Raw genomic sequence first — 144,152 nt, forward strand, 5'->3', positions numbered from 1 at the left:
TTCACCAATAATTTGGTAATTCAAATCATGTGTCAGATTTTCTTCAAGTAAGGACACACGGGCACAAGAATGTCAATAAATTTGAGGGGAAGAAAAACTATTCTGTGATTTGTAGCACTGCTGCTTTTATTTATTTTTTAACTCTTAGCAAACACCAGTCTAACTTAATGCTGGCATAGCCCCAACTTTGAGAACACAGACTGCAAATGAACACAGAATTGTCTCAGAAGACGTGGCTAAGTCATCTTCATATCCATGACATTTTGTACTGAAGATCTGTCAGAACAGCTTCCAAACATTAACTGATAAAAAAAAAAAAAACAAAGCCCCACAACCTCCTTCAGGAACTATGGACTGTGTTCTGGTTTCAGAGGAGAAAACAACGCATTTTGAGTTATACCCACTAAATACCCTGAGAAAACAACCCATTGTTCTGCCTATACAAATGACTAATTTGACTAATTTCCCCCCACACACACTTGGCAGAACTGTTTATTGAACTGATTGAAATGACCAGATGTTTTGGCAGCTTATGTAGACATAATCTAAGAGACTCAATAATTGACTTAAGTAAACGTATCAGGATGTGGACTGGCAATAGAATTACGGATTCTCTTTTCTGTGATGACTTCAAATCCCATTTAAAACGGCAGGCTGCTCATGTAATTGAAATGCATAGAGCTTGGCACCGTCTCATTCATTTACTTTGGTAATTTACAGCCTATTTAGATCTGAGCATTCCTGTAACTTGTGAAAGTAAGCAAGGAAAAGCTTCAGCTTTAGAGATCTATAAAAATTGTCTTTGAGGCTGTCTACTCAGAGCGAAATAAAGTATTTCTGTGCATAAAAATCTCCAGATGAAAAAATCTAAGCAATTTTTTCCATTTCAGCTCTGGTGAGGTAGTTCCGTTAGTTAGAGCATCCTCCTGACATGCCAAGGTTCGATCCCCAGTCAGGACACATACAAGAATCAATCAATGAATGCATAAATAAGTGGAACAACAAGTTAATGTTTCTCTCTCTCTTCCTCTCCCTTTCCCCCTCTTCTTCTCTCTCTGAAATCAATAAATAAAATTTTAAAAAGTTTTATTTCACTCAGATTATCTAGAAAATGATACATCTGCATTTTCTTAAGTTTTTGAACATTTTATATGAGACTGTTTAATACCAGAATTTTCCATATTATTTTTCAATTCTCCATTTTGCTCTGAGAGCATTTGTTGTGTTATAATCTCTATTGATAAAAAAATATTCATTATAAATAGCTCATGAACATCAACTTCCTCTTAAAAGCCTATTATCATAAGAAACATTTCAAGTTGTGGTTCATTTCTTAGATCAAGAAATAATGTACATGTTCTTCCATGTATGAAAGCCTATTAACCTAGGCTGAGAATTTGGGATAGACAATTCACTTGGCTCTATTTTCTTTTTTCTTCAACTAAGATTAAAGGTTTTTCCTGAATTGTTTAGTAAAGATTTTCAAATTCCCTTTGAAATTTTCTCTTTGAAATTTTCTCTTTTTTCTATTTAATTCCTGAACAAACAAACAAAACTTTACAGACCATGGGCATAGATACCAGTAAATACACACACACACTCTACACTTAGACCTAAGTAGGTGATTAGTACCTATGTCTACGAGTTTACACAAACTTCCTCTTGACACCCGGGGAGCAGACTCCATTATGTTCTCTGATTGGCATATTACACCCAGTAAAACATTGTTCTGAATTAACATAACATTTACGCCAGCAAATTTCTTTAATCATTTAAAGCTTTCTGTGAGTGTTGCTTTTTCCTTTTTGTGTTCAGAAGGCAAACTGGCTCCACAGGCCTTTCTCTGTGCTGGTTGATGCACAACCCTTCTTGTCCTTGATATCAGGAGATGGGAATGACCAACCCACCAACAGCTTGTTCTCTTTGAAATCCTACCTCGTTTGGGTTGCAAACTGGCCCTATGTTAGGGAAGACTACAGAAAATTCACATGAAACCTGACCAAGGCCTGTTTGAGGCAAAGGAAAGAATAAAACATATTTTATGAAATAATTTGGCTGAGATATCACCCAGTAGGTACAAGATCGTGGCTTTTTTTTTTCAGACAGAACAAAAACAAAAACAAAAAACAAAAACATAACTATAATGAGCCAGTCTCTTGAGAAGTGCTAGTTAGAATGATTGACGCCTGCAGATGTGCTGAGTCTGTGGTTGTAGGTGCCAGATGTTAAGTAGCATTTAGGGACTTTTGGTGGCCAGGGCCATTTCCTTTAGTTAACGACAGTCCCCACTCTTATGCGTGCTCCTCCCACTCTATATTTCTTGGTTGATCCTGGGTTTTGAACATCGAACAAAATCTATCTCCAGACACATCTGAAAAAGCAGAGGCTGTGACACTTTTTCAAATGCAGTTTTACTTTGTGAAGGTTTCTGATAACAAATTGCTCTTTTTATTGAACTCAAAGTAAAGGTGGTGGGAGACTGGCATTTCACGAGTTAGTGCTCTGCACACAATCGCCTATGGAATCCTTTAACAAACCTCTGAGTTGGCCATCATTACCCGCATGTTATGGTTGAAGACTGGAGGTCAGGGAAATTAGTAAGTGGGAACAGGACCAGATTTGTCTAACTCAGAAGTTCTTTCCACTCACCCAGTGCATATCTGAGCACTTTTCTCTCGTTGCAGCTTTCTCATTAGTGAAGAGATATCTTATGGGGGGGGGGAGTCAAAAACCCATGTTATTCCAAAATTCTGTATCTATTTTCACAACGTTATGACCAAGACAGAATAAATTAAAATTTATTTTCCTGGCTATCTCTTTTGGATAATTGAGGCACAAAGACTCTTGGCAGAAATAGGGCTGTTTGATGTTAGGATAACACAATTAAAAAAGGACAATAACCAGCAGAACAAACAATTTAAATCTGTATACCGAACTTTAAAAAATTTGGAAACACTTGGACGATTTACTACATTTTCACTCTTCATGTAAATGTTTGGTGCTCTGTATATATGACCATTGTCTTTTTTAAAAAACAACAACAACTTAAACCCTTCCTCCAGAAAGATGTAAAAAAGGAGAGAAGGACTTATTCAGACTTTTCCAAGCCAATTTGTCAAGCGGACTGCATTTGTGCCCTCTCTTAAAAAGATGCTTTACAATGTATGAGAGCAGTATTTGTAAATTAATATCGTCGTTAAAAATAAGCTGGCCTCCTTGTACACCTCCTTTAACGTTTTGTTATGCTAGGCTGTCGTGCTGGGCTCGTAGACAGCAGTTCTGGCATGGCCCTGGGGCCCAGGGGAATATTAACTTACAAGGCTTCCCCTATTTTGCTTTTACATGTCTGAAACTATTTAAAAACTTAGCGACTGATGTACAAGTTATTAAGTACACTTTACTAGAATGTAAGGAGTGCTTTTGTTCCTCAATCCTCCGTTTTGGAGAAAAGGTGGTTGGGAATGAATTAGTGTGTGTGTGTGTGTGTGTGTGTTTAATAAAATAAAATTTATTTAGAAAGTCACAGAGGTAGAAGAAATGGGCTTTAGGAAACAAGCTACAAAAGCAAAAGAAGGATCCTTGGGGTATAGGAGAAGGGGAGAAATGTGCCTTGAGGGGAGGATGGGGAGGGGATGGCACAGGCCTGCTCCCAGGAGGGAGAGCCCTGAATCAGTGTATTTTTAAGACATGTCCTGACTGCTTCTGAATATCTACATGGACAAATAGCCCAAAATTATAAAAGGACAGTCGAACAAAAAATCAGGCTGAATTTTTCTAGGGTTAGATCCTAGATGCAATTAAAAGCCGCTCTATGATTTAAAAAAATTTTGTTTTCATAAATTTCATGTTGTAGTTGAGTGGAAATACTGGGTTTGAGCTGAAATGGGAAACAGGGTTTTTTTGTTTTTTGTTTTTTTGTGTTTTTTTTTTTTGGTTTTTAGTTGTCAGAACCTCCTAACTTTGCAAAGGTGTTCTTGTCTCCTTCTGTCTGGCTGGGCCTCTCTCCAGTAATCAGGTGCCAGATGATGGTGTGGTTGGGTGCTGGTCTCCTGAATCCTCTTGGAGGGTGTGAATTTTTATCCCCTCCATGCCTGCCTAAGCAGCTGGGTGCAAATGGAACTGTTCCTCTGTGTGTTCCTCCTGATACAGGGGCAGACACTGCCTGGGTACAGTCACAGGAGGCTGGGACATGTCTGTGGGTCTCCAGCAGCTGGAAAGGTTTGAGTCTCTTTGGCAGATGTTTGCTGTTCCAGCCACTTCATTAATGTTGGAAACTAAACCCCCGACTCTTCCTGACCAAAGCCCCAAGTCGTGATTGACAGCTGGGGTGTGCTTCCTCCCACAGAAGCCCTTTACACAGTCTGAGAGCAGGAGGGAGGGAGTGAAAAGAGGGAGATGAGAGCAAACTGGAAACTGTGCTAGGTGTAATTGCTAAAAGCCAAAAAACATAAAGGAAGAAGAGGAGAGGAGAGGTGACGGGAGGGGAGGAGAAGCTCATTTAAGGAGAACGACAAATTCAGTACAATTAGTTAAGATTTGAAGTTCCATCATGCGATTGGGTCTTTATAATTATTTAATTATCCCAGCTCTCCTCCATTCATTAATTCATGACACATTTCCTGACAGGTGATACAAGATGAATAATATAACACAAGAAAATGATCCGCCAAGACTTCATTGTCCAGTGGGTGAAATAAACACGCAAAAGGCAATAAGACAGTAAAGGAACTACTAAGATAGAGGTAGGACTCACAGTCTTCGGGAGTGGGAAAACATTTCACATAGGAGGTGACATTTGAGATGGGTCTTGAACTAGTTTTTCAGGCCGAGAAGGGGGGAGGGGCTGAGGTGCGGAGGTCATTCCTATAAAAGAAACTGCTTGTATAAAAGCATGGATTATGAAAGGCCAACCTTGTGAAGTAGGTATTATGATTACCATTTACAAATGGTGAAAAAATTAAGGCTCCGCTTTGATTATAGACGACAGAGAACTCGAGGCTCCAGACTCCCAAGATCTGGAATCTCCCCACTACACCTGGGGATTGATGCCCTCAGACCCCACTCTGAGATAGTTTGCCTCTGTAGTAGAAAATACAAAGATTTGTTGACTCAGAATGTTTTACTTCTTTCGCTATTTAAAACACCGCAGATTTCAAATTAAAGGGCCAGTCTGCAGCAGAATCTGGACGAAGTTTGTGCCTGTGGTCGAGTGGAAGTGGGAGGAGGGAGACCGCCGGAGGGCACCGCCGGCTCTCAGGAGCGAGACGGTTCCGCTCCGGCCGGGAGGCTGGAGTTTCGCGCTGTCCCCTCCTGGGAGCCGCCTGCAGACTTCCGTGTGAGAGTGCCGCGACGCAGGGGCGCGGGAGCGTAGCTCCAGATTTGGAGAGACAGAAGTAGGATAGAAAGAGAAGAAACAGCAAGGAAAGGAAGAGAAGGAAAGAAAGAAAGATGAAACGGGATGTAAGGTGGGGAGAAGAAGAGAAGCAAGGACAGAAGGGAGAAGAGACGGAGGTGGGAGGAGAGTTGGATAGAGGAGGGCGAAAGTGCTGCAAACAGTGGCAGAAAGGAAGAAATGGGAGGGAAAATTGGAAAGGAGCGGCTGTGGAAGGAATGAGAAGAGCCCGAGAGGGTAAAATAGTCTGGAGGATGAGGAAAGAAGTTGAGGAAAAGAAGGGCAGTGCAAGGAAAGGACCCGGGAGAGTAACTTGGAGTGCGCGCATTCCCTGAGCGCACGGCAGGTCCTGACAAAAGAGTCCAAATGGGTAGCTCTCAGTCCCTTGTCAGAGTCCCCAGGTGGAATGGAAAATCTGTCTTCCAGGTGCTGGGCCGTAAACGCTCGAGCTCCCCAGCAGTCCACGCTGCCTGAGGTGTTGCACCCCCCCCACGCACGCCACGCTCAAATTCCGCCGAACACTCCTTTTTCGGCGGCTGCCGACAGCCCCGCACTTCCTATCGGGCAAATGACTACCCACCCAAGACTGTCTTTGGCGAAAACGCCGCGCTCCTCGGACCCCTCCAGTCCCTGCTCCTCCTGCGCCCAGGAAAAACCCTTGGTTTTAGCGCCAGACGGCGAGGTCGGGCTGATCCCGGAGCAGTCCTCCGCCCCGCGCGGGACAGCTGACCTGCCGCGGGGACTGCAACCAGAGTCGGGGGTACGCCCGGGCCCAGCGCGGCGACCTCTGGGCCTCGCTGCGGGAAGCGCGCCGCGGTCGGGACACGTGGACACAATTCTGGCGGGCCCTGGAGCCGCCTCTGTCTGCCTTAAGAGAATAAAGGAAAACGATTGTAAATGGAGAGGAGGCGACGGAGGGGCACACAGAGGCACTTAGAAATGAAGTTCCTCAAAAGCGTCTTGTCTACTATTCGGCTCTGATTAGGATTTTTACTCTATATTTTTTCCAAGCGCTTAATGATTAGTTTCTCATGTGTGGCCCTTCCTGAGTCTAATCACCGGCGACTCGCTCCTGGGCAAGCATCTCCTGGTAGAGCCTGCTGCGACTAGGGCCGCTACCAGGTTTCGAGTGAGGAAATGTCACCAACCCCAAAGTCGGTCTTGGAGAAGGCTAGCCGCATTTTTAATTCTCGATTTCCCTATCGCGCGTGTTACTCTCAGCTCCGCGCATAGCAATTCAGAGACAAATCATGGGAACCCTACGCCCCGGGGCGGTTTTCGCAGACCGCCTGCGCAGTTTCCGCGCACCGTCGGCACGTTGGCAGGACCTGGGCAGTGGGAGCCGCCCGAGAGCAGAGGCTGGTCGGGGGTCCCCTAGCCCAACGATTACAACTGAAAACAAAAGTTCCTACAGGTATGGTTTGGAACGCACTCGGATGGTAGGAGGAAGAAGGCTGACCGCTTAATAAGTATATGTCTTCGCGGCTCCCCGAATCCTGCGCGTGGCGAAGGATGGGGGACAAAAGTCGCTTTGCAGTTACTGTCCCGAGCTCTGAGATGTCCCGAACGCGGTGCCTGTGAAGGACACGCTGGCACCGAGAAAGCTTTATAAACATTGTTTTAAAATAAAAAGAAACACATTTGTCGGTTACTCTTATATTTTACAGTTTATTATTCGGATAATGGACACGGCAAGGGTCACCTATGGTTTGGTATCTCCTTGGGGCAATCAAGTTTGCAATCCGCGCAAACGCCACGTGCTCGGCGCGCGCGGGAAGCGAACGGGGGACCGGAGGGGCGGCTACAGTCCTCGGGAGAGGGCCGGCAGGGGTCCATGCAGGCAAGGAGAAAGGCACACTAGTCTCCAGGAGCACCGGCTGTGTGGCCAAAGGCCTCGAGAGCCTCGGCTAGGATTGGACTTCTTTCTAGAAAGAGACGTGGACGCGCCGGAACGCTGGGTTGCCGGCGCCGGGAGCGGGGCCAGGCCGGTGGCTAGACGCACACGAAGGAGGTGCGCGGGACCTGCGGGAGGTAGCGGCCAGCGTAGGCCTGGCAGGCGGGAGGGCGCGGCGCGCGCTCCCCGCACCGCGCGCACACTCGAGCGCGCACACCGCGCACACCACACACACACACACACACACACACACACACACATCGCGCACACTAGAGCGCGCACATTACACACACACACACACACACACACACACACACACACACACACACCTGGAGCTCGTCCCAGGAGGGGTGTGGGGAGGAGAGCCAAAGCGAGTGTCTTAAAATAGAGAAGCAGGCGGAGGAGCGTGAGAAGCCGACAGGCGGGAGGAGGCGAGGAGAGCGGCGGGCACGCGGCGCGCAGGCTCCGGTCCGGGTGGTACTGGCGGGCTGGGCGCCGACGCCCCTCGGCGCGACTCCGCACCCGGCCCTGCAGGAAGCGCACGCTGATTGACAGTTGCGGTGTCCCAAAAAGGCGCGGCGAAGATGCAGATCTGCGGGTGGGTCTAGACGCGCGGCCGGCGCGCCGAGTGCCGGCTCCCCTCCGCGCCCCACGAGGGCTCCGCCGCCTCTTGGCTGTCGAGGTGCGGGGCAGAGACCCCGCTGGCGCGCCAACCCCGCGGCCCGGCTCACCATGCACTGCCACGCGGAGCTGAGGCTGAGCTCGCCCGGCCAACTCAAAGCAGCCAGGCGGCGCTACAAGACTTTCATGATCGACGAGATACTCTCCAAGGAGACTTGCGACTACTTTGAGAAACTTTCCCTCTACTCTGTGTGCCCATCGCTGGTCGTGCGACCCAAGCCTCTGCATTCTTGTACTGGTAAGACGCCCCGCTGGGGGACTGGTGGTGTGCGGTAACTCTCATTACCCTCTCTGTCCGCCCGCCCGAGGAAGAGAGGAAGGTCCCCGGGGTGTCCTCTCCCGTGCCCTAGCAGTGGACTAGATTTGTCAGCGGCGGGCATTGTATAGACGTCTGCAGCCCGGGAAGGGTTTGTCAAGGAATCGAGCACTAGGTTGGAAATGAAGGGAAGGCAGCGTACCCCAGGAGCTGGCCGCTGGGGCGGGAGGGCGCTTTCTCTTTCCCAGCGCCGCCTTGGTTCTCAGAAAGGTCAAACTCTTAACCGGGTTCAGCGCCTAAATCGTTGTTTCAAGGAAGTGGTGTTGCTTCTCACCTTGAGTTAACACCAACCTCCTGTCTTCACTGGGAATTTTCCAAGTAAATCGGTACCCCGAAGGCTCGCAACAAAATCGGCTTTGGGGGAAATAGTTCTGGAATATGTCGCACTGCGGATGCACACTGAGAAGTTAGTTATAAGTGCCAACTCAACTAAACTAAACTACAATAATTGTAATAATAAAAAATTTCTCAAGTCTGGGTTCCTTTCTTTACAAGAGGGGAGACCATTAACGATTATAAGGAGCACTTAATAAATATACTGAAAAAATTGTAGCTTTATGTAGAAAATACACCCAAAGGTATTTATTGAAGACTTTGAATGTGTTAAGGGAGGATTTAGACCATCCAAACGTTGGTGTAGCAAAACAAAACACACACACACACACACACACAAAGTTGAAGCAATTTTTATTTAAAAGTTATTGACTGTGCTTTCAACTCAAGGTAAAAATATGGTATTTCCAAACCAAAAGAACCTTTGAAGTTATGTTTGAATGGATGAAATAAATTAATTTAATTATACTTATATTGAAATAGTAAAAGCACTAGCAGTGTTTTTGAGAGACATTTTTGGAACGTTCAGGCCAAGAGCTGGTAGGGCACAAAGCTTGAAATTATTTTCTCTTCGTTTCATCCCAGGGGGACAATCAATAAATACACACAGTTCTTTTAAAACCAAGTTGTTTTTACATGTATGTAATTATAAAATGAATACTATGTCCAATTACACTTTTATAAAATAAATTTGTCTGTAAGGTGGAATTAAGCCTAAGAGTCCATAATAAGACTAGTGATACTGAACCAGGAAATACACAAAACAAGAAACAAATATGAAATTTTAGAACAAGGTGGGTATCCTTGATATTTTTACATTTGTGTGACTTTCATGTGTAAACCCTGGGTGAGTAGTCTACATAGATATTGGATAGGGGAGGTAGGCTGAATCTTGTTTTAAACATAAATAATCACTTACTACAATAACTGAAATCCTTTTAAGGCAAAAGAGAGGATCTGTTTTAGTCAGAAATCTCAATGCACCCTGCAAGATTGTATACCTGAGGTCTGTAGGACAAAACAGAACAATTTCTAAACACCCAGGTAGAACATAGTACCGGCAATATTTTTAGTGACTTCATGCCACACATTAATTTGAAGACAGCTTTTCCTGGCTTTTAGCAGTAACAGAATTGGATCATAGAAGAAAACATGCCAGAAAGCAAGTAATAAATAGTGTCTGAAAACAAGGATCCAGTCATCAGTTGAGGCTAAGTTCTGCGTTTTATTGAACCTTGTGTGGGAAATAAATTAGAGGAAAATAAAATGATTCATGTGATGCTTTGTGAGTGTTAAAAGTGAGCTGCACAAACATCATGAACGAAAAGTTTTGCTCAGTTTTGTGCTTTTGATGTTCATTGACGGTTTGTGGGAAAGTGTTGCTGTTGGCAGTGGTTTTCTTGCCCTGTCATTCCAGTGCTTGCTTTCTTTACATTGTTCTTTTGAAAATGTGTTATAATTTTGCTCTAGTTGAGATTTAACATATAGAACCTGGGATTTGCCAGTGGAATTAAACCCATAAAAACTGGCTACAATAGTCCACACTTTCAGCTCCAAATCTTGCAGTGGGTTTACGATTACAGCTAAAGCCTTACATGTATTAGATCATGGGAATCCCATTAGTGACTTCGCAAAGGTTTTGCAAATACCTACTTTCAAAGCATTCTTGTTGCTTTTAACCGTTATGTTCAGGATCAAAACCTCAGATTGGATGAACTTCATCTTTTCTTATTAATTAAAAGAAAAAAACAGTAAGTTCCTGGCACCCATCATCCATAATGAAACTATAATTTGTTTCTTTCTGCGTAGAGATAACTAGCCCTTTTGGTGGAACCAATGCATTAAATGTTCAAATCAAGTGAAAGGAATAAATTGGAATTAAAGTTACTTAACTTTCCATCCTTTGGTTTTCTAAGATTTAAATAACTAACAGAAGTGAACTTTGTCAGATAAAATAATGAAAACTAAGATAAAAAAGTTATTGCTCTGCACTATAAGTACACACAATTAAGGTGGAAAGAAAGCTATAGCATTTAAAAAGCCTTTACATAACTAAGCAGTCCATATTGTTTGGATTTAGTAATTACAATGTCAATTCATAATCCTGAATCTCCTAGGGCAGAAGAACCTGAATTCAGGTAAGCTAAAAAATGGAAACATTGACATCAGGCAGGTGGTCACCTGACAGTAATTTTTATTAGGCAGTCTAACCTTAGTGAAATATTTATCTTCAAAGAAATTATTCTTTATTCTTTCTGTAGGCCCTTATTATAAATGCGGCAATTTTAGCCTTAGAAAACTCTTTCTAAATCACAACAGATCTCTTAAATCACAGTATAATCATTGAGAAAAGGAATCCTTTCTTTCCAAGCCAATCTAAAGGACCATTTATTATTAGATTTAAAATAAAATTTAAAACACTCAAGTGTGATGAGAGTGAGCCACCATTTGAAAACAGGTTTGTTATTCAGACCATTGTTGAGATGTGGAATGTGTTTAGAATTAATTTAGTGTGTAACATAGTGGTCTTCTTTTTTAATTTGATATTAGTAACCTCATTCAGAGTGGAAATATATTGCCCCTTGAAAATCAGTAACGATCACGCATAAACATCAGCACATTGACAGTGATTGAAGGCCAAAAATGAGGTGCAGTTTATGGTATCATACATACTGTTTAACTCTCGAGTATATTGTTTGATTTTTCTATTGTGGTTTATGTATTTTGGTGGAAGAGGCCCTTGAAGAAACCCGACTTCCCCGGGTGGAATAGGTTACAGGGGTATGGGCATAGGAACTTTTGGAGGATCTCTCAGTTGGATCTTTAGAAACAGAATTTCTAAATTTGGGGAGTGTTTCGGAAAAAAATGAATAACTTGCTTCACAAAAACAAGGATGTAACAGTTTACCCTAAGAGTTTTCATATGAGGATACTGAGAAATTAACCTACTGCAAATTATTTATGATTTATTATAATTATTTATATTATAACCAAGAATTACCCTAGATTTGCCCACACACGTTTGGGGGAAGGTGAATGTCGCTGTTTGGACAGTTTTACAACCCATGACCAGTACATGACTTAATTACTCTGTTAAAGCCATGGTCTAATGCCTTTCCCCTTCTCGGGCAGAATGGGTCTGTTCAATCTCCTTGTGGCCTTCTTCGGCCAGTCTTATTATATAGCTGACTGGAGGTAGAGAACTGGAAGGGACCAGAGACCAATCTCTCAAAAGAGAAGATACTTTTCTTTTTTTCAGAGTCCTAGGGTCAAATCAGTGCTTAAACAATTTCAGTCCACGCTACACACTGCTGTCCTCCTTGTTAGGGTACTCAGAAATCAGGAAGACTTTTCCAACTTGGTTACACACCCGCGATAAATTTGTGCAGTCACACCCAAGGGACAGTCAACCAGCCAATTAAAAGGGGCATTTGGGGAAGGGTGTTTATCTTAGGAGGTGGCATTGAGAACATTTTATCCTTTGGTGGGTCCAAGAGAAACAAATTCTTTGGGGTGGTGTCCTTGGGTTCATTTTTATCAGAGATTGGGTGTCATTGCAGTGAAAAATGAAATGAAATGTGGACATGTATAATGATTTCTTTGGGAGATAGGGAGCCAACTACTGCTTCATGGAGTTGGCTCCAGCGGTTCCCCAAACTCAGCTCTGTGTTATCAGAAACCAAACCTGTAGGAGCTTGGGAACAGGGAGTTGAGCACTGGAATGTTAATGGAGAAATGTAAACTGGGGTTTGGGAAAATGATCATTATGAACAAGCATTTGCATTTCTGCCAGAGGCAAACAGGCTTTTATTAGCAATTACTCATAACTGCTTCTCCTGTTCCCATTGTAAGGGTAAATAAATCGAGGAATACACAAGATTCAGGACTCATCCAGGGTCAGACTATATTTGGGGCTGAGTTCTTTTGAGATCCTCAGCTGTTGTTTCATTACTCCTTAAATTTTGTAACTCCTTTGTTGAATAGAGAAGCTGAGGAGTTCTTTAACGACTCGGTTTTAACTCGTGAATAAGTTGATGAGCAGTTTCTTCTCTGGTTCTGATTTCTCTAATTAGCAGATGTAAAAATGATTAAAATTTAGTTCACAAGTTAAAATACCTCTCCAAATGCTGGTAATCTTCAGTTTCATTGAATTCGATAATTTAATTCAACAAATATTTATACTTGCTTGGTGATGGCCCTGCTATGAGTCATTATTTTCAAGTTTGTAAGTCTTGATTACATTTTTCTCAACTACTTGTGGAACTACTTCCAAGCCCTTCTGGGTTGTTCTGTCAACTATATGATGGGAAGTTTGGAATTGAAATAAGGGGAACGTTATGACAATTTAATACTTTTGCTTACTATATGGAATTTTTCTTTGAACTCCACCTAAAGGGCGTTATCACCAGCAAAATTGTCATATCAATCTCGTTAAATACAACTCAAATGACAATGTATACATAGTAAACCTCTTTTACGAAACCAGTTTCCTACAGATATGCTAGTCAGTGTGTGTTTTGGTTGTACCTTTAGATTGAAAACAGAATTTGTGATACCAGCATGGACAGTGTAAAGTTGCTAGCTTTAACACAGTATACTTCAGGAATCCAAATGAAAAGGTCGTTGGGTTTAATATCTCCCAGGACTCTATATGAAAAACAATTAAGTATTGTAAAAGGCTGTTTGTATTGTAAAGAGAAGTTAAAAGGAAGAAAGAAAGAGAGAGGGAGAAAGAAAAAAGAGAAAGAAAGAAAGCAAGAAAGAAAGGAATAAGGAAGGAGAAAGAGTGTGTTTTTAAAAAAATTTTTATTGATTGATTTTAGGGAGCGAGAAAGGGAGAGAGAGGGAGACAGACAGGAACATCGATCTGCTCCTGTATGTGTGGTGATCAGGGATCCAGCCAGTAACCTCTGTGCTTTGGGATGATACAAACTATCCAGCCGAGGTGAAAGAGTGGATTTTGTTTAAACTCTTGAAGCTACTGGATCCAGCCTTATATGTGGCACAGTGTCCTTCAGAGTGGCTGATGAGGCAAGACAAAGGTGGCTCCTGAAACTCTCCTGTCAGTGTGTAGACTATATGTGGCTGGAGTTGATTTCACTGACACACATGCTGGGGTCCCTTAAGGGAGGAGGCCCAGGGCCTGAGTCCAGCCCAGCATGTAGCATTCACTGTAGAAGACTGAACAAATGTTAGCCCAGGAGCATTGTTAGGTACTATTTGCACTTTGTTTTGCGGTCAGGGAGGAAGAGGAGCAGAGACAGAGCTAGTTAGGTCACCGAATCTGAGGCCCCTTCATTTGTGTTAGGTCTGTAAACATCTGTGGGTGTTGTGAGTCTGCCCCCCCCCCCGCCCCCGCTGGCCACTTGTCCTGCGGAGTGAAATAACCTACAGCTAAGTCTGTTGAGGAGCTCTTAGCTGGAATATGATTAGAGGGCTACAGTGATTTGGATGAGATATTTGGATCGAAGCTTCACATAGCATTCTCTTTTAGGGAATACTATGTTGCATACCAGCATAGTGTGGATTTGGGGTTTTTAGTGTGGGGAGACGGACCCCACACTCACAGTGGGGCCAGCCTTCTAACCAAGAACTTCCACAAAGCCATGATGACCCACTCTGCTGCAAATGGCACATTTCTCTTGGAGGCACTATGACAAAGAGGAAAGGAAGAGAAGGACTGAGAATACTCAGGTGAAGACTTTTATGTGTGGGGGCGACCTTCTTTCCTGCCTGGCCGGTGTCTGCCTCCATTTTAGCTGCTCAGGAGGTTGGTGTGGTTGTCTTCCTCCACAGCATGGGTGACAGGATTAGAAATGACATTAGAATTTATTAGTAATGGGGTTCAAACCAAGGGCCTTGTACAAACTTGGTGGTATTAACAAACTAAATACTCTGGTTTAAAAAAATTTTTTTAACCAGAAAAACCTTTGTAAACTCTCAGGATTTAATTTATTTTTATTGCAGCTTCATAACAGTTAGAAAAAGAAATGTCTTGTTAAAATTAATGCTCTAAATAAAAAAAACACAGTTAATTTTCCATTACAGTGTCTAATTACTCATCATCACCAGGGCGTTTTTATATGGCAATTTAACTTCTTGAAAGTGGAAACTTGGCACACGTTTAAGGAACAAAGCAGTGCACCTAGATAGATATCAGAAGATGGTCTAATTATATTTGGGCTCGGGTTGACTCTTACACATGACTGCTCTGAACAAGACAGGCGGGTAGAGGGCCTCTCTCTTTAGTCGCTAAGGAAAGTCTCTGCTTTCTTTAGTGCCAGTTGAAATTGAATACGGAGGGAGATAATTCTGAACGTTAGATGATGTACAAGTACATGTGAAAAGGGACCCTGCCAGTCACCGACTGAAGCTGATGTCAGGACTACTTGATAGGCCTGGAGGACAGCTATATACGCTTTCTGATTCCACTGGCAGAGTTCATAAGGATGAATGAACACAGCCTTTCTCCAAGGAAAGGTCAAGTTGCGACAGAATAGGAGCCAATGTGGGCCTATCTCAATGCCAGACTAAATATGTTAGGAGCACAAGCAGAGAAGCTGACGTGATTCCTTTTTATTGCGTCTCTCTGGCTTACCAACATATCCTTAGGAACGTGTTCTTCTAGATATTGGGGATAGATAAGTATTTTCACAGTATTCATTGAATAAGATTGGCTGCCACTTGGGTAATGTCAGTGTACTTTGGTCATTATTACAAAAAAACTTATATATGTGGTAAGTGATATACACGATGATTGTCCTTTAGCTTTTCTTATTCAAAGATCGTGTATGACATGTGGGAAAATGGACTGGCCTTGGGCCTGGTGGAATCTTATGAAGTCATGGCTGTACTTCCATTTTAAGAATACCTGACAGGTTCCTAAAACGAATTCACCTGCCAATCTCCCATCTTTCTCTTCCCAGGATTCTTTTCATTCTTCAACTTAACCAGTTCAGGCTCATGATCATTTCACAGAGTAGGTCACAGCCCCCTGTGGATGGAAGGAAGTATAACTCCAGGGTTTAGTTTAAGCAATATCTAGGGCAGGGGTTGGGAACCTTTGTGGCTGAGAGAGCCATGAATGCCACATATTTTAAAATGTAATTTCGTGAGAGCCATACAACAGCCCGTGTATGTTACGCATTATTCGATAAAAATTTGGTGTTGTCCCGGAGGACAGCTGTGATTGGCTCCAGCCACCCGCAACCATGAACATGAGCGGTAGGAAATGAATGGATTATAATACATTAGAATGTTTTATATTTTTAATGTTATTATTATTTTTATTAAAGATATGTCTGTGAGCCAGATGCAGCCATCAAAAGAGCCACATCTGGCTCGCGAGCCATAGGTTCCCGACCGCTGATCTAGGGGAATTTACTCCACATTTCCCTAATGGTAATTTGCAAACAACTAAGAACTGATATGGTGTCTTTGTGTCATGGGGACATAGTGTGGACAGGAAGAACTGCTGAGACGGCTCTTTCTGAGCCCAGCAATCCTTACTCCAAAGGGAACTAGTGCTAGAAATATGATACACCCTGAACCTTATTCATACTCATAACAATGACACAAATATTGACTGTTTTTTAGCATCTAACATGTAATAGGCACTGAACTAGGTGCTTTATGATCAGCTTCAGATCATCCCTAAGAGATAGGTATTATTATCTTCGCTTTACTAATGGGAAGCTGAGATGTTAAGCAACATTCTCAAAGTTACGGAACATAGAAAATCTCTTACAAGCAATAAGAAAGAAGGCAAGTAGGAAAATGGGCAGTTTATAGAAATGAAGATCTAAATGGCCAGTAAACATGAAAGGATGTTCTGCCCCACTGGTAACCAGGAAAACACAAACTAATGTGAGATACCATTTCATACTCATCAGCTGGGCAAAAATGAAAGACCCCGACAATATTGATTAATGACAAGGTTGTGGAGCAATAGATATTCTCATAAGCTGATAGTGGGAGTATTATTTGCTACAATTGCTTTGGACAGGGGTGTGGCATTACCAATAAACCTACAGATGCACACATATCCTGTAGCCCAGCACTTCACTTCTGTGTATACACCTTGAGCAATCATTGTGTGTGCAAAAGTACATGTGTGTTAGAACGCTCATTTCCATGTTGTTTATGATGTGAAAAACTAAAACAGTCTAACTTCTTTTCAGAAGGAAAAAAAGATAAATTGTATGTGCTATATTTTTCATGCAGCAATGAAAATGAGTGAATCAGATCTATTTGTGTTTGTATGGATCAATTTTAGAAATGTAATGCTGAGAAAAAAAACCGGTGTAGATTGACGCAGTCTGACACCATTTATATAATGCTTGGAAACAGGCAAACTAATACTGTATATACTGTATATTGTTTAGGGAGGCAAAGGCAGGGGATTGGAGAGGGCTACCCACTGGTTTTTATTTTCCTGGGTAATTATTAATTAAGGAAAAGACCTAATGTAAATATGGCCAAGCATTAAGATTTAACAAAGCTTGGTCATGGGTACACAGATGTTCATTACATTATTCTTTGTACTTTCCTATATGTTTGAAATTTTCTATAATATAAACATTGAAAAATGATAGTATGGGAGAACCCCATATCCATGAAACCCTTGATCTTGTGGAACTTTTGATGGCTTTCTTAATAGCTTTTCTATCCTGAAACAGAAGCTTTTCAGTCTCACAGAGGGGAAATAAGAACACTTTATAGTTAGACACGCGTACAGCTCACACTAGAACGGCCACTGTGGCTTCTGAAATTAGTGTTTGGAGCTTACTCGCCTTCTCTGGCTGGGTGGGGACATTATTTATCACCAAGATAACTGCTATTCCCCAGTAATGCTTCGGCATATAAGTAAACAGTTTCTGAATTGGGCACTAGGGCTAGAAAGAATTGCTGGGGAGTGTGTGTTTTTTTTCCCCAAATATCTCTCAATAATCATGCAGGCAAGAGTCATTTGGTCCCCCTCCCCAGTTCCTAATGATATTTAAAACCACAATAAATTGTCTTTGATTGCAGCTTGCTTTTAAAAACCTCACCTGGCTTTTGAGACTGGTCCATTGCTATTGACAGTTTAACTTTAAAAAGTTGTTAGGGACAGTTGTGAATACCAGAGATCTAAAAATGTTAAAACATAGCTTTCGAGCAGGGAAGAATGATGTTGAAATGGGTTTATAAACTGGTTGAGTTAATATTTTGTAACCACGATTGATGTTAAACTTGGATGGGTGGCACCAGGGATTGTTAGGAAAGGATGAGAACCATCACCATGGTAATCACACAGAGAGCTGTCTGTTCAGGGTAATAAATGGGTGTCCTGTGGTTTGGAAAAGTTCACCTAGGCCACATTACAGTGACAACTGAGGTGGCACATGGTTTGTTCAGCCTATCCTAACAGCTAAGACATTTTTTTTCTTCTCTGCAAAATACATAGTGCCGATTTAGAAATATTCCTTTAAGACATTTTGAAAAAAAAAAATACGGCTCTGTAGGAGCTCTGCCTTCCTGTGTCCCTTCGGAGGGAAAATATCCGTAGTGTGGTTGAAAGTTTGTACAGTCAAGCGTTTGCCACAGGGTTTCCCCCTCCCAGACCAGTCCTCTGCCTAAGTACACATGCAGGCCGGGAAGAAAGTGCTCAGTCAAAGCCCTTGAGGGCCCTCGGCAGACCTTTTATAGCAGTGTCGCTGTACTCTGGCGCTTGGCAGTGCACCACGCTCAGCAGGAATTGGTGACCACATCCAGGGGACTGTGGCCAAATTGGACATAGCTGAAAGGATGGTGGATCTATCAGATTTGTTGCCAGCGCACAAGCGTTCCTGGGTGGCAGGAGAGAGCCCTCTGAGCGCGACGTGCAGGACGGCTAGGCTCAGTCCGTGCACTGAACCTTTCCTTGTGTCGCTCAGCCTCCCGAGTCCGTTCAGTGGAATCTTATTCCTCATAAAGCCAGGACGCTAGCAATGCTTGGGGCTGTGAGAGGAGGAAATCTTACCAAGAAAGACATTTCAAAAGAGCCGTCGCGTGGCTGCCTAAGGAAGACAAAATGCAGAAGGACTGCTCCTGCCACTCAGGAACATCTTTCTGTTTGCGGGCAGCCTACCTTGCCGCTTCTCTAAGGGGCTACTTGGGAAAAGACAAGTGAGGATTTTGGATACTTATGGCAGCTTTTAGCAAGTTTCATTGAGGGAGGAAGAAAGACAGAGAATATATTTTTAAAAAATTCCTATCCAAGTCCTTTCTTTTTCATGACTGAAAATTTTATTGAAATAGTTGATAACTCACCCCAGAGGAGACTTTTTTTGGGATGCTGTTGTTAATTTGGTAACTCATTATTGCTATTAGCACGTTAGACAGCTGTGTATTTTGGAAGCTTGTTTTCAACCCTCAATTTACAGGACAGTGTAAGGACCATCCTAGTGGAGTGCTTAAAAATAATTTTTTTTTTTAACTGGGACACTGAGCTTTGGCAGTGAGAACAATTAGCTGCATAAAGAGGATGTTTCACTTTTTAGGGAACTGAAGGTGGAAATGACAATCATTGTAAATGGTAGCTGTGTACCAGGCACAAGGTGCTTGTCTACATTGAGGCATTTAAACTAAGTGGAGACCCTAAATGAAGTAGAGCTATCACTGCTTTTCAGGTGAGGAAAGTGGAACTCAGGGAAGTTAAGCAATATCAACGAGCTTTGGCTGATACTCGATTGGTTAGAACATCGTTTAAAAGCACAAATATTGCCAGTTCAATCCCCGGTCAGGGCACATATAGGAACAGATCAATATTTCTGTCTTTCTCTCTCTTCCTCTCTTTCTCTTTCCCTAAAATCAATCAGTAATAAAAATAAAAATAAAACAAAATAGCAATAAGGTCACATGAGTAAGTGGCAGAGTTGAAGTTGGAACTCAGGCCCGTCTCTTTCAACCTACAGTTCCACACTACCTAGAGTCCCCACGGAAGTATGTCAGCCAGCACTCACGCCCGTCCCTTTTCCTGGGGGCTCCCTGCTATACGTAAAGCAAGGTCCACTGAAAGTGCCCGCTTCATAGAATTAATTGGAACCTATTAACTCCTTTATACATATTTATAATCATTTAATGTGTGCAGATTGGTCTCCCACTTCCTGTGCTGATTTGGATTTCTGAGCGATTCTAGAATAATTCTAACAGTCAGCCCAGTCTTTGGAGGAGGTGAGGCAGTTGGGAGATTACAGACTTGAGGCTGTCTGGCTGTGTGACACTGAACTCATCTCATTGGCTAAGGATGTGTGCCCTTTACTGTGATGTTCCTGAGGCTCCTTAAGTCACGGTGCTCCCATGAACTGTGGTTCTCTGAATTAAAGCTTTTCCAGGGTAGTCAAAGGGAATTCCCATTTATTTATTCATTTATTGCTGTGAACCAGAGAGAAAAGGCTTAACAACCACTGGACAAATGCCTTGAGAATTAAGACTTGGAATATTTTTAATAAGATACTTGTTACTAAGTTTAGTGGGGTGGGGGCAGTCTAGCCAAGTGGTTTAGCATCACTTAAGTATAAGATTAATTTTTCACATGATATCTAGTTGGCCTAGGGTGCTAATGAGAATCTCTATTTTTAAAAACCTTTTTCTATAATTGTAATGAAAAGTCAGGTTTGGGAACTACTAGAGTGTAGATATCCACTTAAAGATGAGACTGGTATAATTTACACACCATGACTCAAGTGTATGAAGCCATTTCATGGAGTGATCCTAGTGTGTGGATTTTGAGTCAGATGGTCCCAGGTTTGTTTGCATTTTTTTTTTTACCTGTGTGACCTTAGGTAAATCATTTAATCTCTCTGACACTCAATTTCCTCATCTGTAAAAGGAAGATAATAACAACTACCTAATAGGGTTTTAGTCATGTAGGTTACATGAGATAATCTATGTAAAGCTTTTTAGCACAGTTCCTGGTGTATAAGTGCTCAGTAATTGATAGTCTCTATTGAAAATAATTATCTTATAATAATAACCTTATCTTGGTTGACTGAAGCACAGCCCTTCAGGGACAGATGACTATAATGGTGAAGTAATCTCAAGAAAAGTTAAATATTCTGGAAAAACCACTTTACTCTAGAGCATTCTTGTGGGTTATGTCATTGCATTAGCTGCCGGTTAAGGCTGCTTGCTTCCTGGGTGGTCTGTGAGCTGTTTAAGTTCAAGTGTCCATGAATATGTATGTTTTAGTCTCTCCACCTTTCTGCGTTAGAATGTGAATTCAGAATTTTTGTAAATTTGTAAATGAGTGGCATAAACAGGTCAGCACTGCAGCATCACAAAATATGCTTTGTTACTTTTTTTTTAATAAGAGTTGCTTAGAATTAATTACCCCTAAGAAACATTCCATTGTGCACCTGTGCATTTCAAGAACTTTTTAAGAAAAGTAACAGCATTTCTCGACAAGTTTCATTTCTTCTTTGAAGAGCAGAGTTAGGGATAGTCTTTCTTTTAGAAGAGAATATGGTGTGGAAAAGGGTAGCAGTTTGGGAGCTAATCATGTCTTAGCATATTACTGGGTCTGTGATTCAGAAGGAATTGTAGATGAAGCTCTTATTTTCCGGCTTTCAAGTTGCTGTTAGGGCTAGTTTAGGACTGCATTACTATTATTATTTTTAATTTAGAAATTATATTTAATGGGGTGACATTTATCAATAAGAGTACATAGGTTTCAGGTGAACATCTCTATAGCACTTTTTTTAAGTGAGAGGAGGGGAGGTAGTGAGACAGATTCCCACATGTGCCCTGATAGGGATCCACGATCCCCAGCAACCCCCCTCTGGCGCTGATGCTCAAATCAACTGAGCTGTGTTTGGCACCTGAGGCTGATGCACTTGGACCAACCGAGCTATCCTCCGCAACCCGAGCCATGCTCGAATCAATTGAGCCACTGGCTGTGGGAGGTGATGGGGGAGAGAAGGGAAAAAGAGGGGGAGAGAGAAGAAGATAGTTGCTTCTCTTGTGTACCCTGACTGGAATTGAACCCAGGATGTCCATATGCTGGGCCGACGCTCTATCCACTGAGCCAACCGGTCAGGGCCTCTATAATGTTTGAATTGTTGATTGTGTTGTGTGCCTATTACCCAAAGTCAGATCATATTCTATCATTGTATATTTGTCCCTCTTTATTCCCCTTCCTCTGTCCCCTCCCCCTGGTAACCACTTCTTTCAATGTCCATGAGTCTCAATTTCATATCCCACCTATGTGTGAAATCATATAGTTCTTAGCTTTTTCTGATTTACTTATTTCACTTAGTATAATGTTCTTAAGGTCCACCCATGTTGTTGTAAATGGCAATATATCATCATTTCTTATGGCTGAGTAGTATTCCATTATATATATGTAACACATTTTCTTTATCCAATCCTCTTATCTAGGAACACTTTGGTTGTTTCCATGTCTTGGCCACTGTGAATAATACTGCAATAAATACAGCAGTGCAAGTGTCTTTATGTACCAGTGTTTTCAAGTTCTTTGGGTAGATACCCAGTAGAGAGATTTCTGGGTCATATGGTAGTTCTATTCTTAATTTTTTTTTTTTTTCATTTTTCTGAAGCTGGAAACAGGGAGAGACAGTCAGACAGACTCCCGCATGCGCCCGACCGGGATCCACCCGGCACGCCCACCAGGGGCGACGCTCTGCCCACCAGGGGGCGATGCTCTGCCCCTCCGGGGCGTCGCTATGTTGCGACCAGAGCCACTCTAGCGCCTGGGGCAGAGGCCACAGAGCCATCCCCAGCGCCCGGGCCATCTTTGCTCCAATGGAGCCTTGGCTGCGGGAGGGGAAGAGAGAGACAGAGAGGAAAGCGCGGCGGAGGGGTGGAGAAGCAAATGGGCGCTTCTCCTGTGTGCCCTGGCCAGGAATCGAACCCGGGTCCTCCGCACGCTAGGCCGATGCTCTACCGCTGAGCCAACCGGCCAGGGCTTATTCTTAATTTTTTTGAGGAACCACCATACTGTCTTCCATCATGGCTGTACCAGTTTACATTCCCACCAGCAGTGAATGAGGGTTAGGATTGCATTCTAAGTGGTAATGATGACCATTCCGTGGAAGGGGTTGCACGGACAAGGGTTCTGCATGGACTTTTTCCCCAGGAATTCTGTTTCTCAACTAGTCATTGGTGTCTTAGAAAGTCAAGTATCTGCTGATGTGATACTTTAATTGGTGAATCCGCTCCATAGAGTGAGAAAAATTCTCTCAATGAGACGTTTTCCCTTCACATGGTGTGAAGGGAGCCCCAATGAGTAGGGTGTTCCCTCTGCCCATTTATAGTGAAGATTCCTGTAGGCAATCTCTAGTGATCTCAGCCAGTTTCCGTGGTAGGTGGGGGCTGGAGGAAGCAGGTGGGATTGGACATGTGGATGGGTCCTCATGGCTGCCCTGGAGCCAAACTGATTTGGGTAGGGAGGACTGACTTGGTCCCGAGTTCTTCAGAGCCATTGTTCAAATAGGACTCAGTTGGAGATATGGGCCTTTGGCAGCTTATTGAGATTATTCTGTTAAACCTATGAATTCAGAGAAGCAAAGATGTTTATGTTCCAGTGGGGAGGGGATAGGCAGCATTGGGGGGTGGGAGGTGGGAGATGAGGAGGAATGCTGGCAATGGGGAAAGAAGAGTCAGGTGAGGAAGCGACTCATTCTGCTGAAGCCCGGGCCTTTACATGCCGACTCAGCATTCCCTGTCCCCAGTAGGAAAACAGATTTTAAAATGAGAATGGAATATTTCATTCTGGAGGTGGTCCTGTGAGTACGTGCTAATTATCAGAGGCGTTCCTCACAAGTGACAGCAGTCAGTGACTTCTGATTGGGCAATGGCCTGCCCAGCCACACATGTAGCCCAATTATCATATATATTAATGGTGCAGTAAAGAATTTCATCATCCTGGGTAACAAAAGATCATTATTATTATATTGTAATACAGTAATCGTATTCATGGGTGCCATGTAGGCAGCTGCCTGTCCTTGATGTCAGGAAGCAGTATGGGAACAGAGGTCAAGTGTAAATCTTGTCCGAAAAGCTCTCTTCGCGGGACCTCCCCTGACTCATTCCGTGCCCTTTCTGTGCCTCTGTTTCTGCTATGGTGAAGCAGACCCACCTCCCTACTGTGTTGGGAAAGAGTGACTGATTAAGGAGTTTTAATTCAATGCTCTGAAAAGATAAAAGTGAGGTGAACCATATGCAAAGACTTACATAAGGGAGGCTGGCATTGCCAGGGGAATGACACGTTGTGGGTTTTTTCTAATAACTAGCCCAGAGGTAGGACAAAACAGGCTGCCACCTGTTTTTCTGCTGCCACAAGCTAAGAATGGTTTTTACATTTGTAAATGGTTGAAAAGAAGTCAGAAGAATATTTTGTGACATGAAAATTAAATGAAACCCAAACAGTTTTCATACAGCTCTGCAGGAGCCCAGCCACACCCGTGCATTCGTGCGCTGTCCCTGGTGGTTCTTGTGCCACAACAGCAGAGGTGAGTGGTTTCAGTAGGAGCAGTGTGGCTCACAAGCCTGACATATATATTTCCTCTCTGGCCATAGGCAGGAACAGTTTGATGGCCCTTGAACTAGACAGACCATTGGAAACAGGGTTCCTCAGCTGTGAAATAAGGCTGTTAGTGACCCACAACAGAGGATGTCATTCTAGGCTACAAAAATACCTCCTTTGATTCTTCACAGACCAGGGTTCTGTTGTCATCCTGTGGTGTGTCAAAGGCCTGAAAATGGGAGTATAGTGGGGAATTTTGCATTTTGCAAGGACTCTCTTAAAATGAGACCACTCTCTTAGTGCTGAGGATAAATTTTCAAGCCTTTCTAGAAATAACACAGGATTTCTCTGCAATGAGGGAGGGGTCAAAATATTTACAATAAAGTATTTGGGATTTAACTGAATTTGGAGGATTTTTTCTTTGCTGTTTTAGCCCTCGCTGGTGTGTTTTCCCAGAAAATGTGAGGATGACAACTTATGGGACCTTGGGAGTATCAAAGTGACCGACCTTTCATTTTAATATATTGATTTTACAGAGGGGGGAAGAACAAGAAGTAGTTACTTCACTATAGCTGTCCATTGGTTGCTTGTGTTGTGTGTGCCTTGACTGGGGTTTTGAACCGATGACCTCAGTGTTCCAGGCCGGCGCTCTATCCACTGCGCCACCACAGGCCAGGCCAAAGTGACTGACATTTTGCAGTTTGAGGTTTGAATGACATTTTATGTGCTTATTTCCCTTTAATGTGTTTCCTATCCCTTGAAATAATAGTAATAATAACTATGAGAGTTGTACAATCACATTCATAGCCCCACCCGGAGGGCTTGAATAGCTAGGTAGAGCACTTAATTGCTAGGGGATGTTCTGCTGGAGAAAGACATGTCTATTATGTGCCTGTTGGAATTTGTAGCTCTTCAGGGTCAGGGGCTACCAGACCTTTTGGGAAGGATGAAGCATGATTCTCTAGGTGCCTCAATTGCGCTCTTGTTTTCATTGAGGCACTTGTGTCAGGGTGAGGCTTCAAGGATCTGGGGCAGCTTTTGAGCCAGTGAAACCCATTGGGGCATGGGGATGTGAAATTAACTGGGTTCAGTATAACTTCCTATCACTGTCGGATTTATCCAGACAGTATGCTGGGGTGAGCATCTTTTCAGATTAAGCCCTTACCACTAAAACAGAATTGGAGAGGAGTGTGCATATGTGGAAAGCAGGTTAACTTCAGGGGAAGAAATTATTGGTGTGCTAGGTAAGGTTCTACTTCAAAGAGAAGTGTGTGTGGTACATACTATGACAGATTTTCTTACTCTACTTATACTTATTATGTAACAGGAACTTTTCTGAATGTTACATTAATTAACTTACTGATCATATGTGATGCTATTATTTCAATCAATGAGGAAAGAGGTAGAGAGAAGTAGAGACCTCTTCTTGGGTGGGATAATATGGAAGAGGAGAAGAAAAATAACATTCTAGGCTGTAGAAAGATTCACTACATTAAGGGATAATCTCCAATTTTTATAGTGCTAACAACAACAACAAAAACTAAAAAATCCAGGTGTAGGAGCAGGAGAGAAATCCAAACTTTGTCACGCGTAGGGAACTCAGCTGCCTAATTTGGAGCTGAAACTCCTGAATAATGTCTTATCCTTAAAAGCATGGTGCTGAGTAAAGATTAGATCTGCCGCAATATTTTGTTGTTGTTGTTGTTGTTAAGACTCATTAGATTTTCCTTACTTAGTTTTTTATTTCCAGGCTATTTGTCAAACCACCCACTCCTAGAATGATTAGGACAATAAAGTTCTCACATAGCTGAAGACCTAGGGAATGTATTAGTGTCCAGATTTGCCATGAGAGTTAAGGGTGGACATACTTCAGTACTTTATTATGCTTCCCTGTCTTAGGTACTGTTCTAGGACGGATGTCATTGAAATTTTTTTATCTTATTAATATTTAAAAAATTTGTCAAATGAATAAAAATATTTATAAAGTCTGTGTAAGCTGTAAAGAAGGATAATACAGTGGACATAGACACTGCTTCTGAAGTTGCTGTGTGCCTTCCCTGACACGGCCCTTTCCTCTCCCCATCGGAGAGCCAGGGTCGCGGTTCTGTGTTCAGACTTGCTTTTCTCTGCAGCTTTACCATGTTTGCATCCCTGCCTCACATACTGCTTAGCTTTGCTGGGTTTTGACTTTATGTAAATGATATCACATTGCATGTGTGTTTGTGACTTGTTTTTTTCACGTAACACTGCATTTTCAAGAATCATCTGTGTTATGTGTAGCTGCAGTTCACTCATTCTTCACTGCTGCGTAGTAAGTGTCCAGTGTGTAAATATATCACAATATATGTACCCATTTCATTGATGGACTTTTGGGTTGTTTCCAGTTCTTATAGATATTGCTGCTCTGAACATTCTTGATAAATTCCTTTTTAAAAAACCAACGATTGCCTGGCCTGTGGTGGCGCAGTGGATAGAGCGTCAACCTGGAACACTGAGGTTGATGGTTCGAAACTATGTGCTTGCTCAGTCAAGGCACATACGGCAAGCAATCAATGAACAACTAAAGTGAAGCAACTATGAATTGATACTTCTTTCTTCCCCCATCCTCTCTGTCCTCGCTGTAAAATCAATAAATAAAATCTTTAAAAAAAATCAATGATGAGGTTTCATTTAATTAATTTTTCTATGAAAAGGACAGTCTTACACTTTAATGAAAATTATAATATGTATTCCTTGCATAGGTAAATTGTGGTTTTTATTTTGGAATACATACCACATATTAAATGGGCTTTTTAAAAAATTGCTTTAGTGGTGAATTTTTCCCCCAGAATTGACAGTAATGTGTTTATTTTCTAAATGAATCGAGGCATTTATTGTAAAAATCAATGGAAAATAAGCCTGCCTAATTAACGTTAAAGGTTTCATAAATATTTTAATAAAATAAACAAGTTAGAAAATACTAAATAATTTTAATTAGAATGTGAAGTATTTTCTTCTCTAAACTAAACATTAAGTAAGCTTTTCTCATCCAAAGCAACAAAATGAAAAATATTGTATTGTATCTGTAAGATGGTCTAGAGAAATTTACTAGTGAATAGTCACTTAATACACATAACTTGCCCCACTCTTGTTTATTTGCAGACTAGAGGAGAAATTTTAATTTTTATCATTTTTCAACTTAAAAAGATAGACCTTAAAAACCTTCTGAAATAATTTATGGAGTTGTGCAAAGGCACAGAGGTTTAGAACAGATAACAATCTATTGGCCACTAGCTCTTTTGACTGGGAAGAACACCATAGCCCAGAGTTACTAAATTACTTAACCAAGATCACAGTGAAGCCTGCTGGGCCTTTTATATACCATTTCTCTAAAACTGCTAGATAAATCTATAGTTTCATTTCTAAATTAGAAGACACAAGCTTCTTTTCATGGTACTATTTTTGCTTCAGTGCAGCTGAAACTTAGCATCATTTGAAAAATAAAGTCATTAAAATAATCTACCCTGACAGTTGGAGGTTTGATTTTGAAAATTGCTTTTCTCCACCCAGTCAGTTGTGCTGACCCTGAAGAGATTTTATTTAGTTCCCAGATCCTGGTTCCTGGCATTGCCAATATTTCCACTTGTCTTATGGCTGGCTGTCACCAGCTATGTTGGAAGATAGCACTGAGCTCGAAGGGTCCTGCTGTAGTGTCCATAAGGAGGAGCACAGGCATCTTTTTCACACACCACCCTGGGCTTTCCCTCCGAGGAAGCAGCAGCTTGGCAAAGATGTTAATGAGGCCATTTGGATTGGACTAGGTTAGTGGGCAGTGGGTTCCCTGCATTTAGCGTTGCTTGTGAGGCTTTTAACATTCTTTGAATCTCCTCTGGTCCTCTCATCACATCCCTGCAGTGCCACATCCAGCCCCCTCCCTCGGCCCCCATCCTGAAATAGCCACGGCTCCACAGAAGAAATTTACTTCCCTAATCCTGAGGAGCTGGGAAGCTCTGCCTTTGCCCAGGGTTGGGTTTTGACTTTGTTTCCCGAAAGGAGAATCTCTAAAAGTTTACAGTCTGTTTTGAAAACTTAGTGGGAGCGCAGGCGGACTTGAGTTGCACCGTGTAGATTGAGTTTCCAGCTCTGCCACTCGCTGGGTGACTTTGGGCTAGCTGCTCCGCTTTTCTGGGTCTCTCTTCTTTAACTGTGGAATAGATAGACCAGCACTGATGCTCTGGGTTTGCTGTGGAGATGGAATGAACTGCTGCTCCTGAATTTCACTTGGACAAAAGGTTTCACCTCTGAAATCAGTTGAAGAAAAAAGTATATATTCAACATGTTTCCTTATGCTTCTACTTCAGAAAGCCAGGGGATGCATTTGCAGGAAGCCAGAGTGGTAATAGTTGCTAGATTTATAGCATGCGGAGCAATGCTGCACACCAGCTGCCCTCCCCTGTGCTCCGGCCCCACCAGGCCTAAGCAAGAGAGCATATTGTAACTTTCTGTTTGACTCTCTCTCCTGTGGAGCTCTGGGCTTATATCAGGCAAGATTTCTGCCTTATTCATTTATTTATTTATTTATTCATTCATTCATTCATTTATTTATTTATTTTTGTGCTTCTAGCATCTAGCCTGTTTTTGGCATATACTAGGTGCTAAAAACAGTGTGGTTTTCAAACTTACTGATCTGTTGAGAATTGTTTTTACCTGGTGTTTGTTTCCTAGGGATTATCCTGATCTTACACCTGCAGTTTTCAAATGTTGCTGCCCCTCTCCCCACCCACATACCCACCCACTTTTTTTTTTTGTCTAAGAATTTATAATATGTGGCTTGCTACACTGTGTTAATGGACTTTATTATTTGGAATGGTGCTCAAGTGTTATAATCTTTAAATTTAAGGCCTTACTTATTTGTAGCAAAATGTCTGCTATTTTTTTTTTTATTCCTTAAGTTTATATTGATTCTACTGCATCATACAAGATAATGGTTCATTTCAAGTTCATCTACAAGTTTAAAGAGTAACCTTATTTGGTTGGGGGATAGGAGTTAAACAGCAGCTGTTAAATAGTGCATAGCAACTCCTCACAATGGCTTAAACATGAAAAAAGAATCAGAGTAACAGAATATGCTGGAATTTGATGAGGACACTCAGTGCTATAGGCCATGGGATTTGAACTTGCAGTTGTAGACAATGACTACATCTCTTAAGGCCAGAGCACTTGAGTTTGTAGCCCCACGATGCCCAAGAGAAAGGGTGGTGGAGTTACTAGCAAGGTTCCAGTGCAGCTCGTGGACCTTTCTGTTCGCTTGTCACATAACATTTGTTCTTTCTTCCTTTTACTTCCCTGTGATAGAGACATATACTCCTACCACCTTCATGAAGTTGATGATCGGAATGATTGCAAGACCTTTTATAACTTTCAAAGATGAAAAATGCTGAGAAACTGAAGTCAGTTAGTCACCTAAGACATGTACCGGTGTTACCCATCTTTTCATGAAAGAATGTGGCCTAAGTTAGTAGGGATTGAAAAATGCCCTAAAAATGTTTATAGCATCAATTGAGAGTGCTGACCTGTTGGAAATAAAATTATTAATGAACTCACTAGTCATTTTTGTGTACAAGAAATTGAACAGATGGCTCTGATTATTTTGGATTTCATAAGAAACCAGATTCTAAACAAGTTTATCAGACACAATGTCTACATTAAACACCTCAGTGAATTAAATGTAACCCTTAAATGATGGAGCGATCCACACTAAACTTTCTGATTAAGGCAAACAAAAGCTAATAACCCTATTGTTTCAGTTAGAGCTCATTAATAAAAAAATTGTGCATTTAACCCCTCCCCCATGTTGTGCTAAGACTAGAGACATGGTGGTGACTGAGCTGCAAAGTTCCTGCCCTCATTCTTGTGGGAGATGCAGATGCGTAAATGCAAAGTCACCAGTACAGCGTCACATGACAAATTCTGTGACCCAGAAGGTTGATGTGCTGAGGGACACCTGACCCCTACTGGGACTTGGGGTTGCAGTTAGGGAGGGAGACCTCTAACCTGGACTGCAGGGTGAACCGGCAAGCTGAGCGATGCTTTAGTAGAGGCAGAATGTCGCTAAAACAAGTTCCTTATCCTGAAAGCTATAATGAACATAACGGAATATTTTTTTGATAGTTGAAGAACTCATGACCTTCAGGTAATTATTTTTATTACCAGTTTTATATAGTGTTATAGGTGTGGTTGAATGAAATTAGTCGAGTTGTGTTTCAAAAGCAAACCTGCATAAGGTCAACCCAATACTTGTGTATTAGAAGGGCAGAGCAGACCATTTGGCTGAATTGTGTTTTTGAATCATGACTTATTGTGGTTTTATAAATCCATTCTCTTTTTTTCCCCTCTTTCATCATTGTTGTTTGAGAGGGTCAGGATATTATCTATATCTCTGGATGAAAGTAGGGCTTTGAGTTCTACCAAGAATGAAGGCTCATTTGATACATGGAGTTTACTTTTAATTTTATAATAAGCCCCTTGAGTGACATGTGTAAGTTGTTTCATTTCTTTTGAACTTTTTTTTTTGAACACAGATACTATGTTCACTGGTGAAATATATGGAGGCTCTTAAGCAGGCGTCCCCAAACTATGGCCCGCAGGCTGCACGCGGCCCCCTGAGGCCATTAATCCGGCCCCGCCACACTTCCGGAAGGGGCACCTCTTTCACTGGTGGTCAGTGAGAGGAGCACTGTATGTGGCTGCCCTCCAACGGTCTGAGGGACAGTGAACTGGCCCCCTGTGTAAAACGTTTGGGGACCCCTGCTCTTAAGTATCAAAAAGGAAACTTAGGAAAATGCAGATATGATTTTGTACAAAAAGATGTTTGCCTGTTCCAAGTAGATGCTCAATAAATGTTTGCTGAAGTAAATTTAATTGAGAGGTTAACCATTCACAATTATTGTAAAGTGTTAGTATACTAGTTGCAACAGGTGATTATGTCATTGCTGCTCCCATTGGAATTAGCATCAGGTGTCAAGTGTTTTTGATTCTGGTTCATTTGTCATTTGTTAGGCAACTTCATCAGAATCCGCAGGGGAGGTCGGGTAGTGTGCTGGTTCACTTTGTGCAGGACACAGTGCAGCACCATTGGCAAAAGTTAAGTTCAATTTCAGTTCTGATATTAAGAAATCTCAAGAGAGCCAAGTGACATGATAGATTGTGAGAGAAGGGGCTTATGCAGCTATGAGTTTTCTTGACCTTAACAGGCTGGGGATAACTGTGTTTTGTTCCTTCCTAACACAATGGCTCAGAGAAAAATCACACTGGAAGACTTTACTTCCCTAACCTACCATTATGGGATTTCAGTTCAACTCTAAGGATATTTTCAGAAAGAGAGAAAACATAGCCAGTTTTGTCAATAGCTTTTCAAGGAACATCATGACAGACCTGTATGATGGTCTGTGAACCAGCTCATGTTCACCCAGTAGATGAGCTCATCAGTATTGCAATTGCAGCATCCAGGGCCTTGGCTCTGTAGGCCCTCCCGGAGTGTAGTTAGCTTAGTATTGTTAGTTTATTACTCTCCTGGAGAGACTGTCAGATTGACCTACAGGGGCAAAGGACATGTGGTTCTTTGAGCCAAGAGAACAAATTCAACTCTAAGCCAGCTGTTGCTTCTCTCAAATCTAGAGAGCTGGTGCTTTGATTAGAACCATAGACATGAAGAGCACTTTCATTTGGCAGAGGAGAAATAGATGTTTAGGTCAGCTTAGAAAACGTTCACTGAGCACCCACTCCTTGCCATGTTGAGGGAGCAGCTACAAAGATGAGTTGTTAAAGGGCTTCCTGAGTAGTAAAAGGATACTAACATAAGTCAGCTTGAGGGTCCATGGAAAGCACTGTGGAAGGTAGGTCAGGTGGCACTGTAGGAACACATAGGGAGGAATTTAGCCCAGTCTGCATAGGAGGTGGCAGGAAAAGGCTGGGGAAGCTTTTATGAGAAAACCCGAGCTGACTCTTAAAGTATGAATGAGGATTAGCTGTGGGAATGAGACTCGTGGGGATGAAGCTGCAGGCATTTGGGAAAGAGTGGAGAATATGACCCAAAGTAAAGGGGCTGGAGACAGCATGGTGTGTGTCTGGGGACATGGGCAGGTTGACAGTAGTAGAACGTGGAGCATGAATAGAAAGTGCTGCGAGGTAAGGCTGGAACGGGAGGGAGTTTTATTCTGTAAATTCTACAGAATCACGGCATGCATTTAAGCAAGGGAATAACAATCGGATTTGGGCTTGGAGAGAAGAATTTTGAGAGATGACTTCGACCAGGACAATACTGAAGGTGGGAGGCCATCACCATCTATAGTGCCCGGTGGCCGAGGCCAGGCAGGTCCACACAGGATTCTGGCAGATGGTAGAGAAACTGCGGAACCAGAAAGTGTTTAATATAGTCTCACAACAGAAGAGGAGCAAACAGGCAGGGAAAACTACCTCTCATGGCCACAGGTGAAGGAACAGCAAAATCTCCCCACACAGTGGTGGGCAGGCAATCCACCATCTGCCGCCCTGCTGGCAAGCACCTGTACCCTTATATAGACTATACACATGTGGCCCTGCCTCATGCTCATGCACTGATCAGGTAAAGTAGAAGCGAGCAAGCCTGACACAGCCATTTCCCCAACATTCCACCCCTTTAGGGTTCATCGTCTCACAGTCTACATGACAAATATCTTCCCTGTGCAAGGAGTGAGGTACATTACAAAAATGAACAGACTACAGCAACAGCAGAAGTTTTACAATAATTTCAGAGGTGACCTTCCACATTGTCTCCTTGAGCACTCTGCCCAGGGAGTTAACTGGAAGTCCACCTCTAGCCCCCTACCCCATGGAAGGTGGGAGGCCCTGTATAGTCCAGGGCTATGTCCATTGAAGAAAATGTCCTTGGTGCATTTCTGCAACTGGATGGGAGCAGCTTCTTGGTGCAGGTGGGCCTCCACAGACACCACAATCCCCCCATCAAGGTCTCTTATAATACTGTCCACAAGCAGCATATCCATCCAGCAAGGGAGCCAGTGCCCTCCTCTGGTCGCAGTCCAACAGTTCATTACACCAATGGTCAGTCCACTATAGACAGTGTCTGTGCAAATCACCCAAGGTGAAAGTCTATTACAAGCAACTAGCCATGCAGATCTTTGATAACAGGCCTCAGCGACTTTCCATAAGCTCTCTGTTCATTACCACAAGCCTCATACAAACCCCTTAACAAGCTTATGGGGCCTGGCAGGGTCAAACACATTCAAGGCCTGTGCTGCCTTGACAGTTTTCTTTGCTGCTGCCTCTGCTGCAAAAAAGCACCTACTATCTTCTGAGTCCATTATGGGTTGCAGCTTGTGAACCCATAATTCCTTCTCCAGTGATCACTCCAGTTCCAGATGCCATTGGTGTTCAGCCTGCATTTCATACCGCAGCTCTCAAACCCCATCAGCCTCCTTCTCCAGCACTTGTTCCAGTACCTCTGCACATTAGAAGGAGACCAGTGGATTGCTAATTTCACATGGGGCCTCTGGCCCCTGCCTGCCCCTGTTAGACGGGTCCCTTGGCCTTCCCCCATTCAAATTGGAACAATGGGTTTTGCGGATCCTCCTATCCCACAGTTGTCTCCATCATATAATCCTGCAATCATGCAACCCAAATGCCAGCCATTTTTTTTGGCAGTTGCTGGGCTGCCCATTTTTCCTGCTTTTTCAGCAGCTGGAACCTCTGTTTTGGCTTAAGCTACCGCCAAAAAGTTAACAGAATTTTATTAGACTTGGCCATCTAATTTCTCCTTATCTGCTTTGGCCGTAATCAAATTTACCCACATCTGTGTTCGGGAAACCTTTACAGACCTGTTTCTCTTGTAGTCGGGGTGGGGGGGCAGCATGGGCAGCAGTGTTCACAGCCTTATGGTCCCATGCTGTCTGCAGCTCCCCCAAATCAGCCACCATCCGTGTAAACACATTGATAGGCTGCCCCACATAAGGGATCAAGATAGCCACTAATGATCCAAAAAGGGTTGACAGGGTGCTACAGAGAATAAGGTCCCTCATCCCTGCCATAAACACCTTCTCATCTGGCTCACAGGACCTTGAGTTGAAAGCAGCATTCCTCATACCTAGTTCCTGAAGGACCCCGGGGCAGCTCACTATAGGACTGCCACTGACTCACTCCCCCCAGAAAGTCCCCAGCATTCTTCCAGACTGTACGAATGGCAGCCACCACCCACTCTAATAGGGCATGGTTTCCTGGGTTGTCATGGCAGTTCTGAAGATGCTGCCTCAGGGAGTAGTGCATAGTAATGGCATCTAATATCTCTATCTCTGTTTCAATAACATGATGCCATCCACTTCTAGGACTCACAACTGCAGCAACTAGGCTCCCAGGGACTCAGAGGGTGTCTGCCTGAATTTTGCCCCCAACTGCATCAGCTCTGTCTGGGTGTAGGGCCAGATCACAGAGTGCTTCACTACCTGTGGAGGGGGTTGTTTCTGCCCCTGAGGGACTCTTGGCTGCTGGGTTTTTAACTTCTGGGTAACCACCATCCAGGTTCTGAGTCTGTGAACGGCAGTTTCAGCCTGAACCTCCCCCGAGAAAAGGAGGAATTGGAAACACGTGCTACCACCAACTCAGAGCCACTCCGCTGGCACGGATGCAGCTCTTCAGTGCCTGCTTTGGCTCCTGTGGCTACTGGCTTTTGGCGTGAAGCTCAAGCTCAAGCTCTTGAACCCACAGTTATTTTCTCTCATAACTGTCGCTGTCAGCATTCAGATTCTAGGACAAATTGCAGCTTGTGAACCCATAATTCCTTCTCCAGTGATCACTCCAGTTCCAGGTGCCATTGGTGTTCAGCCTGCATTTCATACTGCAGCTCTCAAACCCCATCAGCCTCCTTCTCCAGCACTTGTTCCAGTTCAGGTTTTCGCTGTTTCTCAGCCTGCAACCTGACATGAAGTTCTTGAATCTGCAACTCTTTCTCCAGTGACCATTAGAGCTAATGGTGTTGTTGACACTCAGTCTGCAGCTCATCCTGGAGCTTTTGACCTCAGGCAGCCTCTTGCATAGAGCTCTCGGTTTCTTCTCACAGAACTATAAAAAACACCCAGCCCACAGCCCCCAAAAGGACAGCCACAGGGAACCATATGCTACCCTTCAAGGGTGTTGGCAGCTCCATACCAACCTGATCCAAATCCTGCCCACTACGCCAGATGTGATGCCGGTGGCCGAGGCCAGGCAGGTTCACATTGGATTCGGGCAGACGGTAGAGAGAATGCAGAGCCAAAACACAGTGGGCCATACCCATTTAATAGAGTCTCACATTGGTGGACAAGCAAGCAGGCAGGAGAAAACCACTTCTCAGGGCCACAGGCAAATGAACAGCAAAATCACCCCTCACAGTGGCGACAGGCAATCTGCAATGCACCACCCGCCATCCCCATCTGTGCTGAGGGCAGGCATCCATAGCATTACATAAACTATACACATGTGGTGCTGCCACGTGCTCATGCACTAATCAGGCATGAGCAAGCCTGACACAACTGTTTTCCCAACACCATCATCGGATAAAAGCTGCTGAAGTAGGGTCGTGGTAGGAGTCGCCAAGGACAGCACTGTAGGGATCCCAGCATTTAATGGACAAGAGAGAATTAGGACCCTACTCAAAGCCCCAGTCAGAGAGGTAAAAAACAAAACAAAACAAAACAAATCCAGAAGAGTGTCAAGAAAAGGATTTCAGAAGGATGAAATTATCAACAGTGTTAAATGTAGCTGAGGGATGCAATTGACCTAAGACTGAACAGCACTGCCCAGGGTGTGTTCTGTGGGCCAGCAACCCCAGCAGTGTCTGAATTTGTTAGGGACACAGACTCATGACCCACACCCGAGAGATAAGGCCTGCATGTGGAACTGTTTTTTGATGACCTGGACATGTTTGCATTGGAATGGAATCAATATTGCAGTAAATCTGGAAGTGAGTGATAAGTGAGAAAGTGGAGATAATGTAGTCTTGCCAGAGACTTGGTAAGGAAAGAAATTGTTGGAGGTGGATAAAAGTCACAGAAACATACTTTTAGCATGGCAGAGACTTCAGCATCTGTTTGTTGGCTTAAAAGAAAGTAGAAAGATTGAAGTTTATGATAAAGAAGGTGGATAAAGAAAAAACAAATATGTAGAAGACCTTAGTATCCTTACGTGGAAGAGTGTAAGCAGATGTGAATGATTGTACCATGGACGCAGTGAGCTGATTGCTGCCCTGGGGTCACCAGGCGTTGCTTTCAGTCCTGGCTCTGTTTCTTAGGGTTTCTTTGAGAGATATCTTTGTGCACTGATCTTAGTCTACTGCTTTCTAAGGCACAGACTTGGTTTGCATTCTCAGTCCCTTACCATTAAGTGTGTAAATTTGGACAATTTATTTAGATACCCTGAGCTTTGTATCTTAATCTCTGAAAAAGGCATAATAATACCTGTCACATAGGCTTGCAAATGAGAAAGTGTGTGTACTTAAGCTCTTGGGTGTTCCATACTAGTACAGTTGACCCTTGTACAACATGGGTTTGAATTGTGTGGCTCCAGATATATATACTTGGACTTTTTTTCTGGTTTTATTTTTTTTAATTTTATTGAATTTATTGAGGTGACATTGTTAATAAAATTATACAGGTTCCAGGTGTACAATTCTGCAATACGTCATCTGTATATTGATGCATAGATTTTTTTTCACCAAGAACCTATATACTCTTTTCAGTCTGCGGTTGGGAGTTCACAGATGCAGAAGGCCAGCTGTGTGCATTGATGTATACCATTTTATGTAGGGGACTTGAGCATCTGTGGAATTTGGTATCTGGGGGGGGGGCAGGTCCTAGAACTAATCCCCTGATGATACTAATGTGACAGCTAAGTTTTGGAGAAGTCAAAAGTTGTACGTGGATTTTTGAGTGCGTGAGTGGTGGGGGTGGTGTGCTCCTAACCACATATGTGTTTGTTCTTCAAGGGTCTGCTACATGTACAGACATGATAAGTGCTCAGCAAATGTTTGAACTAATGATTGGGTTGATGTAAAAATTAGTGCATGACTAGGTAGGTCCTTTTAATATTGGAATGTTGCATTTCCCCATCTGTGAAAAAAGGCTATTAATAGTACCTTCTCATTTATAGGATTTTATAAAGACAAAAATGAGCTATTTATGAAACACTTTTATGAAATTTAATGTCTGAGAAGATAAAGGAGACATTTTAATATGTGTGTAAATATTGATACTTCAGCGATCAGAGGATTAACTGATTGGTTAAACCCTTTTGGTTCTTAGTAGATCCTGTAAAGGAGTAATCAATCAGTTAATTGATACATCAACACCTGCTAACTGAATGTCTAAAGTATGTAAGATAGCATTCTAGAAACTGAAGGAGATCCAAACAAACAAACAAACAAACACTGATGAGAAGTTTACAGTCAATCCGTAGATAAGATATTCCAGGAAGGAAGTGATTCTGCCAAGTGAGGAGCTCAAACAATACACAGTAAAGAAGTTGTTCAGAGGAAGGGGACAGCATTTGCCAATCACTTCTTTATGCAAACACACGCTATTTGGAGAAATTGGCATATACTAAGACCAGTGGCAGGATGCTAATGGGGTTTTTGGAATAAGGTGTCACAGTCCTGGTGCTGAAATGGCCCCACCTGTAACTCCGCTGCTTTACATACAGAGCTCTGGGTTCCAGCGGCTTCCTTGGCTTCTTTAGGCTTCTCAGCCAGGACTTAGCTGTTTGGAATGGTAGTCACAGTCGGTTGTTTACTTTGAAATGTTTCTTCATCTCCTCTACTTCTTGCCTACAGAATAGGAGGAAGAAATGGAAGTGGACAGAGCAGGGCAATGCCAAAGACTTCACTTTAATCATGGAAATTGTAGACTGAGCCCTGCATTGTCTCCTTGGAAGGAGTGGTGGTTAAGGGCTGTCTGAAATCTGGGTCGGCCTCTGCATGCCATCCCAGTCCATCCAGGAGGCTGCCACTGGCTTCTCGACCTTCAGCCATTTAGTGGCAGCCTCCGTTCTTAGATCACTGTTTCCCAGCATGCCTTTGGCCACAGTGCTCACTCAGCATGGGTGCTCCCCAGGCCAGCGGTGATTGTGCAAGGCATATCCCCACTATCACATGTGGCCGTTCATTTTCTGTTACCATTTCACTGACTGGCATTTCCTGCTGTAGTTCTGATGTGGAACTGTGGCTACCTAGATGTGAAAGCAGTAGCCTAGCCTCCACTCTGGTTCGCTGAAATAGCTCTTGATTGCTTTCCCTGCATCTGAACTTTGGATCAGATGGTACTTTTCCGAGGGCACACAGAGGTCTGTAGAGGTAAGGATAGCACCAGAACAGGCTTAGGATGGTACCAGGAACCCACTCTAAGAAAATGTTTGACCAGAGTTTCCATGAGAGATAACCTAGTATCTATTTCACCTGAGATTTCTGAAGGAGAACAGTTGAGACCCATAGCTTCACACGTTGCCATTTTTGTTATAGTTTTGACGGCTGTTGCCACATCCTTACATAAACCCCAGTGAGACTGGAGAGGGCACGGGAGAGATTGCAGACTGAGTGGTGAACAATACTCCATTCACAGGTTACAAGGGCAGTCCTGTCTCATGTGCCAATCAAAATGGTGCTGGGAATAGATGTCACTTGTATATCTGGCTTCAGGTGATTAGAACCAATTAAGAGGGTGACACATAGGAGAGACGTGGAAAGAAAACACAGAGGGCGCCAGTTTGTTTTCTCTTCTCCCAAGAGAGAAAGCGAGGGTTTGTCATCTGCTCCCCTGGGTCACTTATAAAGTTGGTGGATAACTTTAGTTTGTCAGTTGACCTTTTCGGGCTCTTCTCCCCCTTTGCTCGTACAACAGCGGTGATGCTGCCTGCTCTGTGAAAGGAGTGTTGCCTTCATAGCCAGGTGGGAGATGCTTTTCTCTTTGCAGAGCCTAGCTGTTACTTCATGTCTCAGTTGCGGGAAAACACAAAGCCCGTCCATTTGGTGTGAGCAGTGAAAGGAGGATTTTAACAGGTGCCATTGTAAGCTTGCTGGTGGATGAGCCATTCCGAGGGCACCAGGCTCGTTTTGATCTCTGCTCAAATGGGAGGCTTTAGTGGAATACCCTCTCAGGCTGGGAAGGGGACTCTTTGATCTTCCTTTGCCTAATAGGCAGAACTCTCTTCTCTGTTTCCTCTAAGGACAAAAATAAACAGAGAAGCTAAGTTTGTGAACAGCTGCATAAACAATGCAATTTGGAAGTATGCAAAAAAATATGTGGGTTATATATACATTTATACATATATCCTCTTGATCCATGTTTTGCATCCTTGTGACCATCACTTGATCTGAGAGAGATTTCCATCAGTGCAGTGAAATCCAGACCCTTAATGCTCGGAGGGGTTTAAGGCCTCAGATCATTTGGGCAGAAGCATTTCTCTCTCCTGGATGGGGAGCAGTTCTGAGATGTTTCAGAGATAGTATAATACAACAGCCCTCCTTAATATCCTTAATATGCAGAGTAGGCTGCCCACACTCTGGAGGGGACATAACTTGAGTAGGTAATTTAGTGGAGGTGATGGGTTTACACTTAGATGATAGAGTCTGTAAATCTAAAACCCGATTCCTCTTCTTTCCTGTGCCCTTCTCTCACAAGGAGAACTCTTTTCTGACATCTATCATTTATTTAATGGAACCACCACCCTCCTTCTCACAAGCACGACATTCTAGAGGAGTCTTGATTTGCTTCCTTACATCATATTTTCCACCTCATATCAGTCTTCATAGCAGTGTATTGTATTTCCCCATGTATAAGACGCTCCCATGTATAAGACGCACCTTAATTTTGGGGCCTGAAATTTGAAAAAAAAAGTATTACATAAAGTTATTGAACTCAAGTTTTATTCATCACTGTCAAAACTCCATTAGCTTGTCCTCATCTGTGTCAGATGACAAATCACTGTCTTCATATATTGCCTCGTCCTCAGTTCCATCTATGGCATTTGAAATGCCACAACCATTGTATAAGACGCACCCAATTTTTAGACCCCAAATTTTTTGAAAGAGGGTGCGTCTTATACATGGGGAAATACGGTGGTTTCTCTTTTATTGTCTGTCTCTTCATGGGCACTCTTAGTTCAGACCATTATTACCAGGGCTAATGTGACAGTTTCCTAACTGATAATAAAACTACACTTAAAGATGATAAGTGAAAATTGTCTTGGTAATGCATATGATAGAATGGAAGGCTCAGACATCCCCTTTAGGCTCTTGGGAGAACACAGGAGAAATCATGACTTTCGAAAGACAACTAAGGTTTAAAAAAGTACAGAGAACTCTTTTTCACATTGCACGCTAGGGTCTGGTTGTAGCCCGTGACTTTTACCCCCAGTTTGTCTCGCATGTTTCGTCTCCACACCTCTGCATGTGTTCCCTCTGCCTAGCAGGCCGCCGTGCCTCCCCTGCCACGGAGTCCTCCGTCATGCAGAGAGCAGCGCATCGCCACCTCCACCTCCCCCAGCATTCCGGGCGGAAGTCTTCACTTCTTCACTCCCGCTGCTGAGTTTCTAGAACTGAGTTTCTAGTCTTTATTCCCATTTAATTGAATGCCTTGCTCTATAGGTATGTATGTATATTACTTTCTACCTCTTTACTAAATTATGAACTGGACAAAAGGTATTTTTAAAGTTTGTTACAGAGTATAGCATAGTGCCTCGTGTATGCCAACTCCTAAATAACTACTTAAAAAAATAAAATGGACGGTATAAAACTGTGATAATCACACATTCATCTAATATCCCTTGTACCCATTATTTTTTTTCCTGCTTTACTGAGGTAAAATTGACAAATAAAATTGTAAGACCTTTAAGGCGTACAATGTGGTGATTTCATGTACGTATACACTGTCGGAAGATTTCCCCATCAAGTTAATTAACACATCCATCCCTCACATGCCTACCTTTTTGTGTGTGGGGGAACATGTAAGTTCTCTCTGAGTGAATTTCAATTATGCAATACAGTGTTCTCAACTATAGTCACCATGCTTTCCTTCAGACCTTCAGACCTTGCTCATTTTATGGCTGAAAGCTGCTACCCTTTTATAAACCTCTCCCTATCCCCCCCAACTCCTGGCAAACATTTGTCTGCTCTCTTTTTCTATGTGTTTAACGTTTATTTTTGGATTCCACATATAAATGATACCATGCAGTATATGTCTTTGTTTGTTTCTTTGTTTTGTGTGCGCGCCCATTATTTTAAACAACCATTTAAGGAGCTCTTCATTAATAAAAATCACCAAAAGATAATTTAGTTATCACAACAATCCTCTGGCATAATTATTACTTTTGCTCTCATTTCACAGTGTAGAAAAATGGGGCTCAAAGAAATTAAATAATTCCTCCAGGGCTATCCAGCTTGTTCGCGGCAGAGTCTGAACTGAAATTCAGATCCAACTCCAAAACTCACACTCACATTCCTGGGCCGATTGTTTCTCAGGCGTTCTACCTGGAGGTACAGGTACAGGTACAGGTCCTGTTCCCACAGCTGTCAGGCTTGTTAGGCGGGGACTGAGTCTAAGCAACAGCCGCAAGGCAGTGAGATGACTGAGGAGCGATACCTTGATACCTTTCGATACCTTTCGTCAGAGCACTGTAGGGCTCTGGGGGAGGGGATGCTGGGAAGCGCGCCTCACAACGATCAGTGGACTGTGTCTGAGAGGGGGCTGTGAAGAGAGTGAACACATGTGTTTTTCTCTGTGCTGTGCAGCCTCATCGGAGAGTGAATCCATAATTGTTCTTTCTTTTTTTTTAATTTGGAAAATTAAATTTAACGGAGTGACCATTGATCAATAAGAGTATAGTATAAGGTCCTAATTCAGGTTAGCCTGCATTTCATGATAATCAAATGCATTTACTCTGTTTTTATTTTTATGGCTTCTGAGGTAATAAGTATTCTGTAATACGCATGAAATAGACGATAATGATGATGATGAAGCAAGAGGTGACCGTAAAGTCAAAGTCACCTATACAACATTGTCATTCCACACTCTGGAATCACAGATTCTAAATTCAATTTTCCAGGCAAAGGCCCCTCCAATATTCGATGGCAGCTTCTTATCCCCCTGCTAAGCCACATAAGACCAAAATCCTCTGTCTTCATTTAACACATTTGATGAACCTACCTGGACTGTCTATTTTGCACAGGGACACAAAGATAAAGAAGGCACTGCTTTAACCTCCTCTGTCCCCAGAAGCTCATAGGCTAGTTCTATCAGCAATTCATGAGGTAACAATGTTTCTGACTACCCTGTTCTCATGACCCTCTCCTGGAGACTCACATCTCACTTAAAGGAAGGTTTTAACAATTAACCCAGCACTCTATGCACAGTTTGTGTTTGGTACTTGTATTAATGAAGCCTTGGCTTGGGTTGGCTCTCTTTGAATTGTGATCAATTGAAATCCCACCTTTTACCTATCCTTTTCCCACAAACAGCTTTTAAAACAGATGTTTCCCATGTTATTTATTTCATGTGTTTATTCAGTAAATTTTGAGTAGCTGCTACATATTCAGCACTCTACTAGGTGCTATTTCTAAGATACATTTCTGGACTAAGAAGCAGTTTGGAGTCCAGCTCAGCCTAGTGAGAAAGAAATAAATAAACAGAAATGACTACTATAGTGTGATAAATGTGATAGTAAAAATGTATGCAAGATGCTGTACAATCACAAAGGAGGGGCTTTTAGCTCTCTCTTGGAGTGGAAGGTGGAGGAGAGGGTCAGAGACGAACACCCTGTAGGATTTGTTATCTCTATTAAACCTTGGAGCACAAATAAAAATAAAACATGTGAAGAAGGAAAACCAGACAGACCAATGTTTACAGGAGTGTGTGTATGTTTGTGAGGGGAGGTGACTAGAACAATAGGTTCTATGATGAGAGAGAGGAAGGCAGGTGTAAGGGTTTGCATGCCATGCTATAGAGATTCGTTTTGTCCTGAGAGCCATTGAAGGATAGATCCTAGTCCCCTTTATCCATAGGGTATATGTTCTGAGACCCCCTGTGGATGCCTGAAACCAGAGATAATACCAAACCCTATATGATGTTTTTTCTTATACATACATACCCACAATAAAGTTTAGTTGATAAATTAGGCACAATAAGAGATTAACAACAATAACTAATAATAAAATAGAACAATTATAACAGTATATATACAGTTGACCCTTGAACAACATGAGTTCGAACTGTGTTAGTCCACATATAAGCAGATTTTATATATATACAGTCTCTCTCCATATCCCCAGGTTTCACATCCCTAGGTTCAACCAAACACGATTGAGACATTCATGGTAGGGAATCTAAGGATGTGGAGGGCCAACTGTCTATATTTTGCTATACCATTTTATATAGTGGACTTGAACATTAGCGGTGGTCCTAGATTGAATTCCCCATGGATACCAAGGGATGATTGAGTTTAGTGGGTATTAAAAGTTATAAGTGGATTTTTTACTCTGTCCACTCTCTGATATATACCCCTAACCCCACATTGTTTAAGGGTCAACTATGCTGCAATAAAAATTATGTGAATGTGTTATGTCTCTTTCAACAAACTAGCCTGAATTTCTTTTCTTCACAATTTCAGGAATAGAAGATTTGTTCTTACTGTGGCAACCTCAGCTTACGATATCTTTTCTTTCCTTATTAAGTCTAGAACTTTTACTTTTCACTTAAAAGAAGCACTTTCTGGCTTCTTTGGCATACCTGAATTGCTAACATCATTACTCCTGCTCTTAAGGACAGTAAAATAAAGGTGACTTGAGCTCGTGTCAGTGTGATACCAGGACTGTTGATCTGATAACTGAGAGGGCACCTGAGGGACTAACGGGCAGGTGGTAACATACAGCTTGGAGAGCTGGGCGGAGGGATGCTTCACATCCCGGCGGGACAGAGCGGAACAGAGTGAGATTCCATCACACTTCTTAAAACAGCACACAATTTCAAACTTACGAAGTGTTTATTTCTACAACTTCCAATTTTATATTTTCAGACCATGGTTCACCGTGGGTAACTGAAACCACAGACAGTGAAGCCATAGATAAGGGGGTCTACTGTATTTATAATGTATTGATTTAGCCATTCCAAGCTTTAAAAACTCTCTGTTATGTCAGGCAACCTATCCCTTTTTTGTGACGTAAGAAAATTGGAAAAGAATACCTCTTCTACTTTCTGGACAAACTTTAGATGAAAATATTTTAAAAAGGAATAAGAAAACAAGGACTGAAGTCTTTAACTTGCCCTGGAAGGTAACCATTAAACAACACTGAATGTGGATGGTTTTGCAAAGCCTGCTTCAGCCTACCTGACCTGGCTCTTGCCTGCTCTCCAAACTCCTGTTGTGTTTCAGACACATCCTCTTTGCTCTTCTTGGAACATATTAAGCCTTCCTGTTTCTGGTCCTTTACATATGCTGTTCCACTACCTGGAAAATTCTTTCTATGGCTGTTTTTTTCCTTGACCTTCAGATTTTTTTCTAAAAGGTCTCTTCTTCAGGGACTCAATGGACTATATCTCAGTCTCCTCACCTCTCAAATCTCAACCTGTCTTTCAGAGTATTTTAAAAAAATGTTTATTTTACTGATATGAGAGAGTAAGAGAGAGATCAGGAGAGAGACAGGAACATCTGTTTCTGTGTGTGCCCTGACCAGGAATTGAACCAGCAACTTCTGTGCTTTGGGACAATGCTCAAATCAACTGAGCCATCCAGCCAAGGCTCAAAATATTTACAAGTTGTGATTCTATATTTGTTTGCTTGTTTATTGTATTATTTGTTTATGTAAGCTCTCTGAGAGGAGAGACTATGTCGATTTTGTCTACCACAGGTGCTGTTAAATAAAAAGGCTTCTATATAAATACCCATTGAATATGGTTGAACATGAACCCTAAGAGATGGGCAGTGACCTTTATTCTCTCAAGCTTATCAAAGGAGAGTCTAAACACTATTCAGAATCCAGAGTGATGACTATGTTTTCAGCAAGCCAGAGTTATAACAAAAATTTTTTTCCCAGGTACTTTCTTGGACAGGCTGAGATAGGTCTGTAATACAGCAGATGTCACAGTCTCTCTGGTTGTGCTATGTAACCCTTCATGTTAAGCCAGGAATCCATCAAGAATATCAGAGAGTGAACATAAATGAGAATAATACGGACACGATGAAGTTATGCAGCAAATAGCCCTCCGTGTCTTTGGGGGAGCTGTACTTATGTGGGCTATGGGCAAGGTGGAATCAAAACAGTGAGAATTGGGATGAGGCTCATGAAAGGCAAAGTTCTTCAACAAAATGGATTTATTCACTTAGTTTAGAGACAGGAAGACTGCAAACTTCATCATGGTCCATAAGCATGTCAATCAGCAGATTGAGAAGGACTTGGTGACTTGTAGTTTGTGCTTGGTTATGAGTTACAGCAACTCTGGCTGCACAGTAGAGTCACCAGGCCCCACCATAGGCGAGTCCCATCAGAACTTCAGGGGGTGGGCCTGGGAATTAATCTACCTTAAGAACTCTCAAGGTCATTTTAATTTACAGCTGGGATTGAGTCTCACAGGCATGGAGTGTCTGTGGAAGATAATCAGATATAGGGCAGGACTCTTGCCCTTAAGGTGCTTGATTGGAACTTGAAATTTAATTCTGAAAACTTAAGTGATAAGATGTGGTATGCCATATAAGTAGTTTATAAAATATATGTAGACAAGCTTGAAATAGAGAGTTGTCATGCTTGGGGTGGTTAGGGACTATTGAGTGCCAATTCTGTGCCCAGCCCTAAAATAAGTTCTGAAGGAGTCTTAGAGGACAAAACAAACTTCTCTTTTAGATAGAGGAATACATGACAAGCTTGGAAAAAACCAGTTATTTGCTGCTAAGTTATGATTGGAAATGCAAGTGCACTAAGAGTTTGAAGAGGTATCCTTAGATATACATATTTGGAAAAAGTATCTAGTTACAGGTGGAATTTGAGTTTTGCCTTAAAGAATTAATTTTATACTTGAAAAGGCAAACAGCAAGGACATACTCCCCCCAAGGTGCCATGCTAAAAACACTTTGTGTGGATTATCTCATTTAGCTCTTGTGGTATCCTTATGTCTAAGCTATGTGTTATTATTATCTATGCTCTGCAGGTGGCAAAACCAAGGCTTATCAAGGTTAAAGAAATTTGTCAAAGGTCACATAAGTTATTAAGTGGTGGAAACCAGGGCTGTGTGGCTCTTGAGCTGGGCTTGTAACCACCACTGATAGGACCAGTGTAAGCAAAGGAGGAAGGCCTAAGTGGACAGAGTGTGTGTCTTATACATTGCGTATGCAGCATGCTAGGTTGAGGAGGTGTTTGTTTGGAAAGGTGAGTTGAGGCCCAGTTGAATTTGTCAGGGGTTTTGATTGCTGTTTCATGGAACTGAACTTGATTTTCTAGACAATGAGGAGTCCTTGAAGGTTTTGGAGGCACGGTGTGCAAGGATGAAAAGTATTTTTTAGGAAGACTATAAAGTCTGAAAACATGGAGACAAGTTAAAAAGATGGTCAAAGTATAAAAGCTGAAGAGCCTGATGAGGTCAGTGACAGTGGACCGGGGAAAAGAGGAGACAGGTGTAGGGCACTGTGGAGAACAACTGTGCTTCATGCCAAGATAGCAGGGAATGTTGGAATGGACAGTATATTCCTCAGGGGTATTTCGGTTTAATATCTGTTTGAATTTCCTTACATTATATTATGGTAGGGAGGTGTGGGGGGTTGAGAAGGTATATTCCTCTATTAAGAAAAAGACAATTGATGATTTTTCTGAAATTGTTTAAGTTCTAAATTAGATCTAAGCTTGTAAAGACCCTATGACCTTTAATTTAATTCACTTCTGGATATTCAATTTAGGCCCTGTGACTAAGCTATTTTGTATGGCTCATCTAAGTGCTTCTGAGATAAAGGAAGTATGTAAGCACAATCTTTGAGCCTTTTTTTTTTTATTCAGTGAGAAGAAGGGAGGCACGGACTCCTGCATGCTCCCTGACCAGAATCCATCTGGAAAGCCCACTAGGAGGTGATGCTCTGCCCATCTGGGGCATTGCTCTGTTTGTTGCTCAGCAACCAAGCTCTTCTTAGTGCCTGAGGCAGAGGCCATGGAGCCATCCTCAGCGCCTGGGGCCAACTCACTCCAATCCAGCCATGGCTGCAGAGTGGCAGGGTGGGAGAGGGGAGAGAGAGAGAGAGAGAGAGAGAGAGAAAGAAGCAAGATGGGGAGGGGTGGAGAAACAGATGTGTGCTTCTCCTGTGTGCCCTGACCAGGAATCTAACATAGGACATTCACATGCCAGCTTGATGCTCTACCACTGAGCCAACCAGCCAGAGCCAATCTTTGATTCTTTTTTTTTTTTTACAGAGACAGAGAGAGAGAGTCAGAGAGAGAGATAGATAGGGACAGACAGACAGGAATGGAGAGAGATGATAAGCATCAATCATCAGTTTTTTGTTGCGACACCTTAGTTGTTCATTGATTGCTTTCTCATATATGCCTTGACCATGGGCCTTCAGCAGACCAAGTAACCCCTTGCTCGAGCCAGTGGCCTTGGGTCCAAGCTAGTGAGCTTTGCTCAAACCAGATGAGCCCACGTTCAAGCTGGTGACCTCAGGGTCTCGAACCTGGGTCCTCCGCATCCCAGTCCGACGCTCTATCCACTGCGCCACTGCCTGGTCAGGCCAATCTTTGATTCTAATGTGAGACTATGGTAATATTTCTCAGCATGCTGGGAAACTATTTCTCATTCCCCTGCTTTCTTTTCTGTGGTGTTAATTACAGCTGCTAGCTTGGGTCCGATCTTCCTTTAACAACATGGGGTCTTTCTCTACTGAAGATCTCCAAGTTCTGGATGGGAAATTTCCACTAATCCTTTTATTAGGCTTGCACATGCTGTATTGATAACTGGATCTTCCAGTCGCATGTGAACCCTACGTGAGGATGACAGCAATGGGGAGAAGCAGGCAATGAGTCAGTGTCTTCTTGTAACTCCACTGTAACTATTACCATGTGCTAGCTAAAGAAAGACCCTGCACCTTGATTACAGGCATCCTAGACATGTGAAAATCCTACTTGAGCTTGGTATGAGAAATTCAGATGCATTATTACTAATGATTTTCATAATGGCTAAAGACTCGAGGCCAAAAATAATTAGAATGAACAATAGAGCTGTCAGTGTAGTTCCCAAATGATCAGAAGGCTATTAATAAATGGGCTTATTGTTCTTTTTTGGCTCCAGGGCATTAAACATTTCATTTCATAAGGCATGATAAGTAGGATAATATTACTCATTCATACCTTTATTTAACACTGTAATTTTAATTTATTTTACTTTTACTTTAATATTACATCTTTTATTTTTTAATTTAAAAATTAGATAATCTCTCTCTCTCCCACGAACTTTATGAACAGAAATGGTTTTGGTGCTTTGTAACTTTCTCAGTTCATTCCCTAGGGTAAGCCCCATCATTAGGCTCTTAATAAATAGTGAATGGTGCTAATGATGGCAATGACAAGTTTCAAGTGTGAGGCAGACTGATGCCTTCTGTGACTTCACTGTGTGGGGCTGGGCCGACCATTTATTTTCCCCACAGACTTTTTCCTCTTTTAGACCCAAAAGCATCAGGAAAAGCCTTTCACCTTATTTTTTAATTAATTAATTAATTAATTAATTAATAACAAAACCTGAACAATGTCATGGGAAATGCTCTCTTAAAGCTATTCCAGGCAGCAAGCTTTTCTTCCTGCAGCTGTCCAGAGATTTTGGATAAGCAATGTTGGTTGCTTTGCTGAGCCCATTGTTATAACTTGTATATTAAATGCACCTGCCATCACCTTCAGCATACCTTCCTTCTTCTCAGGAAAGACCCGATGGTTGCAAACTGTTTTCCAGATCACAGAGCACGGGGTTAGCAATGTTTGGGCTCCTTCCTAAAACTAGATTGTTCAGAGTCGTAAGCTGATGAATGAACACATCCTTCATTGCACAAGATACCTTTAGACAAGGCATTTATGAAGACTTAGTTTAATAAACTCCTCTTTTCTTAGCCCAACTTGCCTTTGTACCTGTAGGATGCTGGCATGCCATTTTAAATCCTGTCCGAAGCCATAGATGACCCTAGATGTTTTTGAAAATAATAGGTGGTTTAAGTTCCTACTAACTTCTTTAAATATTTCCATGATACTCTTCTTTGAGACTACTTATTATGGTGTCTGACATCACCTGGGCTTTCAGTTCCCATCTTAGGCTTCTCAGAGTCCATACCCAGAAAGACCCACCAGTTTCAGAGATGTGGACCCTTTTAGGACCTGCTGTGCACTATCTATCTTTGTCTTTAATAGGTAGTGTTGCATTAGATGGTCTGGCTGTGCTCCATGTGGGCACCTGAAATGCAAAGCCTTTCGTTTGGTCTGCAGGTGAGTTCAGGGCCAGGGGCTGGCATGGAGGAAAAGGCCAAATGTGCTTTCTAACTCTTGAGGCTGTGATTCTGGGGGTTCTGCCACTTCACCTCTATGTTTGGGAATCATGCTGCAGTGTCTGCACCCTGGATTGTTTATCAGCCTTGACAGATGGGTGATGCTCAGTGGTTTTTGTGGAGAGAGCAGGGTGTCATTAGGGGTGGAGGAGGGAATGTTGGTCAAGAAAGATGAGCAAATGTTAGTGTGCGGAGAAGTGGAGGAAGGGTGCTGGGGCTCAGAGGTTTGGTGGACAATGTCCTGCAGAACCTTTGCCAGAATTACTCAGGAAAAGTGAGATGGCTGTATTTCTGATTGATTATCTTGGTCTGGGAAACCCAAAGGATTTTGAAATTATGAATTGTACAGATCCTTGGTAGTTAAAAATATTGAGAAGGGTTCTGGTCAAGGTGGCGGTATAGGTAAATGCAGTACTCACCTCGTTCCAGAACCATGTTAGAATTATAGCTAAACTACAGAACAACAATCATTCAGAAACACCTGAAGTCTGGCTGAACAGCAGTCCTATAAATAAGAATATAGAGAAGAAGCTACATCGAGACTGATAGGAGTGGAATGGGCCGGTCTCACACCCACGTGTGACTGATAAAAATCAGGAGGCATTATCTGAGCTGAGGAGGTCCCCTTTGAGGAGTGAGGGTACCAGCCCCACACCTGGCCCCCAGCCAAGGGTTTCTGTGCCGTAAAGAGAAGTCTCTATAACTTCTAGCCGTAACCAGTAGGAATTGATGCTGAATGAGACAGAGGCTGCTGGAGTCCCAGGAATTTCTTTTAAAGGGCCCATGCATGGACTTGACTCTGACTGTCTCACTCTGAGCTCCATCCAGCACTAGGGCAGTAGTTCCAAAGGCACTGGGGACATACAGGGAAAAACTGAATTGTCTGGCATCAGTGTGAAAGCTAGTGGGGGGAGGCAGCTTTCTCCCAGACAGAAATGCTGGCATAAACCATTGTTCCTTTTCTGAGCTCTGCCACACTGAGCCAGCAGGAGGGTGCCATATCTGAGGCTTCATCAACCTGGCTAACACAGTTCTCTCTGCTCTGATGATTCCCTGAGACCTCACCCATTTCAACCTGCAGACACACAACTTGTTTCCAGTAGCTTTTCAGTAGAAACAGCTTGTCTTGACTCATGCTGCAGACTTTCTCCTAAAATCTGCAACATCTGGCCTCCATCTGCCCTGTACATCTTGTTAAGTGGCCCCCGCATGGCACTACTGGCAGTTGACCTTGGTTAACAACTTGGCCTCTCATGAGCATTTCCACACTCAACCTGAGTAGCAGAAATCTGAAGATCACTTTGTACCTCATGCTGGGTGGCCTCAGGCATTTGCACCTCCCAGGAGGTCCCAGAGTCAGAACACCTCATGGACAGCTTCAGATCACATCAAAGCATAACCCAACCACCTCTACCAGTGACACAGTCAAGGGACAGACTCTGGGCACCAGAACCATGCTGTAGTAAATCCGGCTTCATGAGGTAGGCCCCTGCAAAGCTGATTGTCCTGCAGTGGTTTTAGCCAGTATTTGAAGCCGGCTGGCCTGTTGATAAATTCCTTCAATTGAAGTACCAACAGTGATTAAGGCTCATCTATAGCAGGAGGATGTACATAGTCCATACGAGAGATGCACCTGGAGTGCTCAGCTTGGGTGATCAGAGAGGCAGTGCCACTGGGCCCTGTAGGACACCTGCTACACAAGGCCACTCTGCCAAGAACAGGTGTAGCAGCTCTACTTAATACATAGAAACAAACACAAGGAAGCAGCCAAAATGAGGAGGCAAGGAAACATGTCCTAAATAAAGGAATAGAAGAAAACTCCAGAAAAGAACTAAACAAAATGGAGACAGTCTACCAGATGCAGAGTTTAAAACAGGCGTCCCCAAACTACGACCCACGGGCCGCATGCGGCCCCCTGAGGCCATTTATCCGGCCCCCCCGCCGCACTTCTGGAAGGGGCACCTTTTTCATTGGTGGTCAGTGAGAGGAGCACTGTATGTGGCGGCCCTCCAACGGTCTGAGGGACAGTGAACTGGCTCCCTGTGTAAAAAGTTTGGGGACCCCTGGAAAACATGGGTTGTAAGGATGCCCAATAAATTTAGGGGAAAGAATAAATGAATTTAGTGAACAAAGAGATAGAAAACATAAAAGTGGAGATAGAAAGCAAACAAAACCAGTTGGGAATGAAGAATACACCAACTGAAATGAATATACTATAGGTAACCTCCAGTGCAGTGGATGAGGCAAAAGATCAAATTATAGATTTGGAAGATAAGGAAGCAGAAAAAACCCAATCAGAACAGCAAAAAGATAAAAGAATCCCCCCCAAGAGCCAAGATGGTATAATGAGCCTCTAGGACAACTTCAAGCACACCAACATTCACATCATGGGGGTGCCAGAAGGAGAAGAGAGCAAGAAATTGAAATTTTATTTGAAAAAATAATGACAGAAATGTTTCCTAATCTGATGAAGGAAATAGACATACAAGTTTGAGAAGTGCAGAAAGTCCTAAACAAGGTGAACCCAAAGAGGCCGACACCAAGACACATCTCAATAAAAAAAGGTTAAAGACAAAAGAGATGTTAAAACAGTAAGAGAAAAGCAGTTAGTTATTTAAAAGGGAGCTCTCATAAGACTGATACTTGATTTCTAAGAGAAACTTTGCAGGCCAGAAGGGACTGGCATGAAATATTTAAAGTGATGAAAATCAAAGACCTACAACCAAGATTACTCTCCCCAGCAAAGCTATCATTTAGAATCAAAGTACAGATGAAGCACTTTCCAGACAAGAAAAAGCTAAAGGAGTTCATCATCACCAAACCGGTATTACAAGAAATGTTAAAGGTCTTCTTTAAGAAGAATAAATAAAAATATTATTAATAATAAAATGGCAATACATACATATCTATCAACAATTACTTTAAATGATGAAATCTTGCCATCTGCAACAACATGGATAGACCTAGAGGATATTGTGCTGAGTGAAATAAGTCAGAAGAAGACAAATGCCATTGGTTTCACTTGTGTGTGGACTCTAAAAACAAAATAAACAAGCAGAAGAAAAACAGACTCATAGATACAGAGAATATTTTGATGGTTGCCAGGTGGGAGTGGGGTTGGAGGATAGGTGAAAGAAGTGAGGGGTGTAAGAAGTATAAATTGGTAGTTACAGAATAGTCATGGAGATATAAAGTACAGCCTAGGGAATACAGTCAATAACACTGTAATAACTATGTATGGTGTCATGTGGGTACTAGATTTATCAGGGCAATCACTTAGTTACATAATGTCTAATCATTGGGTTGTACACCTGAAACTAATATAATATTGTATGTCAACTGTAATTGAAAACTAAAAATTATTTAAAGCCAAAAAATAAAAACTGTAGAGTCCATCAGTTATACTTGGAGTTGCTATGTTGAGACTGATTATATCCCCTTGAACTCTGACCAGGTAGAGGCCCTAATCAGTAAGTGAGTGGGTTAACAAGGTGTCACCACTAGTTTATATTTGATTACTACCTTCGAAAAGTAACTACTTGATCCTGACCTCTATTAATTTCATTAGCCTAAAAATGTAAAAGACCAATTGTGATCTTCCTCTCCTCTGTGAATTTCCCACTGAGATTTTGCTATGGTGTAATCTGGCTGCTGATTAGGCTATTTTGGGAGGCTTGTAGAGTGTCCTGGTATTTGTACTTAAAAAGACATTTGGATACTTCTGCCAGTCTTTTGCTAAGTTGTGGAGTAATACTGTGGACACAGCCAGATCAGAAAGGGACACTGTGATGCCCTGACTCCTCCTCAGTTCCGTTCCCCAGGACAGGGAGGGTGCTGCTCTTGGAACAGCCTCATCCCGCCCTTCCCACGTGTGATGAGAGGGAAGGCAGGAGCTGGCCTGAGAGGAATTGAGTAGATAGCAGGATGGGTAGCCAGTGGGGTTGGACCATGAGAAGAGAGCCCTAGCCAAATTGAAGGATCCCATGCCTGTAGGGCAAAGTGCATGTTTAAGTTCTGTTTTGGGACCTAAAAGTTTCTCTTGTTGAAAAACCTCTTTTCTGAGCTGAATCTGAATAGCAGAGAGGAATACACATTGTATTTGTCTGAGGGATGTGATCCCATGGCAGTTTCCCATCGTGTCTCTGCTGGTAGTTATATGTGGTGTGGGAATTGGTTTTGTAATGTTGATGGCAAGAAGGTAAATGTTTGGGGAAGGACCATGCTGGTCCAGAGGTCCCCTGTTAGATAGTAATAACACCTACATTTCTTTAGCCTTTTTTAGTTTATAGTAATACATATATAAAGTGAAATATGTTGATTAGCACATTGACATTTTCATAATTTTCCATTTTCTAATTAAATTCCAAAACCTTGTTCTGATATCCATCCCATTCAGTACGCAACAGATCCTAATGTTTATAAATATATACTTATTTTTAAAATCTGTGCTTTAAGCCCTGACCGAGTAGTTCAGTTGGTTAGAGCATCATCCTGATACACCAAAGTTGTGGGTTTGATCCCAGAGTACATACAAGAATCAACCAACGAATGCATAAATAAGTGGATCAACAAATCAATGTTTTTCTTTCCTCTCTCTCTAAAATCAATAAATAACAATTAAAAAATGTGTATTTTGAAATAACCTTGGTAACATTCTGTATTACAATTTACTGACCTTATTTATTTTCTGTTGATAGAATGACAATTTTTGAGTCTATAACTCTTGAGCTCAGAGTCTCCTAAGGAGAAGGAGTATTTGTTTTTGCAATGTCTTTTTTAGAGCTCTTGCTAACTTGTTACCAGCTGGGGAAATAAGTTTGACTAATTAAGGGAAACCCAAAGCAATATTAGTATATATCCCTAGAAATAATGGCTGAAAGTTCTATAAAAATGCCTCTCTTAATTCTCACATGGTTAGTGGGGTAGTGGCTAATGGAAAATGAGAAAAAACCTGGGCATCTGGCTACAAATCTAAGTTTTTGCCCATGTGTGTGGCTTGGCTGTTTTTTGGTCTCGGTAATAGGGTCATTACTTCTGTGTTAGATGGATTTCTGAATGTCATGTTGTTTCAACCGCAGCTGTTCCCCAGGAAACATAACTACTTGTTCTCTTTTCTTGCCTGGACTAAAACCATAGTGCCATCATTCTTCAAGCAGAGCAGAGCCTCTCAAACAGCATCTCCTTCATCTTTCAGAAATCTGTGAACTTCATTGGATTTGCTGTACGTGGAAATATACATACCTTTTATTGTGTGTGTTTATATTTTTATAAATTTAAAATTTCTAAAATGTGTTGCTTTTTATTGGGAAAACATTAATGTGATTTAAGAAGAAACATATATTCTTTACCTGCTTTTTTTCTTTTGGGAATTGGGTGCTGTGCCATGAATATCATGGGGGCGTTGAGGTAACTATTAACTCTTCTTATGCAATATGAGCAAATACCAGTGCATAACTCACCAGCACAACCTGAAAGAAGCAGAAGGTTCTAAGGAGGTATGACTACCTCAACTATCTGGAACACTGGAATATAAGGAAAGGAAATTCCTGGTAATTGTGTTTTAACATTTTGGAAGGCAAGATAGTCCAATTAAAAGAGCATGGCTATGAATCAAACAAATTTCTGTTCAGATCCCAGATATGTGCCCTAGTCATCAGATACTTTTTTTTTGAGGAGTAAAGGAGATTTTGTGTGTGTGTGTGTGTGTGTGTGTGTGTGCATGCGCAAACCAGGTGTCCCCAAACTATGGCCCGCAGCCGCATGCGGCCCCCTGAGGCCATTTATCCTGCCCCGCTGCACTTCCAGAAGGGGCACCTCTTTCATTGGTGGTCAGTGAGAGGAGCACTGTATGTGGCGGCCCTCCAACGGTCTGAGGGACAGTGAACTGGCCCCCTGTGTAAAAAGTTTGGGGACCCCTGGTAGGCCATGGTGCTGTTGGAAGGTGTTTTATTTTACTTTGCCCCCTCCATCTGTCATTGCCTTGAGATTATGGGTGGAATTGAAGAGACATGAAATTGATTTATGACTTGTTGAGCCTCTCTTCTTTTGGAAAGATTGATGTTTCCTAAGGCCCTTAATTACAACAGGGTGAGTTTATTATTATTATTTATTTTATTTTATTTTTTTAATGAACAAATTAGTGCCAATATTGCAGGCTGAGTTGTAATAGAATCAAAAGTTTACCTTTACTTTCCTCTCTCTTCTCTTTCTAAATGTGTATTTTAGCCCGATTTAGGAGAAATTTCTAAGCAGAAGTCTTTCAGATTGCTGGTAATAGGTCGTATTACCATCTCTGATACATTGCTGATACTCTTAAGCTTCCTGCAAAATAGACACCATGAATACAGCCACTATGGAAAACAGTATAGAGATTTCTCAAAAAGTAAAAATATATCATATAGCCCAGCAATCTCACTTCTGGGTAATATCTGAAAGAAATAAAAACACTACCTAGAAGAGATATCTGGACTTTCATGTTCACTGTGACATTATTCACAATAGCCAAAACATAGAAACAACCTAAGTGTCCATTGACAGATGAATGGATAAAGAAAACATGATATATATATATGTATATATATATATAAAATTATTTATATATACTTTATATTATTCAGCCTTAAAAAAAGATGGAAATCCTGCTATTTAAGACAATATAGGTGAACCTGGATACCTGGATGCCATTATATTGAGTAAGTCAGACACAGAAATATAAATACCACATGATCTCTCATTTATATTAGCATCCTAAAAAAGTTAAAATGAAGAGACATTGGTCAAAGGGTACAAACTATCAGTTATAAGATGAATAAATTTTATAGACCTTATGGTACAGCATGGTGACCATAGTTAATAAGGTACTGTATACCAGAAATTTACTAAGAGTAGATCTTAAGGGTTCTTCTGACCACAAAAAGGCAACTGTATGAGGTGACGGCTATGTTAATGAGCTTGATTATGGTAATCATTTTACAATGTGTACGTATAGCAAATCATGTATACCATAAATGTACTGTTTTGTCAGTCATGCTTCAGTGAAGCTGGAAAAAAATTTCAAAAGCTCAGAAACTTCCCTGGTAATATTTACTGTACTTTCTCAGATTACTGAAATCATATTGTTTTTAACACTGGGTTGCAGAGTGAGAGTTAATAATTTAAAAAAATGGACCACATGAAGAGGAAAATAAATGTGTGAGGTCAAACAGTGCTCTGCATTTTGGTGGCTTTTTCCCAGAAAGGCAATACAGTGACTTGAACAGATCATTTGGCCTTACCTCTGGAGGTCTATGCTCTGGTCCTGGGTCAGACTTCAGCTTTCTGTGTGACTGTGTAATTCCCTCTGCCTTATCCATTAAAGGCTGGGTTAGAATAAAATAATCTCTGTGTTCTGTTATTCAGTAAGTATCATTTGCTATAAATCACAAAACCTCAAAGTGTTAATTTGGCATGGTGAGATTTATTCAAATGGAGTCTTTTGCTGTTAGTAGTTATGATCTGGATCATCTATGGGGATATCAGATGAGTAAATAGTTTATCACTCCACTTCCTAGTGAACTGAGAAGATTTAGTAGTGCTGGAGAAGTTTGCATGTATGTGTTAATACTGTTGTTCTTAGCACACGCCTTTAATTCAGCTACTGCTTGTTCGGTTAATATCCTGTGCAAAGATGGTAAGAACATTGTGGAAGATGAAGTATAAGGGAAAGACCTTACAATTGAGTTGAAAAATGTTGGCGAGACACACTGTCTTTGATGGTAAGTGTTCATAGAATCATTGCATCTTGGTACCAAAAAGGGACGTTAAAACCAACTAGCTCCACCATTTACAGATAAGGAAAATTTAGAGAAAGCGACTTCCTTATGGACTGAAAGGTAAGCAAGCTTAATGGCATTAAAGGTACAGTGGATATTAAAGACAGGTTTGGCTCAGTGCAGTAAAGGGGAAGACCTTCTTGCTGCAGGCAACAACTGTCTTTGGTCATGGTTACCAGTTGGGTAAACATGTTCCACATGATTCACGTTTGTTGTGTTGCAGAATCTTATTGCTGGTATTTCAACTATTATCCCTTATTGCCTACAAGAGCAAATCTCAAACATGAGTAAATATTGATGTCTGCTTTATAATTTGCCCAATACTTTTTGGGGATACATGATCTGCCATTTGATCATAATGGCTTGAGAAAAAGAAAAAAGGGAGAGGAACTCTTTCATTCTATTCAACAAGATCCTTCCACCAAATACAGAGCTTCTTTTTTCATCTCTCTTTTGATGGGTAGATTCCTTCAAAGTTTGAGTTCTGGCAATATAGTTCTGCGTCTCCTGATTGCATTAGCTGCATAACCTTTAGGATAGACTTTTATTAGAAAATGGAGGGATACTTGGGAACACGCTTTCGCCTTTCTCTTCCCCCATTTCTTCCTCCAGGGGCGTTGCTTTTGCCTTTCCCTCTCTTAAGCTCCAAAAGCCCTTCCTTTATTTCTATAACTTGTTTCCTGAGCCTTTGTAGCCCAGCTGGCTCACTTCTACTTCTGTAACTTTTTTTTTTGGATATTTTTTTTCCCAAAGTTAGAAGTGGGGAGGCAGACAGACTCCTGCATGCGCCCAACCGGGATCCACCGGGCATGCCACTAGGGGGCGATGCTCTGCCCATCTGGGGTGTTGCTCTGTTGCCGCTGGAGCCATTCTATCGCCTGAGACAGAGGCCATGGAGCCGTCCTCAGTGCCCAGGCCAACTCTGCTCCGGTGGAGCCTTGGTTGCGGAGGGGAAGAGAGAGACAGAGGAAGGAGAGGGGGAGGGGTGGAGAAGCAGATGGGTGCTTCTCCTGTGTGCCCTGACTGGGAATCAAACACCAGGACTTCCACACACTGGCTGATGCTCTACCTCTGAGCCAACCAGCCAGGGCCTACTTGTGTAACTTTTTTTTTTTTGTATTTTTCTGAAGCTGGAAACGGGGAGAGACAGTCAGACAGACTCCCGCATGTGCCCGACTGGGATCCACCCGGCACGCCCACCAGGGGTGATGCTCTGCCCACCAGGGGGCGATGCTCTGCTGTGACCAGAGCCACTCTAGTGCCTGGGGCAGAGGCCAAGGAGCCATCCCCAGCGCCCGGGCCATCTTTGCTCCAATGGAGCCTTGGCTGTGGGAGGGGAAGAGAGAGACAGAGAGGAAGGAGGGGGGGTGGAGAAGCAAATGGGTGCTTCTCCTATGTGCCCTGGCCGGGAATTGAACCCGGGTCCCCCGCACGCCAGGCCAACGCTCTACCGCTGAGCCAGCCGGCCAGGGCCCTTCTGTAACTTTTTAAATAAACTTTTTCTTGCCTGGTCAGATAGCTCAGTTGGTTAGAGCATCATCCTGTTATGCAGAGGTTACTGGTTGGATTCCCAGTCAGGACAAATACAGAAACAGATTAATGTTTCTGTCTGTCTATCCCTCCCACTCTTTATAAGTCAGTTAAAAAAGAAAAACCCAAATGCCAACTTTCTCTTATATTTTGAAAAAGAAAATAAGGAAATATCAGGAAGAGGAGATTTAACCATAGAAATCATATGACTTCATGATACATCCTGATGAAAATGCCCGTATTATGCCAGTTATCACAGCAAAGGGCAATGTTTGATTATTGACTATATTTGGTGTGTGTGTGGGGTGTCTTCCCAGACACTGGTTTGTTTGAGAGTGCTCCTATTTAATGACTTGCCTTCCTGTTCCAGCAGAGAACTGACTCTTCCCACTTGTCCCCACTCGGTGGGATCAATTTCAGCATCAGAAGTTCTTTAAGTCTTCAGTGAAGCACAAATGCCTTCTTTAGTTATTTTATCTGGTCCTGTGATTTTTGTTTTGCTTAAAAATACATATATTTTTTTTACATTTAATATTTGGCAAATTTGTATGCTTTTACCTGTTCCTTTTAATTTTCTATTTGTTTCTGATTGAAATCTCAGCTAAAGTCATTTTTCAAACCTCAATTTAAGTGAGCCCCTTTCAGGGGGATCCTGACCACTTATACTTGGTTCAGTCCTCTTGCTGACTGCTTGTGTGGTGCCCTGAGCTACTTTCTTAACCATCTTCCATCCTGGGCAGACCAGAGGTCGGGCGAGGACCCGGTCTGTTGTGTGTACAGTTTTATCCCCACTTCTTGGCACAGTATCTACACTAGATATTCATAATTTGTTAAATTAAATTGACTTTGTATTCTCTTTTATCCCACTTTCTTTCTAATTCTTTGCAACTAATAAAATATGTATTTTCCGATGGCTTTAGGCGACCCCTGTGTTTTGGTTGTTCAACCCCCACCGGGGTTGCGACCCACAGGTTGAGAACCGCTGCTATAGGGAATATGTTTAAACTGGGATCAGAATATGTCGGGAGAAGAAGGACATTAAACTGGATTTAGAAAATTACATTTGGGCAGAAGGTGTTCTGAGTTTGGCGGATGATCCTCCTCTGGGTAATCAGGAGCTTGCCTGCGGACCCACAGGGCCACTAACAGAAAGGTAATCAAATTTCCTGTGGTTTTTTTCTGGAACCTGTGCCCAGTGTCCTGACGTAGCGCACATTTCTCAGCCTGCCTGGAGGAGATTCCTGTGCCAGGAAGATAGTTCTGGGAATGTCACAGAAGGGGGGAAGTTTCCAAAGTCAGGTCAGAAGATTTCGCTAGTGAGTAATCTTGTTGAAAATTTATCGTTCTTGACATTCTTTCCAGCTATTTTCATTGATCCTGTCCTCTTTAGCCTGTGCTGCCATGGCTGCCTTGCTTATAGGTTCTGTCTACTTTTTCATCCCCATTGGTGAAGATGTATCCCTAAGCCAAGTCCTTTATCCTCTGTTGGTCTTAAAGTCTTTCTTCTTTGGAGACAGATTCCCTTAATTTCTGGTTCTGTGTACATGTGCACCCCCTTCTCAGAGCCCTTCTGCTGGGGCACCACTTGTAACTCTCTCTGCTTGGGAGGTGCCATTTCTTGGGTGTTTGGTTGTCATCTCAACCTAAATATGCCTCTGTAAGTCTTATCTTTTCTCCCAAAACGTTCTCGCATGGCAGAAGTGCTCTGATCCCATTAGCTACCACTAGAGTCCTTGAGTCTTCCTACGCCTCCTATATGTCAGCTCCTACTCTCCTACTTCAATCTAGTGGTTTTCCAGATACGAATGGTTCTTCTTGGTAGTGCCTCTGGAATCCATCCCCATCTTTCCCCTTATAACCCAGCTCCTTCTCTTTTCACAGCTGTACTCTAAAGAGCAGCAATTTTCAACTGGCCTGCCACAAGAATTTTAAAAGCATGTCATACCTGACTGTTTAATTAGGGTCACTGACCTCTTTTCCCTTAGATTGTCAAATTAAACCTCATCTGGTGTGAATGACCCAAAATTATACCTTTTTTGTCAGATCAGCAAAAAAAAAAGTATATTTTGGTGTGTCACAGAATTTTTAGTAATTATAAGGTCTACCGGAAAGTTCTGTCCGTTTTTGGAATTAAAACAAAATACAAATTTTTCTTACCGTCAATAAACTTTATTAAATAATATATTTCCACACCAATCCTATCTTCCGAATATGGTCGGAAATGGTTTGCTGAGCTGAATTAAGCCTTTCTGCGATCTCCGATGTTGTCAGAAAAGGATCTTGCTCCAACATGGTCTTAACAACATCGTCATCCATCCAAGATGGTCGCCCAGAACGTGGCTTATCAGAAAGGTCGAAATCACCTGTTTCGAATTTTTTGAACCATCTTCTGCATGTCCTATCAGAAACTGTTCCTTCACCAAACACTTTCAATAAATTTCTACATGCTTCTGTAGCATTTCTTCCTTGTTGAAATTCGTATAAAATACAGTGGCGTAAATGAACTTTATCAGTAGCCATGGGTACACTATCGCTTCACACATAAGACTAACGTGAATCAACTTTGTTTTAGTTAATTTGCTACATCAGTATGTATACATTAAGTGATAAAAATAGAGAGGCACACATGCGCCAAATAAACATGCGCTTACATGTCGAAACTTGTGATAGAAACGGACAGAACTTTCCGGTAGACCTTATAGTTTATGTGTGTCGTGAGATGAGAAAGTTTGGAAACTGCTGCTGTAGGGCACAGCTGTCTGTCCTGGATACCTACGGTTTGTATGCCACACAGCATTTGCCACAAGCTTTATTTTTTTAATTTTTACCTTTTATTTTAATGTCTCATGTAATAGCAATGGCTGAGACCAGGCAGGTTCACATTGGATTCAGGCAGACGGTAAAGGAACTATGGAGCTGGAAAGCATTGGGTCATTCCCATTTAATAGATTCTTGCAACAGTAGACAAGCAATCAGGCAGGGGAAAGCCTCTTCTCCTGGCAGCAGGTGAATGAACAGCACAGCAACCCCTTGAGTGGCGGGCTGGCAATCCGCAATCCACCCTGAGGACAAGCACCCATAGCCTACTGCTGCAGACCAATGCAGCCAGTAATTGTCCAGGTCCTGAGTGAGAATGGTGCGGAATGAAGAAATAAACTTAGAAAAAAGGATGGGATCAGGAGGTCTCTTTGCAATGCCAAGATAGCTTGCAAGAGTCGAGCAAATCCTCCTGGTTTGCTTTATTATATAGTACAGAGCCATATGCAAATAAGAAAGTCTCCAATATGAAGTCACACATCTGAGGCATAAACAGGAATCCATTTAAGGTGTAAACAAGAAGCCCCCCACCATACATAACTGAAATCAACCAACATCAGAACAAACAAAGAGGAAGGGCATGTAAATTACCTCTAGCAACTTAATCACGCAAATGAGGTGCGGTGTTGGGACAAGTACAGATACTCAGCTTCATAGCCAATCTGGAGGTGTGGGGAAAGAGCTTAATCTTTGGTTAAGCCTTAAACTGTGAGGGCTTTGCCAGCTTGCAGTCTTTCACAGCCTAGGCTATATACAGGTGACCCTGCCACATGCTCATACGCTAATCATGGAAAGTGCAAGCAAGCAAACCTAACACAGCTGTTTCCCAACAATCCACCCCTTTAGGGTTGCTCACTTCACAATCCACGTCGGCAGGTATCTTCCACTATGGCCCCTGTGTGGGAAGCGAGGTACGTTGCATAAACAAAAAACAGGACAGACTATAGCAACCAAATTACAAAGGCACACGCTGTGACAATAATTACAAATGTGCCCTTCACAATGTCTTTCTGAGCACTCTGCCCAGGGAGTTAACTGGAGGCCCACCTCTAACCTTCCCCATGGTAGGTGGGAGGCCCTGTATAGTCCAGGGCTATGTCCATTGAAGCTGTAAAGTGTCCTTGGTGCATAGCTGCAATTGGATGAGAGCAACAGCATGGTGTAGGAGGGCCTCTACAGGGGCCAGGTACCCCTATTAGCATCTCTCATTATTGTCCACAAACAGCGTTTCCATCTAGCAAGGGAGCCAGTGTCCCCCTCCTGTCACAGTCTCTGCTTCAAGAGTCCATCATACCACTCAGTGATCAGTCCACAATACACAGCCCAGTGTCTGTGCAAATCACCAAGTTAAAGGTCTATTAAAGGCAACTAGCCATACAGCTCTTCATTAACAGACCTCAGCACCTCTCCATATGGGCTCTACCTGTTGCCACAAGCCCTATCTGAACCCCTCAGCAAGCTTACAGGGCCTGGCAGAGTCAATCACATTCAAGGCCTGTGCTGCCTTGACAGTTTGCTGCTGCTTCTGCTGCTGCAAAAAAGCACCTATTATCTTCTAAGGCCAGCACCTGCTTCACATTATAAGGGGGCCAGTGTGGATTGTCAATTTCACAAGGGACCTCCAGCCCCTCACCCATCCCTATTAGACGGGTCCCTTGGCCTTCCCCCTATACTAACTGGAACAACTTGTTTTGGGGATCCTCCTCTCCCACAGCTGTTTCCATCATATAATCTTGGAACTGTGCAACCCAAACACCAGCCATTTTCTTGGCAGCTGCCAGGGCTACCGGCTTCCTCATCTTTTTCAGCACCTGGAACCTCTGTACTGGTGTAAGCTGCAGCCAAAGTTCTAAGAGGACTCTATTAGACCTGCCATTCAATTTCTCTTTAACTGCCTTGGTCATAATCAGATCTACCCACATCTGTGTTTGGGTAACCATTACAAACCCGTTAGTTGGAGGGGGCAGCATGGGCAGCAGCTCACACAACCTTATGATGTCATGCTGCCTCCACGTCCCCCAAATCTGCCACCGTCTGTGTAACCATGTTGATGGTCTGCACCACATAGGGGCTTAGGATAGCCACTAGTAACCCAAAAAGGGCTGATAGGGCGCTACAGAGAATAAGGTCTCTCATCCCTGTCACAAACACTTTCTCATCTGGCCCATGGGACCTCATGTTGAAAGCAGCATTCCTCATACTTAGTTTCCAGAGGGCCTGCCACAGCTTCGTATATGACTGCCACTGACTCACTGTCCCCAGAAAGTCTCCAGAATTCTGCCAGACTGTACGAATGGCAGCCATCACCCATTTTAATAGGGCATGGTTTCCTGGGTTGTCATGGCAGTTCTGAAGATGCTGCCTCAAGGAGGAGTGTATGATAATGGCATCTAATTTCTCCATCTCTGTTCCAGAGAGTATGATGCCATCTACCCCCTATGTCCCACAACCTCAGCAACCAAGCTGCCAGGGACTTGGTGGGTTTCTGCCTGAATTTCACCTCTAACTCCATCAACTCTGGGTGTAGGGTCAGACCACAGAGTGCTCCACTACTTGCAGAGGGGTTTGTACCTGCCTCTGAGGCACTTTCAGCTGCTGGGTTTTTACCTTCTGTATCACAACCAGCTGGGCTCTGAGTCTGCTAATAGCAGTTTCATCTCGAACCTCCTCCTCCTCCTTAGGGAAGGAGAAGTTGGAAACACCTGCTGCTGCTGACTCAGAGTCCCTCCACCGGCACAGATGCACCTCCTTCTTCAGTGACCACTTTGGCTGTTGTGGCTGCCGTCTCTTGGCCTGAAGCTGAGACTCGAGCTCTTGAACCTGCAATTGTTTCTCTAACACTTGCCGGTGCCAGTGTTCAGCTTCTTGGGCAAATTGAAGCTCTTGAACCTGCAAATTCTTTGGCCAGTGACAGTTCCAGTTCCAGGCACCATTGGTGTTCCACCTGCATTTTACACTGGAGCTTTTGACCTCACGCAGCCTCTTGCACAGAGCTTTTAGTTTCTTCTCACAGGGCTGTAAAAAACACCCAGCCCATGGCCCCAAACAGGGTAGCCACAGGGAACCATATGCTGGAGAACAATGGCCACTCCTCTGTCTCACCCTTCAAGGGTGTCAGCAGTTCCATACTGATCTGATTTGAATCCTACCCACTACAGTAGATGCAGTGCCAGTGGCCAAGGCCAGGCACATTCACATTGGATTCGGGCAGATGGTAGAAGAACTGCTGAGCCAGAAAGCAGTAGGCCATTCCCATTTAATAGATTCTCGCAACAGCAGACGAGCAAACAGGGGAAAACAGCTTCTCATGGCAGCAGGCAAACAAATAGCAAAATGGTCTCTTGCAGTGGCAGGCAGGCAGGCAATCTGCAATCCGCCCTGAGGGCAAGCACCCGTAGCCTTACATAGACTACACAACACTAATCATGCAAAGTGCAAGCGAGCAAGCCTAACAGAGCTGTTTTCCCTACATCTTGTTACCCCAATTAGATAATTGGCTGCCTGTGAACAGAGATATGGAACTGTTTCACTTCCTGTCTCTAGCAGGAAGCACAAAGCTCAATAGTTATCTGGTAGAGTTCACTGACGTTGGCATTGAACCAGAGGGTTCCTCCTTGTCAACTTTGTGCAAACTGCCCCTGTGTCATCAGGAGGTTAACTTGAAATTGTGAGGCACAGGTACAAGGCAAAGGGATGGATTAGGTTAGCACAAGTGTTGTGGCTTCTTAGTGAACAGGAGCATCCCTGAAATTTTTAAAATTAGTGATTTTTGAGGGTTTGAAAAGAATTAATGCCTTTTTGGTATAGTTCTAAATTGTTTAAAAATATTTTTTCATAATTATTGTCCAGTGTTAACCTTCAACAAGCTTGTGGAGAAGCATTATTATTGCCATTTTATAGAATATAAAACAGAAACTTGAAAGTATAGTTTGAGCAAAGCCAGTAGAGCCTAAAAATGTCAAAACCACGTGTCTAGCTCTAATCTTCTGATTCCAAGTGAAATCAGTTTAAGTAAGGCATAGGGTGAGACACTAGGACAGTGATGGGCAATCTTTGGGGCTTGGTGTGTCAAAATTCGCCAAAATACTGAGCATAACTTGGGTGGTGTGTCACTTCGAGAAAAAAAAACATAATTTCATGATATTTATAGTTTAAATAACAAAAATGTATAATTGTAATATATAACTGTATTTAATAAACCAAAAACTAATTATTTAACTTACCTGCTTAGTGACTTCTTTGTTCACCAGTCAGTCGGTTTCTTTTGTTGGTCTTGATATTATTTAACTTGTGTGGGGTGCCGTGAACTAAGATAAGTGAGGGGGAGGGGGAATTCTTTAACTAACCTGCCTATTAGTGACTTTTTTGTTGCTAAATTTCATTGGCTAGTGCTCGCTTCAGCAGCACATATACTAAAATTGGAACGATACAGAGAAGATTAGCATGGCCCCTGTGCAAGGATGACATGCAAATTCATGAAGCGTTCCATAAAAAAAAAAAAAAAAAATTCATTGGCTAAATCTTCAATTGAAGGTTCGTATTTTGTACACTTCAAGCCCAAACAAGTGCTACTGACTTCATCTGTCAATCTGTTTCTTTTGTTGGTTTTGATATTATTTAATGCTGAGAATAAGGTCTCACAAAGTATGCAGAGGGGAAAATTGAAGTCTGGTAATCGGTTCCAGGCACTCCAAATATTCTGTTTGTAGTGGCACTCCTCTTGATTCTCCAAGCTGCACCTTTCCAGATTCTCAAGCTTTGACCTCAAGTCGACAAACACCTGAGCCCAGATGCTGTCTTGAAATTCTGCAAGTTGCATCTTATGTAAATTAAGATGGCTGCCGCTATTTCTAATGGCCGGAAACGGCACCCATAGCACAGGCCCTCGCCTCTCCCAGCCTCCCCCTCACTTATCTCAGTAATGATGGTCAATTAGAAATCCATGACACCCCAGAACAGCAGATTGCATGATGGTTGCTGTGGTTATGTGGTTGCTGGTAATCGCGATCACAGGGCCCCCAGAGATGCGTCCCCTGCGGCATTGGCATTCCGCTGCTCCCTGCTCAGCCGGCCAGAAGTGAGGTCAGAGATCCCCTAAGGGCCTAACCGGAAGTCCCAGAACTAGATGCTCTGTGCCGGAGTTCTGTTGTTTGAAAATAGCTACGTGTGTCAGTGCTGACGCGTGTCATAGGTTTGCCATCATGGCACTAGGAAGAAGCACTTTTGATTTTTATCCTATAGAAGTTTGAAATCTAGTGAGCTATAGTAAACACATTAACTCTTATACAAAATTCCAATTAAGTAAAGGTGAGTAAGGGCACAAACATGGAGGTAGGAGTGATTAATTCAGTCTTTGTACTAAACAACAGCTGCTCCGGGAAGCTTTTCATCAGTGAGTGATTATGAGGTGTGGATGAAAGCAGCTGTGGGTGTGTGTAGATAGCAGAATGGGCAGGAGGAGAAAGACAATGCCATTTCCAGTGTGCTCCTGGCTGAGGGAGATGTGGCGTGGTGATGGCTAGAGGGTGGATGATGACCACATTAGGGTGGTATGGCACTTAGGCGGATGGGAAGGTCCGCAAACTTATCTGCCAGGCTAGCTAATTTGATTTCACTTAGCTCCCAGTGTAGCCTGGTAAAGTTTTTGTGGGCGTCTGCAGTTTTGATGACACTGCAGGTTGAACATGATAAGACTGAGCTTGTCTCTTTGCAAAATCAAGACTCTGAAATGGTGCTGTGATGGTGCAATCGGTCTACCAGGCTTGCTCTGAGGTCCTTTGCTTATTTTCCAGACTTTTTTCATTTCCCCAGATCCCCCTGCTTCATCTCTTTTAGTTTTCAAACAAGATTTTTTATTTAACTAGATGTTTACTCCAGAGTCTACGTTATGGCAGTCTTATGGATTTTAGAATAACTTTATTCCTTATGTTTCTAATTCATTTATATTTAACTCATCAAAATGCCCCCCTCCCTTTGGTGAGGTAGTTAATGGCTAGGATGTTTTGTAAGCCTTTGAGTTGACCTCTTAAAACATTTTTCTCTTTTCTTTAGTCATACGAAGCCATAACCTATAAAGACTGCATGGATTTCATTGACTCTTGCTAGGCTGGAAACCTAAGAGCATCGCAAATTTAATAGCCCACTCAAAGCCTCTTTCCTTATGTTTCCTTTCCTCCCTCCATCCTTCCCATGTATACAGATGGTCCATTAGACAAACAAAATTGGACTTTCAGCCTTGTTCCTGCTCACCCACAGCTCAGCCTTGCTTTAGTCTACTTTCAGCGTAAGGTGGGGCAAATTAATTTTAATCCCTTGTATCTGTTTTCCCTGCAATTTTTAAAAATTGACTTGGGTCCATCTTATGTTTCACCAACTTCAACAGAACTTGTAAGTCATTCTGTGACTTTTTTTATACAGGTCTGGAAAATTAAAGCAGTTATTTCTGGAGTCCTGATAGTTCTCAGGGGATGTCTGACCAGGTTGGCCCTTCCGCTGATTTCCTTGAGCTTTCTTGTGACTGGCAGTCTCAGTACATAGCTGTAAGGGCATTGTAAGACCTCTATTTGGCAAAGAAAAACTGGCAAATTCTAGTGTTGCTGCATATTGCTTTGCACATGAATGCACAGATGATTAGAAGATACGCATGCGTAGTTCACAGGTATGTCTGCTTTCTTGATCATTTATCCACTTTAATTTGGCATACTCACAGAGTATCAGGCAACACAAGTGAAAGGAGGAAAAGGAACTAAGAGCAATTAAATGCACTTGACATACATTAATGTCTTTAGTCCTCACAATAACCTATAAGAAAGGACTATTATTAGCCCTACTTTAAGAAGAGGGAACTGAAACAAAGAAAGTTTTGGTAACCTGTTTAAGGTCACCCCACAAGTCACTGGTAAAGGTCCTATTCTTTCCATTACCCCAAATTACCAGCCTGTCAGCTTGCCATGTGAGCCTGTGGGAATAATTGGGTGTGGGTGGTTTATGACTTTTCCCAGCAAACAGCCAGTGCTACCCAGTTGCTCCACTGAGTCTCTGTTTCAGGTTAGCTGAATACGTCTGTCCCCATGTCTCTCTGTGCACCGGGTGTCCCTCTGAAGCTTCCTGCAGATGCACAGATCACACATTCCTGGAACATTCGTCAGTCAGGCAGGCAGCTTGGAGATTCTTATCCACTCAGACCTTTGTCCCTCACTGTGTCAACCAGAAATGTGTGTGTTGGGTCCCTCTGGGGACTGGGACGTTGGAGGAATGGAAGAGAAGCCCACGGGAGATGTGTAGAAGCAAAAACCCCTCTGGAGATTCTGCTCCAAAGTTGAAGTGCAGCTTGGCTGGGTGGACGGGCTTCTGCAGCGAAGGACGTGCAATGAGGATGTGTGCTGTGCTCTGCTCTGGGCGAGCTTGGCCACACCCTTGATCTCACAGTTTCAGGGTCAGTGCAATGGAAAATGCGCCGTTTAGCCTACCAGACGCCCCACATCTCCTCAAACTCCTGCCGTGTCTCGGCATCAGCCTACCACTAATGTACTCAGGTTTTCTGATCCGAAACAGATTCTCTGAAGGGTCAGACCTTTGGCAGGGAGGGGTTATGTGATAGCCATCCTACAGCAAAACAGTGGGGAGGGGGATTGGTTGAAGAAAAGCACTGTTAGAAAGCGCACACATTGCAGTCATGTTTATACTCCTTGTGTCAAACCAAAAAGTATGTTTGCTCAAACAATGTCTTTGGTTTATTACAGTCATTACTCCCTCTCAGTAGCCACTAATGTGCTTGAATTTCACAAGTGTATGTGCAAGATCCAAGGGTAGCAGGCAGCTGTTTTCAGTCAACATTTTCACACAGTGAGAATTCTCAGGAAAAGAGAAAGACATACTTAATACATAGTGTTATATATTATCTGCCTTCTCAGTAACCAAAGTACCCCCTAATGTATTCACTAATTTATAAATTCCCCCTATCTTCAAAAACTAAATTTGATTTTTAGCCAAAATGTAAATATGTGGCTGGACTAGCCCACAGTAGTTTTGTGCCAGCACGGAATGGGGGTGTGCCAGTGCTTTGTGACGTTAAAGCTCTGGGCCAGTGCTGTTTTGCAGGAAATCAGGTCATGTATTAAAACAAGAAAAGACAGCAAGCAGCTGGCTAAAGTATATTTTGTCTCAGTTTTCTGCGCCCCATTGGTTTGCCTTTAGGGAGGCCTACTATTTTGCAGACATGCATGACCACCCTGACTCTTGTTCCAGCCATGTTTGTTCCTTCTGAACCCCAGAAACATACATCACAAACCCCAAACCCACACAGCACCTCACTGCAATTATATTTATTTACCATGGTGGTCCTCCTGAAACCCCCAAACGTTGATCAGCATCACAGTGGCCTTGTGTGTGTGCCCCCAACATCAGCAGGTGCTCTCAGCTAGGGGGGAGACTGCAGTTTTGCCACAGTTTGCATCAGAACCCTGGGTCAAGGGTCCTGAAACTATAGACTTCAGTAAAGCCTTAAATCACTGTCATTAATCAGAAGTTTTTTTTGTGTGTGTGTTTTTAAATGAAGGTTTTCATTAAGTTTAAGCTTTATAGGCCCAAATTGCATAAATATCTGAAAGGTGTTTTAAAATAATAATGGTTGCTTTCAACCTACCAGAGGACAGGATCCTCAAGGGAACCGTCTTTCCCCAAATTAATCTGTAAGGTTAGTGTAATTCTAATCACATTTTAAGTGGGATCTGCTTTTTAAGACTCTAATGACTGGATTCTAAAATTTAACTGTGAAATATGTTAATGACAATAGCCAAGAAAGTTTTGTAAAAAGAATAAAGAGGGGAGAGTCTTGTTGAACCCAATAATAAAACGAAAAAAAAAATCCATAATAAGTTTACATATGAGTTCTGCAGAAGAGAGTTCAGAGACAGACACATGTATACAAGATAACCCAACTATGTCTAGGGCTGCATATGGCCCAGCATATGTACAGAATTATAATCAAAGACAACAGAAATCTGACCACAGACGCCTTAGACATGAAGATCTTTTGTTTTTCTTAAAGGAATATATTCATGAAATTTACACATAATTAAAATAATTTTCCGGTGTCCTCTGTGAGGAGCGATCACTCTCCCCAGTGTTGCAGGCTCCGGGCAGCCTCTGAAAACTCCGCCCTCTCTCTGATCTGGGGGTTTCCCAGCGCTGGTCTCCCCCAGCCTCTTCTCTACCACCCATGCCTTCATGTAGCAGCCCTGCAGTTGCCTTCTCTCACTGTGACCACCTGCCCTGAGGGCAGCCTTGGAGAAGGGTTCTTCTTTCCCCAGTTTGGCTGCTTTTCTAGAGAGTAGGAGATTCTCAGAATTCTGGTGACTAAAATTCCCCAGCTGATTCCCAGAATTCTGATGAACAGAAATTCCCAACTTCATTCCTTTGGGGACTTACTGTAACTTAAAGCTGACATTTTAAGTCAATGGACCAGTTATCATATGGTTTTAGGATTATTTGCTATGCATTTAGGAAAAACAAAGTGATATTTATATTTTACAAAATAAACACTACTATGTGTGTCAATATATTAGCATCCATGTTACTATATTTGGAACACATGTATGTTTGTATACACATAGGAACATTATGAGGTTTATCTCTACAATTTGAGATCGGAAACTGAGGGAAGACTTCTACTTTATATATTTCTGAATTGTTTTAAATTTCTTTAATAATAAATTGTGTTACTTTGGTAATAAAAACAAAATAGTGGTTAAGATATTTATTGACTATTTTTTGTTTTAATTTATATTCAGTAGAAACTCGTTATTTTAGCGTATGGTTATAGCTTTTGATAGATGTGTAAAATTCTGTAACAACTATCACAATCCAGATACAAACAGTCTCATCATGGCACCCACTTTGTGTTACTGCTTTGTGTCACATTTCCCCTTCCCCAAACCTCTGGCAACCACTGATCCCTCCGTCCCTAATGTTGCCTTTTCCAGAATGTCGTGTATATGGAGTTATACAACCTTTTGATTCTGGCTTCTTCCACTCTGCGTGGTGCATTTGAGATGCATCCATGCTGTTGCATGTATCAATAATTCGTTCCCATTTTATTCCTGAATAGTATTCGTTTGTATGTGTGAACCACAGTTTATTTATCCATTCCCAACTGAAGGATTTCTGTATTGTTTCCAGTTGTTGGTTATTACTAATAATACCACTATAAACATTTGCATATAGGTTGTTGTGTTTCCTATTCACTTGGATTAATACCTAGGAGAGGGGATTGCTGCGTCATATCACATATAGTCTCCAAAGAGGCTATATACCCTTTTGCATTCCCTCCATCAATATATGAGAGTTTCAGTTGCTCTGCACCATCAACAGCACTTGATATTGTCAGTTTATAAAAATTAAATAAATAAATAAATAAATTTCCCACCTCACCTTGCTCTTAGTCTAGTCTGCCCATCTTGGTAACTGGCATTGTCGTTCTTCTACTTGCTAAGGCCAAAAACACAGGCATCACACAGCACTCTCTTCCAGACCAGACATTCAGTCCTACGACAAATTTTTCAACCCTAAATGTAAAGTACACCCCGAATCTGACTGCCTCTCCCTACCGCACCTACTGCCCCTTTGGCCTGCGACACAGTCGCCTCTGGTCCAGAATATTGCCTTGCCTCCTGACTGACTTCTCTTCTTCCACACAGTAGCCATAGGGATCTTTTTTTTTTTTTTTTTAAGAGATGAGATGGGGGAGGGGGAGGAACAGCAAGCATCAACTCATAGTAGTTGCTTCTCAAAAGTGCCTTGATCAGGTAAGCCCAGGGTTTGGAACTGAAAACCTCAGCCTTCCAGGTTTATCCACTGCGCCATCACAGGCCAGGCGCCATAGGGATCTTAAAGTCATAAATCAGATCATGTCCTTCCCCAACTCAGATCTCCTCAATGGTTTTGTTACATTCTGAATAAAATCCAAATTATTTGCTCCAGCCTACAAGGCCCTATATGATCTGACTGTAGCCAGTTTCTCCAAATTTTTGTTTCCTGTGATCTCCCCCCCTACCACCACCACTTACTCACTTTGCCTTTTGGCTGTTCTTTGGACACAAGCTCAATTTCACTTCAGGGCTTTGCATGAGTCGTTTCTATGCTTGGAGTGCCCTTGCCTGTGTCACCTCGAGGCTCTCGTCTCCACTGGGTCACTTACCTGCCAAAATGTCACCTTTTCCACAGAGGCCTTCCATTGACTCCCTATCTAAAATACCCATTTGATCATCACAATCTGTGGTATTTGTCTTAAATTTATCTCTACTTGGCATTATGTATTTCTTTCCTTTTTTTTTTTTGTATTTTTTTTTTTGTATTTTTCTGAAGCTGGAAACGGGGAGAGACAGTCAGACAGACTCCTGCATGCGCCCGACCGAGATCCACCCAGCACACCCACCAGGGGGCGATGCTCTGCCCCTCCGGGGCATCGCTCTGTCGCAACCAGAGCCACTCCAACGCCTGGGGCAGAGGCCAAGGAGCCATCCCCAGCGCCCGGGCCATCTTTGCTCCAATAGAGCCTCGCTGCGGGAGGGGAAGAGAGAGACAGAGAGGAAGGAGAGGGGGAGGGGTGGAGAAGCAGATGGGCACTTCTCCTATGTGCCCTGGCCGGGAATCGAACCCGGGACCTCTGCACACCAGGTTGATGCTCTACCACTGAGCCAACCGGCCAGGGCCTTATATTTCTTTCTTTACTGTCTACTTTTATGACTGAAATGTAAGTCTTTCATAAAGGTGGGCCTTTGTAGTAGCCACTGCTGTCTCCCCAGCCCTTACAACAGAGGATAGCCCACAGTAGATGCTCAGTAAACGTTTATGGCAAGATTGCAAACAGGGTTAGCTTGGTACATGTAGATTTCATTTCACTCCATTTTGTACCCACTCCTAGAGGTAAGTACTGTGAACAGTTTGGTGAGTACCATATTTTTCACTCCATAAGACTCGCCTGACCATAAGACACACCTAGGGTTTTAAGGAGGAAAATAAGAAAAAAAATATTCTGAACCAAATGGTGTGTTAAAATATTTAATAAAATACTGTCTTTTTTGCTCCATAAGACGCACAGGCATTTTCCCCTCCACTTTTTTGGGGGAGGAAGTGCGTCTTATGGAGCGAAAAATACGGTAAATTCCAGGACTTCTTTTAAAAATGCATTTATAAATGCAGGCACACAGTTGGTTTTTCCTGTTTGTTTTGTTTTTTGTTTTTGTTTTTATGATACTGTCCGTTGTTCTAATGATAGTTTATATGTAGTTTATCAGTATATATAGATAGTTCTTTTTAACAGTTACATTGTAGGCCATGCTATAGATGTAGCGCAATTTATTTAACCATTTTCCTGTTGATAGATATATGGGTTATGCCCCCCTTTTCAGTGTTATAAGCAAGGCTGCAGTGAATATGCTTGTACATAAATCTTTGTGCTCATAGCACATAGGTCTCAAATTGTGGAATCACCTGGTCAACAATTTGATAGATACTTCTTTTGTCCTTCTCAAAAACTATGCTGTTATACACATTCACCAACATATATGAGTGCCCATTTCCCCATATCCTATTGACACTAAATATTACCATATTTCCAAAATATTTTTCAATGTTAAGCAAACAAATAAATTTAACTCTCTTACAAAAGCGAAAGCTGAAACTCTGGTAATTTAAAGCCTCTCTTAAAAATAGGTAACTAGACATAAGACAATTTAACTTTGGGTGATGGGTATGCAACATAATCAAATGTCAAAATAACCTGGAGATGTTTTCTTTGAATATATGTACCCTGATTTATCAATGTTACCCCATTAAAATTAATAATAATAAAAAATTAAGAATTAAAAAAAAACTTTAGGTAAAAGAAAACAAACAGGTAACTAGCCACTTCCTATTTTGATAAGCTGTTAGATTTCCAGATTATAAGTTTGCCTGTATAGTAAAGAAAGACAGTTTCTTTGGAAACAATAGCAGAATAGATGATTTGAGACGAGAAGCGTCTCCTGTCTGTATAAGAAACTTCAGAATCATTTTTGAAGAAGTGGCGTTTCATCATGTGCTCTGGGAGACCCAACACCACTGGCTGCGTGTCTCCTTTTTCTTGCTATAAAATATCATTCCCAGATGCTTTGTTTCTTTCTTTAAAAGAGTCTGCCACACAAAACCTCAACTTGTTAGCATTGGCTGGAGCATTACTGGAAGTCATCGCCCTTGGTGATTTACTCTTTAACAACGCTGTGGTTTTGACTGAGCCTTACTAGAAGTATCGTCAAAGAACAAGAGAAGCCATCTGTTTTGATAACTATGCCCGTGTCCAAAACAGAAGCATAGGAATGAATAAGAAGAGAGATGCCAGCCCTGAGGGGAAAGAACACCAGCAGCACCCAGTGCTTCGTGGTAATGTTTGCTGGTTTGAACCTGGAACCAGTGTGAGTGTTGTTGTCTCAGGGGCTTCCCGTGCCCTGGCAGCCAGTGGTCACTGGACTGAGCCCCAAGGGGCCGCCCTCGAGTCTTCTCGGTTTTCATCAGATATCAGGATGGGCTTGGGATGAGAGATACATATGTGACATCTGTGGGTTAGAGTTTGAAGGATTCTTTGAAATGATCTACTTTTACTCACTAAGTAAATGACACAACTGAGACCCCAGAGATAACATGATTCACACAGCTAATGGTCAGCACATTTTAAACCTGATCCTGTTGAATCATGAAAAGGAAGAACATTTTTACTTGAACTTTAAAGACATAGCATATTCTTGGGCAGAAAAGTACCCTTGCCTTGACATTCCTAAAGCAGGAGTGTCACACCACTGGTACATTTGCCACCCTTCCGCCCTCTCCCGCCTGTCCATGGCTGACCTCAGTGATCAACCTCAGCCTTCTTTCCCCAGCCAAGCTCTAGCCCAGCCTGAATATCCTCCTTAACACAGGACTGTAGGCCAGTAGTCACAATGTGTCTGAGTTTTCATGTGAGTTAGCTCGTTTTTGCCCCCCTCTTGTCTCTGTGTAAGTCAAGACGTGGTGCTAAGAGCCCTGGACTTGAGCCAGAAGAGTGTGGTTTGACTCCCGAATCTGCTTGTTCTGAGCTCTGTGATCTTGGGGAACTCACTCAGCCTTTCTGGGACTCTTTCCTGGTCTCTGAAATGAGGGAGTTGACTTAAATAACCTTTAAGCATCCTTCTAAATCTGAAAAGCATTATGATTCGGGGTATATATAATAGACTTTTCAGGAGGCATTTGCAGTTACAACCGTCTATTTTTACAAAGACCACAGGTAGCTCTCGGGTAGGTTGTGTATTACAGATCTGTCTTGGCTTTCCTAAGTTTGTGTTTCCAGTGCTTTCTGACTACTCCTCTTCATCTGCTCAGCCTATTGACCCCTATTTCTGAAACCACAATTTAAGGGTTCAAAAGAGAGAGAGGAAAGAGTCACTTGAAACCTAAGGAACTGCAGGGCCCTGGCCGGTTGGCTCAGTGGATAGAGCATCAGCCCGGCATATGGATATCCTGGGGTTCGATCCCCAGTCAGGGCACACAGAAGTGACCATCTGCTTCTCTTCCTCTCTCTCACCCCTTTCTTTTTTTTTTTTTTTTGTACTTTTCTGAAGCTGGAAACAGGGAGGCAGTCAGACAGACTCCTGCATGCGCCCAACCGGGATCCACCCAGCACGCCCACCAGGGGGTGATGCTCTGCCCATCCAGGGTGACGCTCTGTTGTGACCAGAGCCAGTCCAGCGCCTGAGGCAGAGGCCATGGAGCCATCCCCAGCGCCCGGGCCATCTTTGCTCCAATGGAGCCTTGGCTGTGGGAGGGGAAGAGAGAGACAGAGAGGAAGGAGAGGGGGAGGGTTGGAGAAGCAGATGGGCGCTTCTCCTTTGTGCCCTGGCCGGAAATCGAACCCGAGGCTTCCGCACGCCAGGCCGACGCTCTACCACTTAGCCAACTGGCTAGGGCTTCTCTTGCCCCTTTCTTTCTCTCTTCCCCTCCCATGGCCAGTGACTCAGTTGGTTCCAGCATCAGTCCCAGGCACTGAGGATAGCTCAGTTGATTCAAGCATCAGCCCCAGACTGGGGTTGCTAGGTGGATCCTGGTTGGGGCACATGAGGGAGTCTGTTTCACTATTTCCCCTCCTCTTACTTAAAAAAAAAAAAAACAACAACCAAAACCAACACCCTCCTACCAAAAATCTAAGGAACGGCAGGAACCTCTTCTTGGCCGTGAGGGTTTTGAATGTTTGCACACACCAGGCTTAGCAAATCTGCATGTTTCCTGTGCACCCAGCCATTACAGGTCTTAAGTTGCTTCTCCTTCCCCTGTCTCCTTATGATCTGGGGGCCTCCAGTCAGACAGTCTCAGCCAGTGGTCCTCCAAGGGCCCCTGGCCTCCTTCCACCCTTGCTCCTTGGATGACCTGCCTCCTTGTTTGTCTTCCAGGCCCTGCTTCCCTTCGGGCATATCCTCTCCTCTCGGTGATCACCCGACAGCCCACAGTCATCTCTCACCTGGTCCCTGCCACACCCGGAATCGCCCAGACGCTGTCCCGCCGCCCCACTGCTGCGGAAGTCGCCTCTGCTGAGGCCCCGGGTGGCGAGGCTCTGGGAAGCAGCGAGTCAGAGACGGAGCAGCTCACTCCCCGGCAGAAGAAGCCCCGCCGGAGTCGTACCATCTTCACCGAGCTGCAGCTCATGGGCCTGGAGAAGAAGTTCCAGAAGCAGAAGTACTTGTCTACCCCGGACAGGTGAGGACATGGGGAGAGGGGTGTCCACAGTGAGCCCCTTGAGGAGGGGACATTCCTTTGTCTCTCAATATGGGACACACAGGCACAAGGACAGTTACAGAGATGCAGGACATGATGGTAGGATTCTAGTCCGTAGCTCACATTGTCTCAGCCTTGATTTAGGAGAATCCACCCAAGTGATTTCATCACACTTGGCCCCATAAGAACCTGCCTATTGCTGAATTTGACTCCTCGCTGTCTGCCCATATTTTCACTTAACTACTCCAGTACAACAAGCAAGGTACAGGTTAGTAGATGGTGGCCTGGGCCCTCAGCTGAGGATCTGGCTTCGGTTTAAAGTCACTCACACTCAGTATCAGAGGCAGCGGGACTAGGTCTGGATTTAGGATCCATGAGCTCAGTCTCCTCTGCACTCTCCAGCTCCCACCTGGTCCAGTCTGCTGCTTGGCTCTTGATGGACAGGCCAGTCTGACTGGGTGGGGAAGGCTACTCAGAGGAGGCAACATTTATGAAGAGCTTTGATTGAGGAGGGAGAAGGCATTCCACAGGGGGAATGACGTATCAAAGGCACAGCAGCGTGCTCACTGGGCATGCTGAGGAAACTGCAAGTGGTGGGACATCTCCAGTTCAAGGTGTGAATGCGGCATGATGGGAGACGAGGCTGCAGAAATGAGAAGGGCCCTTTTGCTGGGCCAGAGGCCACCCATCAGCAGCCATTAAGAACTGGAAGTGCCATGGCCAGATTTATGTTTTTGAATCTTCACATTGGTGGCACCATAAATGATTGATTAGAGCGGGAAGACATGGAGCAGGGAGCCCAGGGAGTCCCATGATGCTCACTGAAGACTCGAGTGAAGATGGTCATAGTGGGAATAGAGAGGAGAGAACAGGTTGGAGAACAGTTTTGAAGATGGAATGGGCAGAATTGTCGCTGTGTGAGGAAGAGAAATGAGCGTTGAGATTTTTGTGATTCCTGGATCGCACCACCGGGGAAATAGGGATACCATGAACTGAACTCGGAAGGCTGAGGACAGAGTGGGTTTTGCAGAGAAGGAGTGAATGCTGTTTGGACATGAGCATTTGTGGTGCCTTCAGGTGGACAATGGAGACAGGTCTGAGAACCGGGGATTAACAGATGGGATCTCTAGGTGTCAAATAGCTATTTGGATGGCCCCAGCATGTAATGAAGAGCCTCACATACTGGGGCAACCAGGTAGAGGGAGCACCGGTTTTTATGAATCGCATGATGGTATGTTGAAAGGCCTTCAGTGTGCATGGGTAGAAGTTCAAGTTTCCTTTCTAGAAGTCAGAGAATTCTTTAACAGAAATGTGAGTTCCTAGGAAACCTCCGAGGGCTTCCTGATACCTGCCCAGGCACTTCTCAGGTGACCTACATGGGATTGATTCACTTGCCCGGGGAGGAGGACATCATTTGTCTGGCATCGAAGCTGCGCCTTAACCTGCCCTCTGATGTTTCTCACCTCTGTACGTGACCGGGGCCATGAGCGCTCCCTCCTCCCACAGTTCTTTCCCTCTTCCTCATTGTTTGTTTCCCTAGTCTCCTAGGTGACCCCATTTAAGCGAATATGCAGGGAAGTGAGAATTTGTAACGGTGGCAGGTAATGAGAGAAAGCTGATGACAGTGAAGTGTGTTTCTATAACCAGAGTGAGAAAAGGGTGCATTTTTCCCAAGTGAGCTAACCCCATTTGCTAACGCGGCAGCAACAGAACCTTCCACTGACGAAGGCACCTGCTGGCCTCCGGTGAACCAGCCCGAAGGCACACTGGGAGCCTGGGAGGACCTGTCTCTGGGGAGGCCTGGGGGACCGGAAGCCTGTGGTGTTGCCCCTGGGTTCTTGGTTCTTAGTGAATGGCTGCTTGGGAAGGAAATGCTTCCTTCATGGGGAGAGCTCAGTGCCGTTGACACTGGGTGTATGTTAGTGCTTTTGCTGAGTGCTATAGTTTATCAGTGCTATTGGTGCTGTTAATCTCTTTCAACAAAACTGTCAGCTTCCAAGTATATGTGAATGTAGATATAAGACAGGGTCTAAAGTCCTCTGAAGGAAGACTGTTCTTACTATTGGAGATTTAAATTGTGCGCTCTGGTCAAAGCTGAGGGCTGGGCAGCTGAGCCTGGGAGTGCCGAAAGCTAGCACCTGGCACCTTCACTGCTGGTACCCATTGCTCTGCCTGATGGTGAGATGTTGCTCATTGCCCCTCAGGCAGAGAAAGCTGAGGCTGAGACCTCACATCTGAGAAACCCTGTGGCTCAGGCCTGTGGCTGTGCAGATCTGTGTGAGCTAATAGACATCTGGTCCACAAATCACAATCCTTAGAAATCGGGAGCTTCAAAATTGGTAGTCACTGCATGAGCTGTATCCAGGGCACTCGGCCTAAGTTGCTGTTGTAGAAGTCCACACTGCCTCAGTGACCAGGATTGGAACCACGGGGAGGCAGCTAATGTTAACTCAAGAGGTAGTCCTTCAGTTGTTGCCCGGGTAGATCTGGGGTTCTTAGCAACATAGGTGAACAGTTACAGCCTTGGGTATGGAGGTTGGGAGCCCAGTTCTTTTTGAATCATTTCATGTTTCATTCCGGTGGTTTGCTGCTCCTTGTGACCATAGCATCCCTGCATTTTCTTCACAAAAGCCTGAGCAAGAACCTCTCTTTGGTTGCTCTAACTCGCGCGTACAAAAGGTAGGTGGAGGTGAGCCACTATGCAGGAGGAGGCGTAAGGAGATTTGAATCCCAACTTCACCTCTTACTCTAGAATTACCAGATTTCTTTCTGTGCAGGGCCAGAGAGGAAATGTTTCAGGCTTTATGTACCATGTGGTCTATGTCACTATTACTCAACTGGGAGGGTGTAGCAGGAAAACAGACAATATGTGAATGAATAAGCGTGTCTGTGTTTCAATAAAACATTTATAAAAACAGGTAGCCGACAGGATTTAGCCTTGGTTTCCGAGAGATTCTAATCTCTTTGAGCCTCAGATCTCTCATCTGTGAAATGGGGATAACTATACTTATTTCAGAGTAGTGGAAAGAATAGGTAAGATAGCACAGGTCAGGGGCTTAGCAATATAGCCTAGGACACTGTGGGACTCAGGAAGTGGTTGCTGTGTTGTTGGAATTTGCTCCAACTGCACACTTCCTAGGAATGGCTTTGACACTTGACCTTTCTGAAGGCTATAGAGAAATGCAGAACTGTGGTTAGCAGTAGAATGGGAAGCAGGAAGGGCTGCAGATTTAATGTTTCTTTTGGAATCTGGCATTATGATAATTTAGGGAAGCTGTAATGAGTCAATCTATCAGAGAGTATTTTTGAGCCCTAGTTCTGGATTTAGAATATGATAGACACTTAAGTGGTTATAAAAGAAGCAAATGTACTCTGCTCTTGCAGTTGAGTCAGGGAGGCGGAAATCATTGAAATGCAACAATTAAAGACCAACTGAAAACTTGGAGCCACATGGGTGATAGCTGACCATCATGAGAGGGTGTAGAGGTAACAACTTGCGTGACCAGGGCAGGGGGTGGGTTGTCAGGAGGCTTACCTACAGGAGGTGGGACTTGAGCTGGATCTGGAGTGATAAGTGGAATTCCTATAAGGAAAATATAGCTTTATCTTTCCTTCCCAGATTAGATTCTGGGTCAGAATCTTCATTTTGTGTAGAATCGGAGTAAAGACTGTCAGGATAGAAAACAGACTTTGCAATGAAGGCTCAGAAATTCTTCTCAGACCCAGTGTAGACAGTTCTTGGATATGGGCATCTGTTTCTAACTTCCCAGAGTTTCATCCATAAGATTTTTGAAAAGAAAGCAAAGCTTTTTGAGGAAGAATTGGTTTAATGGGGAAGGTCCGAATTATTTTCTTCTTCCATTGATTTAAGAGGGAGAGAGAGAGAAAGGGAGAAAGAAGGGAGAAAGATGGAAAGGGAGAGAGAAGCATCAACTCACTGTTTCACTTAGTTCCGTTGAGTTGCGCACTCGTTGGTTGCTTTTCATACGTGCCCTGATTGGAGATCAAATCTGTATCTTCAGTGCACTGGTACCACTCTTCATCCACTGAGCCACCCGGCCTGGGCTGGGAGGTCTGAATTTTGACAGATTACCAAGTACCAGTTAACAGGACCCTGTCTCTACTGCCCTTTTCTTTCCTTCCTCATCTTTCTTTTGTGTCTTGTTCCTTCTAGGTTGGACTTGGCCCAGTCTCTGGGACTCACTCAGCTGCAGGTGAAGACGTGGTATCAGAACCGCAGGATGAAATGGAAGAAGATGGTAAGAAAGAGAGAGTGCGTTTAACCACGTGCCTGTTGTAGCAGGACAGGTTCTTCCCGCAGGACTGGGGAGAAGGCAGGAGGGAACGTTTGGTGGCTTGGGCTCCAGAGACTGGAAGGCCTGTCTGGGCCGGCTGGGGGGGAGGCTGTGTGAACAGAAGGCTGAGCCATACCTCCTGATCTGTATTTCCTGACAAGAAGGATATTCTTTTCCACAGTTTCCTTAGAAATAACAGAAAATGAAAGCCCACAAGCTTCTCAGTTGCTAGATTTAATCCCACCTGCTAGCCTTTTCAAAGAACTTCCTTCCCCCTCCCACCAGTAGCCAAGAATAGAAGTCAGTACTCTTTGGTTGTGATGACATTTGGGGCACATCTGTTCCTATAGCTGTGTGTCCTCTGATGAAATGATGGTCAGACTGTAATGGCATTGGAGTAACCTGGGTAACAGGTAAGAATGACGAACTCTAGCCCCCCCCCCAGATCCTGATTCCCTGTCATAGGAAGGGGGATGGGTAACAAAACACTCAGTGCTCTCTGGTGCACGGGGTAGAGTGACTGCCGTTTCCCGAATACTGATCTAGGGCCCAGCCAGTGAGTCGTTCCATCTTTGGTTTTTAAATGAACTTACTAGAATAAATATCACTAAGAGGAATAAACATATACAATTTGAGGGATTCAGTTTCATAGTAGTTTATACCCCTTAATGGGGAAGGTCTGAATTGTTACATCCAGATTTTTAGAGGCAGGTTACATCCAGATTGTCCAAAGTGGTTGAGTGTTTCATTTCCAGTTTTGTAAACCACGGGGACAAGGTCAGAGCCCAGAGAAGAGGCAGGGTAGGGTAAGGGTGGGAAGGAGCTGTTCTGTCCTTTAGTGACCAGGTACAGCGGGGCCTCGGACAGGGCCTTGCTCGCATCCTTGCCGAGTCTTGCTGGCCCTTTCTCCGCTCAGAGGGACCAGGCAGTCCAGGCCTGTCTGGGTGATGTTCTAATTTGATAACCCATCTGATCACAGGCTACATTTTCTGGTGCTTTAAGGACTGGACTATGAAGTTTTTCACCTTTACCAAATAACTAAGGTTATCCCCCCGACTTAGTTAAAAAAACAAAATTAATAGATATTTTAAAATAGGTAATAGATATTAAGATATTTTCTCAATTTCATGATTTTTGTATAATAATATTTTTCTCTTCTTTTAGAACAATTTTTAACTGATTAATTTGAGAAAGAAGAAGAGAGAGAGAAACATTGCTTTGTTCCACTTATTTATGCACTCATCGGTTGATTCTTGTGTGTGCCCTGACTGGGGATCAGAGCTGCACCCTTGGCGTATTGGGATGATGCTCCAACCAACTGAGTGACCTGGTCAGGGCTAATAATATTTTTTCATAAAATTTTAGTTTTTGGCCTGACCAGGCGGTGGCGCAGTGGATAGAGCATTGGACTGGGACGCTGAGGACCCAGGTTCAAAACCCCGAGGTCACCAGCTTAAGCACGGGCTCATTCGGTTTAAGCAAGGTTCACCAGCTTGAGCCCAAGGTCGCTGGCTCAAGCAAGGAGTCACTCGGTCTGCTGTAGCCCCCTGGTCAAGGCACATATGAGAAAGCAGTGAACAACTCAAGTGCTGCAACAAAGAATTGATGCCTCTCATCTCTCTCCCTTCCATCTGTCCCTATCTATCCTTCTCTCTGACTCTCTCTCTGTCTCTGTCAAAAGAAAAAATTAGTTTTTGTTATGCCTGATAACAATGAAATATATAAATAGATAGATAGATAGACAAACAAATTACAAAAGAATATTTATGGAAAAACTAAAAAAAAGCCAACAGGCCACATTTATTATATATCCGGAAAGGAATTTCTGGGCAACTCTCATAATTTCTTCTGGGGGGCGGGGTAGTTCTAACCTTGAGGATGGAAGGATTTTCAGCTGCAGGTGGCTTGGCTCACGCAGTGCCCTTGAGGTGAGGCGGAGATGCCAGTTACGTGTACTGACATATATTGCATGAATCAACAATGCAATTAGTGTCTCTCGTGAACCATGCCTTCTCCTAGGTACGATAGGAAGTAATGAAATAAAATGTAACCCTTCATGGAATTTATGCTCTAGTTGGAGAATCAGTGTCCTGGAAGCAGCTGGGGAATGACATTATAATTAAGGACTGGTTGTTTATTTAAAGAGTTAGTGCCTCCTGGGAGTTCAGAAGAGAGGTATGGGGGATGGCTGCAGGGAGAAGCTGGAACTGAAGGAGGAATAGGATTCAATTAAATATGTAGTTACCCCAAAGCTCCTGGAATGTGAAGACACCTCTGAGACTTATGGCGGGAATCTCTTGGGAGACTGATCTCTAAAAGAATCAGATTTGGGAGTTAGAAACACTGAGCCATGTTCCCGTGCTGGCCCCTCCCTGGCTGATGTGGGGCAAGTCCCTTCACTACTTTCTGTGCAAGTTCGCCACCCACCTCCTTCCTTGTCAATCATCACCATCAAAATCATTGTCTCCAGAGTGGCAGAGGCATTGTTCAAATTGGTTAACAGCAATCTTCATGAGTCAGATGAGTAATGAACTGACAGCTGCCGTCTCTGCCAGCACTCCCAGTGCCCGTGGGACGACGTATGTGCCTCGGCCTCTGACGTCGCTTGTTTTTCACCAGCCACTGCGCGGCCAGCACAGTCGTGGGGCGGCTAGTGATGGTTATCAGTGTCCTATAGAACAAGATGGGAAGATCTTAGCAGACTTACCCTTTGAGAGCTTCCCACAGGCCAACTAAATTCAGGTCACTTGAGGAGACAAGAATGTCAGGTTTGCAGGTGCTTTTAGCAGTCATTATTGAGCACAGGCAATCAGCCACGAAGATAAGATATCAATCATCCATTAAAAAAATAACATTAGAAAAGGTATTCAGTCAAGTGGGAGAGAGAGGTACCTATAAACAAGCAATTATACAGAGTGAGCAGGGCCGTGGCGGAAAGGCCTGTAGGGCTCAGAAGCAGTGCAGAGAAGGGAGTGCGCCACAGAAGGGTGCCCTCTACGCTGGTTTTAGTGGTTATGTAGAAACGTGCCAGGTGAAGGTGGGAAGCGTGTCACAGGCAGGAGAAAGGGGCAGAGGTATTCAGGGGCACTGGAAGGACTTCTGAATGCTGGCACTGACAGGTGAGGGATGTTGTTCCGCTGTGGGCCTGAGTCCTGACTCCTCTGGAACAGCAGGACATTGTTGGGATCCTGTTGCTTCATGTGTTTTCCTGGTGAAACTCTCGCAAGGCTGTCCCTTCAGGTACTGGGAAGGATAAGAAAAGGTAATTGGGTAATAAAGATGTCTCAAGGCTAGTAACCTAATTGGAACTGGAAAAAGATTAGCACTTGATTCTCAGAGCTGTTCACGCAGCTGCCAAGGACAGTGCTGCCAACGCCGAGATAGCATCTCTGACTAGTTTTTACCGGTCAGCGTTTGTAACCTATAGCGGGTTGGGTAAATCTCATCTTGCACAGGAGATGGGACGCTCTATTCCTTTTCTGTTTGGCGTTAGTTCCAGTAGGACTCAGAGTGTTTTGCAACAGGCTGATAGAGCTTCATTATCAGGGTCTTTCTCCGCTCTGGAATACAATACAAACAGAATTCTGCTCTGTGAGGGGGTCCAGATGGATACAGCCTTCCTCTCCTGGTCACAGAGCTGGGTGGGTCACATGCCACGTGCCATCATCATCTTTTGCACTGAAGATCTCCTGATAAGCAACAATTCTGTGAAATTGCTACCAGTTGCTATCTATGTAATCTTGGACAGGTTGCTTAACCTCTGTGTACCTGTTTCCTCATCAGTAAATACCTAATATGTACCTAATAAGGGGGTAGTATCAACTGAGCTAATCCCTGTAGAATTTAGATCAGTGCCTGCTGCATAGTGTATAACCAAGAAATATTAGCTGCTCCTCTTCTTATTATTTAAAAAATTATTTACCTGTTCATGAAATTCACATCTTGAGAGAATCCAGACTTTTGGAGGCCAGCTAGGTTCCTGGGACTCTGGTTAAGAGCAGTCCTGGGTGTTTGTCCTTTCTCATTTCCCAACGTCAGCTTTCCCCCATCAGTGCCTTAGCATCTGGGCTGTGGTATATAGCAGGACACCCCATCTTCAAGTGGAGCAAGTCTGCTAAGCAGGGTCTAGGGAGGAGATTTATGCTAGAGATTCCGAACTTGCTTCTCAGACCCTTGGGAAACAGTCGTCAGCCCTCTGGCTCTCACCTTCCCTATAAAGCTGCAGATCAAGATCAAAGTAAAAGGAGCACCAAGCACTCCAGGTAATGAGCCTATGGCCTTTGGTCTGCTGGGAGATGGGGCAATTGCAAATACTGGAAAGTCAGAAATAACAGTGGCACGTTTTACCTGTCTCTCATACATTGTGCACAGTGGAATACTGGTAAGAGTGTTAGATTCAAGTCTTCAGGGGTTTTGTGTTCAAATCTTGGTCCTGCCCTCAGCTTGCTCATTGACCCTGGGGAGCCACTTCTGCCTGCTTAGCTCAGGTTCTTGTCTGAAGAATGGGGGAGAGAGGGGCGGGCAAAAGGCCCCTCCGTACCCTGACTTTTGGGATCTCTAGTCAGACTGCCTTTCCTCAACTTAAGTACCTTGGAATGGAAGCATAGGCCTTATCTTGACATCCTTAAGCAATAGGACATTAGGGTGTTTAGTTATAGAGCTCAGAGGAGGGCTTTCAGCAGGCATGGCTGATAGAGGTAGATAATGTGCTAGATGTTCTTCTGAGAGACATGTGACCTTGTGTGCAATGGGTCATCTGGCCTCTCAAAACCAAGGAGACTGAATTGGCTCCAGGAGTAATCGGGGAGTAGGGGTCTTGGGAGAAGGGCCACAGGGTGCATGAGAATGTGCAGCTCCTGGTGTGGGGCGGTTGTGAGGTAATTGCACATGTCAGGTGTGCTGGAAGGCAGGGAGCCAGAAGCTGAGTGCGGAAAGCAGCCAAGAGTATAGTTATCTCCTAATTATTGCTTGCACTGGAATGTTTTATTTCATTTAGAAAATGGTGTGATTGTTTTGAATTTGTGTGTGTGTGTGTGCGCATGTGTGCTCTGTAGGAGAACAGCGGGTGGGTCAATCCAAGCTGTGTGGGTGGTGTTCTCTAATTGCTAGGCTGGACTTTCTTTTGCCAATTAGGTGGCTTCCTTAGACCTGCCCTTTTATAAAATGATTACTACACGAGCAATTTAATTTTGTATCACCTCTTTCATACAGAGTGGAGCTGCTTTCAACATGTAGATTCCATCTTGGCACATTCGGTGCTTTCAACAGCCTGCCCTGAAATCAAACTCAGATACTGGCTTAAGTGAAAAAAAAAAATATAGGGGTGTCTTCACCTCAAAGCTGGATTCTGTCAGTCAGCATCCATACCTTGTTAGAGGTCCCCTTCAGATCTGTGTGTCCGGGCGGAAAACAGAGTGGTCGAGCAGATTCCCAGCTAAAAGGAGGGGTTTATTGAGAACTTAGGGTTTTCCTCATACTGTACACAGAAATGAACTCAAGATGAATCATAGGACCACATGTGTAAGCTGAAACTATAAATCTTTTAGAAGAAAATATGAGTAAATATTTATTACCTTAACTTAGGCAAAATCTTCTTAGATATAACACCAAAAACACCACTAACAAAAGAAAAAATAAATTGGACAACAACAAAATTAAAAACTTTTGTGCTGTGAAGGACATCACCCAGAAAGTGAAAAGACAACAACAAAATGGGAGGACATATTTGCAAATCCTGTATCTGGTGAGAGACTTGTAGCCAGAATATATGAAGAACTCTTACAACTCAATAATTAAAAGACAATCAAATGTATAAATGGGCAAAGGATTTAAATAGACATATATTCAAGAAAGATATACAGCTGGCACATGAAAAGATGCTCAGCTTTATTAGTCAACAAGGAAATGCAAATAAAAAACACAGTGATACCACTTCTCACCCCTGGGACTGCTGTAATCAAAAGACATAATAACAAGTGTCAGCGAGGATATGGAGAACTGGAATCCTCATATAGTGCTGATTGGACTGTAACATGGTCCAGCTGCTTTGGAAAATAGTGTGGAAGTTTTTCAAAATGTTAAACATAGAGTGACCGTGTGAACCAGCAGTTTTAGTTTTGGGCATATCCCAAAAGAAGTGAAAGCAGGAACTTGAACAGATATTTGCACACCTATGTTCATGGCAGCATTATTCACAAATAACCAAAAGGTAGAAGCAAACCAAATGTCCATCAAGTGTCCATAAGTGATGAATGGGCAAACAGAATGTGGTATATCCATACAATGGGTATTACTTGGCCATATAAAGGAATGAAGTACTGATACCACGTGCTATAGCATGGATGACCTCTGAAAACATTATGCTAAATGAAAGAAGCCAGTCACAAAGGATGACATTATATGATGCCATTCATATGAAATGTCCAGAATAGGTAAATTTATAGAGACAGGAAGGAGATTAGTGGTTGCATAAGGTTGGGAGGCTGGGGTGGGGAGAAATTGGGAGTGGCTACTATGGGCATGGGGTTTCTTTTTGGGGGTGATGAAATGTTCTAAAATTGGATCATGGCAATAGTTGCATAATTCTGTGACAATACTAAAAATGACTAAATTGTAAACCATAAGTGGATGAAATGTATGGTATGTGAATTATATCTCACTAAAGCTCTAGTTTTTTAAAGGACGTTGTTTATCAAGTTACTGCCTTCATTCCCACAATTGAGCATGGGAGTACTCTGCCGCTGTTTCAGGAAGATGTAGTCCGCAGACATGTAGTGACTACATAGAGTTAGCTGGAAGTTAGGTTCTTGGAGTGCAAAAAGCAGGGAGTAGAGGCAGGATTTACCTTCTAGGAGCTTTTGTTCAAACGAGGAAGAGTAAGCTAAATATGCAAGTAGCAAAAATATTTCTCACTCCTCCTTAACTGTTCTAGTCCTTCTCTCTAGCTGCCCAGAAAATCGGCAGCTACACCAAGCAGCATGCAGAGTCAGTGGAAGAAGGAGTGCCTGTTATATTCCAAAGTGACATAAAAAATATTTAAAAAATTATTCCGATTTTATTATTCTGTGTAAGTCAACCATTAGGCTAATAAATGTGCAAGTCCTCTGAAATCAGCAATGACCATTTTGCTCTTATTTTACTTGCTTTATATATTTCTTTAACACTATGGAAAAGTTTGCTGATAATTGTTCAGTAATAATTGTTGACTGAGTGGGATGGACAGGCAAATAGGCATGAAGCGACTGTCCTTTATAAAAGTTGTCCGATAGAGCAGGGGTAGTCAACCTTTTTATACCTACCACCCACTTTTGTATCTCTGTTAGTAACAAAATTTTCTAACTGCCCACCGGTTCCACAGTAATGGTGATTTATAAAGTAGGGAGATAATTTTACTTTATAAAATTTATAAAGCAAGTTAAAGCATATAATAATAATTACTTACCAAGTACTTTATGTTGGATTTTCGCTAAGTTTGGCAGAATAAATCTTTATAAAACAACTTTTATTTATCTTTTTATTTATACTTTGGTTGCTCTGCTACTGCCCACCATGAAAGCTGGCACGCCCACTAGTGGGCGGTAGGGACCAGGCTGACTACCACTGTGATAGAGTATAGGGTGCTCATAGGGCATATTGTGCAGGGCATTTAACTTAAGACTTGGGGGCTCAGGGAGGCCTCCTACATAGAGCTCTGTCTAAGCAGAGTTAACCAGATAAGCGGATGTGAGGTGTATTCTGGGCAGAGGAAATCTGCCATTCAGGACAGGTCTGGTCCTTCATATACATACACATCTGTCTGTCACCTTCACCATAACTCTGTGAGATATTATAATCTCCACTTTACAGATTAGGAAACTGAGGCCCAGAGTCTTTAAAGGACTCTCCCAAAGACAAAACTGATAAGTAGCAGAGTTAGAATTTAATCTAGTTATCTCATTGTCAGAGCCAGAACACTTTCTACTAGGCTCTACTACTTCTTTGAACAATATATGACTATATATTTTGACATCTTTATTCTTTAAAAATTTTTTCAGTTAGAGTTGACATTCAATATTATTTTATGTTAGTTTCAGGTGTATAGCATAATGGTTAGATGTGTAATTTACTAAGTGGTCTCCCCAATAAGTCTAGTAGCCACCTGGCACCTACACAGGTACTCCAATAATTTTTACTCCATTTCCTATGTTGTACATGACCTCTCCTTGACTGTTCTGTAACTACCAATTTGTAGTTCTAATCCCTTTACCTTTTTTACCCACCTCCCATCTAGTAACCTTTAGTTTGTTCTATCTGTGAGTTTCTTTCGGTTTTGTTTGTTCATTAATTTTGTTCTTTAGAGTCCATATATAAGTAAAACCATATGGTATTTCTTTTCTCTGTTTGATTTATTTCACCTAGCATAATACCCTCTAGATCCATCCATGTTGTTGCAGATAGTAATATTTTATTATGTTTTTATGGCCAGATAATACACCATTGTATGATATATATATGTACCACATCTTCTTTATCCAATTGATGAGCACTTAAAAGGTTGATTTTATGTCTTGGCTACTGTGAATAATGTTGCAATGAACATAAGGGTGCATATATTTTTTTGAATTAGTGTTTTGGATTTCTTCTGATAAATGCTCTAAAATGGAATTGCTGGGTCATATGGTAGCACTATTTTAAATATTTTTAGGAGACTCTACACTGCAGGCGTCCCCAAACTACGGCCCGTGGGCCACAATGGGACCCCCTGAGGCCATTTATCCAGCCCCCACTGCACTTCTGGAAGGGGCACCTCTTTCATTGGTGGTCAGTGAGAGGACCACTGTATTTGGCAGCCCTCCAATGGTCTGAGGGACAGTGAACTGGCCCCCTGTGTAAAAAGTTTGGAGACCCCTGCACAGTGTTTTTCATAGTGGCTGCACCAATTTGCAACCTCGCCAACAGTGCATGAAGTTTCCTTTTCTTCACATCCTTGCCAACACTTGAGGCTTGTTGGTATCTAATTGTGGTGTTAAGTTGCATTTCTCTGATGATTAGTGATGTTGAGCATCTTTTTATATGTCAGTTGACCATCTGCATGTCCTCTTTGGAGAAATACATGTCTTTTGCCTATTTTTTAATTTGATATTTTTGGTGTTAAATACATGAGTTCTTTATACATTTTGTATATTAACCCCTTATCAGATGTATCATTTGTGAATATATTCTTCCATTCAGTAGGTTGTTTTTTGTTTTGTTGATTGTTTCCTTTGCTATGCAAAAATTTTTAGTTTGATGTAGCCCTATTTGTTTATTTTATTTTATTTTTTTGGTTTCTTTTATCTGAAGAGATATATCACTAAGAGCAGTGTCTGAGAGTTAAATACCTATTTTTTTCCAGTAATTTTATAGTTTCAGGTCTTACATTTAAGACTTTAATCTATTTTGAGTTCATTCCTGTGTATGGTATAAGAAACTAGTCTAGTTTAATTTTTTTTTGCATGTATCTGTTTTTTCCAACACCATTTACTGAATGGGCTGTCTTTACCCCATTGTATTCTTGCCTCCTTTGTCATATATTAATTGAGCATTTAGGCATTGGTTTATTTCTGGGTTCTCTATTCTATTTTATTGATCTATAGGTTTGACTTTATGCCAATAGCTTGTTGTTTTGATTTCTATATACTTGTAGTATAATTTGATATCAGGTAGCACGATGCCTCCAATTTTGTTCTTTCTCAAGATTGCTGTGGCTATTCAGGGACTCTTGTGGTTTTATATAAAATTTTGGATTATTTGTTTTAGTTCAGAGAAAAATGACATTTGTACTCTGATAAGGATGCATTGAATATATAGATTGCTTTTGGTAGTATGGACATTTTTAAGATGTTCTTCCTATCCATGAATTAACATGGTATATTGTTTTATTTATTTTTATCTTCTTTAAACTCACTTCCCAACTCACTGTCCCTCTGCTGCAGCCCTTGGTGAGTGTCCACAAACAAGCAAGTCTGTGGATGGGCCCTAAGAGGATGCCTGGGTTTCCAGCAGCCTTCCATCTCACCTGAATGGACAGATCCTTGCTGATTTTCACAGCCAAATGTCTGGGATTTTCCCTTGCTAGCACTGGTGCTCCTGGCTGGGGAGTCCGATTTTAAGCTGGGACTCCATGCTTCTCGGGACACTTCTGCAGTCGCTGTAGGGCCAGCCCATTTCCCCTCGCCACCCCTCCTAGCAGTTTTTCTTATATCTTTAGTTACAAAACTTCTGTTCAGCTCTTCTTCAAATGTTTCTCTAGGTTGAAGGTTTAATTTTAATTTCAATGTAATCATGGGAGGAGGAAAGCATTTAGCTGCTCCACAATCTTGACTGGAAATCTTGACATCTTTGTTCTGATTACAGAAATACTTATACATGATCATTGTTGATATATTACAATTTAAAAAAATATCCATAAATCCATTATCCTGTCACTAAACGGTGGTATATAGTCATCAAACCTCCAAATTGAAATATGCTTATGACCTGTTTTTCATGTAAAAATATTTGTATTTTCCATGTTATTAAACAGTGTCCTGAATACTAATTGTAAAGGTTACCAAGTGTTCTATCTTTGGGATATACTTGCAATTACCGACCCAGTCGTGGTAGAAAATTTAGGGTAGTTCTCTTCCATATTTATGATGAATATTTTGGCAGATCAGGTTTTGTCTTTGATGACTTTCTTAGGCTAAATCATTAGAAGTGGAATTTTTGTGTCAGAGTATGCACATTTTAAAACTTTTGATGTGAATTCTCAGATTGCCCTTTGAAAAGGTTGTACCAATTGTACTTTGACATTGGAGTATGAATGTTATTTTCCTGCTTGCTGCAAATATTGTCTTTTTCTTTTAACTTGTCGACTTTATTGATACCACATTAATATTTTAATTTTCATTTCTTTCCTCATTATTGAAGTTGGATTTTTTTATGTTTATGACCCTTTTATTTAATGCCAAAATATACATGATATTGTCTAAAAGTGCATTGAGCATTTAAAGGACGAATATGTCTTTGCAGCCTGGAAGTGACAGGTTGCAGATATTTTTTTGCCCAACTCTGTTACTTCTGGGAAAGAATGACATAGGTGCTTTTGAGTGGTAAAGTGGAGGGAATTATTTCTTGGATTTAATGACCATTTTTCTCCCATATAGGTTCTTAAAGGTGGACAGGAAGCACCCACAAAACCCAAAGGTCGTCCCAAGAAGAACTCCATCCCCTCCTCAGAAGAGATCGAAGCTGAAGAGAAGATGAACAGCCAGACGCAGAGCCAGGAGAGCCTCACACCCTCCCAGGGACAGGAGGAGCTCTGTGACACACAGGAACCTAAAGCATGCAGTGTCCGCTTAGAGGTGGCAGAGCCCCCAGGCCAGCCACAGGAGTCACCAGTAGCCTCTACTGAACCCCCACCATCAAGCTAAAATAAAACTCTTTGAGGGGAGACTGGGGAGAAGGGAAAGAGAGAAGGCAGGCGAATAGAGAGAGAAAAACTCCCCAAAGCCTGATAAGTTGAGGGAGAAGAAAACCACCTGTCTCCCTCCCTCCCACAGGTCTCAGTAGCATTTTCATCGCAAGCATTTGAGGAAGACTTGCTTGCCATAGGCCTTTCTCTTCCTAAAAGGATAATTTAGCCACAGGATGCCCTTAAAAAAGGGAGACAGTGCCTTGGAACTGCCAGCCCCAGCTGGGGCTACTGCTGTGGGGCTGGGCACGAGCCCCCCCTGGCGCGGTGGAGAGTGGCTGCGCTCTCTCCGTGCCTGCCTCTGTCATCCAGTCATCAAAGCAAAACAGTATGGAGGACGTGGGCAGCTTGTCCAGGCTCCTTGCTGACTCAGCACTTATTTCTGTAGTTTTAAAAGAGAATTTAATGTTTTGGTTGTTGTTTGGTAGGGGGGTTGGTGAGGGTGGGCTAAAAGGAGGTGGGGGAAGGGAGTTCTGAGTTATTACCATTGTTTCTGAATAAAGTGTGTTTGTTTGAAGACACGTGTGCCTTGGAACCCATTATAAGATTGTCAGGTGACTTAAGAACTGATAAGCCTTGTTTTTCTTGCTTCATTAAGTTGCCATCCTTGAAGCTGCAATGCAGATATGTTAAGATAACTTTTATTTTTTAATTAAAAATAAATCTTTCAAAAGGACTGGGTGTACTGTTTCTTCTGGGGAGTGCGTTAAACTCTTCCTGAGTGTGTCTTATGGGAAGGGACGCAGAGAGAGAGCCCAGCTCCCTGGGCTTTAGTCTCCCAGCTAGAAAATAAAAGATCGGGCGCAGCCAGTGGTGTCCCAACGCAGAAAGCATGTGGAAGACACACCAAGACACCTTTGGGTGAGGAAGGAGCTGGGCAGCTGGGGCTCTGCACTCACCCCCCCCCCCCACACACACACCACTTTATGTCAAGTACTGGACATTCTGGGCTTCTGACTTCAAAAATTGGTTTACTTTTTTTGAAGAAGTATTCAAATTTATTTGTTTCAATAATCAAACTCTATAAAGAAGTCTTGCTTTTCCTCCTGCCCTCTCTACCCTATGCCCTCCACCCCTACAGGTAACCATTTTTTATTGGTTTCTAGTTTATCTTTACTTAGTATATGTACTTGGATGATGGGCCCTGCAACTTTTAAAAGATTTGAGAATTACTTGGCTAGATGTGTTCTGTGATTTTAAATTTAAAACGATGTCCCATTTTTTCAGAAGACCCCAAAAGAGGCGGGCTCCTAAAGTGAGAAGGACGCTGACTCATCTGATTGGCCCAGAGGCCTGATCCGACAGGGCTCATCATGACCGGCTTGCCTGGTGTGTCTGTCCACTTGTGATGTCCTACAGGGGACAGTGCTCATCTTGTGGACTGTCCATCATTAATTACATGGCAATTCTGCCCAGTGGGGGCTCAGGAAATATAAACTGATGTTAATAATGGCCTGAACTAGGAGGCAAAACCTGTGACTGGTTCTGTAAAACAAATATAATTCTTTTCAAAGTGAAATGGGAAGAACTGCTTGTTTTCAACAGCCCGGCCGCCTGCTTCGCTTCTGTTAGCGAGGAAGGTCAGGAAGTGACTGCCACCTTGACCTGGCTACCGCGCGGCTGTGCTTGCTTTCGCAGTTGAGATCAACAAAGAAGAAGCAGGGTTTGTTGGGTTTTTTCTTAACTCTTGTGAATAGACAAAGGAGGGGAGGACTTGGCCTTCGAGAACCAGTTTGTGCAGACCACACCCAGCCGTCTGTGAGGTTCTTGTGCAGCGTGCAGAAAGCTCTCCTTCACCTCTAGTCCACTCCATGTGCGGTTTTATAATCGGCCTCCCAGATGGTATCACGGTGCGCAAAAGTGGGGACACTGTGGCCAAAGTAAGCAGGTAGATCTGGGCTGATCGAGTCTCACTCCTGAGGAATTGCCCTGTGCTATTCACTCCCTCGTTCCGGCCCCCAAAGACCTTTCATTTGGATTCTTTTTTCCTATGATGGCTTTTGGTCTCTTGGCCTAGACTCTCATATTACCCTTGTTTGAGGTGTTCTATACTAGCTGTCATTGCAGATGTATGTGTGCAGTTTTCCTGAGCCTGGGTACTGGGCACTGTTTCTGACTTCCAGCCCTGGGTTCTTGGCCTGTCATCTTTTGTACTGTTTACTGTCCCTAGGAATTGGAAGGATTTCAGTGGAGGGTTTAAGATCTCATATTAGCTTTCCTTCTGCTTTGGAAGCCCAAAGTCAAGTGCATTTATAAGCCTTAGTGCACTGTCCTCCTGCCTCAACTCTATATAGCTTTGTCCTGTAACTCAGGAAGGGTCAGGCCGGGCCTTCCAAACGCCAGTGGGTACTAATTTGGCACCAAGCCCTGCTCTGTCCACCTCAGTCTTTCTCTGTTCCTTCCAGTTCTCAAGACGTGAGACAAGCAACCAGAAACCAGCTCCACAAATGTTCTGTGCGTTGTGGTAAATAGGTCGTTCTGTGCGGCGGCGGGAACAGGTGATCCAGCGGCCCTGACACCCAGGAGACCCTCCTCAGAGCCCACTTTCCTCACTTCTCAGCTTCCCTCTCGTTCTCCCAGGGTCATCTCTACCTTTTCGGGCACTGCTAAACCAAAGCTTTCTCTCCCTTCTCTGGCATCCTGAATGGTGACCCCTGAGGATTCAGGGTCTTATTTGAGGGTCTGATCAGTTGCGTCTTTTGGAAGTTTCCAGAGGAAGGGGTGGCAAACTAACCATATAATGAAGCTGACCACAAGGAGGCCTCCTCTCCCAACCTCTCAGTGAGGATTGGAGAGCACTTTTCACAAGCACTTTTAGCTGTTGCCGCCCCCTCGGCTTGTGAAATGGGCTGTTTCTTCTGGTTTTCCAGGAAGCTCATGAGTCAGAGAGAGGATGTCTTTGCCTGGATCTTCGCTAGTCCAGAGCCAAGCCGCGAACCAAGCCCAGGGCCAGATCCCTCCAGAGGCCCTTTGTCATTCTCGCCTCCCAGACAAACAAGCCTGCTCTTTCAGGCGAGGGTGCTGGGAATGCTTTCAGCCTCCGTCTCTCCCTGTAGTTCAACTTTGTCCTAACGCAGGGATGGGGGGCTTCCTGGGACACAGGTGAGGCAGCAGGGCACAGCCTCTGCTGAGTGCTCGCACCTTCTATGTTAGAAAGTATAGACTCCTGGAGCAGGCCTGGCCTCTCACTGAGTGTCAGGGGTGCCTGCCTAACAATGAGTTCTTTTTCTGGGTCCCTGGGCCCTCTGATTTGCCTCTATATGGTCCACAGAGGTTTGCTGAGCTTCAAACCATTAGTGAGGAAGGGAGACTTGTGCCCTCGAACTAGTCTGAATAGATCTTTCAGAAACCAACCTTAACCAGACTGGGTTTACATGTTTCTCAGAGACTGATCGGTTCTAGGACTGCCTTTGGGGAGGGGTGTCTGGGGATCCTTCCCCTCCGCAGATGCTTAAAGTTTCCCTGGCTGCTCACCACCTTTGAATCTCCCACCCAGCAGTGTCCCCTGGCCTGGCTCGGGCCTGGGCTGGCGCTGGACGGCCAGGTAGGGAGCTCTTTCCTCAACAGGTTGTGCCTTGTTAGCACAAGGTGTTCACTCAGCAGGAAGTCAGCAGGGACTTTGCGGGACGGATTCAAGACCATCCCAAAGGGTTCTCGCCACATCTCCTGCCCGGGTCTGTGCCAGATGCCTGCCTGCTCCTCTGGTAATTTTCTGTAGGTGCCGCCTAAGGTTTAACCCCCATCATACTTTGAAAGATCCTTTGGACGGTGGGAAGTACTGGGGTGAGAGCTGAAATGGCTTGCACGAAAAGCGAACTCGTTCCTCAGGATTTCTGTGTGCTGAATCGCCTGTTTACCTAAAGCCGGAGGGCTGCTGGGGCTCTGTGCCTGTGCCAGTGCCTCCACTCTGCCCGGGGCCACCGAGCGCTGGTCTCGCAGGCCCAGAGCTGTCTCCCTCCTCCCGGGAGCCCTCAGTCCTGCTCCGCGGTGCTGCGCCCCACCTGCTCTGTGCCCGGGACATGGCGCCTTTCTCCTGCCCGCCTCAGCTCCGTCCCTTACCCTTCTCAGCATGAACATTTGAAGCCACCCCTCCCTTAATTAACATTGCCTCTTCTCCAGTCTAATCTCACCTATTCCTCAATGCAGACTCTGCTGCTGTCACTATGCTCCCTCCACATTTCCACAGAGGGCAAGGATTTGTTTTATTTCCCTGTCAGTAAATTTCTTGAGGCCGTCTTTCAGTTTATGTGTCCCGAGTTCCTTCTTCCTGCTGAGGACCCGAAAGGCCCACAGACAGGCACTTAGAGGCTCTGGCTGCTGCTGACATCTTTTTTGGATGTCCAGCGGTTTTGTGCTCCCAGTAGTAGGGTAGGTACAGCCCACTGCCGTGGAGCAACTTCCCTGGTCGTTGATCACTATTAGGGCCACACCCTTTGGCGCAGGGTTGGGGTTGCTGGCACGTTCAGAGGCAAGAGGGAGGGCAGAGCAAAATCTCTGTCATAGTAGTCAGAAACATTCCTGTCACTCACGGGCAGCAGTGCGGGGCCTGTTTCCCCAGGGGCAGGCGGGCAAGAGCGATGGGGAGCCCATACTTGAAGGCCCCCATGGCCAAGGGTCACTGTACCCCCACCTGGCTAATCCTTTCGGGAAGAGGTATTGATGGGGCTCTGAAGAAGGCGTCCTCAGAAGGTTCTCCTCCAAGGTGTCACAGCGTGCTGCAGGGTCAGCCTGGGAGGAAGACAACGCCCACTGACGCATTTGTCTGAAAAATTAAAATCCCATCCAGGCCAAAGTCATACTTGGTAGCTGGCAGCACATTGGTGGGCTGTGCGACTGGGTTCAGGGGGCAATATTAGGAGGTGGCTGAAGGGAGGTGAGTTGACTCTGGAGAGGGGCTGGAGGGCAATGGCGGGAAGGTCACAAATCTAAAATCCTGGGCTGGGCAGCAGCCAGAGGCATCCTTCCCACCCTCAGAGAAGGAGCCTGGGAGAGATAGCAGTGACTTGAGAGAGGGCCCCAAGCCCTCTGGGGTCAGCGTCTCTTGCCCTTGGGAAGCAGCTGTAAGCAGTGTTAGCCACAACTCAACAAGTATTCCTTCCACACCTGTCTGTGGGGAGCACTGTTCTAAGGAGGGAGGGAAGAGGGGGTGCCGTAATGTGTCCCCACCCTAAATTCGCTAGAATCTTCTTGGAGAAACTTACACTTCAGTAAGTTTGGAGCAGAGGCAGGGATTCCAGCTAGGTTTTTGCGGTATTTACACCTGCCCTCACCTGTGAGATGGCGTTCTTTTTGGGCAAGGAAGGTGATTCATAGAAAATACCTCCTTGAGCATGTCCTCACCAGGCTGGGCCCGCTAAGAGAGAGCTAATGTCTTAGGTCTCTTGTGCACCTGGAAGGGTGATTAACACTGGAACAACAGGTGTTTGCTAAATACACCTGAATGTGCCTCTAATCCCAGATTGTCACCCAAATCCTGGGTGGAGGGTATTTGGGAAGGGTAGAAAGGTCCTGATAATTCAATTTGTAATCTGGGTGTGGATCCTGAAGGGAAGGCAGTTGGCCACCAGCCTGTTTCTGCTTCTTTGCATTTTGTTTTTGCCTCACCAGTGGGCAGTGGGCGCAGTGACCTTCCCTGCCTCCTCACCTGCTTCCTGTTTGTGCCCATCCGGCCCTGCTCCAGAGAGGTCTTACTGGCTGCGCTGCTGCCAGCCTCAGGTAAACCCAGGTCAGTGATGGCAGGAGGGACAAGGCAGAGCAGAGGCGCATGGCTGCAGGCAATCCTGGCTCTGACTCCTCTCACAGCTGACCTCCTTTCTTCCCCAAACCCTCTTCCCTCCTGTTTATTTTTGTTGCAGATTTATTAGACGCACAGTTAAGTGCCCATTTAGCTCTGCAAACTGTCATCACGCCTGCTTTATGAATAAGATCATTCACTGACAAAAGCCTTTAAATATTTTTTTAAAGAGAAGGTGGGGAAGAGTGGGGGAGAGGAGGGAAGGAAATAGTGCCCCAGGTCAGTGAGGAGGCCAAGAACAACCGAAACCCAAGGACTGGCCTCTCCTATAGCTCAAGAATGTAACAAGGGCCCTCACAGTTGCCTTGAATCACCCTGTTCGTCAAGATGTGTGTCATCCCTCCTGCAGGATGCTGGGGTCTAGAGTTCATTCCTTTGTCTCAGCTGCCTGGGAGCACACCACCGGGCAGGCTGAGCAGCGGCCGCGCACCTGCTCAACATGGTTGCCAAGCACCTCGAGGCACAGCAGGCTGAGTCCTTGCCCCTTGGGAACCCTCCTCCTGCTTCTTCCCAGGCTTTCCTCCTTCGGGTGGCATTTCTTCCCAAGGACCTGGCTCCTTAAACACACATGTGCTTCTGCTGAAAGTTGCAAGACCTTGGTGCGGTGTCTTTTTATGTCTCTGATTATCACCAGCCCTGTAGTAGGGATGGCTTATGTCATCACATGTAGTCATCTCAGCAGCCCTCGAAGTAGCCCTGTTACCATCTTTGGTCAGAGATGCAGGAGCTGAGACAACGCGGTGGAACAGCTGGCACGGTTCCCTAATGCAGCGGGGCGGACACCTGCCCATCCCCGCCTGGCCTGTGCCTACTTGTGAGAGGGCAGAGTTGACCAAGCCTGGTCTCGGGGCGAAGCACTGAGAGAGACAAACCACGTGTCCCTCAGCTTCCCCTGCACGTGCTCTCGCACCTGGTCACACACTGTTGTCACTGGGGCATCTCTTACAAAGTGGGATGCAGACAACAGACCCCAGTGTCCCCCTGAGTGTGAATGATTGAGCCCTTCATCTGTCCAACCAGACCAGCAACAACGCAGGGCCCCGTCCACCTTTTTTACTGTGTACGGTCCGGGAGCTGGGGCTGTGTTGTCATCTTTTCCTGCGGTACCCTTGTAAAGGAGTGCAAGACTCTGGAAGAAACCGGAGGGAGGGTTGTATCTGAAGCACAGTAACAGAACAGTGCCCTCGCTATGGAGTGGCAAGCAGTTCCAGGGGACATTAGCTTTTGCCCCAGAGTAAGAGGGTCACAAATGGAAGCTTGTAGAGCCTGGGTAGACGCTGCCTGCTGTGCTCAGTCCTCCCATCTACCCTTGCATGCAGATGCGGCTCTTTCTCTGCAGTTCTTGGAGTGACTTCTGCGGTCTCAGCGAGGCTTGGAGCCCTGGCTCAGGACCCAGAGCCTTACCTTCTGCCCCTCGGAGGCCCTGGAGCTAGTCTTCCTTTTCTTGCTTCTCCTTCTCCCCTTCCTCCTCCTTGTCTTCTTTTTGGTTTCTCTTTCAGCTATTTATTTCCTTTTATTTGCTGTTTGTGTTCAATGCAAAAAATGCCATAATATAGGAAAGTCACTATGAATCAGAGCATAGTTACACAATACAATGTGCAATCAAAACACGTTCAGCATGCAGATATGAAGCAAGGAGCATTCATTCGCATATAGAAAGCTGGAGCTGTGCTGGAGCTGGGTGTTTCTTATTGTTTCTAAGGATGGCAAATATTTGCTTTTGTTATCAAGGCGACTGTGCTTATCTGAACCCTGGAACACCAGTGTGGTCATGGCAATCAGAGAATTCAATGAGTGCATAATTCTAAAAAGGCTTCTGCACACGAGGCAGCTGTACAAGACCTTCTTTCCAGAATCAACCAAGTTATAGACTGTCATATTCCGACTATTTAAAACACTGGCTGATACAGAGTGCCCTCAAATATTTCCAGAAATAACCTAAAAGAGTTTTTGTGAGCTCAATGCAGGTGAGTTTCCAATGATCAATTTACTTTATTTTGGCTTCTTTCCAGATTTACAAATGTGTGCTAAAAGTGGATCTTTTAATTTTTTATGTATTGTCTTACACAGGTTGAAATAACAGGCACTAATTTAAAGTTATTTGGTGCCATATTCATTTGTTAAAAGATTTTATTTATTGATTTTACAGAGGGATGGTGGTGGAACGAGAAGTATCAACTCATAGTTGCTTCACTTCAGTTGTGCATCGCTTGCTTGTTGCTTGTCGTATGTGCCTTGAGTGGGCAAGCCCAGGGTTTTACACAGGGGACCTCAGCGTTCCAGGTTGACGCTTTGTCCACTGTGCCATCACAGGCCAGGCTGGCATCATATTCTTGTAGATAAAAGAATCTGACTCTCTTTTGGTGAATGGGAATATGTGAAAGGAATGCCCAGCCTCTAATCTTTTTGGCATACAAGCATGATTTAATACTTGTCCTTGGATATGGGGTAGTTCCCAGTCATTCATTGTCCTGGCACAGGCCAGTTACTTCCAGCAAGTCAAATGCAAAATCCTGAAGAAAATAATTTAGATCCCGAGACAGCAGTGAGGGCTTAGCGATGGAACACTTTATCCAGAGTCCGTCAGCGCTGAGCGCGCGCCGAGAAACAGTGCGCAGAGGATTTACAGTCGAACCGGAGGCTCCTTCCACTGTGCGCGTACATAGAAACATGGACGCTTTTCATACTGTCTAATAATTTTACAGACTCATAACTTAATGAGCCAAAGTGAAATCTGAGTCTCCATTCCATACTCTATTCTTTTATCAGCTATTTTCAACTGGGGGAACTGCAAGAATTTTTTTAAAAAATGCAGCACTTGACTATTCAGTCAGGGCACTGACCTCTTTTCCCTTAGATTGTAGAATTTAAAAAATCACAACAGCCAACACAACAATAGCCATCCAGAGTGAATGAATCAAAATTATACTTATATTTTTTGTCAGATTGGCAGAAAATGTTAGTATATTTTTTAGTGTGCCACAGAATTTTAGAAATTTGTTTATGTGTGCCATGAGATGAAAAGGTTGAAATTCTCTGCTGTAGATCACGGTGAAAGCTTTCCTTTTAATTTCCAAGGTGGAGTTTTAGATGTCCCCATTTCCTCAGCCATATTTAATAAATTCACCTCTCTCTTTTCTCTTGTATGAGAAATTTTATTCGCCAGATTTAACACTGACACCCACCATCCAGTTTTATTTTTCAGATGCTCTTCAAATCAGTCACATTTGAGATTCTTTAATATTTCTGTATCATAATTTGTGTCATTAAAATTAAGCAGTGAAATTTAGTAAATCTGGGAAGGATATCTTGATTTTTGATTTCTATTATTGCCATTCTGACTTCAAGAAACAGCCATCTTACAATAGCAGGAGGGAAAGGGGGTGGGGTGGAGGCAAGGCAGAAGTGGGCAAAGGCCATGGTCATGGGACGGAAAGACTGATTGGGCAAGGGTGCCTTATGTGGTGCCTCTGATTATGATGGTGTTATATTGAGTTGTACCCTTGAAGCCTGTATGGCTTTGCAAAATAATGTCATCCTAATTAATTCAAATATAAAAAATTTAAAGAGAGAGAGAAAGAAAGGAAAGAAGGGAGGGAGGGAGGGAGGGAGAGAGGGAGGGAGGGAGGAAAGAAGAAGGAAGAGCCATCTAAATTCCTGAAGATGGAGCAGTGTAGCTGACCCTCACCCAGAGCCCAGTCTTCACGCCTAAGCTGAAGAGCTGGTATATCCCTTAAGTCTCTTTTCATCTCTTTTTTTCCATTTGCAATTTATTATATTTTATTTTTATGGAATTATAGTGATATTTTTATATTTTAAAATATGTTTTATATTTTTCACACTTCCCAAATTTTCTGCAATAGTATATATTACATTTATCATCAGAAAGTTTTTTTGGAAAAGTCTTCGAGCCTGGATGGAAAGGACTGTTCATGGAGATTCTCAGGATCCCTGGGTTCTGCTCTCTTGTCGGGAGGGCCTGGGTGTAATAATTCTTTTAGGATAGCTACTTACAAGTAAAGCAAAGGAGAAACAAGATATGCATGTGTCCCCTGAAAGTTGCTGCCACCAATTGAGCCACCAGGATTCTCCAGTTTAGGGTATGGTGAAAGGATATATTGTTTCCATTAAGGTTAAAGTGATTAAAATTAGTAAAAACTCATGATGTATTTTATCTTCTTTAAAAAATGTTTCCTAGCTCTGCCTTTTGAAAATAGATAAAAACAACGGTTATCCCAAAGTCAATGAAAACCTCTGCACTAAAAGGAACAAGGACTCTGGAAATGGCTCATTCAGGTCTGGGGCAGGAATTACAAAAGTTTCGTTACGAATGTGTTGTTGTGCCAGAAAGCAGTGAAGCTATCAAACACCATTACGTCATGTCAAAGGACATAGGGGACTAACTTGAAGATGCTTTCGTTAACCAAACGCGTCAGTAAGAATAATTGTAATGGGTTGAAATACATCAAAAATTTTAAGTCCGTGTGTTCAGAACTTAAAAAATAAAACTAGTTCATCACCTTTGGAGAGATGCTAAGAAACTAATTTATGATTTCAAAAACATAAATAAAGGCCCTGGCCGGTTGGCTCAGCGGTAGAGCGTTGGCCTAGCGTGCGGAGGACCCGGGTTCGATTCCCGGCCAGGGCACACAGGAGAAGCGCCCATTTGCTTCTCCACCCCTCCGCCGCGCTTTCCTCTCTGTCTCTCTCTTCCCCTCCCACAGCTGAGGCTCCATTGGAGCAAAGATGGCCCGGGCGCTGGGGATGGCTCTGTGGCCTCTGCCTCAGGCGCTAGAGTGGCTCTGGTCGCAACATGGCGACGCCCAGGATGGGCAGAGCATCGCCCCTGGTGGGTGTGCCGGGTGGATCCCGGTCGGGCGCATGCGGGAGTCTGTCTGACTGTCTCTCCCTGTTTCCAGCTTCAGGAAAAAAAAAAAAAAAAAAAAAATTAAAAAAAAAAAAAACATAAATAAAAGGAAAGCAAACATTTCCTCTCTATGAACTGTACCTCTAGGAAATTAAGCAATTATGGAAGATAGTAAGTGAATAAGGAATGATTAATTCAGAATGTCACTTTTCAGAACCTTATTGAATAAATGAGTCTGGGTGACAATAGCCAATGTATGGTAGCAGAAAAATACACAAGCAAACATTATGTATGTCTTTATGAAAGTACACACCACTATGGCCCTGGTCAGGTGGCTCAGTGTATAGAGCGTTGTACTGACTTGTTGACTGGGAATCCCAGGTTTGGTCCCCAGTGAGGGCACATAGGAGAAGCAACCGATGAATGCACAACTGAATGGTACAACTAAGTGAAATGATGAGTTGATGCTTTCTTTCTTTCTTTCTTTCTTTCTTCCTTTCTTTCTTTCTTTCTTCTTTCTTTCTTTCTTTCTTTCTTTCTTTCTTTCTTTCTTTCTTTCTTTCTTCCTTCCTTCCTTCCTTCCTTCCTTCCTTCCTTCCTTCCTTCCTTCCTTCCTTCCTTCCTTCTTTCTTTCTTTCTTTCTTTCTTTCTTTCTTTCTTTTTCTTTCTCTCTCCCTCTCTCTCCCAAAAAATTAATGGAAAAAAAGTACACCCCGCTACTTGTGAAGGAGTCTTGCAAAAGGAAAAAAATCAACAAATTTAATCAAGCTCTACATCAAAATGTCAATTTACAGGAAATAAAGGAATGAAAAACATGTTCAATGATGCTCTTGTGATGAAATCAGCAACATCCAAATAATCTTCCCAACAACACAACACATCAACATAGACTTTTAAAATTTGATCCCCAAATCACCTCAACAGTCACACCATGAATCTTGTCACCACCCCAAACATTTCTACCTTGAAAATGAGTAATTCAAGCATTTATTTCTGAGGTCTGATTACTGCTTTCAGTTCTTCCTTTTATTTTTTTATTTTTATTTTTTAGGCGAGAGGAGGGAAGATAGTGAGGCAGATTCCCACCTGTGCCCCAACTCAGCAACCCTGTCTAGGGCCGATGCTCAAATACTGAACTATTTTTAGTTCCTGAGGCTGATGTGCTCTAAGGGAGCCATCCTCAGCATCCAGGACCACGCTGGAATCAATTGAGCCACTGGCTAGGGGAGAGGAAAAGGGAAAGAAGTGAGGAAAGGAAATGGGGAGAAGCAGATGGTTGCCTCTCTTGTGTGCCCTGACCCGGAATCAAACCTGGGACATAAGTATACCAGGCCAACATTCTACCCACTGAGCCACCAGACAGGGCCTCCTCTTCTTTTTTTTTTTTTTGTATTTTTATTTTATTTTTCTGAAGCTGGAAACAGGGAGAGACAGTCAGACAGACTCCCGCATGCGCCCGACCGGGATCCACCCGGTACGCTCACCAGAGGCAACGCTCTGCCCACCAGGGGGCGATGCTCTGCCCCTCCGGGGCGTCGCTCTGCCACGACCAGAGCCACTCTAGCTCCTGGGGCAGAGGCCCAGGAGCCATCCCTAGCGCCTGGGCCATCTTTGCTCCAATGGAGCCTTGGCTGCGGGAGGGGAAGAGAAAGACAGAGAAGAAGGAGGGGGTGGGGGTGGAGAAGCATATGGGCGCTTCTCCTATGTGCCCTGGCCGGGAATTGAACCCGGATCCCCCGCACGCCAGGCCGACGCTCTACTGCTGAGCCAACCGGCCAGGGCCTCCTCTTCTTAATTCAGTGATTTCCCCTACAACTATCTTCAGATGCCTCAGAACTTCCATTCCATAGGTTTATTTTCTCACAATTAACTTTCTTCTCCTTTCTCCTTTTTACTCCTATTCACCTCAGATTCATGCCCCATTAATAATCTGAACTCTCTTCCTATTTATCTTTCTGTCATTGCTGTCTAGCAAAATTTCCAACTCCACGTGAACTATTGACGTCTTCCATGTCTGCAGGAGGGCATCAGGTTGCTGCTGGAGGAAATCCACAGGAGATGGGGGGGGGGGGTACCACTATCTATTTATGCCGGGCCACCTCAATAGTTCCCTCAACACTTTCCAGAAACCATCCTTCCTTTGCCTAGACACGTCATATTCTATCTGCAATCTTTATTTCAGACCTTCTTCACCTCACTCACAGCAGGTGGTTTTGCCTCCAAATTGCCATTTAAGAAAGAAGCTGTTAGATGGAACTCCCTCAACTCCTGTGACCACACCTCTGGCCATCTGTCCCCAGCCTCTCTTTTATCTTTGTTGTTGCTGAAGAGGTGTCCCTATTCCTATACAAAACTACCTCCTTGGCCTGTGTTTTGGATGCCCCACCTCCAACTTTTGGAGATTTACCATGTGGAGTACATCTTTTTATTGCCTCCTCTTCAACCTCTGCATCTATTGCATGTGTATTATTTTAAATACATAGCTTTATTGAAGTATAACTGACATATAAGAATCTTTACGCATTCATAGCATGCAATTTGACAAATTTTAACATAAGTATGTAAACGTAAAAGCCATCATCACAATCAAAATAGTAAACAGATCCATCAACCCAAAAGTTTTTTTCACACCCCTTCTAATCCTTTCCTCCAGCCCTTCCCTGCTGTTCTTCCCAGGCAATCACCAATTTGCCTTCAGTCACTGTAGATTAAGTTGTATTTTCTAAAGATTTATATAGATGGTAGCAAATGGTGTGTATTCTGCTTTTGTTTGCCTTCTTAAACCTAACATAATTATTTTTCAAATTTATCCATGTTGTGTATACATAATTCATTATTTTTTATTGCTGAATAGTATTCCAATGTGTGTAAAACCCAAAATTTGTTTATCCATTCACTGACTGATGGGTATTTGGGTTGTTTTTAGTTTGGGGCTATTACAAATAAAGCTGATTAGAAATTAATATACAAGTCTTTGTATGGATGTCTGCTTTCTTTTCTTATGGGAATATACTTAGGAAAGGTTGGATTAAAGGATAAGTAGGTTTAATTTTTTAAAGAAACTGCCAAATTGTTTTCCAAAGTGGCAGTACCATCTTATATCCCAACCAGCAGTGTGTGAGGGCTCCAGTTCCTCTACATCCTCAACAACACTCGGATGATCACACTTATTCTAATAGGCATTCTAAAAGCCATGTCATGGTTTCTCACTGTGGTTTCAGTATGCATTTCCTTAGTCACTAATGATACTGAGCATCTTTTCATATGCTTATCTGCTATCTGTATATTTTCTTCTGTGAAATGTCTGTTCTAACCTCTTGTCCATTTTGAATTTGGTTGTTTGCTTTTCTATTGAAAATTTTTTTAGTTCTTTTTATATTCTGCATGCAAGTCCATTATCAAGTATATTCTTTGCATATATTTGTCTCTACTTTGTACCTTGTCCTTTCATTCTCTAACACTGTCTTTTGATAGGCAGAAGATTTTAATTTTGATGATGTCAGATTTATTGATTTATTCTTTTATAGATTGTACTTTTTGTGTCATATCTAAGAAAGTTTTGCTTAATTCAAAGTCATAAAGATTTTCTCCTGTTTTTCTTCTAGAAACTGTATAGTTTAAATTTTCATCCTGGCCAGCAGAGCTAATAAGCTTAGGTGAAAAAGCCACAACCCTTCATCTCATCTTTACTGAAAGGTCAGTTTTTTCCTCAGCTCACATTTTCTTGTAATATTTATTGCATACAACTATAGTAGCCAATACACACTAACCACTGGACTCTTCCCAGCTCTTGCCCCCGGAGCTGCACACTCAGTACCCACGGGCCTGCCTTCCAAGTTATCACAGGCACTATTTTTATCAGATATTTTGCCATTGCAAATACATTTCTTCACTTTCATTATCTGTTTCCTTGCTGCCTATTATTTCACTGCTAAACCAATGTCACATATTTTGGTGTGTGTGTTTTTGGGGTTTTTTTTGAGATGGCAGGACTCTTTTTCAAAGTACCAAGTTTTGTACAAGTCAGAGCATGCTAAATGCTCTAAAAGACAACCTCCAAACTTTTGTCATTTAACACAATTAAATTTATGTTTTGTTCACGTCGTTGTCCAATGTGTATTATTCTTAGCCAGGTTGTTCTTCTCTGTGGCTTTCCTCCAAGCTGAGCCTCAGGGACTTCGTCTTAGGAGCTCTGCTATTTCTTGTGCCTCTCCTTACTCTCTGCATCCAGCTGGCTGATGAGGGGGCAGAGAACACACAAAAGTTTCAGGCCCAGAAGTGGGATATGTCCCTCTGCCTAGAGTGTCTAGAACTAAGTCACATGCCATGTCTGATTAAAAGAAACCCAGGAAATGTAGTCTAGCTACACTCCCAGGAAGAAGAAGAAATGGGTTTGCTGAGCATCTAACCTGTCTCTGCCAAATCAAGGGTGATTTTCCTAATGATTACAGCTGTCAAAGACCACGCTGTCACTGACAGTTCTCAGGGGCCAGGTAATCATCCATCTGATAGAGCAGAGGTGATTCTGTATTGGGTTGAAAGTTGAACTAGATTATCTTTGAGGCTTCTTCTAATTTCATGATCAGAGAAGACTAAAAGTCAACTAATAGCCACAGCAAGAAAAGATAACCACACGTCATGCTCCCATTTGCCTTTCTCTTCTTCAGGCCAGTTAGTTGTGTAAGGCGGGCTTTCACCGTGATTAGAGGTGATAACAAATGTTTGGTAAGCCTGGCTAGATTTGTGAGTTTCTGATATACTTGAGGAAATATGAATACTCTTTTATTTATTATCACCTATAATTAGACCAATATATTTACCTAAGTGAATAATTGCCTCTGGGAATGAAAATATAAACTAAAGCACCATAAGTGAAATTGCTAATTACCAGCCTTTGTCAAACCCTTGGCCATGGCATTAACATCACCCTATGAATGACAGCTGCAGTCTTTATACTAACCTATAATTGTGAAATGTCAATGGGTCTCCAAAAAGATTTTCTTTCCCCATTCCAAGAACTCAAGGGCCTGTTTATCTTTAAAGGGAGGCTTTATAGTTACAGTCCTCATCTCGATTTCTCTTTTAACAAACTTGCTTTGTCATATAAAAACTTGATCATTTTATACTCAACCATTAGCAGCACAAGAAAGTATTGCAAAAGGGAGAAGAAATGGAAGTAGTTACTACTGTATTTTTATAGTTTACAATATACTATATATGTATATATAAAATATTTTTATATATATACAATATATTATATATATTATAAAGCACATTCATTTTTTTGTTATTCAACAGATATTGATTGAGTTTTTAGTTATATCAAGCAGTGCATCAGGCACTAGAGTTTAATCCGAGTAGGATATAGGTCTTTCCCCAAAGAGCTCTTAGTCTAAGTAGAGGGATATAAGCACGTAAAATACTGTGTTGGAAATCTCTGCAAAGTACAATAGGTCACAAAGGACAAAGTGATTATTCCCAGTGAGGGGATCAGGAGGCTAGTAACAGAGAAGTTTCATAGAAAGGGTAATGGTTGAGCTGAATCATTCAACTTATCTAATTTTGACAACATTCCTATTAGGATTCCAATTAGGCAGATTGTATTTCTATTATTCAGATGAAGAAATTGAGGCTCAGTGAGTTCACATGATTTGTCTGAACAAAGTTGAGGCTTGAATTTGGGCCACCTGCTCTTTCTGCTGCACCACACTTACACCAGCTGTACATAGGTTGTTAAGTTATACAGACACAGCAGAGTTTCAGAGCCCGATTCTATAGCTCAGCCAATAATCTCAGCCAGTGATGCTGACATCCACCTCTAGCTCCTCATCAGTAGGTTAGTTAATTTCTCTCTTGAGGAGACAAAGCTCTTTGGGGCTGGTAATGCCCACCCAGGCCACCTCCTCACTGTCACATGGGCTCCTTCTCCTCCCCTCATGTGGATTCCCATTCATGGAACTCAGCCAGGGTTCCAGCTTCTCTGTGAAGTCCTCCCCATGTCCCTGGCCCTGCAGAGCCAGCTTCTGCTCTGACTTACCCTAGCACTGATTGAGACTTGAATTTTTCTCCAGTTGATGACTTTTACTCTGTGCACCGCCCACCTCTCCCAGGCTGTATTCCCTTCAGATGGGGACTGTCATAGAGTGTTCCCCCACCCCCGCCCCAGTATCTGGGCCAGGGCTGAGCCCATGCTCAGGCTCCACCAAGTAATGCTTATGGCACAAAGGTTTTATCCAGGAGATACAGAGGGCAATGTCCTTTTCTTCTGGTGTTTTCAAATATCCTTACTGAGCAAAATATAAAGTTGGTAGTGGACAATGAGTCCTTCCATTGTGTGTATGTGTGCACGTGCATATGTAAATCATGTTGGTCTGTGAAATCCAAAGGTCTAGGATCCATTGCTCTAGTGAGTCTTTCTTAAGTGTGAGGGACAGAAGAACCATTTAGAGCAATAAAAAAATAGATTCCTGGGCTTTGTCTCAGAACTAAGGAACTAGACAATGAAGGGCCAGAGAACCGTAGGCCTATAGGTCATTCTGATGGTAGGTGGTATTTATTTTTTTTATTTAATAACAATTTTATTTTTTTAGCGAGAGAGAGAGAGACAGAAACAGAGACAAACAGAGAGACAAGAAGGGAGAGAGAAGAGAAGCATCAACTTATAATTGCGTCACTTTAGTTGTTCATTGATTGCTTTCTCATATGTGCTTTGACTGGGGGGCTGCAAGCCGAGCCAGTGACCCCTTGCTCAAGCCAGTGACCTTGGGCTTCAACTCAGTGACCTTGGGCTTCAAGCTAGTGACTTTTGGGCTCAAGCCAGTGACCATGGGATCATGTCAATGATCCCACACTCAAGCTGGTGACCCCATATTCAAGCTGGTAAGCCTGCAGTCAAGCTGGTGACCTTGAAGTTTTGAACCTGAGACCTCAGTGTCCCAGGTTGACACTCTAGCCACTGTGCCACCACTGGTCAGGCCATAGGTGGTATTTAAATTATGCCTCAAACAATTGGAAAGGTTTCAGCATGTTTTCAGCATATAATGATAGAGGGAGGGAGGGGCAGAAAAAAGCTTTGGAATAAGAAAAATGTGAACAAAGTTGTGGCAGTTGAGAAGCAAGCTTTTGGAATGACAGGTGGACCACATGGAACATATGACCCATAGAAAGGAGCAGTGGGGTTTCTAGCCAGAAAGGTAGATGGTGGCTACAGTGTGACAGATTTGTACCTTATACCAAAAATAGTAGAACCTCCAAGTGAGAATGTGGCTAAGAAAAGAGGTTTACTGCAATCCTAACGTGCAGCAATCACTGTCATTGGGTGAATAAATAATGTCCCATGTAAGTATATATTATTCTAAATGATATATTTGCTGTCTGGATTAATAAGATAACTTAATATAAAACTTTTATTGATTATTAAGTAGCTTTTGGTTATTTTTTAGCCAATCATAAAATACAATTTCCATGATGTGAGAAGTTATAAATTTTTAAAAACCAAATGATTGAGAAGAGCTCACGGAAGCTAGGGGGATCCCTAGAGGTGCTTGAGAAAAGCAATGGGTGTTCGGGGCCGACAGAGGAAGGGAGCTTTTGCAGGTGGAGACCCCAGTGGGGAGCCAGCCCAGATAGCTCTGGGATGAAGTAAGAAGGACCTGCGTGAAGATGAACAGTGGTAGGTTTGACGTCAGCATCATATTTCATGGTCTGGCTATGAGTCAGTTGCTCCCTGATCTTCGTACATGTCTGTCCTTTATGAACCCATCGAAGCCCCCATGTCTGTGCTGAGTTATATATATCCCTGAGACAGGAGATGTGCCTCCTGCTTCTCTCCTTGAATAGTCCTGGGAGAGTAGCTGGAATAGTAAGGTTTTTGATGAATGCATCTAGCTAAGGATAGCCTTTCATTATAGTCCTTCTGGCTTAAAAATATCCACCTGAACATTGAGATCTATTCCTCTGGATCAAATTATAGTCCTGAATGAACGATGGTAAAAAAAAAAAAATGAGCCAAACAATAGCCTACTAATAACTCTGAGAAAGATCAGATTTAAAGAGGCAGCAATACTTTAATCCCAGGTGATACTGCTTCTGCTGCAAACTCTAGAGTCCACATCACCATACAGAAGAGCCTGGCTGAGGCTGCCAGCCAGCTGATCCCCAGAAGAGGCAGGGAACATTAGCTGTTCCAAAAGTGGACATGATGGGCCAGCTACTGGGGGCCAGGTAGGGCTGGATCCTGTAATTTTAGCCAGAACCTATTTCTCTTTTGGGAGCAATTGGTGAGATCAAGATGCAGAGAACCCTAATCCTATCTTGGCACAGAAGCAGTCTGACATTTGCCAAGAATTTCTACCCAGAAATTCTGCTTTACAAATAGAGGAATCAGTTGGCAAGATTGTAGCAAGGGTCACTGAGGCATATTGCATGGTAGCAGAGCGACAAAATTTCCAGGAGGGAGGGGCATTCCTGGCAGCAGCTCTAGCCTTCCTGTCTCAGGCAAGACCATATTGTGGGCTTATTTGGTTTCTTTCTATATTATATTATCTGCACCTGCATTTAAGTGGAAGAAAGTAGTATATGGATACAAAATCTAAACTGGGATTTTTACTTATCCTTAATGTTCAGAGATCTTTGGGCAATTGATATTGTGTGTTTTTGCATATTAACTCAAAGCTGTGCACTATGGGTAACAGGGGTTATGAATGGATATTTAAATCAGTTATGAACACTAATTAATGAACACTAATTATTTGTGGTCATCCTACAACTTTCAACTCCTCCTTACATTTTGGTAACCTGCCATACTATAAATCCTTTCTTCCCAAGAAAGAAGCCAGAAAATTCACAACTGCAGACCTCTCCCAGCTTGGTGCAGTCATATGATCCAGGTTCTGGCAGTTGGCCACATTCTCATGAGACTTGGATTCAGAAGTAAGAAGTATGGGGAAATAGCCTCATGTGAGTGATCAGTCTTTAAGTAGGCATGGTAGCAGAAGTCTTGAGATATTTGGGAGTTGCATTGGTGACATTCTTGGCTGTAAACTGTTGTTAGATAAAGTGGTTGGACATTGTTTCTGATTGCTTACTTTCAGCATCTGCTCTCTTGGCCTTTAGGAGATTCAGTAAGTTACCTAATATTATTAATCCATTCTTTTTTAGCTTGAAGTGCAAGGATAACTTTTGCTTTTTGTATCTAGGTCCATACATGCTGTCATAAATGGTAATATTCTATTCTTTTTCATGGCTGAGTAATATTCCATTGTGTATACGTACCACTTTATACACTCATTTATTGATGAGCACTTAGGTTGCTTTTATATATTGGCTTTATTGTAAATAATGCCGCAATGAACACAGGGGTGCATGTATTCTTTCAAATTAGTGTTTTGGGTTTCTGTGAATATATATCCAGAAGTGGAATTACTGGGTAAAAAGGTAGTTTTATTTTTAAATAATTTTTTGAGGACTCGCCATACTGTTTCCATAGTGGCTGTACCAATCTGCATTCCCACCAACAGTGCACAAGAAACCTAATATTCTAAGGAAGAAGCCACCTACCGTGCCGGAATGTGATCTAGCATGCATGAATCAGGGCCACTCTACTGGGACTGAATTCAGAAGTAAACCATAAGGGAAGGTGGCTATATATTATCTAGAAAGCATGCTTGGTGAAGTTAGCTGATTCTTCACTGGTGGAAGTGGCAGAATTTCTGGTATCTGGTTTCGGGATTTGTAAGGCAGCATTTGCAGAGATGTGTTTGCTAGAGAAGCTTTTGAGTGTGGTTGTTGCCCAGCCTCAGATTCTAACTCTCTGGTTCTCTTCGAAGTTCAGTGAGCTCATAATATCTTTTAAAAATTATGCACATTCCATTTCTTTTCTGCATATACCGACGAGGTGGATCTTGTTGTTTGCAAACACAAATGCTGACTGATACAACAACAAACCTTCTGGCAAGCATTTTAAACAGACCCCCACAGTGGAACTAGAGTTTTATGACCTCCATAAAAGTAAGAAAAAAATAAAGAGAAACATTGTCAGAAAACAAATAAACAGTAGGAGTTTCAGAGTATATTCAGAGTTCAATAGACACTTAAAACAAATTTCCTAACCATCTGTATAAATTAGGCTTACAGGAAGAACAGATATTCACTGAGGCTCACCAAGATCATCTACCACTAAAGAGAGATACTGGATATAATAAATCTTCAGTCAGATATCTGTGTTTTGCAAACTTTTTCTCTTAGCTCATAGCTTGCTCATTAATTCTCTAGAAGATATCTTTTGTTGAGAGAAAGACAGAGAGACAGACAAACAGACAGGAAGGGAGAGAGATGAGAAGCATCAATTTGTAGTTGTGGCGCATCAGTTAGTTGTTCCTTGATTGCTTCTCATATGTGGTTTGACCAGGGGACTCCAGCTGAGCCAGTGACCCCTGCTCAAGCCAACGACCTTTGGGCTCAAGCCAGACACCATAGGGCCATGTCTACCATCCCACGCTCAAGCCAGCAACCCTGTGCTCAAGCCGGAGACCTCAGGGTTTCAAACCTGGGTCCTCAGTGTTCTAGGTCCACACTCTATTCACTGCACCACCACCTGGTCAGGCTAGACGGTTTTAATTTTGTTGAAGTCAGATTAATCAAATATTTCTTATATGATTATTGGTTTCCGAATCTTGCTAAAGAAATCTTTACTCATCTTTTAGTCACAAAGATATTCTCTTAAGTTTCCCTCTATCAAGTTTACAGTTTTAGCTTTTATGTTTAGGTTCATGGTCCATTCTGAATTGCTCATTGTGTGATAGGCAGTAGGAATGCATTATTTTCCATATGGATATACAGTTAGTTATTCCAGCATGGTTTGTTGATAAGACGTTCTTTTCTCATTGGATTGGTTAACACCTTTTTTGAAAATCAAGTTACTATATAAATGTGAGTTTATATCAGAGCTCTCCACTTTGCTTTATTGATCTATTTGTTTCTCCTTATACCAGTAGCACATAGTCTCAATCATTATAACTTATAATAAATTAGGAAGTCAGATGGTTTGTCTTTTGACTTTGTTCCCCTCTATAAATTTTGATTTTTAAAATTAACATGTAGTGAAGGCGAGTTTGTTAAAAAGTATGGTTCTATTAATTTTAACACATATGTAAATATATGTAATCATCACCACACTTGGAATATAAACAGTTTCACCTTTTCCCTACTTCTAATCACTGGCAACCACTAATCCATTCTTTTATTTTATTTTATTTTATTTTTTTTCATTTTTCTGAAGCTGGAAACAGGGAGAGACAGTCAGACAGACTCTCGCATGCGCCCGACGGGGATCCACCCGGCCCGCCCACCAGGGGCGGTGCTCTGCCCCCCAGGGGGGGATGCTCTGCCCATCCTGGGCGTCGCCATATTGCGACCAGAGCCACTCTAGCGCCTGAGGCAGAGGCCACAGAGCCATGCCCAGCGCCCGGGCCATCTCTGCTCCAATGGAGCCTTGGCTGCGGGAGGGGAAGAGAGAGACAGAGAGGAAAGTGCGGCGGAGGGGTGGAGAAGCAAATGGGCGCTTCTCCTGTGTGCCCTGGCCGGGAATCGAACCCGGGTCCTCCGCACGCTAGGCCGACGCTCTACCGCTGAGCCAACCGGCCAGGGCACTTTTATTTTTTAGAAAATGTCATATAAATAGATCATACCGTTTGTAAACTTTGAGACTGGCTTTTTTCAACTCAGTAAAATGCTTTTGATATTTAACCAAGTTGTTACATGTATCAATGTCATTTTTTTTTCATTTGCTGCCTAATATTTTATTTGATGAATGTATTGCAGGTTGTTGATACATTTACTTGTTGAAGAACATTTGTATTGTTTCCATTTTTTGGCAATTATAAATAGAGCTGCTATAAACATTCATGTATGGGCTTTAGTGTAAACATACTTTCATTTTTCTAGGCTGTTCTTTAATATGATTGCTTTGGATATTCTAGGGCTATTGCATTATCACATTAATTTTGGAAACAGCTTGTCAGTGTATGAAAAAGCCCTGCTTGGATTTTGATTAAGATTGCATTGAATCTCAGATGAGAAAACCTACTTCAGAAAAGGAACCTTAGCATAATCACCTTAGCATTAGCCAGTAAGACTCCAAGCAGGAACTGTTAGCTGAATACCCTGTGCCTCATTGTTTGTAAGTTGCCTGGCAAGTATTTGCCTGCTATGTAAATTGTTTACACTTTAGTATGCCACAGTTTCTTTTCCTCCACTAATTACTTTATTTTATTTCCTATTAAAGAAATTCCATGTGGGCAGCAAATAAGAATAGGTACTATTTGGTGATTACCAGCCTTGTGCCAGATGTTTTGTACACATTATGATTCTCCAACAACCCTACGAGGACTATTAACATTCCCATTCTACAGATGAAGAAATTAAGGCTTAGTTAAATTAACAACTTGATAAGATCACATTAGCATATTGGACACAGTTAAGATTTAAACTCAGGTATAGCTAGCTTAAAACTCCATGGTCTTTCCACTCTACTACATTTTCTCTCTCTTTCCCTCCCACAAAGATGAAGACAGTGTAGATGTAAAATGATTCTGGATTTGGAAAATTTTCTGAAGAATACTTGGCTTCTGGTCAAGATGGAAGCATAAATAAATACAGTATTCACATTCTTCCACAATCACATGAAAATTACAATTAAACTATAGGACAACCATCATTCACAACTACCTGAAACCTAGCTGAACAGAAGTCCTACAACTAAGGATATAAAGAATAAACCACATTGAGATGGGTAGGAGGGGCAAGGACATGAAACAGGCTGGTCCCACACCCACTTGTGGGGGATAAAAACTGGGAAGGATATGTCAGTTGTGGAGGTCCACCCTGAAATTTCAGGGGTCCTAACACCACCCTAGGTCCCCCAGCCTGGGGTTCCAGAGTCAGGAAGAGAAGTCCCATAATTTCTGGCTATAAAAACCAGTGAGGACTGTGGTTGAGTGATCAAAGGGCTGCTGGAGTCCCAGGAGTACCTCTTAAAAGACCTGTACTGGACATACTCAGACTTACTCCCTCTGAGTTCCAGTGCTGGGGCAATAGCTCAGAAGGCACAACAGACATACAAGGAGAACTGAATTGAATGGCAATAGGTTGAGAGCTGGGGGCAGGTTTCTCCCAGACAGTGTTCCTTTTCAACACCTTTCACCACCACCACCACCACCACCACACACACACCAAGCATACCATATTTGAGTCTTCATCAACCTGGTTCACCACACCCTGGTGATTCCCTGAGACCCCACCTCATACAACTTGCAGACCCACCCAAGCTGTTCCAGTGGTTTTTCCATTCGAACAACCTGTCTTGGCTTTTGCCTCATATATTCCTAAAACCTCTCAAACAAGCAGCATCTGGCCTCAGCATGTTCCATACTTCTCTCTAAGTGGCCCCAGGCTTGCTACTAGCAGCAGCCAGCCTCAGTTCCCAGCTTGGCCTCTCCTGGGTACTCCAAGCCCAGCACAAGTAGCAGCCATCTGAAGATCACTTTGTAGCTTATGCTGGGGGACACTGTAAAGATCATATGTGGCAGCTGACCTTGGTTTGCACTTCCTGGGAAGCCCCAGAACCAGCACACCCAGTGGATAGCCTCAGACAACTTCAAAGCACTTCCCAACCACCTCCACAAGCTACATGCTCCAGGGGTGGACTCAATGAGCACCAAAGCCCATTGAAGTAAGTCCTGCTTCATGGGGTGGTCCCCTAAACAGGTGATCCTTCACAGTGGTTGCTGCCAGTCCTTGCAGCTGATTGGCCTAGGGGTAAATCCCTCCCATTGAAGCGCCAATAGCAATCAAGGCTCAACTACAACAAGAGAGTATACACAACTCACACAGGGGGGCCCACCTGGAGAGTCTAGCTCTTGGGTGAATGGAGAGACAGTGTCACTGGCCCCTACAGTAGTATCAGGCCACTCTATCAAGTTCAGGTAACATAGCAGTTCTACATAATACAGAGAAACAAACACAAGAAGTCAGCCAAAATGAAGAGGTACATGTTTCATATGTCCCAAGTGAAAACACATAGCAAAACTCCAGAAAAAGAACTAACAAAATAGAGACAAGAAATCTACCAGATGCAGAATTCAAAACTCTGGGTATAAGGATGCTGAAAGAACTCAGGGGAAGAGTAGATGGACTTAATAAGAACTTCAACAAAGAGCTAGGGAACAAAAACAACTAGAAAACATGTTTAAAAACTTATCAGAAATGAAAACTACATTACAAGGAATCAACAGCAGAGTAGATAAAGCAGAGGATCAAATATGAGATTTGGAAGATAAGGAAGCAGAGAACACCCATCAGAACAGCAAAAAGAAAAACAGAATAAAAAAAATGAGAATAGTATAAGGGGCCTCTGGGACAATGTCAGGTGTACCAACATTTGCATCATGGGGTTGCCAGAGGAGAAGAGAGAGAGCAGGTAATTGAAAATCTATGTAAACAAACAAACCAAAGAAAAATTTCCCTAACCTGGTGAATAAATAGAATGTAAGTTCAAGGAAGCACAGAAAGTCTCAACAAGATGAACTCAAAGAGTTCCACACCAAGACACATCATAATTTAAATATCAAAGGTTGGAGACAATCTTAAAAGCATCAAGAAAAAAGCAGTTTGTTACCTACAAAGATGCTTCCATAATACTGTCAGCTACTTTCTCAACAGAAACTTTGCAAGCTAGAAGAGATCGGCATGAAATACTCAAAGTGATAAAAATCAAGGACCTACAACCAAGATTACTCTACCCAGCAGAGCTATCATTTAGATTTGAAGAACAGATAAAAAGCTTCCAAGATGAAAAATAACTAAAGGAGTTAATCACCACTAACTCAGTATTACAAGAAATGTTAAAGGGTCTTCTTTAAGGAGAAGAATTGAAATAAAGCTCTAAATTGGAATAATAAAATGGCAATAAATGCACATCTCTCAGCACTTGACCCTAAACAACAAAATAAATGAATAAGCAGGACAGAATTACAGATACAGAGAACATTTTGAAAGTTGGCAGATAGGAGGAAGGTTGAGGAGATGGGTTAAATGGTTAAGGGAATAATAAGTATTCAATACAAATTAGCAGTTACAGAATAGTCACAGGGATGTAAAATATAGCATAAGGAATACAGATTTATCTGGAGGAATCACTTAGTAAGGTATATAATATCTAATCACTGAGTTGTACACCTGAAACTAACATAATATTATATGTCAATTTTAATTGAAAAATTAAAAATTATCTAAAGTAGAAACAAACAAACATACAAAAAGAATACTTAAGACTGGCGCTAAAAGTAAACCTGATTCAAGTGTTTTGATTTTTTTTTTTTAACTTGACTGGTATATCTTTATGTGAACTATTGAAAGAAGTCAGTAGATGCCCCCACATCTATGTACAAGATGGGTCTTTTCTAAGTTGGTTAGGCTGACTTGAGATCAGTTTAGACAAAGTGATTCTCAGGAAGCTCTCTGGACCCTGGTGTCAGATTGAACTCTCTTTGTGCTCCCACATGAATGAGCACATGTACAAGAATCAATGCCCATCACCCTCATTGGGGTGTGAGTTACATCTTTCTGTATCTTTGGATGCCCAGTACCTAAATCAATAGTACGTGACACTGATTTGAAAGACTAGATGAACAATGTTTTGGCTTTATTGGCTTATTCTTTGAAACTGGAAAGGGAGAAAGATTATGCAGTTTCTTTTAGGATTATAGATTATACTACTAAGGCTATATCTTTCAATGGATTCCCTTGCTTCAGACTTTTGAGTCAAACAGATCTAAGTTCAAATTCCTGGTTCTTCCACTTACTGAGTGAACAGATTACTTAAACTCTCTTAGGGTTGCTAAAAGGATTAAATGAGAGAATACATATAAAGAATTTGAACAATGTCAGGGATAGAGTACAATGCCAGTGATAGAGTAAGTGCTCAATTAAGAGAAGCTATTATTACTGAGGTGATTCCATAATTCTTTTTTTCTTCCAAACCCAGAGTAAGTTTCCATTGTCCTCTCCTAAATATTTTTCACCCTTAACATGCTCTTATTTAAAATAAATCTGTTTAATAAATAAACTTCTTATTTTGAGATAGTTATAGATTTATGTGTAGTTGTAAAAAATAAGGCCTGACCTGTGGTGGCGCAGTGGATAAAGCGTCGACCTGGAAATGCTGAGGTCGCCGGTTCGAAACCCTGGGCTTGCCTGGTCAAGGCACATATGGGAGTTGATGCTTCCAGCTCCTCCCCCCGGCTCTCTCTCCTCTCTCTCTGTCTGTCTCTCTCTCCTCTCTAAAATGAATAAATAAAAAAAAATAAAAAAATAAAAAAATAATAGAGATAGATTCTGTGTATTTTTAACTCAGTTTCCTGGATAGTAACATTTTGCAAAATCACAGTATCACCACTGGAAACTAATATAAAATAATATTGAATGTCAACTGAAACTAAAAAAAAATTATTCTACAATATTATATATGTTAACCTGAATTTAGGAGAAATCTAAGAAGTGATTCACATTTAATATGTGTTTTTGTCATTAAATATCAACTTTAATTTCTGTATATGGGTTAATCTACTTTTGTTGGAAACATTTTTTCATTCTTGAACACATTTTATTCAATAAAGTAGACTTTCCATTCTTAAAACAAATCATAGTATCATTAACAAGATATTGACATTTATACAGTCAAGATACAGACATCTCCATCACTACCAAAGTCCCTCATATTGCCCTTTTATACCCATATCTTTTCTCTCCAGCCCTCACCCCCTGGCTTAACTCCTGGCAACCACTAATTTCTTTTCTATTTCTCTGATTTTGTCATTTCAAGAATATTTTATAAATGGAACCACACCATATGTAAAATTTAAGATTGACTTTTTCATTCAGAATATTTCTTTGGAGATTCATACAGGTTGTGGTGTGTATTAATAGTTCCTTCTTGTTGCATTACTATACGGCAGGGGTCCCCAAACTTTTTACACAGGGGGCCAGTTCACTGTCCCTCAGAGTGTTGGAGGACCGTACTATAAAAAAAACTATGAACAAATCCCTATGCACACTGCACATATCTTATTTTAAAGTAAAAAAACAAAATGGGAACAAATACAATATTTAAAATAAAGAACAAGTAAATTTAAATCAACAAACTGACCAGTATTTCAATGGGAACTATGCTCCTCTCACTGACCACCAATGAAAGAGGTGCCCCTTCCAGAAGTGCAGCGGGGGCTGGATAAATGGCCTCAGGGGGCCGCATGCGGCCCGCGGGCTGTAGTTTGGGGACCCCTGCTACGGTATGAATATACTACAATTTGCTAATCCAATCACCTGTTGAAGGGCATCTAAATTGTAGTTTTTGGCCATTATGAATAAAGCTGCAATAAACATTTGTGCACAGGTTTTGTATAAACATAAGTCTTCATTTCATTGATACAATGTCCAGAAGTGCAACTGCTGGGTCTTATGGTAGGTAGCAAGTTGGTTTCTTTACCCCCAGCTCTATTGAGCTATTATTGACATATAATATATTACGGACATATAACATAAGTTTCAGGTATACAATATGATAGTTTGACACAAGCACATATTGTACAATAATCACAAGATTTGTTAACACCTCCATTCTCTCACATAAATATTTTTTGAGAGTAGATTTAAATTCAACTCTCTAAAGTGTCAAGTATAGACAACATCGTTGATTATAGTCACCACGCTAATACATTAGATTCCCTCAAATTATCCACCTTATAGCTGGAAGTTTATATGCTTTGACCAACATCTCTCCATTTTCCCCACCCCACCAGTCTCTGGTAACCACTATTCTACTCTCTATTTTTATGAGTTTGGCTTTTTTAGATTTTTCAAATAAGTGAGACTATATACTGTCTTTCTCTGTGTGACTTGTTTCATTTAATATAATGACCTTAAGGTTTATCAATATTTTCACAAAATACAGAATTTTCTCCTTTTGACGGTTGAATAATATCTTTATTCATCGATGGATGCTTAGATTGTTTCTGTCTCTTGGCTATATTGTCATTAATGCTGCAATGAACACAAGAGTGCAAATATTTCTTTGAGTTTGTGATTTCATTTCCTTCAGATGTATACATAGAAGTGGGTTGGCTAGATCATATAGTCATTCTGTTTTTAATTTTTGAGGAACCTCCATACTCTTTTCCATAGTGGCTGCACTAATGAATATGCCAACCAATAGTGCACAAGGGTTCCCTTTTCTTCAAAGCCTTGCCAACATTTGTTGTCTCTTGTCTTTTTGATGATAGCAATTCTAAGAGGTATAAGGTGGTTTTGATTTTTATTTTCCTATTGATTAGTGATGTCAAGCATCTTTTCATGTACTTGATGGCCATTTGTATGTCTTCTTTGGAAAACTGTCTATTCAAGTAGTTTGCTCATTTTTAATTGGATTATTTGTTTCTTTGCTATTGAGGTGCATAAGTTCATCATATATTTTGAATATTAAGCCCTTATCAGATATACAATTTGAAAATATTTTTTCTATTCTATGAGTGTGTGGCAGTCCTGGGTTTGATTTCTGGTCAAGACACACAAGAGAAGCGACCATCTGCTTCTCCAACCCTCACCCTTCTCTCTCTCTCTCACTCTCTCTCTCTCCTCCCCCCTTGCAGCCATGGCTTGATGGTTGAGTGTGTTGGCCTTGGGTGCTGAGGATGGCTCAGTGGCTTCTGCCTCAGGTGCTAAAAAATGGCACAGTTGTTGAGCAACAGAGCAATGGCTCAAGATAGGCAGAGTATTGGCCCCTTGTGGGCTTGCTGGGTAGATCCTGGTTACGGTGCTTGCAGGAGCCTATCCCTCTGCCTCCCCTCCTCTCACTAAAAATAAAAAAAAATTTACTGAACTTGTTTATTAGTTCTCACAGTATTTTTGGTAGAGTATTTAGGATTAAAATTATTTTTTAATCTTTTAACTTTTGTAGAGTGAGAGGAAGGGAGAGAGAGATAGAGGAAGAAAGAGAGAGAAGCATCAACTCATTTCATTTAATTGCGTTGGTCTGGGACGCAGAAGACCCAGATTTTAAACCCTGAGGTTGCCGGCTTGAGTGCAGGCTCACCAGGTTCACCAGCTTGAGTGTGGGATCATAGACATGACCTCATGGTAGTTGGCTTGAACCCAAAGATCCCTGGTTTGAAGTCCAAGGTCGCTGGCTTAAGCAAGGGGTCACTGGCTCAGTGGGACCCCCCTGGACAAGGCACATATGAGAAAGCAATCAATGAGCAACTAAGGTGCTGCAACTATGAGCTAGGAGTTGATGCTTTTAGCTATTTCATGCCATCAGGTTATAAAATAATGTTATTCATAGACCTGCATGCTTAGGCTATTGAGAAGGAAAAAGAATGAGGTAATAGAGTTTTACACTCTTCAACATAACACAGGCTTTCTTCATTCTGACTGGATTCAAGCCCAGTTAGATGAGAATAGGTCTGCCAAACACCAAATCACCAGCCCTCAGTCGGCCTTTCTCTAGCATGTTTGATGATTTAAACTTGCTGGGATGTCTCCCTGGCATCTAAGATCAGAGCAGCAGATGAAGCTCCCTCAGCTGATTCAAGCTTATGTTGTGAGTCCCTAAGACCCCAAGAAAGATAATCCCAGTTGCCCAAACTTGGATATTTTCCTACCCAAGTATCTATTAAACCTTGGCTTTGTTCTTGGCTCTAGTGTTAGAAGCAAAATGGTCCCTGCTCTTGAGAGGTTTACAAATGGTTGGGAATCAGACATGGAGATAAGCCAGGCAGACACAGGCAGACTTTTTTTTTTTTTGAGAGAGAGAGAGAGTGTGTGTGTCCAGAATGGAGGAAAAAGATGAGAAGCATCAACTTATCAACTTATAGTTGCTTTCATTTTAGTTGTACATTGAACATCTCATACATGCCTTGACTGGAGTTGTGCCAGTGTCCCCTTGATCAAGGCAGCAACCTTGGGCTTTTCACGCCAGCTACATTTGGGCTTAAGCTGGTGAGCTTTGGGGTCATGTGGAGGATTCTTCCACTCAAGCTAGTGACCGCATGCTGATGAGCACTCAGAGCCAGCAACCTTAAGTTTTTGAACTGGTGACCTCAGTATTCCAGGTCAATGCTTTATCCACTGTGCCACCACTAGTTAGGCTCACAGGCAGATTTTTATAGCTGGGAAATCATCAGGCCAACCCCTCACTAAATAAGAGAAACTAAGACCCAAAGATGTTAAGTGACTTGTTCAAGATCATAGAGCCAAGAGACAGAATTCAGACTTCCTCTTGGGCTGGTCAGTACAGAATTCTTTCATTGATCAGTTTCCACTCATTGAAGAAGTACCATGGAGTAGGTATAACTATATTATTTCATTTAATCCTCATGTGAGCTTCTTTATGTGCTATTATAAATCCCATTTTACAAACAAAGATACATAGTTTAGAGAGAGGTGAGTAAACTCTCCTAAGACTAAATGAAAAATTTACAGTACCAGAATTTGAACCCTCTGGAGCCAGCTGATTTCACGTTTATGCTCTGAATGCTCCTCTGTGCAGCCCCTTCCACTCTAGCTGCCTCTTGGTTGTGAGAACTTGTAAGTGATGGAGAGCATAGTATAGCTATATAAGCTTTATGTCCTATTTCCTTTCTTATGGCTAGTTGTTTTGTATCCTAATCTTATTGTCACCATGTCAGTGCCTGCTTGGAGAAGGGAATGTTATGACCTGTCCTAGGGCAATGAAGAGCTCCATTGAAATACTCCTGAAATACCTCAGGCTTACAGAAAGACAGAGTCCACTGTGTTTGAGTGACCTCAGGCCATGAGAGTTATTTTCTTCTGAGCATTCAAGGGAACAATATAAGGTCTACAAATGGATTTGACCTCTTTCTCCACTGGGCTTCTGGATCTAAAGTGATTGATTCCAGAGTGTTACGTGGACTAAGCAGGTTGGTGTAGTGGAAGAACATGATTTTGATTGAATCTTGGTTTGAATTTGTCTTTGACCCAAGCACATGCCCTTTTCTGTACTTTCAATGGTCTGCCTCCGGAAGGGAGGTATTACATGCATGCCAACCGGAAATAATGTGTGGTGAAGACCCAATCAGAGCGGGAGGGGAATAACCAGGGCTTCCTTTAGGAGGTGAATTTGAAAAAAGATTTTGAAAGTGTTAAATCACATTTGCCCTGGGAAACACACAGATACCATTACCCCAGAGGCCACCAGCAAGTCCTCAGCCACCCGGCACCCTCACAGAAGCCTCTGCTCCACCTGAACTCAGCCTCGTTGGCTCCCACTGTAGGCCTTTGGGGAGAGGCTGACATTCACTAACAAAGAGATTCTTTGAGAGCCCAGAAAGAAAAGCACAAGCTGGACTCTCCATCCGTCTGCTGGCCTGTTGTGTAAGAGCAGGAGGGGAAGCTGGGTGGCAGGGGCAGGGCGGCTCACAGTGGCTGCAGTCAGGCCCCGGCCGCGGAGGAGCCAGCTGCGTCAGGCTGGGCCTCGCCCACAGATTTTCCCTGAGACCAGACAAAAGAGGCCTAGAGAGCAGGAAAGGGGTGGAGGCTTCAAATAAAAACTAATTAACACTATCTATTTTTCTTTCTTTCTCTAAAGGTAATCGCTTAATCCTAAGAGCTGGGATTCATGTGTGCCCTTTGGTCTAGAACCACAAACGGAAGAGTCAGAAGGACTCAGTCATGTTCAAGGTCTCACCTATTAGATTTCCTTCCTCAATGGCCCTTTGTGTGGCAATCTCCTGTGAAGTGAAACAGGCCTTCCAGGCTCTGACAAAGCATAAGGCAAACATGGCCAAGGGTAGCCATCTATATGACCATATTAAAGAAAGAGAGAGAAAGAATGGGAAGGGGGATAAAGAGAGATCATTATCTTAATAGTACAAGCAATGCTCAGCAATGTTCTTCATAGTATCTTACACATAGCCTCCACATAGTATCTTAGTGAGATGAATGTGAATCTCTGCTTAAAGGCTTTTGTTTGTTTGTTTTTATTTTTGTTCTATATCACAAGGACACTAATCATAATCTGTAAGCATTGTCTAGCGAAGAGGTAACAATATGTCCCAGCACTGGAAAAAACACTGGTGACTTTTAAGACACTGATTGAACTTTTTAACAGTGTATTGCTAAGAGATTATCAAGCATAATCTATGCTTGTATTTAATTTTTGTTTTCTTGTGTGATTTTAGAATGAACATCTTGGTAAAATATAACTACTCTATGAGCCAAGCTACCCCTTTCTCCTGGCAACTGCATCCTCACATGGCTATTACAGGAGCTGCCATGTTCTCTCCTGACCCAAGATAAGCCAAGAAATATCTTCTTCTCTAAGATTGTTAACCTTGAGATCCAGATGATAGAAGCCATGTCTTCTCTTGTGGGTAAAGCTGTTAGATGCAAAACTAAAGAGCTATAGTTTTCAGTATATGGCAAAAGCTACTTCGCTGAAAGGAATAGACAAGATATAGAGAGAGGTGACCTGAGATAACAAAGACTAATTTAATGGTACGTGCTCCTTTTCACTGGAGGGTCATAAGCAGGGGCTGGATGGTGGTGGTCAGGGGAGGAAACTATTTATATTAATTGGGTGTCTCCTTTTTTGGTGCTGATCTTAGACACATGAGGAAGGATCTCTACCCTAGTGAAGGTTACACCTGCGTCTGTGTGATTTTAAGTAGTGTGAGGATATATGAGGGAAGTAAATGTGGAGAATAAAAATGGCCTTTGGAGGGAGAAGAGGTAAAAAGAAAGAATGGTGAGTGAGGTTGGGAGAGAACCAAGTTAGTTGGCCCAGGGGATGAAGTAGAGTGAATTAAAATTTAAATATTTAGCTTAATAGCTAACCTAGGCTGGACAATTAAAAAATGGAGGAAATCGTGCCTCAGAGAAGTTAATGACCTCAAAGTTATGCAGCTACTAAAGTAGTAACCCCCAAACTTAGATTGCAATATATGTGATTCTAACATCGATGCTTACCAAACATCTGGTCTAATTCCATTTTATAACAGATAAGGACTATAAAGCTTTAAGAGGGGAAATGAGGGGGTATAGCTCATGGATAGAGCATTGACTGAGAGGTGAAATGACCTGCCTAAGGACATCAGGATATTCCAGTAAAACCAATCCTAGAATCACCATAACTCAGTCAAATACTTTTTAAGGCCATTCATTGCATCCAATTATAGTCAGAAAAGAAGGGGGAAGTTACTAAAGTCTTGCAAGGCTCTAAAAGAGTCTCCTCCCTCATATATGTCTTTATTATCTCCTTGGTAAACTAGGGAGGATATTGACAAAGTGTCACTGGAGTGTGAGACACTTGGAAAATACAAATCCTTCTATTAGGAGAGTCCAAGCAATTACTTACTTGTCAATTTAGGAAGGCAGGGCAGGATTAATTTGAGCTCAAAGGATTAAAGTAAAAATACAGGTGTAATTATTATTATTATAGTGATAATCATTTATTAATCTACAGATTATATACAGATATTACTCCACCCTGAAATAAGTTACCTGTAATAATAAGAAATAAGCCAGTGGTGAAGGTGGGGATGAGGAGGAGAGAGGTAATTGGCACAGTGAGGGACAAAAGGTAGAAACCTAAACTAGAGAAAGAAAACATGCTAGTGATGAAAGATTGAAGAATCTGACAGGCAAGAAATTTTATAATAAGGTAACTATTTCTGTTAGGGAGGATCTTTTCTTTTTTTGCGTGTATGTATATTTTTTTGAAGTGAGAAGTGGGGGGCGGCAGACAGACTCCTGCATGCGCCCAACTGGGATCCACCCAGCATGCCCACCAGAGGGCGATGCTTGGCCCCTCTGGGGTGTTGCTCTGCTGCAACCAGAGCCAATCTAGTGCCTGAGGCAGAGGCCACAGAGCCATCCTCAACACCCGGGCCAACTTTGCTCCAATGGAGCCTTGGCTGTGGGAGGAGAAGAGAGAGACAGAGAGAGAGGAGAGGGGAAAGGGGGAAGAAGCAAATGGATACTTCTCCTGTGTGCCCTGACAGGGAATCGAACCTGGGACTTCCATATGCCAAGCCAATGCTCTACCGCTGAGCCAACTGGCCAGGGCCAGAGAGAATCTTTTAATGGAGCCCAAGTTTCTCATTTTGCTTATTAGAAACTAACGACAAGAATGTTAAGTAAACTATATAAGATCACAGAGCTTGTCAGTGACAGGACTTGGACTAGAACTCAGGTCTTTTTACACTTAGTTCTGTGCTATCTAATAAAAGCCCACAGGAATGCTAGACATAGCACCAAATTGGAGGGGAAAAAAAAGACCGGAAGAAAAGATGTTGATATAGGTCAAAGGAGCTATTCCGGGAAGATCTAATGCCTATCTTTGTTTTCTATTGACATCCTCCCCCCAGCACAATTCAGAATAATATCAGAGGAGCCAAGTGCAAGGAATAGCCTTTAAACCTTCATATCTGGGACTGCTCCAAATCAAACTGGTTTATGGTAACAGTAGAGCAATTGTTGGCCCATGGAAAGGTCATGTAGAGCTTTTAAATCTTTCCAGAAGTGAGAATTCATATAAATGGAGAAAGAATTAAACTACATCATGAACAAATGCCTTCGAGTCATTGTGCACATATTATATACTAATTTCACACCATTTTGCAACTAACTCACAACAGCTCCATCCATTCCACAAATATTTGTTACCTACTGTACTATGTATCAGGCAATGTGTGAGGACCTGGGGGCTTACTGCTAAGCAAAGTAGGTATGATCCTTGTCCTTAAGCAGCTTCTGATCCAGTGGTTAACAAACATTAAATAAAAGTTCTGTGATTAATTACTCTTAATAGAGTTGAAACTATTAAAGAGAAATACTCAAGGAAGTAGGGCAAATGTCCTTTTAAATGCTTAGTTGAGCTTGCATTGATTTAGCAAAATCTCCAGATTCTCAAAGCAAAGAATAAAGTATAAAGAAGATTGGAAAGTATAAACTGACACTGCCTGGGGCTCAGAGTGGGAGTAAGGTACAGAGGGCAGAAAGAACAAGAGTCATTGTTTCAGTAACCACGGAGCTTAAGTTGAAATGTAATAACAGGACACTCACTTGTTTACACTATTAGTGAAAGGATATACTTTAAAAGTTTCTGCCAGCAGATAAAGAGAGATGTGAGCACTTATTTGTCCCAGCCTAGGTTCTGGTGGAGAGGCACAAGTCCCTCTGAAACTTCATAATTACAGAGCTTAAAAGAATTTGGAATTTAAAAATGCATGACCTTGGAGGAGAAGTCAACATAAAGGCCGTTCCAGTCATAGACATGACCCCATGGTCGCTGACTTGAGCCCAAAGGTCACTGGCTTGAAGCCCAGGGTGGCTGGCTTGAGTCCAGGGTCGCTGGCTTGAGAAAACGGTTGTTCACTCTGCTGGAGCTCCCTGCCCTTCAGGGCACATATGGGAAAGCAATCAATGAACAACTAAGATGCCTCAATGAAGAGTTGATGTTTCTCATCTCTCTTCCAGCCTGTCAGTCCCTGTCTGTCTCCCCCTCTTGCTAAACAAAACAAAACAAAACAAAAACATAAAGGTCGTTTCAGGCTGATATCTTTGGCAAAAGCCAAAACAGAATTTCCCTGAAAGGGCACAGGCTCTTCCTTTGACACCTGCATAAATATAGATATAATGCAGATTTACACAGATTTTCACAAATCATAACTGAAATGAGCTCAGAATCCAAAATTACCAAATACACAAATAAGGAAGTCATTGAAAGCATTAAAGAAAAAATATCAGACCTAATTAACAAGATTAGACCCTTAAAGTTTTCAGTAATAGAATTGTAAAACCCCATAAGATAAATATGTTTAAAATTACCAAAGACATAAAATCAGTATTGGGAAACATGGGACATAAAAATGCCTCTAAAAATCTAGGTAATTTGAAAAGGTACTGAGTAAAATATTTTGAAATAAAAAATACAATCATTAAGATAAAAATGAATTAAATAAGTTAGAGGCAGCTGAAGAAAGAATTAGTAAACTGGAAGATAAAGTAAAAAAAATTAAAATAAAATTCACAAAGATAAAAAAATGGGACTAACATGTGGAAAATAGACTAAAAATTTCAATTTATGTCCATTATGGGTTTTAAAATAAAAGAATTGAGAAAATGAGAAAGAATAATAAAGACAATTTTCTAGACAAAGATATGAATTCTCAGATATAGGAAGCATAATGAATGCTTAGCATGATAAAACAGAAATCCACACCCAGACACAATGTAATAAAACTATAGAACACAAAGTCAAATAATATTTTAAGACAAAATTATATTTTTAACCAGAGAGAAAGACAAAGAGAAATATCTTAAACAAAGAAAGATAAGATACCTTCAGAAGAATGGCAGGAGGATGGACTTACACAAACATTAACCACTGGCAATGAAATACTACCTTCAAAGTGATAGGAGAAAAGTATCAGAATCCTAGAATCCTACACTCAGTTAAAGAAAGTATTATGTAATAATGAGAGTGAAATTAAGACATTTTCTGGTAAATAAAAACAGAATTTATCATGAATAGAAACTCACTAAAAGAACTTTTAAATTGTGTAAAAACAACAACAACAGAAACTAAAACAAAACAAGTAACTAACTAAAACAAAAAAAGTAAGGGAAGGAACACTGAGCAAAGAAATCAGTAAGTTTTTGATCAATATACCTTACAATGACTACATAAAAAAGGAAGAAGGATGATGATCCATTAGGTAGGGTATAAAAACAGTGAAATTAAAATATTGCGTAATATGACATATAATATGCGAAGGTGCTGGTGATGGTAGCTAAAACATTGTATTCGTATAAAATATTAATAGAATTACGGCATAAAATTTATAAACCAATAATAGAGTGATTGGAAAGGAATAAAGAAAATTGAATCAATCCAAAAGATGGAAGAAAAGGAAGAAAAATATCTCAAGATAACTAGGGGTCAGTTTGGGGTGTGAGGGTAAAGGGAAGAGAGAGATGAAGTGAAGTTTTATGTCCTTTTTATGCTGTTCAAGTTCTCACTAAGTTTCTTGAGCATCCTTATAACCATTGTTTTGAACTCCGCATCTGAAAGTTTGCCTGTCTCCACTTTATTTAGTTTTTTTTTTTCTGGAGATTTCTCCTATTGTTTCATTTAGGACCTATTTCATTCTCTCATTTTGGCTGTTTCCCTGTATTTGTTTCTATATATTAGGTAGAGCAGCTGTCTCCTAGACTTGGTAAAATGGCCTTGTATAGTAGGTCTCCTATAAGGCTCAGTGGTGCAAACCTCTCTGCTCACCTGAAGTAGGCACTCCATGTGTGCCTCGTGTGGGCTATCCTTTTGTAGTTGAGTCTTGATTGATGTTGGCATGTCACTAGGAAGGATTTATGCCAGGTTGATTGGTTTCAAGTACTGGCTGTAGCTACAATGGAGGAGCTCTTGTTCAGGGGTTGACCTTAAAGAGCAGGATTTGCTTCAGTGAGGCTTTGGTGCTCACCGAGTCCACCTCTTGAGAGTGTCACTTATGGAGGTGGTAAGGTGCTGCTTCAACATTTTCTGAAGCTGCCCACTGGGTGTACTTCCTCTGGGGTCTCCCAGGATGTGCAGGGCAAGATCAGTCAATACCTGTGCCCTGCCCAGGGCTACCCAGCATGAGTTACAGCGTGATCTGTAAATGGCTGCTACTTGTGCTGGCCTTGGAGGTGATCAGAAAAAGCCAAGCTGTGAACCAAGGCCAGCTGCCAGTAGTGCCAGGCATGGGGCCACTTAGCAAGAGTATGGGGCATGCTGAGGCCAGATGCCGCTTGTTTGAGAGATTTTAGGAAAGCCAGATACATGAGCCAAGAGAGATCTTTTGTATGGAAGAACAACTGGAAAGATCTTGGGTGGGCTCACAAGTGGGTGGAGTGAGGTCTCAGGGAATCACCAGGGCTGGGCAAGCAGCCTTAGCCAGGTTGTTGGAGACTCAGAGATGGTGTCTGCCTGCCAGCTCTGTGGGGGCAGGGCTCATAAAAGGAACAATGGCATCTGCCAGAACTTTTGTCTGGAAGAAAGCTGCCTTTTCATCCCTTACCTTGATGCCTAACGATTCAGTTCTTCCCTATTTGTCCTTGGTGCCTTTTGAGCTGCTGCCCCAGCACTGAAGCAAAGAGTGAGTGAGTCTGAGTAAGTCCATGCATGGACCTTTTAAGAGGAATGCCTGAGACTCTAGCAGCCCTCCATCTCACTCAGCCACAAATCCTGCTGGATTTTACAGCCAGAATATACGAGGATGCCTCTTCCTGGCGCTGGCAACCTGGGCTGCTGGGGGTACTTATGTGGGGCTGGAACCCCCTCGTTCCTTAGGGAGAACCTCTGCAGCCGAGTTCCCTCCTGATTTTTTTTTTTTTTTTTTTTTTTTTTTACAAAGGCAGAGATAGACAGGGACAGACAGACAGGAACGGAGAGAGATGAGAAGCATCAATCATCAGTTTCTCGTTGCACGTTGCGACTTCTTAGTTGTTCATTGATTGCTTTCTCACATGTGCCTTGACCGCAGGCCTTCAGCAGACCAAGTAACCCCCTGCTGGAGCCAGCAACCTTGTGTCTAAGCTGGTGAGCTCTTTGCTCAAGCCAGATGAGCCCGCGCTCAAGCTGGCGACCTCAGGGTCTCGAACCTGGGTCCTTCCGCATCCCAGTCCGACGCTCTATCCACTGCGCCACCACCTGGTCAGGCATCCCTCCTGATTTTTAACTGCGCATGTGGTTGTGGGACTAACCCATTCCGCCTCCGTGTCTCCTAGCTGTCTTGATGTAGCTTCTTCTCTATATCCTCAGTTGCAGGACTTCCATTCAGCTATATTTCAGGCATTTCAAATGATGGCTGTTCTATAATTTAGTTGTAGTTGTAATTTCAACGTGGTTGTAGTCGGTTCCAAGTACTGCATTTACCCCCACCACCATCTTGACCAGAACTCCCTAATATTCCTTATCTCAATGAGGATCATCTAATGCTCATCCTGAGCATCTTCCTCTCCCTCACTTCCATGTCCAATCCATCACTAATCCTGTTAAATATCTATTAAATCGCTCTGGGATCAGTTGGATTTTCTCCATCTCCACTCTCAACACCCTAGTCCTAAGTCCCATCAGCTCCTAGTTGGATTGTTGCAATAACCGCCTCCAGACTGGCTCCTGCGCTGGGATCTGGTCTGCACACTGTTGTCATGACAATATTCACCTCACCCTCAAATGGGATTTAGTCTGGCCATTCCTACCTCAGCCCAGCATACTCCCTTTCTTGAGAGTCTTCACTGGAGTTTAGTACCTCTTGTGGACTGCTGGACATGCCTCCCATTTTTATGCCATGCTTTCTTCCTCTTGACTCTCTCTCGCCTCACTGACATCCTTCCACTTTTTTGAATGCATGCAATCTAACCTTTGCACATGCTATTCTCTGTCTGATATTGGTCTTCACTTTTAAATCAAGCACCATCAGGCCTTCCCTCAACGTATTCTTACGGTACCATGTACCTCTTCCGGGAAGCACTTACCGCTGAAGTGATTTTACAGGATTTGTCCTATGATTAAAACCTGTCTCCCCCTGCTATATTGTAAGTGTGGTAAGGGCAGTAACTCTGATTTTGTCACCACTTTGTCTTTGATTCCTAATGTGGAGCTTGGTGCATGTATCAGATAAGATGTGCCACCCAGATGTGCTGCCCGTCGGGGGCAGAGCCAGCAGCCATCCTGCAGCTGTCAGCAACTGGAGTCTGCCTTTGTTGCATACAATGGCATCTCTGAAAACCATACCCTTTTTAGAGACAGTCCACATCTGGTAACAGAGTAAAAGCAGGGTGTCATGGCTTAAAAGATGGCCCCCAAAATATATGTTCATGTCCTAACCCTCAAAACCTGTGAATGAGACTTTATTTGGAAACTGGGTCTTTGCAGGTATAATTAAATTAAGGATTTAGAGATGAGATCAGTTTTGGACTTAGAATGGTCCCCAAGTCGAATGACAGATGTCCTTAGAAGAAAAAGATGAAGGGAAATGTGAGACTCAGACACACAGAAGGCAGGGCCATGTGAAGACAGAAGCAGAGACTAAAGTGATGCTACCACAAGTCCCAGCATACCTGGAGCCACCAGAAACTGAAAGAGGCAAGGAAGCATCTTCCTTGAGAGCCTTTGGAGAGGGCACGGTCCTGATAACTCCCTGATGTCAGACGCTGGCTTCCAGAACTTTAATTCATTGTGGCACCCCTGGGAAGCTAGTGCACAAAGGCATAAAGGCCTATATTCGGGGCACTGTGCCATGACGCTGGTGAGCTATTCCTGCTCCGGAGGCTACTGCTGGGCCCTAAGTTTCTGATACCTGAATCATGCCAAGTATTTCTTCTCCCCAATGATGCTTTCTTCCTTTTTTTTTAAACAAATTTTGATCTCTAATAAATATCTCACACTTCAAACTCTGTCTCACTGTTTCCAGAAGACTCAGCATAACACATTATAATGATATTTATTAAATGAACAAATTAAAGAAACAAGGAGTTCCTGAAAAGCAAGAATTATGTATTATTCATCTCCACAAACTTAAAGCTTAGCACAGTATCTCAGATATAATATATGTTCAATAACAATTTGTTTAATGAAAGAAAGAATGCATGAACATATAAATAGATTGAGTTGAATCGACAGATCAAAATGAATTTTGTAAAATGCGTCTGTGTAATTCTTGCGAGCCTACACTCAGGAAAGAAGGCAGGAAGTGAGAGAAGAAGGGAGGAAAAGAAGGACGATTGATTGATTGTTGCTTGCTGTGTCATGAACTCAGCTAAGCATTGTCATCAGGCTTTTGTGAGGATGGGAGTGAAGAAGACAAAATTCCCATGAAGGATAGCTTTTCCCCTTGAGGGAAACCTTTTTGTTCTTGAAGAGTTCAGACTCCTTATAAACATGCAGAAATAATTTCACTACCCTGCCCCCAGCCTTGTGACATAAATCCTTATGGATGAACATTTTTAGTGTAAAGAGCAAAAGCAAAACAGAAGGAACATGTTTAAACAAGGCAGTGGAATGTGAGTAAGAGAGAAAGAATTGCCACTATTTTCAACAGTTGTAAAGTCTCTACGAAGGAAATGGGATTTCAGAACCACTTCCCATCACAGAATGTTTCAGGGGTGCAGTACCAGAGAGGTCATCCACTGCCACGCCTTCTTTTATAGATGAAGAAACTAGCACTGCTGAGTGATAGTTGTCTTCCCACAGAGATAGTCATAGCCTCTCTGCTTGACCCAGTATTCTACCTTTGACATCAACTCTGACCTCAAACTCCAGACATAGACCCTGCTGCCATCTTAGTCTCTTTCCTTAGACATTTGGGGACAGGAGGACTGCTTTCATTGCCTTCTTGCTATCACTCTGAGCTTCAAGATTCTTTTATGGAGATTCCTGACTTACTCAAATCCCACCCCTGTTCTGCTTTCCAGCCTCCCCCAGGTAACCCAGGTATCACCATCCTTTCATGTGACTTTCCACTTTAATCTCTCTAGTAACGTGCTGCCCTGGAAAAGTATGACCTTGGAGGCAGACAGACTAGAATCTGAATCCTAGCTCTACCATTTATTTGGGAAACTCACTTAGTTTCAGAGTTCACCATCCTAGACTATAAAATGAAGATAGTAGACTTTGCCTCATATAGTTGTAGGAAAATTTTGGTATAATCTTTCCAAAGCACTGAGCCAGAGACTGATTATTTTTTCTCCCTAAATATGCTAAAAACCCCATTCATTTTGTCAGTAATCCCTCGCTTTCTAACTTCCTCTTTCTTTTACTACATTCCTTCCTTTCTACTACCCAATTAAAATTTATTGAAAAAAAACTTGAAGGTTCTAACCACATCTTTGCCACTAAATTAGTAGCGAGATTTTTTGCAAATCACTCGTTCTTTCTGTGCTTCAGGCATGACTCTGGAAACAGGAGGGGATAAGGAGATGTGAAAGGTGGATCAATGAAAGAGAAGGAGAAGGCAGGTGGACAGAGCAGAAGGTCATATAAACTGCATAGTGATGACCCAGAGGTTTCTTCCTCAGGGAACACAAGGACTGAGCATGCTGCACAGGGCAACAAGAGAGCTGAGTCTGTGGGATGGTTCCAAAGTGGCCAGGAGGGGCCCACAATGGGAGGACACAGAAAGTTTAAAGACGGAGACTTTAAGACATCTCTTCCTGTTATCAATAGGCCAAAGAGACTCAACAGTCAATAAGGTAACAGAATTTTTTATTTAGGAGTTAAATTTAATGGGATAAAATTGATCAAGAGTACATAGGTTTCAGGTGAACAGCTCTATAGCATTTGAACCATTGATTCTGTTGTATACCCATCACCTAAAGTCAAATTATTTTCTGTCACCATATAGTTGTCCGTCCTTACTCTCTTTCCCCATCCAACTCTTCCCCCTGGTAACCACTTCACTTATTTTTATGTCCATGAGTCTCAGTTTTATATTCCATCTATGTGGGATATATATTGGTCCTTCTTTACGCCCTTTCTTCCTCCACCCAAGAGAATATTTTAACTACATGATAGATAAACTTGATACAAGTGACATATGGGGAACTCTATACCCAATACACCTCAAGATACACAATTTTTTCAAAATAACATAGAAAATTTAATCAAATAGATAATATTCTGGGCTATAAAGAATTGTCAGTAAATTTCAAAGGATTAAAATCATTCAGTGAATATTCTGGCCACAGTAGAATTAAGTTTGAAAGCCATAACAGAAAAATAATTGGAAAGTTCTGGTCAAGACGTTGGTGTAGTAGGTAAATACGAATCCTCTCACAACCACATCAAAATTACAACTGAACTACAGAAAAACTGTTATTCAGAACTGCCCGAAATCTGGCTGAACAGAAGCCCTACGACTAAGGATATAAAGAGGAAACCGCACTGAGATGGGCAGGAGGGGCAGAGTTGCACTCAGGCTGGTACCACACCTATGTGTCGGGGATAAAATTTGGGAGAGATATCTTTGCTGCAGAGATCCCCCCGAGGAGTGAGGGGTCCCAGCCACATACCAGCCCAGGGTTCCAGAGCCAGGAAGAAAAGTGCCCATAACTCCTGGTTGTAAAAAGCAGTGACGATTGTGGCTGAGTGAGATGGAGGCCGCTGGAGTCCCAGACATTCCTTGTAAGGGGCCTCCACCCAGATTTACTCAGACTCACTTCCTCTGAGTTCCAGCACCGGGGCAGCAACTCTAAAGGCATTAGGGACATATGGGGAGGAACTGAACTATCTGACATCAGGATGAGAGCTGGAGGGGCAGCTTTCTTCCAGACAAAAGTGCTGGCAAAACCCTTGTTTTTTTGCTAAGCCCTCCCCTCAGAAAGCCAGCGGGGGGCCATATCTGAGGCTCCATCAACCTGGTTAACACTGTTTGCCCCACCTTGGTCATACCTGAGAGCTTGCGTCTCTCAACTTGTGGACCAACCCAAGCCATTTCCAGTGGCTTTTCCATACAAATGGCCTGTCTTGCCTCATACTTTCAACTTTCTTAAAATCTCTCCAACACTGAGCATCTGGCCTCTACATACCCTGAACCTCTTGCTGAGTGGCCTGAAGCCTGGCACTAGTGGCAGCCAGCCTTGGTTCATAGCATGACCTCTCCTGGGCACCTACAAGTCCAGCAGCCACCTGCAGATCACTTTGTAGCTCATGCTGGGTGATGCTGGGCAAGCCACAGGTAGTAGCTGATCTTGGCCTTCCCCTCTCGAGAGGCCCAGAGCCATCACACCCAGTGGACAGCTTCAGGTTCTGTCAAAGCACATCTCAATCATCTCCACCAGTGACACACTCAACAATCAAACTCCAGGGCCCCAAGCCCCACTGAAGTAAGTCCTGCTTTGTGGGGTGGGCCTCAGCACAGCTGATTCTCCATAGTGGTCACAGCCAGTCCTCACAGCTGATGGGTCAGGGGGTAAATCCTTCCCATTGTTGTGCCAACAGCAATCCAAGCTTAACTACTACAGGAAGTTGTGCACAGTCCATATGGAGTGCTTGCTCAAGTGATCGAGGAGATTGTGCCACTGAATCTCACAAGACACTCACAACATATGGTCACTCTACCAAGCCTGGGCGACATAGGACTCTACCTAAGATATAGAAACCCACACAGGGAAGCAGCCAAAATGAGGAGGCAAAGAAACATGTCCCAAATAAAAGAACACAACAAAATTCCAGAAAAGAAAGTAAAAAAAAAAATTGAGACAAGAAATCTACCAGAGTTCAAAACACTGGTTGTAAGGATGCTCAGTGTACTTAGAGAAAGAGTAAATTAACTTGAAGACTTCAACAAAGACATAGGAAACATAAAAATGGAGATAGAAAAAAAATTAAAAGAAGTAGTCATAAGTGAAGAATACACAAACTGAAATGAAGAGTACACTACAGAGAATCAATAGTGGCCTAGATAAAGCAGAGGACCAAATCAGAGATTTGAAAGATACAAAAGGAGAAAATACTCAGTCTAAACAGAAAAAGAAAAGAAAAGAAAATGAAAATACTATAAGGAGCCTCTGGGACAACTTTAACTGTACCAACAATTACATCATGGGGGTGCCAGAAAAAGAGAGAGAGCATGGAGTTGAAAACCCATGTGAAAAATAATGACAGAAAACTTCCCTAACCTGGTGTAGACAATAGACATACAAGTTCAGTAAGCACAGAGAGTTCCGAACAAGTGAATCCAGAGAGCCCTCAGAAGGACACTTCGTAAATAAAATGGCAAGGATTAAAGATAAAAAGAAAATCTTAGAAGCAGCAAGAGAAAAGCAGTTATCTACATATATCCAAGATGGCAACAGTCTAGGTGGATGTTCTACCCACCTCCTCCCAAGACCAAACTGGAGCTACAACTTAATTTAATAACAACCATCTTGAAAAACCAACTCAAGACTATAGGAAGAGGAGTCTTATAACCAAGGATTCACAGACAAAGCCATATCAAGAGTGGTAGGAAGGGCAGAGACATGAAAAGGGCTGGCCCTGCTCCCAGGAGCTGAGCCTGGGTTCAGGAGGGATATCTCCTATGTGTGTGTGTGGAGGGATTCCCCCTGAGAAGGGAGGGACCTAAACCCCAAGCCCGGCTCATCAGCCCAGAGCACCAGAGCTGGGAAGAGATGCCCACATAGCATTTGGCTGTAAAAAAGTAGTGAGTTTTCTGTCTGCCAGAAAGAGACAGGAGTCTATGGAGACTCAGGCAACCTCTTTAATTTTTTTTTTATTGATTTAAGAGAGAGAGAGAGAGAAAGGAAGGGAGTGGTAAGAAGGGGGAGAGAGAGAGAAAAGCATCAACTCATTGCTTCACTTAGTTGTTCCATTTAATTGTGTACTCATTGACTGTTTCTCATATGTGCCCTGACCAGGGGTCAAACTCATAACCTCTGGTACACCAGGTTGACACTTTATCCACTGAGCTACTGGCCAGGGCCCAGGCACCCTCTTAAGGAGCCGATGAAAAATCTATTTCACAGCCGCTTGCCTGGGCTACAGCAGAAGGAGGGCTGAGCAGCCTAGTGTTGTGTGAGGAGAGATGGCAGTTGGTGGCTCTGGGGAGAGACACAGGGGGACAGCTACCAAAATCCCTGTGCTGAGTCATTCTCTCATACTGCAATTGCCAGCATTCTGGGGCAGAGCACTCCCCTCCGTGTGGCAACAGCCTAGGAGCAGGAAATTTGCCCATTGCAGAGATTAGGCCTTGCTGAGTGAGGAACCAGCTGTCTTGACCAGGGAGTAGAGGTTTAGACAGACTCAAGGAGTGACAATGTTTCAGTTCTGTGGCTATCAGGCAGGAGCTGTTCCCTTCACTTTCCTGTAAATCTGACTGGTGCTTCCCCCTCGTGACAGTGTCAATGGAACTACCCTCCTGTCTGCCAGTTGACCTGTACTCCAGGCTCCAATGCCTGACATGCCCACTTCCTAGTGGCTCCCTCTGCTGAGGTCTGGGCAAAATTCAGGACAGACTGAGACAGTGCTGAGATTCAAATGATTTAACAACTGATTCTCTGCCTTAATGATCATTTTAAGTATTAAAAAAATGATATACCAGAAAGTAGTTTATTACAGTATTTCATGCATTTAATACTTAAATAATAACAATAAAAGAGGTACATAAAACTAAATTATTTTATAAGAGTTTTAAAATATTAATGAAAAAATATCAAATAATATCTGACAAAAAAACAATAAAACTGTTATTTAAGCTATTTCCATATTGCTTCTTGATTGGCGTCCTCACTTGCAATTTTTTTCAACTATGAATGAAGTGAACATTACTACGGGGGCTTAGAATATGCTGTTGCATAGATGAACATTAAAAAAGAATAAGGAATGTAAACTTGTGATTTCCACATTAAGCTGCCCAGGTGCCCACCTTAGAGAGAACTCTGATTACAAGTGCCCTGGCCAGTCGCTCAGTGGATAAAGTGTGACGGTTTGCTGAATGCAACAAAAAATTAGGTGTCAGTTCTGCTGAACCTGTGCAAACTAGCTGAATTCCACCACTGGACTGAGGCCTGTGATGCTGTTGGGGGGTAGGGGACATACCCACCACATCTCTGAAGCCTGACTCACATTTTTCCCTCAAGAGAGATCCAATAGCCCCATACTCCCTAATCCACCAGACGCCCTTTCAGTGACAGAGCCTAATAGGCAGTCAGCAGGCTGGGCAGCCAGAGGTGGATTGCAGTGTGCCTTAGGACTATTGCTGACCTGCCCATGGGCCACATGCTGGTAAAAACTGGCCTTGGTGTGCAGATTGGTCCTTCCTATCTGCACCTAAGCCCAGCAGAGCTGCCACAAACTGTGGATTACTTGTAGCTCCAAACAGGTGGCTGAAAGCCAGTCACAGGTAGCATCTTACATTGCCCTGATCCAGGTTTTCTCTCATGAGTTCCAGGACCAACATAACCAGTAGCCAGATTCAGGAAACATCACAGCAGGATCTAATCAGCTTTGCAAGCAGCATATCCAAAGGGAGATACCATCAGGCACCAAACCCAGCTGAGGTAAATTCTGTTTTCTGTGGTCAGCACCTGCACAGCAGCTTGCATGCTTTGGTATAGATAGAACCTCACAGTCAGCCAGTGTGTCTGTACAGCAAATCTTGATGAACATAAAGGGAGAGACTGACAGCAATACTGTCATAGTAGAGGATTTTTAACAACCCATTGACATCAATGGGTAAATCATCCACACAGAAAATCAATAAGGAAATGGCAGCTTGAAGTGATACATTAGATCAGCTGGATTTAAATGGTATCTTCAGAGCATTTCACCCCCAAACAGAAAATATTTATTATTTTCAAGTGCACATGGAACATTTTTAAGGATAGACAACATGTTAGGACACAAGTCAAGGCTCAATAAATTTAAGAATATTGAAATCATGTCAAGGATCTTCTCTGACCATAATGCTAAAAATCAATCCCAAGAAAAAGCCAAAAAACACAGACATGGAGGCTAAACAACCTGTTATTAAACAATGAATGGGTTGACAATGAGATCAAGGGACGAATCAAAAGATATTGTGAAACAAAATGAAAGTGAGAACACAACAACCCAAAATCTATAGGACACAGTGAAAGCAGTCCTAAGAGGGAAATTTATAGTATTACAGGTCTATCTCAAGAGACAAGAAAAATTTCAAATGAACAATCTTACCATACTCTTAAAGGAACTTGAACAAGAAGAACAAACAAGTCCAAAGTGAGTAGAAGGAAGGAAATAATAAAAATCAGAGAAGAAATAAACAAAATAGAGACTAAAAAATACAAAAGATCAATGAACTCAAGAGCTGATTCTTTAAAAAGATTTTTTAAATGATTGAAAATAACTTTAACTAGAGTCTTCAAGAAAAAGCAGAAAAGACCCAAATAAAATCAGAGATAAAAGAGAAGAAGTAACAGCAGAAACCAAAGAAATACAAAGGATTGTAAGAAAATATTATGAACAACTATATGCCAATAACTTGAACAATCTGGATGAAATGGATAAAGTCCCAGAAACATACAATTGTCCAAAACTGAGTAGAATCTGAATAGACAGATTATAGCCAATGAAATTGAAGCAGTAATAAAAAAAATCCCAGCAAAGAAAAGTCCTAGGCTGGATGGCTTCACTGGTGAATTTTACCAAACATTTAAAGAATTAACACTTTCCCTTCTCAAACTATTCCAAAAACTTCAAGCAAAGAGAAGACTCTCAAGCTCATTTTACAACTTCAACATTATCAAGTTCCAAAACCGGAGAAAGACACTACAAAGAAAATAAAACTATAGATCAATATCTTTGATGAACATAGATACTAAAAACCTCAACAAAACATTAGCAAACCAGATCCAATAATATGTTAAGTTGGTTATACACCATGATCAAGTAGGATTTATTCCGGGAATGCAAAGTTGACATAACATTTCAAATCAATAAATGTGATACACCATATAAACAAAATAAAGGATAAAATAAAGGATAAAAATAACATGATCATATCAGTAGATGCAGAAAAAACACTTGAGAAAATTCAACACCAATTTATGTTTAAAGCTCTCAGCAAACTGGAAGGATAGAGCAAAAAATAACCAAAAAACTCACCACAACAGTGTTGTGGTTGACTGGGAGTGGGTGGAGGGAGTGAAAGAGGGTATAGAAGAATAAATGGTGATGGACAACAAAGCCTTGACTTGGAGTGGTAAACACACAATATAGTGTACAGAGATGTGTTGTAGAATTGGGTGCCTGAAATTATTATCTTAACTAGAATCATCCTAATAAAATTCAATTAAAAAAGAAAAAAGAAAAGCAGTTAGTTACCTACAAGGGAGCTCCCATTAGACTGTCCGTTGATTTTTCAACAGAAACTTTGCAGGCCAGAAGGGATTGGCATGAAATATTTAAAGTGGTGTAAAGCAGGAATTTACAACTAAGATTATTCTACCCAGCATGGCTATCATTTAGAATCAAAGGACAAAGAGCTTTCCAGATGAGTAAAAGCTAAAGGAATTAATCACCACCAAACCAGTATTACAAGAAATGTTTAAGGGTCTTCTTTAAGAAGAAGAAGAAAAAAATGATTAAAATGTGAATAATAATAAACAAAAAATTTAAAAAATATGAATCATAAAAAATGTAATACAATTGCTAGAAATACATATCTATCAACAATTATTTTAAATGTAAATGAATTAAATGCTCTAATCAAAAGATAAATGGAGGCTGAATGGATCCTCACACAAGCTGTCTAAAAGAGACTCACTTCAGATCAAAAGACACACAAAGACTTAAAAGTAAACAATGAGAAAAGATATTTTATAAAAATGGAAGCAAACTAACAAATGAAAAGTTGAGGTAGAAATATTTACACCAGAGAAAATAGACTTTAATACAAAGTCTATATATCAAGAGACAAAGAAGAAGTCATCAATTCCATTTCTGGAAAACTCAAAACACTAAATTTAAAAAGTCATATACTTCCATATGTTCATGGCAACATGATTTACACTAGCAAAGATATAGAAGCAACCTAAGTGTCATCAATAGATAAATGGACAAATAAATGATGTATATATACAATGAAATATGGTTCAGCTATAGAAAAGGATGTTATTTGCATCTGCAACAACATGAATGGACCTGGAAGTATTGTGCTGAGTGAAATAAGGCATACAGAGGAAGAGAAATGACATACAATTTCATTTGTATGTGGAATCTAGAAAAGAAAAGAAATGAACAAACAGAACAGAAATAGACTCAGATGAAGAGAACATTTTGCTGTTTGCCAGAGGGGAGGGTGGTTGAGGGACTGGGTGAAAAGGTAAAGGGATTAACAAGTACAAATTTATAGTTACAAAATAGTTATGGTAATGTTAAATACAGCATAGATGTTATAATCAATAGTGTTATAAAAACTATGGTGTTGGATGGGAACTAGATTTATCATGATGGTCACTTAGTAAGTATCATGTCTAATTTATAACTTAATACCTAATGTATTATATACAATATTGTATGTCAACTGTAATTTA

The 144,152-nt window shown here is 42.6% G+C and overlaps 1 protein-coding gene and 1 non-coding gene across 2 annotated transcripts; both read left to right on the forward strand.

Moving 5' to 3' along the window:
• The first annotated feature begins 7,514 nt into the window (after positions 1–7,514).
• Positions 7,515–94,045, forward strand: BARX2 (BARX homeobox 2). The gene is made up of 4 exons (XM_066259734.1): positions 7,515–8,205; positions 77,280–77,583; positions 81,776–81,860; positions 93,062–94,045. Exons 1-4 carry the CDS (start codon positions 8,019–8,021, stop codon positions 93,326–93,328), a joined length of 843 nt encoding a protein of 280 aa, XP_066115831.1. The 5' UTR covers positions 7,515–8,018; the 3' UTR covers positions 93,329–94,045.
• On the forward strand, positions 66,213–66,319 carry LOC136327904 (U6 spliceosomal RNA). The gene has a single exon (XR_010729962.1). It is a non-coding gene; the product is annotated as a U6 spliceosomal RNA (small nuclear RNA).
• Positions 94,046–144,152: the final 50,107 nt, after the last annotated feature.

Source organism: Saccopteryx bilineata, chromosome 2 (genome assembly GCF_036850765.1).
Source record: "Saccopteryx bilineata isolate mSacBil1 chromosome 2, mSacBil1_pri_phased_curated, whole genome shotgun sequence".
In the NCBI taxonomy this organism is placed as follows: domain Eukaryota; kingdom Metazoa; phylum Chordata; class Mammalia; order Chiroptera; family Emballonuridae; genus Saccopteryx; species Saccopteryx bilineata.

Coding starts and splice junctions, on each gene's coding strand:
- BARX2 (XM_066259734.1), top strand. CDS start 8,019: ATGCACTGCCACGCGGAGCTGAGGCTGAGCTCGCCCGGCCAACTCAAA. Junction 77,584..81,775: donor TACTTGTCTACCCCGGACAG/GTGAGGACATGG, acceptor TGTTCCTTCTAG/GTTGGACTTGGCCCAGTCTC. Junction 81,861..93,061: donor GGATGAAATGGAAGAAGATG/GTAAGAAAGAGA, acceptor TCTCCCATATAG/GTTCTTAAAGGTGGACAGGA.